Raw genomic sequence first — 144179 nt, 5'->3', positions numbered from 1 at the left:
GTGAAGAATAATGCAAGAAGGAACCTAAAGATTACATAGACTTTGTATACATCTATGAAGATGAACCAATTACATTATTGAATAAGAGAAAGAGACTATTGAGCATCATAAAACATGTACTAATGAGAAACAACAGAGAAGCTCTGTTGAGCATTAACAAGCTCCTAAACATCAAGCTATAGAGACTGAACACCAGACAGAGGAACCCAAGTTACAATAGGAAATACGTGAAAAAAATGAGAAAGAAAGACCAAGTGAACTACAATAAGGAGAAAGTATATTTAAACTTATTTTCACAAAATATGTAAGAAGACACAACACCCTTGATCAAATCATTGGAGATAAAGATTCAAGAGTTATAACAAGAAACAAATTGAAGCATGACACATGCTTTCTACGTGAGTTTGAGCCAAGAACAATTAAAGATGCATTGGAGAATGAAGATTGGATTAAATAATGCATGAGGAGATTGATAAAATAGAGAAGAACAAAACATGAACATTGATACCAAGGCCAAAGGACAAGAATGTGACTGGAACCAAGTGGTCTCTCATAAATAAGTTGAATGAGAAAGGTGAAGTCACAAGGAACAAAGCAAGATTGGTTTGCAAGGGATATACACAAGAGGAAGGAATTGACTATGGAGAGACATTTTCTCCAGTTGCAAAGTTGGAAGAAGTAAGAAAATTACTTGCATATGTTGCTTGCAAAGGATTCAAAGTATACCAAATGGATATCAAATCTGCATTTTTTAATGGAATCTTGGAAAAAGAAGTGTACATTGAACACCTTGGAGGATTTGTTGAACCTACCAAGAATAACATGGCATGTAAGTTGCACAAAGATTTGTATGGTTTGAAACAAGCTCCTAGAGCATGGTATGAAATATTTCATTCATATTTGGTGAGAATTGGTTTTGCAAGAACTAATGATAACAACAATTTGTACTTGAATAGTGAATATGAGGATAGGATATTGTTAGCTGAAATATTTGTTGATGATATCATTGTTGATTGATGGAGGTATATATAGGATAACAAGATACTAGGAGGGGGGATGAATCAGAACCTTAAGTACTTCTTGATTTTCAACAATTCATTCACACATCCACCAGTTAACTTATACATGTAAAACTTATAATAATAAACTTATTGTAACATGTAAATCTGATCTATCTTATGCATGCAATAAAACACATAACACAATATTTGTTACCCAGAAACCCTCCAAGGTGAATGTAAAGTTGGGGTGGGGATGACACCCACAAATCTTCACTACTGCAATAATATAGTTAACTTGTTAGGGTTACAATATTTGATCATAATATATGATCTAACTTGTGAGAGGTTTGCCCTGTTAAAAACATTTGGGACTGCTAGTTCTCACCTTGTTAGAGGATTTAACACTTACAATGAAGTAAGGACTCTGTTAGGAAATTTACAAAGATCTGTTAAGACCACTCTATTAAGAGATTTACCTTGATTCATGTTGGTTAGAACTGATTCAATACCTTACTCTTGGTATGCTCTGTAAGCTAATTTTGAGTCTTCTCCTTGCTAACTGATGTTCTCTGCTGATCTGATAATACTTTTCTTCCCTTCACTTCTTTGATTAGGTAACTTTCTCTACTAAGAGATAACATAACACTTCCATTGACTTTTGATCTAATCTTGATCTTTCACTTCACTATTTGCATATTACTCCTTGTTCACATGCACACTCTTCTCTTCTCATCTCATTGCCATATGATCATCTTCTCCTTCTCATGATCTAGGTTAAGATCTTCTCTATTTAAAGACTTTTGTAAAGAATTTTCTAGATTCTTCCATAATTAGCCTCTCCATTTAAATCTTTGATAACAAGACGTAAGGATCTGTGACTCGCATCATTAACATGTAAAAATATCTATAACAACCTCTACATATATTAAATGGTGCTTTCATGTCAGCTTGAAAATGATTTACCTCAAAATCGATATCATTCTTGACTTTTATGTAAACTTTGCATTCCTTGGCCTTTATACTCAACATTGTTGTTGCTTGATATGTATTTTGCTCGAGACATACTATGTAACTTGGCACTTGTATGCTTAAAACTATTCAGTCGATGTTGAGCTCAACTTGTATAGAAAATACTTGATGATCATACACTTGACTCCTATAGAGCTCAAACTCCTATAGAGCTCAATACATACTTACTTATGTACATGACTTAGCCTATATAGAGTAGCTCGATCACAATGATGACCATTTGACTATGTCTTGTAAATGACTAAGTGTTTAACACTAATAGAGAATAGTAGTTAGAGATAATAACAATCTCCCCCTTTGATATTAGTAGAAAAAACACTTTGTCATATTTACATTGTTACAAATATAATTTGATATTGAGCTCCCCCCCAAGTCTTATGACTTATGCCAAAAAATGAATAATGAATAATGAATAAAAGAATGTAAAATGAATTACTCCTTTAAAGAATCCATTTCGTTCTTATTTTTGAACACTTATGTCATGACCGCTAGGGCTGAATGGGTGGAAGAAGACCATATTTATCAATGAATATCTTATGAACTTGGGTGATCATGGATAGTGCATGATCCCATGTGGTTCTTGCTACCTCCAAATATGATTCTACAACTATAATCTTGCAGCTAAATCAATTAAGATGTCAACTACTGAAAGAGTGTGATCTTCTTTGATAAGATCCTTGGTTGATTGCATCTCTCTTTGCATGACCTCCAAAGGAGGTATCAACATTTCTTGAATAGGGATCAATTTAAATCTCATGTTTTTATTAGTTGTCTGAAGCTCGACCAATGTTCCTTTAGCATTTAGTAAATTATTGTAATATTCAATACTAAATCCTATTAACTATGAAATAATTTTGTTGGATCTCTTCATCCTTCATCTTAGCTTGAATCTGGTGTGTTTGTGCCTAAATATCATTTGTGAATCTTGGCACATCTAAAAAAATGTTTCACTTTCTATATAAGTTCTATCATAACCTATACACACTCTTGCAATTGCACTTTTTTCTTGACAATAGTTATGGAAACTTTATCCACAACCTTATTCTCAAATCTTCTAGTTGACCAATCCATCAATTTTTCATTTGGTTCTATATTGCTAAAATTCACTTGGTTCAAAAATATTTACAAGTTGGGTAATGATTGGGGCTTCTTCATCAAAATTATGAATATCAAAAGAATCAACAAAAATGTTTTTCACATCATAAAGTACCTACTTTTTTTATGCTCTCTGTTTAACTCTTCTTGACATTTCTTTTTTCCCAAAATCTCTTGTAACAAAATTGTTTGTTCCAAGGTGAGATTTTCCAAATCTAACAATGGGATCTCAATTATTTCATCCAGTCTAAATTAAATATCTAGTGAAATATCCTTTATTACTTTTCTTCTTCTTGATGAAGGAGTGATGTTGCTCGATATTGCTTTAGGAGTTGGTGAGGGAGTTTCACCACTCAGTTGTGTTGGTGCATCAGTGCACAAGACAACAATGGTTGCACCCAATTTAGCTCTACGTTTCTCTTTGTTTTCCTCGATATGAGGTGCTGAAATAGTCTTACTATCAACACTTGTGTCTTTTACCTCAGTTCTTGCATCTGTGTCTTTGAGACTTGATTGCTCAACCTCTAGAGTATCAGGGGTGTTGGCATATACTTGTGACATGCTACCTTGTAGACTTGACACACCTAAACTTTCTCCAGTATTGTGATCATCTTCAATGGTCATAGTTACAATCTCTTTCTCTATCTTTGCTCCCTTGGTTGATAGCCCAAAAATTCTTTTCCAAAGAAATTCATCCTCTTGTGCTAAAACTTCCTTTTTATTCTGTAAAATCAAAAACATTCTATACTTAGGAACAAATATGCTCCTATACTTACAAAAATATTTTCTATTGATCATGTGATAGATCAGGCATGACTTTGACTAAGGTGTCAATCCTTATCTTTTTCTCTTCTACTTCTACCTATTTTCATCTTCTTTCCATTCTATCATATAAGTCTTTGGGTATCTTCTTCTCAATTTCACTAGAAGATAGATTATGATTAGCAATCATATATACCATAGCCTCCTTAATTTTGGTCCTGTCACTATTATCCAGTCTATCATATTTGACAAATCTAAAATTGGATAACCTTGAAGATCTTTTGAGATTTTTACATACGTCTTCAATAGACTTTGTATGCACTTTGGGTGGTCCTATGACCAATCTCCTTCTCTTAGGTTTAGGGGAACTAGGCCCAGTAGTCTATACTACTCTCTACTTTGCAATCTACTCGGTATTAGTAGATGCCCTGGTTCTTGGCTTAGTTGGAGGTGGATGAGAGAGGGGTGTCACCACTAGCTTCCTTTTAGTTCTTTGAGCCTTCTTACTCGGTGGAGTGACAACAACTAGGGCTTTACCCTTGTCTCCTTTTTCTTCTTCCTCTTCCTCATCACCACTATCTTTTTCTTCATCCTCTCCAAGACCTTGTGTAATTTGTAATGATTCCTTTCCTTTGCCTAGGGTGTCCATGTTTTCTTCTATGTCTTTAATCATTCTTTTCCTTTTCTTCTCTGTAGAAGCTATCTTGATATTTATAGTTATTCTAGCTTTAGCTTCCTGATATTTTCCAAAAGGTTCTACCTTAGTGTCTATTTCTTCTTACAATAGTGAAATAATGTTTGCACTCACTAAATCACTATCAATTTCATAATCAAAACTTTGTAGCCAAGCCTTCCTCACCTTTAATGCCGATACAAATGTGTTATCTATATCTACAAGAAACATATGTCATTGTAGTACCTTGTAACCAATTCTTCAGGTATCCTCATCCTTATCTTCATTCTTTTCTTGAATTCCTTAAAGTAAGCATCCATGAAATTCTCAAAATTTTATCCTAATTGAGTAATGTATTTGTTTATCTATTTTTTCACTGGTTTGTTTTGTTCCCAAACAATATCACCAACACCAGGAAAATACTTCTGGATATAAAAGAAAATACATACAAGTAGGGATCCAAAATTACACATTGAATTCTTTACTTTTTTGATAGATGACAAATTCTCTACTAATTATAGTCTTTCTAGCTCAGCAAGATCATATTCATGATCTTTCATCACTATCTTTCATGCTTGATTTACTTCCATACATGACACATTGTTCAATCTTCTTGACTGGTAAAATTTGTGAGCTCTAAACCTCACAAAAAAATTTATTAGTGGATCATAAATGTTTGCAATGGATAGACCTTGTCCATTCCAATTGACACTTATATTTTCCTCATTTCCTCTTGACTCAAACATCACATGGTTTTCTTCTATTCTGGGGTTGGATAGTGGATAACTCTATAAATCATTTTCTTCATGATCTCCATGGGTCCATTTTGTAGCCAATACTTCATATAATGGATTCCCCTTAAAACAAAAATAATCCATCCAATCTTGAAATTCTTTTGAAATTCTAGGGCACAAGTTAACCCTTTCCTTTCAACAACTTTAAATTCATCCTTCAAGATTCCTTCATTACATAACTTCTCATGTGCTTCTCTCATCTCATAGTCTCCCACTTCTCTGATCTTACACATATAACAGCTCCTAATGTTGGTTTTTTAAAACTATAGATCTAAAACAACACCCAAATAAAAAAACAAAGGTAGATACCTAGGGGTCAGCTATTTCCCATCTTCAACAAACCTATTTTGGATCTGGACCAACTTAACAAAGCACATGGGACTTCTACACTTTAGGTTCCATAGGCCAAGGTGGGCATACCTAAGGATAATATCTTTTATTTACTCTCTTTATCCATTATTCATCCCTTACAACAAAAAATGGTCTAATATCTTTTTGGAATTGAAATTAACTATTGGTTTATAATAGCCAACTATAAACTCAAAAGATATTAGAATAAGTGAATGACCAACATGTAATTCATTCTCATCGACTTTAGGCAATTGATTTGATTTAAAATTGAATTATGCAACTAAATGACTGCTTCAATTTGCATTTGAATTGATGACCATTGCCTTAACGATTGTTACACATAGTCATATCAGTAAATTTTGATCTATTTAATTGACTTGCAATTAAATATATCAGTTGCTAACCCTAAATCCCATTCTTGTGATATCCCTCCCATATACTTAGAAACCCTATCAATTCACAAATGCATTTACTTAATTGCTTGAATTAAAAGAAAGAATGAATTGACATACAACATACCCAAGCTACATTAAATTGAAATGAACCTTGCTCATTTAGTCTCAGAATAACAAGAATATGAAAAAGGAGATAGAAACTTAGGACACAAATACTTATTAATTCCTCTCTTTGTATTAATCTCCTTGAGAATGATACATTTATCTGATACAAACCTCAAAATTTAACTCATAATATAATAGATAGTTCATTCATTTATCACTATGTTCTTGAGATGCAAATTTTGAAACAACTTTTATTGACTAAAATTGGACTAACTATAAATAGCATAAGCACTAAGAGAAAATAGAATTCAGACCTGAACTCCACATCTTGGGAATTTTTTTATAGACAAGGATTGCATACAAGATACAAGTGGGAGGATACTTGTCAAAACTTGATTAAACAATAAATACAAAGACAAATTCTAATATTTCTCTCTTGAAAACATTATTTGTACTTGGACAAAAGATAGGAAGCAGTTGTAGAACTGGCAAGTGGCAATTTCTCTTCAGGTGTCTCCAAGATGAGCATGTGTAGAACTTTAACATCCTATCATAATCACTATCTTTTCTTTGTTTTGTCTCTTATGTCATCTAGTTATGATCTCTAATTGCTACCCATGGGCAAAGCTTTAATTTCTCCAACTACTTCCCACACATAAATCTCTCTTTTCATTGGCCATTCAGTGCCTCTAACCTCATCCAAATCACTAACTGCCTTATTCTACTTGGTGTTTGTTATGGCTTTTGATTCGGTTACAAATCAGTTCATATCAATTTCCACTTTGAAAAGATAATCAATTAAATCATTGAAAGTAACATCATCTATATCACCATCAAAAGTGTTTGTTACTTTTTCTAAAGTTAGTATTGAGTCAAAATAATTTGACCACTCCTACCAATCCCTTAACTTATTACTAGCATCCAAAATTGGTGGGATGTAAGAATTAACCCTCCTTGTCAGAATCTTCATTTTATTTTGCATAATTTGCATCTTACCAATAAAGAAACCAATCAATTATTTTACTATCTCCAAGCCTTCCTTTACTATGAAAATTTTATCAGGAAGATCAAGCTTCTTTTCCATTAACAAAATCAATCTTTCAAATAATTTATTGTATGGTCCCTATTGATTAAAAATATGTGATAGCCATAATAGTGCTTTATTACATCTATGCTCAACACTTTGCAGAGAAATGAAACGTTTGTGTCTGTTGAGAAATCTTCTTCAATGTGTCTATCATGTGGCCTATCATACCCTTTACAACATTAGTTTTTATTTCACCACCTTGCTATGGAGCTTCAACATCTATACTCATTCTCTATGGCTCAACATCACTCTATACTTGCTCTGTTGTCAAAGTTGATGTCTATTGAGTGGTCTTTGTTGGTTGCTCACTCCTGATTTCTACTCTGCTCTATTCTATTGCACTGAGATGTTTTTTTAAAGATGCTACTTTAACTTCTATCTCTTTGGCCTTTGACTCTAACTCATTTATTTTCTGAGCATAGACATAGCTCTTTTTGAGATCTTCCTCATATAGTTTTCTAATATCAATGTAATCATGGAAGGTCTTGGCTAGTCTAATCTCAATTTCTTCAAGCTTGGCCTCATTCATGAATGAAAAGTGTTTCAAGGCCTTTGAGATCTCCATACCAGAAGTATTTTGCATGGTCCACACTATCATGTTGCCTTGAGAAGTGCTCTAAATATCCATTAGCATTGGCTTATTTATTTTAGGTGCCATGCTCCACACTACCAAGGACTTATAATCTATGTTAAATCTCAATTCTCTTTGGAAACCATCAGCACCAAATGCCTCATATGAAATTTCATTTTCTTGTTTCCTAATCTGATCAAGCATGAATGCTTGCTCAAGATCCCATATAGGAACTAAAAGCATTCCACTTCTTTACACAAGGTCTATAGCCTCTGTGGGATTCATTTTCTCACTCTCAAGGTCATAGTCTTGTACTTTGTCTACCAATTCTTGAATCTTCTCCTTAGACTCACCTGTTTTGAGATTTAAGACCAACTCACTCTACTTCACTTTGTACAAGAAATTTTTTAATTCAATAGACTTCAGGAATTCATCATCTTCCATGATTTTTTCTACTTGGATGATCCTATCATCCGATCTAGCTATTGCCAGTTGTAAATCAGTAAGAGAGTTTTGTGTTGTTGGAACTTTGTCTTGTAAATAATTTTGTCTTAAATCATAAAAATATTGATTCTTTCCAAGCATCAGTTGTACTGTCCTCTATTTTACCTTATCAGGTACTTGGATCACCTTTTGCCTCTTATTTCCCTTGGCAACCCTATAAATTGTTGTTGGCTCCTCCTCTTCAACTTCCAAAACTACATCAGGCTCGAGGGACTCATGGTTTACCCTTCCTTCTTCATCTGTTGTCTCCTCAGACATTCGTGCCATGATATCATAGTAATTTTCAATCATCTTCCTTACCTTATAGGGGTATGGGACATCTAAGTAAAAACCCTTGAAATTTGGGTTTGTTCTCTTCAATTCATTCTCCACCCTCTGGATACCATCAAATTTTCTCAATCTTTCAATGGCCTCCCCTTCACCTATAATGTTTGAAATTAAATCTTCAAGGGGCAATTTTCCTAGTATTAGGCAATAAATAGCCTCTGATCTCTTTTAAGGTATTTTTTGTGAAATTTTCTATATCATACATTATATATGGGGCAGTAGATAAGTTATAGTGCCTAAGAAAAGAATGAATTTGATCTAGAGATTATTTTCCAACTGAAAAGTCTCCTATCCTAAAACACCTACATAAAAAGGCACTTTTGTGCAATCTTGCCCCTAAATACTCCCTATCTACCATGATCAATTGCCATAAAAATTCAATGATTGCAAGCCTAGGGGAGATATACTTTGGAAATACATGAGGTGGCTAGGGACATGCATAAACTCTTATAAGAGAATGAGTTTGGAACAAGAAGATGTCACCCCAATTGTGATCTATTCTCTTTTGTTCAGGAAAGAGAGTTGTTCTTAATAATTTTTTCAAAATTTCAAGGGGCCTAAAGAAACAAGGGTCTAACATTTTCATTGTTACTGCACTGAAATTATTGAAAAAAAAGAAATAGAATCTGAGTAATTGTAGTATCTATCCCATTCTCATGTCCAGAGTTGTGCTAACAACTCTCCATTCTCATCAATGAAATCTAGATTGATGTATGCCACATTCTTATACAAGATAAGATGCATCAAAAATGAATAATGGTGGAATATGAAGTTCCCCAATTCTCCTCTCTGTGTTGATTCAATATATTCTTTTATCTTCTTAATGATGAAACCCATGTAATCATACTCCATATTTTGAAAAACATCATGTACATCCCAGGCTATAATGTATATTGATCCATACATCATATTAGAGCCATCACTTTCCACTACCTTGTGGACACCATACACAGTCTTCTAAAAGTAATTCTTGAACTTTCTCACAGGCATCATTTTCTCTACCTTATTAGGAAAATCCCCTACCCTTTCAAGGTCCATAGGGATATAATGCATTGTTGATTTTCTAGTGTAAGCACTCATATTTCTTTTGAACTTTCCTTAAAGGTCATCTATATCAATTTTGACACTCATCTGACCCTCTAGTCCAAAAGCTTCAATGAATGAAGCACAATCCAGTGTACACAAAATACTCATGTCATGTTTGTGGAATGATTTGGTTGTTGGATTGTGTGATTTGATTAGGGCTTTCACAAATCAACATCCACATATACATCTAGGAATAATAGCTTCACAAGTTTCTTCTCCATGAGTTGCAGATATGGATCTTCTCAAACCTATTGTTGTAAAAGTATCTAAATAACTCATATCCATTTACACTAGGGAAAATTGCATCTCTGCAGAAAGCGTATGGGTCTCTGAAATCATGATCATTCACATAGATGGCATTTGATGACTCTAGGAATATCTTCATCCACTCATCTGCATATTTATTTGGTTTTCCCTGTCAATTTTTTCCTCTTTTCAAAGTTGATGTTTCTACAACTTCCATCTCTTTAGCCTAGATTTCTTCTACCTCCTCTAATATCTTTTCTACAAATAAAATCGAAAAGCTCTATCTGCAAATAAAATTTGAAAGCTCTGCAACTAAAATTTGAAAGCTTTGCACAACTTCTCAAATTCCTCGTGCTTTGTAAATGGTATCTTGTTTTAGCTTGGAAAGTGTCTTTTATGTTCTACATACTTCATCAACTTCTTTGTTGTATTGATTTCCTGCATGCACAAGCTTTAATTCTCAGTTTTTCTATCACCTCATGGAGCATCGACTTAATTATCTAGCGTAGCACTTTTTTGTACTTTTAAAACCTTATTTGTCAAAACCTTTCTATAGTTTTCCAGCTCAGAGAAAGATAAGTCACTTTTTAATGTTATATTTAGGGCTTGCAATCTTATGCCTTTTGTTTAAAATTCAAACCCTTTGTAACCCTATAGACAAGAAAAATTACCCTTGCGATCTTATGCTCGATCCTTTTTTGTATCAGCAAAGAGTCGTTATATCTTACCTTACGGCTTTACACTCGCTAATTTATCATAAGATTAGGAACATTATCTGCAATGTTATTTTCAAACCATTATTTTTTACGCCTAGTAGTCTTCAACCATCCGCATAGCATTGACATTATGTATTCAAACCTTTATGATCTTACACTTCAATTGTACCTATAGCATTGAGGCTTCTTTCTTGTTGCCTTACGATCTCATGCTAACAACTACACAAACCTCCATCGTAACTCTGGGAGATTTTTCTCTAACTATTATCTTAACCCTTTGACCATACACTAATTGTTACCTTCACTACTTACCATAACCCCAGAGGCTCTAACATTAACTTTACTTTAGTCTTATGACCATACACTTGACTCTTTACCATAGCATCAGGACCTTTCTTATTTCATCCTTCGATCTTACACTTCACCTTATCTCATAGCTACAAAAGTCTTTGTATTCTACCTTTACAATCTTATGATATTCAAATTTTTGTATCTCCAAAAGATTTTATTGACATGTGCTCAATTCTGCTATGCTTATGCGCTAGGCCCCACATTATAAGATTGTAATACCATACAACTTTAAAACTTTATACCTTACAATCTCTAGGTTCTGGTCTATGCGTATGGTCAGGACTCTATAGAAAAGATTTTATGCTTCTACGTTGCTCCTTTCATCATAAGATTGTAACACCTGCTAGCCTTCATAAAAATATTTACGATGCTATGCTTATGACATGAGCATAAGATCAAAACCCATGTAAAGTAATTCTATGCCTTTATGCTTATGTTAGATGTCGTGACATCAGGAGACCCATGAATTACCACTTACGATCTTGCAACCTTGCACTAAACCTTATTTCATAACATCAAGAGACAAAAAACCTAAGACTTATGACTCCATGTTAATGACTTTGATTGTGAGATCGTAATGAGATAAGGAAAATTTGAAAATCAAATGCAATCTCCCATTAGACACAAAACCTAAGGTTAAAAACTTAAAATCAACCTAGTCATGGAAAAAGAAAAATTTCAATGATTAAACACGGGACACAAGTCTTAGAACATTTGGATGATCCTAGGTTAGGGGAAAAAAATTGAAATGGACTAGGGCATAAACCTTCTAGGTTAGGGTTCTTATAGAAAACTTGACAAAAATATATTAGAAAGCCTAACTACACAAGACTCTTCATGACATTTTTACAATATCTTTTCAGAATTTTAGCATAGTGAAAATATAGGCTATCACCTAACATCATGGATCATAATAAGTTTGGGTGGTATGAAGGATAGCACACCCATTGAATCTCCTTTCATTGCAATTTTTGGAATAGCATGAAACTTTGGTGGAGGACAAGCCTTACTCTTCACCAGTTGAATTTTACTAACCTCTTGGCTCATTCCAATGGTAGATGAAGTTGTCATTTCTCTTTTAGGGTTTGAAATCTTGTCTTTCTCTGCTAGATTACACTACATCATCCAAATTTTCACTTTTTCAGGCTTCACATCCAAATCACTCTTGTATTTTATTGCTAGAAACTCAAATCACCAAATCGCTCTGCATTCTTGAAATTTGTATTCAAGGTATGATATAATATCTTCAAATTTTGATATATATCTTCTTTCAATCGAATTAGGGTCTCCATTAATGTTGTGTACTCAACTAGGTGGAAGCCAGTTATCTCAGTCAATATTGGTGCCTTTGAATTAGGTCTTTGCTTTATAGATCGGTCTCTTCCATATCACTCGGTCTCTAGCATTTCACTTCTAAAGTGATTGGTCTATGTTGCAATGCTCAATCAACATAAACAATTTATTGATGTTTGAAAACCCTCCATAAATCTATTCTTACGCATCTTTATATATGCAAATATGAACTTTGGCACATTTCATGTAAGGAACTGATGTATGATATATCAATTAAATATATAGTTCCATACATACCTCTCTTTCTTAGTTTGAGATGACATGATCACCTTCTCCATTGGATTGGGTGACCTCAACTCCATTTGCTCCACTATTTCCATCTTCTGCTCTCTTTTTCCATTTTTTATTCATTACCTTCTTTATTTTCTCAATGTCTACTTTTCCTTTTCCTTGTCTACTGTTTGATTTGTTGAATGTATTTGACTCCTACAATTCTTGCTTATATGTCCAAACTTGTGATATTTGGAACATGCATTATTAGGTGCATAATTCTTCCTCTAATTTGTCTAGTAAGGTTTTGTTTGAGATTTGCATTCATATGCTCTATGTCCATACTTCTGATAGTTATAGCAATATCCTTCAAATCTAGGTGTAGTAGATGCATTCCTCATTCTTGACCTACACTCATGTATTTGATGTCCTTGTTTCTTGTAGTAAAAATAGTAATCGGTAAACTTACATTTAGGATTTTGCATACCATGTTTGTTTTGACAAATGTTTTTAGTATGACCAAGTTTTCCATGATGATAGCATGTTGGTTTGTCCTTTGACTTTGCATTCCTTAGTTCTCCATTCCTAGATGATTCTCCTTGCTCAATGTATGAATGTCCTAACCCATCAGTGATGCTAGATGACTTCATAAGTTCTTCAGAGTATTTCATTACCTCTCTTGGTTTGTCGAATCTCTCCATAGATTCTTTCATAGTTTTTAGTTCATTCTTCAATATGTTCTTTTGTGATTTGAGATTTGCAATTTCCACATCCTTGTGATTCAATTCCTGATTTGCAAGTATTAGTTGATTCATCATGTCTAGTTGTGTGTTTGTGAGCTTTTGCACATCTGATATCCTCTCTTCAAGTCTTGTAGCCATTACCCTTTTGTCTTCTTTAGCCATAATCTCACCTTCTTCAACTTTATTCTTTTGTTCAGTCACTTCACATAGTCTTACTAATTCGATTTCATGTTCTCTTTTCAGTCCTCTTATTTCTTCATTTAGGAGTTTGTTCTTTTCAAGTAGAACTATAGATGCTTTGTCATTTGGACTGATTGATTCAAAAAATCCTTTAGTCTCAACTTCTTCATAGGAAAATTGTTTATCCTAGATAGCTAATCCCTTTCTTCTTTTCAAGGATTTCTTCAGAACTTGTCTTGCTTTCTCAAGTTTTTGCAGTATGATTTGGATGTCAATCACCTAATTGTCAATAATTGTATCCAATTTAAAAGCCTCCATCTCCAAGATTTTAAGCTTTTCTAAGAGAACCAATGCTCTGATGCCAATTTTTGATTGATGGAGGTATAAATCAGATAACAAGATATTGAGATTAGGAGGACGAGGGGGGGGGGGGGGGGGGGGGGGGCGCGGGGGGGGGTGGGGGGTTGGGGTGAATCATAATCTTAAGTACTTTTTTCTTTTCAATAATTCATTCACAAATCCACCAGTTAACTTGTAATAATAAACTTGATGTAACATGAAATTATGATCTATCATATGCATGAAAATAAACACATAACACAATATTTGTTACCTAGAAGCCCTCCAAGGTGAAGTTAAAACTGGGGTGGGGATAACACCCACAAATCTTCACTACTGCAGTAATAAAGTTAGCCTGTTAGGGTTACAATGTTTGATCATAATATATGACCTACCTTGTGAGGGGTCTACCCTATTAAAAACATTTAAGACTGGTAGGTCTCACCTTGGTAGAGGATTTAACACTTACAATTAAGTAAGGACTCTGTTAAGATATTTGCAAAGATAAGTTAAGGCCACTCTGTTAAGAGATTTACCCTAATCCAAGTTGGTTAGAACTAATTTAGTACCTGACTCTCAGTATGCTCTATAAGCTAATATCGAGTCTTCTCCTTGCTAATTGACCCTCTATTATGAAGTATAATACTTTTCTTCCCTTCACTACTCTCATTAGGTCACTTTATCTATTAAGAAATAACAAAACACTTTCACTGACTTCTAATCCAATCTCAATATTTCACTTCACTATTTGCATATTACTACTTGTTCACATGCACACTCTTCTCTTCTCATCTCATTACCACACAATCATCTTCCCCTTTCATGATCTAGGTTAAGATCTCTATTGAAAGAGTTCCATAAAGAGTTTTCTAGATGCTTCCATAATTAGCCTCTCCATTTGAATCGTTGTTCACAAGACATAGGGATTTGTGATCCACATCATTAATGGATAAAAATATCTATAACAACCTCTACATATATAAAATGTTCCTTCCATGTCAGCTTGAAAATGATTTAAACTTAAAATTTGTATCATTCCTAACTTTTATGTAAACTCTACATTACTTGACCTTTACTATTTTCTGATACTCGACATTGTTGTTGCTCAATTTGTATTATGCTTGGCACATACAATGTAACTTGACACTTGTATTCTTGAAACTGCTTAGTTGATGTTGAGCTTAGCTTGTAGAAAATACTTGGTGACCATACACCTACTCAGCACTTATTAAGCTCCATACATTCTTACTTATGGACATGACTTGGCCTATATAGAGTAGCTTGGTCACAGTGATGACCGTCTGACTCTGCCTTGTAAATGAATAAGTGTTTGAACCGAATAGACAACAATAGTTAGAGATACCAGCAATCATATTTGGAGGGCATGATGTAATGTGTAAATCATTTGCTAATGAGATGAAGAAAGAATTTGAGATGTCAATGTTTGGAGAGATTAAATCCTTTGTTGGCTTGCAAGTATATCAAATGAAAGGAGGTATATACATTAGACAATAAAAGTATATTAAGGAGATGTTGAAAACCTTTGGAATGGAAGATTCAAGACTAGTTGAAATACCTATGGCTACTGGATACAAACTTTCAAAGAATGATGATTCTATTGAAGTAAATGAGACATTATATAGGTCAACAATTGAAAAATTGCAATATGCTTTTCATAGCAGACCTAAGATTGCAATAGTTATTGGAATTGTTGCAAGATTCTTTGTTAATCCTAAGGAGAAGCACTTGATGGTTGTAAAGAGGATATTGAGATATCTGAAAGGAACATAAGACCATGGTTTATGGTACAAGAAGAATGACATGTTTGAGCTGAAAGATTATAGAGATGTTGACTAGGCTGGAAACATTGATGATAGAAAGAGTAAAAATGGAGGATATTTCTTCCTATATAGGAGATTGATTTCATGGACAAGTAAGATGCAAAATTGTGTTTTACAATCCACAACAAAAGTTAAATATGTTGTAGTAGTAATTAATTGGTCAAGCATAGTATGGATCAAGTAATTATTGGAAGGTATGAAGGAAGAGATTACTGAACCTATGGTGATATGTAATAATACAAGAGCTGTAAAAATATCCAAGAATCATGTGATGCACACAAGGACCAAGCATATTTCAATTAAGTATCATTACTTAAGGGAATTAGTGCATGACAAAGAGTAAGATTGGAATATGTGAATACAAAGGAACATACAGCTGATATATTCACAAAGACATTACCCAATGATTCATTTGTGTATCTAGGAGGTATGTTAGGGGTCATTACCTTACCTTATAAAGAAAACTAAGAAGCGATGCAACATTGCATTAATTTTTATGATCATAACATCTTACAAATTGATGTAGGAGGTCACACTTTAGGAGTTTCCGAAAGCTATGAAAATAAGGATAGTAGTATGAGTTGATAAGCTACAAGTAAGCACATGGTGATATGGTCAGGGAAAAAGATGAAAGAGGGAGAGGTATTTCAAAGATTAGTTAGTATAGAAGATAAAAAGGGAGATGTGCACATGACATCTTTGGCATTGTTGTTAAAGAGGGAGATGACTGTCAAGTTACCATCATGAGAGAGATATCATAGAGGGTGCATATTCGAGATTGCATAGATGAGAATCAAAATGAAACTATGGATATTAATAAAGATCTGATATAGAACATAGAGGGACATGATAGTGAAAATCCAAAGAACCATTGCATGGTAACTAAAGTTGTTTTCATCAATGCCAAAGAGGGAGATTGTTGGAACTACAATTGGAAAAATTATTATGTTGTCATTGAGGTCAAACCTTACTAGTAAGACATTTTCTAACAACATCAAGTCCCATATCATTAGATTGATGAAGAAGATTTCAAATGAAAGAACACAATATGAACTAGTAAAATTGTTAAGTAAAGAGGAGTAACTATTATGGAACTACAAAGGGAAACTGATCAGTTAGTATTTGACAAGATAATATGTTATTTGATCATTGTATTAATTGTAGAAGAAAGATGAGTTGAAGTGTAGAAGAGATTATTAATAGAAGTTAGGAAGTTGAATGAAGCATGAGTTTGACCAAGCAAAAAGTTACTAGGTTAATGAAGAAGTTAAGCATTAGTGAGTAGAAGATTAAGAAACTTAAGTATTAGTTGAATGATGGTAATGATCGAGCAAGATGAAGGGAAACTAAAGTAATGGCCGAGCACAAAGATGGTTGAGCAAGCCAATGTAAGCCAAGAAAGATAAATCAACAATGACTAAGCTACATAGTGATGACTGAGTTGAAGAACATAGTGATGATTGAGTGTCAGCAAATTAGCAGTCTGTGAAAGAATCAAGATTTGAAGCCGACACAGTTAAATTTGTGGAACAATCAAAATGTGTTAAAGATAAAGATTGATGAGTTGTCATATTTAATGCATGAATTAAGCTTGTTAAGTGATCTAAGGTGAGGATTCAATGAGAAGTTTCAAGGAATGAAGTAGAAGGATAAAATGATGGACAAATTCAATGAATCTAATCAAACCCTAAGATCTACAATTATGTTTAATCAACAAAAGATTAAACCTATTTATTTAAGGAGGCATATGAGATGTTTTACTAGCTAGGCTAGAAAATTTGTGGAGAAGAAGTGAAGAACAAGAGTTACAAAGGAAAGGTGAAAAGTTGGGGATAGATAGGTTGCTTGGAGTGTTGCCAAGTAGACTAGAGATGGAGAATGTGATGAAGTTTAGTCAATGAACTAGGAATGAGCTTAACTAGTACATTTGAGGTGATTTTGCAACCAAAATTTGTGACCATTTATTAAAATGTTTTAGATTGGTCGCAATATGGAAGGAAAAATCTCTTTTTTTTTAAATCCATGCCCGTATTGGTTGAAATTTTGACCAACACTTAGCATTGGTCAAAATTTTGACCAACACTTAGTTGAACATGTCAAAATGAAAAAGAGTTGTGCCCGCCCATTTCATTGTTTTTTTTGTTAAATAAGGGTTTGGCTGCCCATTTCATTGCATCATTATTTTGTTAAATAAGGGTTTGGCCGCCCGTTTATTGCATTTTGTTAAATTGAGAGGAGATTAGCACAGAGGGTGGGAGGTATATCGCTCATAGGGCATCTCAATTTGGATGTGAATACGCTTGGGATACAGATGTGAACACCATCTTTCTCATCTCTGCTGGTTTGAAAGATTCTACGGAGTGCGCACGGGGTAGCTGCACAAACAATTTAGGAGAAGAGGTAGAAATCAAGGAAGAGGCAAGGAATCAAGGTGCTTATCACATTTTTCTGCCATTTTTTGCTTAATCTTAGCCATGGCATTGGGCAGTTGGATTCAACATTTCAATTATGAAGGGGTCCCCTTCATATGTAGAAATTTCTTTAAAATATGTCACGTTGTTGCTAATTATGACCTTGTGACTTAGCACCTCTATTTTGAATCATGCCTTATTCGTGTGGACCAGATGATTGCCATGATTGTAGATGGAGTATTGAATACTGTCATGACTCAAATTCCTTGTTTCCTCACTGGTGCACCTCGCTCAAAGATCATAGCCATGGATGCTTGGCTTCCATTTCTCCATATGGTAGTTAACCTTACCTCTACCATTAATAACTATTGGCTTCACAAAAATCATTAGGTACATTCAAAGATTTAAAGTTCAAATGAATGCATTCACCTTTCTTCAAGGACAAATCAAGAAGTTAAAGATTTACATTTAATATTTGATTATGACAATATATACCCCATGTATGACTTGGAGAATCAAATTATTGGTTATTGACAATGGTATTGTATTTATGTTGCTTAATAATGTCTCTAGTAATCACTGCTCATAATGATATTTGCTCTCCATCAAAATCTAGAAACCATGCTTAGCACTGTAAGCTATTATCTATACTTCTATCCTAATGACCTTTATAACATAAGGTAAGATCTGATGCCATAACTTTTTATGTAAACATTAGTGCCTTGCTTTGTATTACTGTACTTATAATATCATATGACCAATATTTACATATGATCTCCATATTTGAATAACAAACTTTGAGAACTTCAACAATTAACTACCTTAAGTCTAAATAATATGTTTCTTAGTGGGAAGATTACTCTTTCCAACATTATACTATTGGTTATGTTGTTGCTTATTTGGTTTTTCCTACTAGTTATTTTCTTTCTGTAGGCTCAACAAGTAACAGTGTTCCATTTCGAATTTATGGTTTTGCTAATATTTTTAATAAGGCCTCAATTAGTGCTTCTTCTATGCTTCTTGAAGGTGTTTCTAGTGCTATCTATTTAGTGGATGTTGGTTCCTTTTCTATTGGTGTTTTGTTTCCTTAGTTTTTGTTGGCTCTTTGATTTGTGTGGGGACTCCATTACTAGATTCCACTTTCTAGCAAGTTGAGGCTACAAAGGTGAAAGAGGATTGGATTATTGTAAAAAGGAAAAAAACTCTAAATTTGTCTTCTCTTTTGATATGAATATTCGATCTCATATATGGGAAAGAAGAATGGTAGCTCTTAGTGTCTTTTTGTTGGTGGTAGGACTTGACTAGTTTTTTTTCTAGTCTATCCTTCTTTTATTTGGATGGATATGGTCTTTCACAATATTGTCTCTTGTCATGCAAATCTATTTTTTTGGTCCACTTCAAACATGAAAGATGAATTAGCATTTCAAACATCTAAAGTATTGATAGTAGGTAGTCCATTTTATCCAGTGATGAACCTTTAACTGGGACACCAAGAACAGTAAGTGTAGTCATTGAAGCTATCATACATGTGTTATAACTTAACTGTTTCATTAATAAAGATTTAAGAACCTATCAAACATTTTGTTTCTTTTTAGAGATGTGAACCACAAATGACTTCATACATTATTATTTCATTCATTAGAGGTTCACTCACCAGGCAGGGGTGCTGCTCCACCTACACTTGCTTTTATGACTCTGATTCCTTTTCCATGGGCCTCTTTAGCATATTCTGCCATTCCATTAGGTGTTCAATGAGAAAATTCAATGGTTATCTACAACACAACTAGAATTCAAATATCTTATCAAAATGTGTGGTACCAAATATTGTTGCATTCCATTCACTTACGCATTTCTTAAAATTATTCTTCAGGAAATTGTGTGCAATTCAAGTAGGCTTCACAAACCAACCTCATATGAGACACTAAATGATTTGAGAATTTCTGCAGCAGCTGTCATGACTGGCAGATTAGAATCTGAGCCCATTATAATACCCACTTCTAGGCTACCTGTAAGAAATAGACAAAAGGAAGAAATCTTAAGACAATAGTCTATGTATGTATTGAAAGAAATCATAGAATGAAAAATAAGATAGAAAATAGTAATGCAAAAGAATAGAGATATTGGAACTACAAAATCAATTGGGACAGACACCTAAAAATATTGAATAAATAATAAATAGTCAATTTGCAAAACTGCAAGCATATGTCATGATCAATGAGTTGATATTGTTGTACATCAAGGGTCTAATACACCAAGATGATGGAAATGAACTTAAACATATTCATCTATCAATTGGAATTGCTCCATTTTGCTTATCTATGTGATGCTAATCCTATGTATTCAAGGTATGATACATTGAGATGTTAGAAGCGAACTCAAGCTTGATGGACTATGAAGTTTGATTTGCGGTCTCTGTGAGCTATTATCATCCAAAAAATATACCCCCTTTCATTCATCTATCCATGAGCTATTTCTTGTGATTGTGATTTTGATTGAGCTTGTAACTCAATGACCTACTTTGGTTGCTAGGGTAGTTTTAGTCTTTTGCTTACTTAGATTCACTCCTCTATCACAATGTAATGTCCCCAAATCTTATTTGATATACTAATAGATTAGATCTAATAGAGTAAATATTATTCTAAATAGAATAGGAAAAGGTGGATTATAATTAATGAGGACTGTCATCAACATTTATTTTCCAAATATAATTTTCAAGCCTCTTGGAGCATGCAAGGGAAGAAGCTGACATAGCTTATAAAATTATGCTATGCTCTTATTCTATGGAACCAATTTTTGTTGAGGTTGGACACCAAACATATTACCTCACAACCATGTTCATGGTTGATAAGGCATTGTTAGAAAAGATTTCTCAACATATTCATTTTGTTAGAAAAGAGTCAATGCATAAAAAAATTCATCAATGCACATAAAAATTCAAAAATCATTCCTAATGGATATAGAAAATTAATGAAATAAGGGGGATATGATCATATTGTGTGACTTATGGAGATAGATATTGGAACCCTTAACATGAACTAATATACTACTATAACCTTGTTAACATGTTTTTTTTTTACAACAGATGATCTGTGATGCAGCCACATTGTTCTTTGGCGTTGAGATCCCGGTCATGTTTGGAGGCTTCATAGATCAAAATTTAAAATTATTTTTTACTGATCTTTGAAGGATTCATAGATTAATTTACAATATTTTCAGTAATCTTCAAGGGCTTCAAAAAAAAATTCATTTTGTGTGATTTGTGAAGGCATCAAAGATAAAGTCATGATATTTTCAGTTATCTTTGAAGACTTCATAGATAGATATGTCAAATTTTCCTAAGTTCAAAGATTTTAGAATTTATGTATTTCATAGAAGGATAAATCCCATGGCATAGTTATATTGTTAGTATCTATTTTCTCATAAACTAATTAGAGAGGAGTATATCATTGAATATATAGATTTTAGTGGCTTAAAATGAAATTCCATGTGAATGCATGGTCAGGATTGATATAATGCCTAGATATCCAAAACATCTCAGGGATAGGGGTATTGCAAAATGTAATGACACACAAAATGATTACCTAGAGATTCAATATTAATAAAGGAGTGAAAGTCTCAATTAACAAGAGTAACAAACCATGTCTAATAAGGATAAGATTGAAAACTAAGAAAAGATGACAACTAGAATGTTAAAAAATTTCAGCAAATCCAATCTAATTGGATAAAATGACTCACCTCTGGATTTTTGAAGCAATGTTGGAATAGAGCAATGCTGCCACCACCCATGACACCCATTCAAAATGCAATTCGAACTTGCCAAAACTGTAAACCTTACAAAAAATCCAATGCAAATGGATATTGGGTCCACCCCTGAACCTCATTTGAAGCTCAATTTTACGAGGAAGAAAAGAAATTATACATACCCCAATTCTCTCCCATTATACCTATATAATCAAAATACAAATTAAAACAAAACATTAAGATCAAGATTCAAGGATATGGAAGTCAAATCACAAAAAAAGCATTTATAATAAAACCTGGCACTATAATCTTCTCTAATTTGGATATGTATCTACCAAAGGATTCAATCCACAACATAGCTTATTTGCTTTATAAACTATTATCCAAACCAAAAATACTCTCATAAGGAAGATAGGTCTCAACCTTTTAGACCAATAATTACATGGAAATGCATGTGAAATGTCTGATCCTATAACCCACTTCAATTTCTTGATCATTTTTTTTTGTTCTCTCTCATAAGATTTGGCAGACATTTGTTGGTTTTGTGTCTGGATGAACTAATTTTAGAAGTTTACATTACAATATTTGTGAAATTATCCTTCCAAAATTGAGAAGGAATTACATTTATAGAAGAGATTCTTGGGTGAATCTATCCACTTATTTACAGTAGCTATCTTTATCTAAAGGAATTTGGCAACAAAGAAAACTTGAGGAAATATCACCCTTGTACAAATGGCTTTATGTCTTTAATATGTTGATTTGATTGTACAAAAAGCTAAGTTATCAGTTTGGCACTCATAGTCCCTGGATCTGGGTCTGATATAAAGGTTATTTGAGATCTAGTTCAGTGTAGTAATGCTTATGGGTTAAACCCAGCAAACTCAAAATAAACTGAGTTGGCCCCTCTCTGGAAGAATGCCTTTATATATCATCTTAAAATGAAAGGATGTTGTTTTGTTTGCCTAGAAAATCTTCTTTAACTCTCTGCTCATGCTTTTGTATAGACTATTTGTAAGTCATTCTTCCTTGGCCAAGTAGGAGCTAATAAAGCCCTACAGTATTCAGTTGTCTACTGTCAGAGAGTCTTCCCCAAATAAGGCCTTTTTCTGCTGTGTGTCATCCAATTATTTTCATTGTCATTGTTTTTATTTTTATATTTCAATATGTGCAGATGGAATATATATAGACATGATGTAATATAAAGTACTGCAAGAAAGATCTTGGTGGGCATCAGTATAGTAGGGTGTCAAATAGTGCCTGATAGGTTGTGATGTGTGCTGGAGAGTTAGAAAGTGCTTAAAACACTTTATGACCTCTTGAACTTCTCAATCGAACCAAGAGCAACTTTTTCAAAATTGGACCATTGAAAATAGGTAAATACAATGGAAGTTTGTATGAAACAATTTTAATTATATTTAGGATTATGAAATAGACAAAAAATGGTTGTGGGCGTCATTTCTTAACCTTGTTATTAGATTAGCAATAGTAGAGTTTTGTATCTTCCACTCACCATCAAGCTTTTAACTATCCAAGGGCAAATAGGCAAGAGAAGCCATTGATAAGGCATTGAAAGAGATCATTCAAAAGCCTTGTAGCATGGAAGGAGTAGATTGTGAAGACTTCTAGCAATTCTATTGGCTTACCAAATGACATATGTTGTTACTATCAGACATACTTTTCTTCAGTGGATGAGAAGTAGAAATCCTTAGGACCTATCCTAAAGTTGGATCTCATCTGCTAGATCCAATATGGATGAGAAAAAAGAGTTGGCTTCCCTTAGTAATGGCAATCCTCTCATCACTTTCCCATATGCCCCTTGAGTTTTGTTTTCAAAGTGTTGCTTCTTAATAATTAGTAGGTAATTTTTAATGTTTTGATGGGAATTGTGCCATTTAAATAACAGTTCCCACATGGAGTAGTTCCTACCAAACTGCATGCAGGCTTTTTATTTTCATCTTTTGAAGTTTTACCTATATGGGTGCATGTGTAGTTTTTAATGTGCATGAGAGTCCCTCATAGAAGACCTCGAGGGGATCATTTTTAAGTTTTTTGAGTTAGTAACTCTGAACTTTTGATCCTCTTTCTTCTCCTTATTATGTGACCATCTTATTCCATTAGCTTGTGTGTTGGTCTAGGTCACAAAGGCCTTGGGCTTATCATCAAAGTAGTATTCTAAATCTTAGATGAGGATTTTTTGTATTATAATCTAGTATTATAAACTAGTATAGGAGTAGTTATGCATATAATTTCATACATCTGCACTGTAATTTTATTTTTATGCATGGTTAGAACACTAGCTATAGTTTCTTAGTTTAGGAATTGAAGCATTATATAAACAAGTATGTACAATGTAAATAATATTGACAATTTTTTTGCAATAAAGCTTTATGCAATTGTTGCTTCACTCATGGTGTGAGAATGCTTATATCTATGTCATTTGATTTTTTTCCACATCTTGTTCAAAACATATAATGCAATCTCATCTATGAAGCGTATTAAAAGCTAAGGGTTTGGAGTGACTCGTATACAATTCATTTTTTGTCATTTCATTATATAGTTTGAACAAGTGTGGAAAAAAATCAGATTTTTATTATGAATTTTCTGTTCACCAATCTATGTTAAACTAATCAGTAAGGTCACTTTCCTAATACTTTATGAACTGGATGCTATTCACAAGGTTAGTTTCCTAATACTCACTATAGTACTTGCTATTTAATTGAGATAGACACAGCTCATTAGTTTGTTTGTATTCTCTTTGGATTTTGTTAAAGAAGACAGTTGAATGCTATATGAACTAAATGTTCTGTGGTGTCAACAGACTTGTGCATCTCTTGAGCCAAATTACCAGCCCCAGTGACATTTGTTGTTGTTCAAAAGCGACACCATACTAGACTATTTGCAAACAACCATGCAGATAGGCATTCTATAGATAGACTTGGGAACATCTTGCCAAGTCTTCAGTACATAATAAAGCAACTGAATTTCATAAAAAATAAAATTGATAGTTGATTTGTTTAAATATTGCCCATCAAAAATTACTTAGTACATCTCATCTTTTTTCTGCACAGGAGCTTGCAGTTCTAAAGAATCTGATAGTGAAGAATTTGAAGAAGATATTGTAGCATAGGTATATTTGGTGTTCTTTTTTAAGTGAAAATGTGATTGGAAATTTTGTATGTTGTCATATTTCACTTGCAGAAAGGTCAAATTGTAAATAGAGGTGAATTTGTATGGATTTAAATTTCTTCTTCATTATTTATAATGCTCTCGATTCCCCCTTTGTAGCTGTAAAAATACTTTTTTATTTTCACCTTTCCAGATACCCTTTACCAGGTTCTTCAAGATTCCAAAATATCTTGGGCTGACCCCACTCCAGTATGTCCTAACTCCTACTTGATTTAGAGACCTAACTCCGTTTTATATGTGTCTTCCTCTTACTACTCCATCTGTAGGTTGCAAACAAATCATCCTTCTTCCACCAACGAGTCATTCCATTCAAGAAAGACCATGTCTGACGATATCAACCCACAAAGAAATAGGGAGACAATTGCTAGACTGTGATCTAACTTAAAAAGAAAAGGTGATGGAAAATGTTATTGTCCTTGCAAAATGTGTAAGGGCTTAAAGACTCGAAGATATCTAATCACAACAACTGAGCAACATTGTAGGAAACATGGTCACATTGAAGGGGGAAACAAGTATCACCCATTGGTATGTATTTTAATAGTTTATAAATTACATTAGACATGATTTTATGATGACATTGTGGTCATGGTTAATATAAGGTCATCATTTTCATATAGGTCAACATCCCTAAGTTTCATGTTATGGACCATGACAATTCAGAGAATGCAAATTTCCAAACGAGGAAACATGGAGGTGTGAATATTGAAGTAGAAGGTAATGATACCTTGGAAGAAGACCAGGATGATGAAGATCACGATGATCAAGATGATGATGATGATGATGATGATGATGATGTAGAGCTTGATGTACCTTTACTTGAGAAGGCACAATAGTCCCTCTATGAAGGCTCCAAAACAACTCTTCTTGCCGTTGTATTGCTATTGGTGAACTTGAAGGTTATGAATGGTTTATCCAACATAGCAATGACATGTATGTTAAGGTATGCCATCGTCTTTCATTATTTTACTTGTAGTTCCCTTACAATTAACATTGGGTTCGTGTAGCAATTAATATTCTTTAAATTAAGAAATTATATTTTTGGTCGTAGGTTGATAGGTGAGTGTTTGTTACCACCATCAAACATTCTACCTCACTCATACCGAGAATTATCTGCCATTATGAAATATATTGGAATGGAGTATCAAACAATACATGCATGTCCAAACGATCATATTATATATCATAAACAACATGAATTTGCAACACAATGCCCTACTTGTCATATCAATAGATATCAATCAGATTGATTAACAAAAAAGGTGCCTCGCAAGGTTCTTCGGCATATTCCCATTATTCCACGTCTGCAACAATTATTCAAGTGCAATAGCTTGGCACAATTTATGGATTATCGTGCATGAAATAGAAGTCAAGATGACATTATGCGAATGCCTGCAGATGGTTTGACATTTAAGGAAATAGAGGAAAAATGGCCACACTTTAAAGAAGAACCTCGTAATCTCAAGCTTTCATTGGCAATAGACGGTGTCAATCCTTATGGAGAGATGAGATCTACTTACTTGGTGTGGCCTATTTTTTTTATCAACAATAACATAACTCCTTGGTTGTCCATAAAGAGAGAGCACATAATGCTGACACTAATTGTTCTAGGTATTTTTTTATTTAGTGGTCATCTAAATTAATTTATTATTACTAATCCATCAAATGGTCAAAATAATTATGTAATGTTTTTGCTCATTCAACTAGGTAAGTACCAAGTTAAAGATATTAACGTATATATTGAACCCCTTATCGACAAGTTGGTATTGTTATGGAATGGGGTCACTATGTATGACATTTGTAGACCAATAGGACAAAGACAATTTCAATTTCATGCAATGCTTGTATGGACAATACATGATGCCCCTGGGCTAACACATTTTTGTGGTATGTTCTCTTCTTGACACCTCTTTTTTGGTATGTCAAAGTTAACACATTTAATCCAATTATACACAATCTTGTAGGTCTTCAGACAAACGGTAAATTTGCATGTCCAGTTTGTGGTCCAAAGATGTAATCTCGTCATTCAAAAAGTTTAAGAAAGTAGGTGTTTGATGAGAATGGACACTTTCTGCACAAAAATCATAAGTACTGAATTACCGAAAAACATCTTTTCAATGGTCTGGAAGAGACTACGTCAAAGCCACAGAGAATGACACCTTGGCTATGGAAGTTGGCATACAATAAAATAAATCGTCGAGGTAATGTCATTCCATTTGATGGTTTTTGTTTCAAATTTATATTTCGATATTGTGTTTTGTTTACTGATGATGTGATTGATGCTTGTGAAGGTCGTCAAGACATCAATGACCAACTTTCAAAAGGACTAAAAATTTATCCTACGCAATTTACTAGGTTGTTGTACCACGAGCAACTCCCAATTCTGCATTTGTTTGGTCCTATGCATATTGGAAAGAATGTAGCAGAGACATTATGGAAAATCTTGGATGGAAGGCGTGACAAAGATCAAATTGTCAAAACTTGTAGTGACATTGAAGAATCCAACCATGCAATGAAAAATGGCATTTGATCGAATAACAATGGAGACCATATTGATACAAGTGCCCTTAATTGGTTATTGTCAGAGTAGCAGAGCAATGCTATAACAGAAGTCATAAAAAAATTACGATTTCCCACAGGATTTGCTACGAACATAAACAATGTCATATCAAATAAAAGTGAATTTGGGCCAGGGTTGAAAACACACGATTGGCATACATTTATTAAGGTAATTCATGTTATTTTGTATTCACTATATATTTATATATTGCATGTAGTTTCAATTGCATTCTTTTATAAAATATTGACAAGATCATTTTACAAATATTGCAGTACGTTCTACCTCTATCTCTCCCACGCCACTTCACCAAAAATGTCAAACAGGTTATATATGATCTTGGAAAATACATGAGGTGGTTGTCATCTAAAGAAATCAATAAAGAAGATATAAAATATTGGAAGAGAAAAATTCCTCTTTTGATGTGTGAAATGCAAAAGTGTCTACCTCCAAGTTTTTTCAATGCACAAGAACACTACCTCATACATCAAGTTGAGGAGATTGAATTATGTGGACCTATACCAACTAGGTCAATGTGGATGGTTGAGAGGCACTTGAAATTTTTGAAAGGCTTGGTTTGACAAAGAGCACATCCCGAGGGTTCTATGGTGGAGGGATATATGGTATACCAGACCATGGTGTACATTAGTGAATATCTTCCTAAGTTTGCAGCAAAGATCCATGTAGATCGTATTTGAGATCCCAACTCAATTAACAAATTCGAAGGGGAGTACTTGATGGGAAAAGGTATATCAAGGAAAGTGAGAGGTAAATCTAAGATGTTATTGTAGTTAATTAATTCTTATAAATCTTCAATATAAGTTATTTTTAATTGGTGTATTTTTTTGAAACAGGTGGTCAAGAGTGGGATGCAATACATTTGTATATTGCGAACAATCTTGATTGGATGACGGAATGGATTGAACGATGTCAACAAAATGGTTGCTCATTAACATGGGAAGGTGTTGCTTCATTGGTTACAGAAGCTCATCATAATGGAGATTCCAATGTTATGCCGGTGTTAGTCAATCTAGTAAAGGGTTTAAGAGGTGGAGAGGTACGTAGAAATTAATTAATGATCATAACTTGACATATGTTTCATATCAACTCACGATGCAAATAATTTACGCACACTTCAAAAATTGCAAGTCAAGCACCACAAAGCTATGTACTATCATGGCCACAGATTTTGCATAAAAAGGTTGGATGACACAAAGAAAACCTGTGATTCTGGGATAACTACAGTTTTTGAGGTCACCAATATATCATCTAGAAATGACATACATCCTCAACAATCTCAAAATCAATACTATGGCATCTTGGATGATATAATTGAGCATGAATTTAATACCTTCAAAGTAGTTCTATTCGTTGTCAAATGGTACAAGTTACGATTAAATCAAAATGATCCAGATAGAACGGTTATTCAACATGATAATGGATTTACAATGATCAATACAAGGTCGTTTGAGCCAACTGGAGATGAGCCCTATGTTCTTCCAAGCCAATGTGAGCAAGTATTTTACTTAGAGGTTCCATATAAACAGGGTTGGTCATTTGTTGTTAGACATGATCCAAGAGGAAGGTCGATAAAGTATAATGTTATGGAAGAAGAAGATATTGAAGATGATGAAGAAGCAGATGATGAAGATCAAGATGATGATGATGCCGATGATGGTGATGGTGATGGTGATGATGATGATGGTGATGATGATGATGATGATGATGATGATGATGATGGCGATGGTGATGATGGCGATGATGATGGTGATGATGGTGATGATGATGGTGATGATGATGGTGATGATGGCGATGATGATGATGATGATGATGATGATGATGATGAAGATAATCAATGACTACAAATGTCGTCACCCCTTCTATTGATGATCTTGCATTCCATATATAAGGTAAATTTGTTCATGTTTACGATGTTGCATATTGTTCATGTTGTCTTCTAAGTTATTTGTAGCATACACGTATCATGTAATTTTTAGCTAACTTAAGATATATGATTAACACATGCAGGAAATTTGATTACATATTTATTGTGTTCATTTCTAATGATTACAACATATGTTATTTATAGTTACCAATGTTTATGTTGTGTCTGATTATGACCCTTTTTGCAAACTGTCAATCGACTACAAGTACATCGTCACCCCTTCTGTTGACGATCTTGCATTCCATATATAAGGGAAATTTGTTGATGTTTGCGATGTTTCCTATTGTTCATGTTGTCTTGTAAGTTATTTGTAGCAAACGTGTATCATGTAATTTTTAGCTAACTTAAAGTAAATGATTAACATATTCAGGAAATTTGATTACATATTTATTGTGTTCATTTCTAGTGATTACAACATATGTTATTGATAATTACCAATGTTTATATTATGTCTGATTGTCACCCTTTTTGCAAACAGTCAATTGACTATAGGAAATTTGACCCATTTGGCGTGGATTGTGCACAGTGACATGGATCAGCAAGTATAAGTCAATAAATAGACATAATTTTCTTATATTCTTCTTGGTTATCATTGAGCACATATGCTATAAATTGACATATTATATAATCATATAATGTATATATAGACAAAGAAGGTCCGTATAGAAATATAATTGTATAATCACTTTCAACTTACTACATTTTATATTTGTCACTTTCACTTTCCATTTGATGGATTGCAGGACCCACCAAATAGGTACTTGTTGGATCTATCTACATCGAATGAGGGAAATGAGGAACTGGTAGATGAAAGCTCTACATGTAGTACGGTTAAAATAGGGAGATCAACTAGAGGTCAAAAGAATAGAAAAAAATTTGATAAACGCATGCAATTTTTCCTTGCTAATGGGGGGTCATGTTCTTATGATGATGAGACCAAAGGAAACATCAAGGTGCCCTTTCGGTACTCACACATTGAGAAAGAATGGGTACCCAATAAGCTACCTCCAATTAACATAGATTTTTGTGTTAATGAGAGGATATATCGCATTGATCCATCCTCATTACATGGTTTGGGCCTATCTTCCATGGATGGGATAAAGGTAGGTTACAATAAAGTTGTTGAATTGTTCAAGTATGTCAGTCCATGTTACAATTACAATGATTGGATGCGGATTGTTCGGTATAAAAAAAGTATGCGTAGGTATGGGGTATCAGCTAATTATATACAACGGAAAGAAAATGATCAAAGTAAAAGATTTGCTATGTACATTGATGGGAGACCAAAAGCAATAGGTAATATTGCAGGTTCTATAAATAGTACATGACCTTCTTCAACTAGTAAGCAACCTAATTGCATATTTGAGGCGCGTGAGGGGAATGAAGTTTTTGTTTGTGCAATAAAATCAATAAGTGTAGGGGAAGAACTACTAATCGATTACCATTTAAATCACATAGATACAAACAAAGTTACTATCATGAGGGCTGTAAGTACTCTTTACCATTTTTTTAATAAGTTTTTTTTTTCCTGTCTATTGCTTTTAGTTAGCTGAATTTTTTATGTTTAATCTTTGTGACAGGACGATATGGATCTGACAGATTTTAGAGGTCACCAGGATGCTACTCCCACCCCTTCTTTAGCGAGGGTAAACCTTTTTGAAATTGTACAAATTAGATAGTTGAAAAATGTTATATTATTACGTTATTTTATTTAGGGTGTAAGTACTATTTACCATTTTGTTAATAAGTTTTTTTTTGCTATCTATTGCTTTCAATTAGCTGAATTTTTTATGTTTAATCTTTGTGACAGGATGATATGGATCCGACAGATGATAGAGGTCACCAGGATGCTACTCCCACCCCTTCTTCAGCAAGGGTAAACCTTTTTGAAATTGTACAAATTAGATAGTTGAAAAATGTTATATTATTACATTATTTTATTTACAATTTTTTAGTTTTTATGATAGTTTTACTGATATTCCTCTCACAATTTGATGTTCAGGATAAGGGTAAAGCAGCATCAGTAAGTGTCGAGCCACTAGCTATGATTTCTGATGAGGATATTGCTGAAACTCCTGATTTCATAAAAATGTTGAAGAAAAAATTTTAAAAAATTAATTTAGAAGCAATGAAATTTTTGGATGAGGCAAATATGGAATCCAAGGAGATGATGAAGAGGCTATCAGATTTGAGAACGCAAGCTCGTCGTTATGAAGTAAGCTCCAATGAATATTTAGTTATAAGAAAAGTTTAATAAAGATTTGTATTTTATAATCTTTTATGTTGTGAAGTAAAATATGTAATATTGGAAAAAATACTTTATTGATGTAATTTTTTTAAAGAGTTGTAAGAAACTTTAACTACTAAATTCTTGTTATACATGAATTTTTGGCAACTGATCCACAACTTGGTCAAGGACAACATGGTGAGGCCGGTAGTAGCAAAGCTCTGACTGCCACTGGTAAAATAATCTTTTAGTTGACAAGTTAGAAGTAATTTTTTATTTCAAACAGTCAAAACTTCTCAACTCTTACTTTTATTATTTCAGAATGTCTTTGCTAACAATGTATTGTTCAAGTCATCCAGTGTAGGAGACTCCTAAGAGGTTGACGAACACCCGTACGAGATTGCCAACTGCAATGTCAACAACAAGGGTATGTCTAGCTGGTAAATCCTTATTTTTCTATATTTGGTTTTGTGTTAATTATGAGTTGATAATATGTACTTTAATCTTGGGTGCATCACATAGTGTTTTTTTTTTTTTGTGGTAGGAGATGCACTGTCTGGTATGCCGCCAAATGCAGATCATAGTGCATGTATTGGTGATAATTCACTGTCATTTCATGGAGCTACCTGTATTTCTAGCACGGGAGCTATGCAGACATTGTTGTTGATTGACGATGATGAATCAATGCCTTTGAAATGTCCTAAGATTCCAGGTACTTTAAATAATATTGTTTTATATTGTAATAAGGATTTTCTTGCAAGACATAAACATGATAGGAAGTGGTTTGGTAGGATCATCTGAATTATCAATGACCTTTTGTCTATACCAGTAATTCTCTATTTTAGTAATTTGGTACATTGCAATTTCATGCTTTCAGTAGAAGATACTAACCATTTTTTCTATAGAGAACCAAAAGTGGGAGTCTTCTTTCATATTCAATGTTCAGTTTTCAATGATTTCCCACATCATTGCTATTGCTTGTTAGAGTTTTAGAGTGCTCACTTTCAGCTTCACTGTCTATTTTAGCAATATTTGTTTTCCATAATATCCCAGGTATGATTAGTGACAACATCAATTAAGAATGACAAAAAATGAAGGTCATGGCAAGTTATATGTATTATGTACTATATATATTTTTTCAAGGTACACTGATTAATATAGTCACAGTACATTTTTTAGTTTCAGAACATCAACAACAGAACCCTGGTAGAGTTTGACTAGTTTTAGACATTTTAAAAAAATTTCCAAACTTCTTTTTTGGTCAATTTTGGTCAAGTTGATCCTCCAACCCTGAAATAGATCACTAAAAAGATGAGATGTATCTCATTTTATGTATTTTTTATTCACTATAAAAAGTATTCTTTGCATGATTCATTTTAATGGTTCTTACTATTAATTATCCCATGACATTTTTTGCAGGAAACGATACATTTTATAAGAGGCTTTATGACCTCACGCTGGGAAGATTTGGGCCCACCATACGTAAAACGTGGAACATCATAACTGAACTAATTTTATCCCACTATTTTTTTTCATATCATTAATTGGTGCAACATTTTTCCTTTCATTCGGGTCTTTTCTTATACTAGCTATATCTAACAATTTTGTGTTTTTTCTTAAAAGGTGAAACTACCAAGATCAAAAACTAAAAGATGAGCTCATCAAAGATATAGAGCATGAGTTTGGTAGTAATATTTTTGATCATAATAAATTGTTACAAAAAGCTTCCAGACATCTTAAGGTTGTGAGGGACACATATAGAAAGAGCCTCGTCCTAAACCTGAAGTACGAGTGTCCTCCCTTTGTTTCAGTGAGGGACTGGAATGAGTTCATTTTGGATGCAAAGGAGAAAAGGGAACATCCAAAAGAAAGTACACTAGCAAATCCAAAAGAAAGTACACCAGCAAATTTGAAAAGGTATGAAATAGTATTAACTACTAGTACATTAATGAGCAAATTGAGGGTTCAACTTCAGTATCAACAATTTCAACTAGCTCAATTTAATCTATCTATTGACGAAAGGTATGTAATTCATATGCTGACACAATTGCTTATAAATCTCAATCTCAATCTGGGCATAAATCCTACATAAGATATAACTAACACAACTGCTTATAAATCCTAAATTCATATGCTGAGACAATTGCTTATAAATCTCAATCTCAATGCTAACACAATTGTATATATCTCAATCTGGGCATAAATCCTACATAAGATATAAATAGTGTGCTTATAACTTCACATATAGCTATATTATGTCTTGAAAATATAGTAATGCTCAACTACATGTACCATAGTTGTATGTGTTAGCAATATAGGTGATAAATGATATTCAATAATTGTAATGACAAGTACAATTTTTTTGAAAAACTTTGCAAGAATTTTACTAATGGTCAGTCTCCTAAAAGTAATAAGCATCACGTTCAATGCTAGAAACACAAGTTAATGACAACAATCACATTCCTATCTTTGAGGACTGACAACAACCCTTGTAGATTTATATTTATTGGTATTGTGGAGAGATGATCCAGCCTACACTAGGTAAGACAAACTATTTGAGACTTCATTTGGATGACATGATGCATGTTACCTATAGACCATGGCTAGGCATAGAGCCATAAGATGATGTCTTCTCCTAGCTAGGATTCATGTTGGTATCTTAGCCACTGAATGGCCATTCTTCATTGAAGATAGAGAGATTTCCGCTAACCCATGTCTAGAGATAGTTCAACTATCAATACAGTATATCACAGGAGTATTGTAGTTACACCTACTTCACCAAGGAGGTAAAGAAAGGTTGTTCTCCTAGATTGGACCCAATTAGATGTAAGGAAGATGTTAGTGGCCTTACCATTTATAGGTGGGACTACTTTTTAGATGTAGTAAATGATGGTGTCACTCCCTAGTACATAGAGCATTTGGCCACACATTCATTTCCTCATATAACTGATCCTATAGGGGTAGTTAGTTAGGCACCACACCTTGATGTTCAACAACCACAAGAACATCCTTTGAGGGAGGAGAGACCATTATAATGGCCACTGGTAGTTCTTGTTACAATTCCTTCTCATACTATTAGATTGGATCTTAGATCGAGCAACAATGAATAGGCACATAGGCCTACTCATGTGAGAACTCACAGAGAGATGAGCACCATGGGTGTAGTAGGAGGTGATGTCAGGAGACATAGGGTAGAGGAGCCACCACAATAGGATGTGGGTGGAGGAGGGGATGATGACATGCCAAATTAGACTCCACAGGTTTCACCCATAGGAGATGTATTAGCATAGACTCAAGATTCTCTATGACATGTGAGGGAGAGATTGAGGACTTCTCAGAGGTAGGTGGGCAAGTTACAGGTGCAAGTTATAGTTAGAGATGCATGACTAGCTAGAAGAGGGGAACTGTGAGATAGTAGATCTATGGTCTGAGATCATAGAGCTAAAGAGATAGATAGAGTTAGAGCGACATGAGACCTATCATCATACCTCTCGGGCTGCTCATGTCAATGATATATATATGACACTGGATGTGAATTGTCAATGATATATAACTTCACATATAGCTATATTATGTCTTGAAAATATAGTAATGCTCAACTACATGTACCATAGTTGTATGTGTTAGCAGTGTACATGATAAATGATTTTCAGTAATTGAAATATATAATGATATATAATAATTGTAATATAATATAGTAATCATACCTGAGACCTGTAGTTAGAGCGAGATGAGACCTGTCATCATACCTCTTGGGCTGCTCATTATTATGTAGTATATGAAAATGCAGTACCTCTAGCTCAACATGTCTCAAGGTTCTTTGATTATGCTTGAGCTTCTGATGTGTAGTGCCTCCTGCACGTGCAGATGTTACTCCTCCTCCTCCTCCTGGTGATGAGGGGGAAGGCTATAGTTAGGTCCATGCTATCTTTTGTTCCTTTTTGTATCTTTATATTGATCATGAGATTCATTGTATATTTGATGTATCATTTTGAGACTTGAGATATTGATAGTGCTCTGATTAGCACTTAGTTTTGATCTTTTGATTGTATCACCCCTCCGACATGTCAATGATATATATATGACACTAGATATGAATTGTCCACTCTTAGAAAGCATTAGAATTATTGATTGCAGTTTGCCCAGTAAGATAATGGTGAGCTTTTGTTTACCTAAATGTCTCTATTTGGAAACAGACACTCAACTTCTGGAACATTTTGCAAAAGTGAAATCGATTAGGAAAATCACTTGTTCTGATGATGAAGATTTTGCTAATGTCAAAGTTCTACAATGCTTTCCTTATTTGGAGGAGTTGTGCGTGCATTCTCCATTATTGGTCGTGTCCCCTACAAGTGTAAGCATTTATGTTATTTTAATCTGCATGAAAGCATTTGTTTGCAAGCATTTAAAGTTATGGATTTTTTTTTGGAAAACTCTAACCCAAATTTCATTCTTATAAATAATGCTGATAATTTCTGCTATTTCTTTCCACTCTATGAAATTAATTGTTTCTTAAACTCTTATACCTTATTTATAGGATCAAAATTATGTGGAATTATTAAAGCGAATGGTTTAAACATGATCACATACTAATTTTCTTAATTTCTACAGTAAAAGTGTTAAAGTTGACTTTTTATTTTTTTCTATCCTTAATTCTTCTTTTACTGTGTGACTTTTAAGAATAGTTGAAGCTTATCTAAATAGTTTTCTATCCAAATGCCAGCTTTGAAATCATTTGTTTTGGATGTAGACTATACGAAACATCCTCCAAACTATGATGTAACATTTCTGATCTTCTCAAACATTCTGAATAGTGCTCCACTACTAGAAGCAATCAAAATAAACATAGATTAAGACAAGTCTTAAGTCATGAGTCTTCTGCTAGAACAATGCTAGGTAGTTCCTGTTAATTGCTAGTTATCTTAACAAATCAATGGGTATTTTGTTTCAGTTACAACCACCATTTATAAAATCAGTTCCATGCAGTGTGGAGGCTAAAGAAGCACTTGATGCACAAAGGTGATGTCTTTTAAATTGAAAACAAAAAAATACTTACTTTTCAGCTACGGGTAAAAAGGAATGCTACTAAAACAATCTGAAATCTGACATTTGCCCTGAAGTTTATACCTATTGTAGCCTTGGGGATAAAAACACTTTGAGTGTGGAACGTAGGGATAAAAATTTAATCTATAAAATCTACTAGTTGTTTCAACTTTTAGCTTATCGTTTACTTTGTGTGACAATGGATAATATAGACTGTCGAAATTGATGTGTAATTTTATGGAGAGGCATGTCAGAATATGGATAAATACTTAGCATGAACTCCATGGATAAATAGCATGATTACACATGTCAATTAAAGGTATGATGCTATAATTTCTTCCCTTTTTTCATATTTTTGGTGGAACATGCTACTTTATGCTAAAACCTTCATACCATATAATAATCCACTATTTAGTACTGATCTTTATATCTATATCATCTAACATATTTCAAACTTTTCATAGGTTGCAAGACACATCAAAGGCAACAAAGGTGAGGCTGGAAAAGGTTGGGCAGCACAAACTTGGCTCAAGGGGATATTCGAAAATCAAAGCACGCGTTGTAAGTAGCAATAAATGAATTGCAAAGAAAAATGATTTATAAAATGCAAATAATTTTGTTAATTAATAAAAAAATGCAGGGCACTGATTTTAATCTGGAGGCCACAGAAGAACACAAAAAAATTGCCTTCAAGCAAGGCTATGCAGCAGTGGCTGAATGCCTACGGCAAACTTCCATTGCCCCAACCAAACAGTCTCCTGCATCATGTGCACAGGTAAATATGCAAAAATATATATTATAAATTGAATACTTCAGCAACAATTTATTTGATAATAATGTGCATGACATTGCAATGCAGTCTGTTAATCATGACACAAATCATACGTAGCATCATGAAGCCCCTAATGTGCATTGTACTATCGATGGAGGTGCTCATTTGTTATTTAAAACTAATTATATAATTATTAATACAATTTAACATCTTTAATTGAACTTGGTGTAACCTTTTTGTGTTGAGGATATAGAATCATGTCGTGTTGAATGAGTGTCCGAGGATGTTCAGACTAATCAACAAGTAGATCATGTCGCACATTCAGGTAAAGAAAATCTATGTTTTGTTCTTTTAAATTAATTTTTTGATTTATAGTTCTTTTACTTAAATAAAAACTTGTAATTCACTAATATAAAATGGTGCAAATTTAACTCATGGAGTACTTGTTATTGCAGCAAACCCCCCTTTGGTGCAATGGCCTCATCATGTTCCTAAACAGATGAGGAGGAGACATGTTTTAGAACCAGTAGAGGAGGGGGATGACGAGGACATTGATATTCCTCTTAGAAATTTTATAAAAAAAAGAAACGGCAAGAGAGCAAAAAAGAAATGATTATTCATGAATGACTTACTCTTGAATATTGTTAATGAATATTGTGTTAATGAATATTATTCATTAATGTTGGGTGTTAATGAATTATTTAGGAATGACTTACTCTTGAATGTTGCGTGTTAATGAATTATTCACGAATGTTGTGTGTTTATGAATTTTATGTGTTAATGAATGTTATCATGTGATTGTAATGATTGAATGCTATATTTCAAAAATGGATGAATTGAATGTTATTAAATCTTAATGGGGATGACGAGGACATTGATATTCCTCCTAGAAATTTTATGAAAAAAAGAAATGGCAAGAGAGCAAAAAAGATATGATTATTCATGAATGACTTACTCTTGAAAAAATATATGATTATTCATGAATGACTTACTCTTGAATATTGTTAATGAATATGATTCATTAATATTGGGTGTTAATGAATATTGTGTTAATGAATTATTCATGAATGACTTACTTTTGAATTATTCATGAATGTTGTGTGTTTATGAATTTTACGTGTTAATGAATGTTATCATGTGATTATAATGATTGAATGTTATATTTCAAAAATGGATGAATTGAATGTTATTAAATGTTAATAGGGAATTTAGAGTGATGTTAGGGGGGGGGGGGGAGGGGCCAAATGAGCTTCCACCTTCACGTGGTTGGCCCTGTTAAGTAGAGAATATTTAACTATTCTCGAAACCAAGTGAAGCTCAAACTTTAAAGATAAGCTTATAGTTAATAGTGACAACCAATTAGCAAGTCAAAATGAAGTTCTTCGTTACAGGTACCTTTTTAGTTTTTAAAGCACAATATCATGTTTTAATATTGTATAGTTTTTTTTCTTAAGTTAAAGTATTCTTTTACTATAACAACATAATTTATGACCATTTTATTAACTATTCTAACATCGCTTTATGACAAATCCTGTTTTGGCAAAGATGGCAATACGTGGTGCTATCTATTCCTTGGGAGATTGGATTGCACAGGTCTGTATCTCAACATCAACATGGCAAATGGTGTGAAATTGCACTTTCCTTAGTCATGGTTGCATACCTACTACACTCTTTCATTTGAAAAATGAATAGAAATACCATATCTAGTAGCTTCTCTATGTTGTATTCATTTATTGGTAATGATTCAATGTCATGCCATTTGATGGTAGCTTCTAGAGTTTCATTTAGTTATAAGGTGTGTCTTATCTTTTCAAGTGTGTATACTCCATTTGGTAGTTTGGTATTAATTGATGATGTCTGGGATCTTCTACCTTCACTATAGTCTTCATCATCATCCAACTTGTTGTTTGGTATTTTCCATGTTATCCTCTATTTCCATGGTCTTCAGCATGGTTGTGTATTTTATCTATCTAGTTCAAAGACTCTATGTGCCTAAGGTGGAAGCCATTTAGAACTAACAGTTGGAGAGATCATGTTTCCCCCCATAAAACTAGAAAATGTCACGAGTTTAAGGTCAAGAAGGAAGAAGTCATAACATTTTGAGTAGCAAAATATGCTTAAAATTACATATTTAGTTGATTCTTTGGTGAATTTTCTTATTTCAATTCAATTGATTTTGGTTGTCAACCAAATTCCTAACTCCAATGTATATTGTATTTCAGTGCTACATTTTCATAGGGATCTAAGTAAAATGACAGTTGACTATTATTTATATTTGAGAATTTGTGTTGTGCTTTACTATGATCCTCTGATAATAAAGGACAAATCAATCTAAATTTGTTTCTCATGTCCCATGTTCGATGCTTCTTCTTGTGTAACTAACCACTTTTGATGTGGGTTATGAACTCTAATGCTAGTATGCTATTACACTGCCATTTATTATAGAGTAGATATAATAAGTATCTCTGAATATACTATAAGGGTCTCTAAACATGAGCAAAGCAGTATTACATAATGTAGATCTGAACTAAAAATTCATGATGTTTTCCACTTTGGAGAAAGAGGGGAACTTAATATACTCGTAACACACCCCATCAGAAGAGATCCATTGGATGGTTTTTGTTGGGGTTTGACTCTCCTGGTGTAGCGCTAAGCTAGGCTTCTAGGTGCTAGGATATTTGCTCTTGTTGGTGGTTCTAGACCCGTTGAATGCTCTAGATAATTGTCTGTCAAATTTTGGTTGAAGGAGCTATGCTTGGGCTGTCAAGTCTTATGCAAAGTTTGTCCTATTTTGTGGTGATAACATGGACTTTTATCAATGCAGAAGTATGGTCTATAAATTCTTAGAGTCTCTAGTGCCTCTAAGATTTACACCGTTGGGTGACTAATTCTTTGAAGTCCCTAATGTTTGGTGACATTGAGCTATACCTATGTGAGTTATGTTTGGGTTTTCCTTCCTCATCTTCATTTCACTTTTGTGAGTTTTTTTGCCCGAGGCCATTGGAAATTCCCTTTGCTCGTTCCTAAAATTGGATGGGACTAGTACAATTTTGGGCTATTCTATGTTTGTATTCTAGTTGAAATAGAGATCTCTCCACTTCAATCATGGTTGATGAGAGGCCATGGGCAAAGCATTGAATATGAGGGTTTTCCATTTTGTTGTAGAGATTACATCTTTATAGGATACATGCCTAATGATTGCCATTTTGTGTTGGATAGGTGTTGTCACTTGATGGAGGGCCGTGAAAAATGACCATTTGACAAGAAGAGCTTCTGATACTGTTTTAGATTTTCCTTTTGAGGACTTTTTTTCTAATGAAGAAGAAACATTTTTTGATTATATTGATGCTTCTCATGCTGTTGGTCTGAGCTAGACTTCTATCGCTTCCATTCTTGTCACAATTTTGGATGTTAGACCGTATTTCAGGTGTGATGCCTGCTAGCCTTGTGGCCTATGTTGTTGAAGTTACTGCTCCCACTTCTGTTTTGAACAAAATTCTACTGATAATGCTGACTCTTAAATAATCACTCTTGGGCCTTGTTGATAGGTTGTAGTGGGGTTTCTTTTGTTGCAATCCTAACAATAGCATTGCTTAGACTTTTGTCCAAGTGCATAGGAAAAGGTTTATTTTGTTGTGTTGTTGATGCCCTATGTTTATGCTTTCATCCCTTGTTTGTGTAATGGTTAACAACCCCTTGTTTTGGCTATTATAGAAAAATAACATATTAATATCATCCTTTCAGATTGAACAATACTAGACAAGTAATGATACTATCTTGAAAAATACAAGAAGCCAAGACTACAATATACACTCATTTGATGAAGCAAATAAAATCCTTCCAACAATAATTAGTCAAAACTATCAAAGTGAATTTTTAGGATTGTATAAACACAATTGGAAAATGGATCAAGAAGATTTCATGTCTTTCTCATGGCAACTTTGGTTATTATGTGTAAAATTGGCCTCATTCTTTTAACAATTATTTTCATGTTATTCGTAGATTTTTTTTTATCATTTAAGTTTCTTGTTCTTGCAAGATGAACTACAAGATGCAATGTTACTGGTGTTTGCAAATAAGCAGGATATTCCCAATGCAATGAATGTTGCAGAGATCATGATAAACTTGGGTTGCATTCTCTTAGGCAGAGACACTTGTGAGTATTATGTTCTTTATAATTTTCAGTATTAAAAATTGTAGATACTAATCATCTATTATGCTGCACTATTTCTACTTTGCATATAGTTTATCATCACTCTAGTAAATGAGAAAAAATTTGGAATGTTTAGTGTTGCTTGTGAAACAGCTTGTATCATGTCCTAAGGTATATACAAAGCATATGTGATAGTTTGTTAGAAATAAATCCTTTTATTTTAGTTCTTATGGCTTTTGTTTTATTTTGCAGGTTTAAAAGATTACAGTCGAATAGGGTTCAAGAATTTTGTATTACAAAAACATCTTATTTCTTTATTGATACAGATAGATTGAGGAGGTAAAAATTCAGTTTTGATGCATACTCATATGTAGGATGCAAACTTATTTTGATGTGACATTATGTGTGTTCTCTTTCACATTTTACTATCAATTTTCTATCCAATTTAATGACCCAAAACTACTGAGAAAAACTGTGAAGGTCACAATTGCTATTAAAATATTGTACTACCTTTTTATGTTTATTGCTTACCTATCTGCAACTCCACAATCGATATTGACAGTCTCTTGCCCTCACCGTGCAACTGAACTACTTTAGTTTTATTGATGCAACTGAACTATGAGTGCCTTTTGTGTTCTTGACAAATCATAAGCTTTCAACTTTTGTGAAGCCATTACAGATGCAAATGAACAACTGGTGAGGTGTCAATTTTAAGGCAATTTTTTGTTTCTATAATGTACAGTTCAATTGCTAGAAATATTTCATCTATAGATTGTTAATTGATAGATTGTTAACTTTTCATGTCATTTTCTACTTTGGTTGGGTAGTTCTCCTTGCATTTGTAAATCGTAAATCTTGCTGCAGTCTTTAGCCTAATGACAGTTTGGTATTACATCCAAGGCGATAACATAGTTGACTTAAAACTTTTCATTAAAAAAAATATCAAAGGATAATATTTGAATTGTGTATATTTGTAAATTATGTTGGTTTTAGACATAGTTATAGTTATATATGTACTCTTATGATGATGTGATTGGGACTGTAAGTTTTTTTGTCATGTTTATCTGTTTGAAAAATAGATGAAATTATTGGCTTTCATTCCTAATAAATAATTCTTTCCTAATTTTATTCTTCCCTGTAGGAACCAAAATTTAGACGTGTTGTGCCAATTATTGCAAAGGCTTTGCTCTCATAGGACCCTTTTAAACTGCACAAAATTTGAGTTGTAAAGCATAATTGCTCGATGGAGACTCAGGATATCATGCACATTTCTTCCTCCTTCCCATTGTTTTGTATGAAATAAATCATGTGACGAATGAAACAATGGTGTGGGGGTAGAAATGTGCATGATACCTTGACTCTCATGCACTAAGCAATTACGCTTTAGAATCAAGTTTTGTGCAGTTTAGAAGGCTCCTATGAGAGCAAAGCTTTTATAATAAATGGGATAGCTCGTCGAAATTTCTACATATCTTGGTCTCAATTTCGACACAAATGCAATATTTTGGTCAAAATTTTGACGCAAAACTGGTCCACTTCGATGTCGCTTGTATGGCACCGGCGGAGAAATGTAAATTGCTTTTGTCGCAATTTCGAAGCAAAATTATGAAGGTTTACATCAAAATTTCGACGAGCACCGCTCGCAAATGAGGAAATAACAGGGAAATTGACGAAATTCGCGTCAGTAAGTCCACCTTTATGTAGTCAAAATTTTGACGCAAAATGTATGTGGCAAAAAACTGAACAAAAAAGATCGACAGCAAGCTTGGTCGCCTTATCGACCTACTCTTGTCGAAATTTTGACCTTTTTGCGTCGAAATTTAAGCCTAAATTTACTAGTGTAATGGAGATCTAAACATGCAAAGTGAGTTGTGATTTATCATATCAACCTAGTTGTTACTTTCTACCCATTATGGAAATAACCTCCTTTGATTGAGATTGACCTAATAGTCATATTGTAAATCCTTTGATTAAGGTGACATTCTGATGGAATATCTTAAAGACCTCTAACAAGGCCACTCCTCACAGGGTGATTAAATCCTTTGATAGGGTCACACCTAACAATGTGTTTTGTAACCTTTAACAAGTTTGGCTCTTAACTGAGTTCACTTCTGAAGAGTGAAAAAGTGGTAGCATGTTCCTTGGTGGTTTTTCCCAAATTGGGTTTCTACATTAAATCCTAGTGTCATACTTGTGTGATTTTTTTTTTCATGTTTCATGTTATTTACTTGTTTTTGCAATTTGGATGACACTAAAACAAAGAGCTAAGTGTTGATATGATTAAGTTGGATTATTGATGATTTGCTATATTGGACGAGTAGATTCATAAGTTTGATTAAGTTTTTAAAATTTGAATTGGTACTGTTATCTAAATTTTCACCCTCAACTCATTTTAGGAAGTCATAATTATGTCAATCAATGGTGCATTTTCGTTTGAGCCAAATACAAGAGTCAGATTTATAGCAAGTTGAAGGGTTACAAAGCAAGAAGGGTACATCTAAAATAGTTGTAAGAGGAAGGAAGCAGAGTTTTCCTATATTAAACTTTACCCCAAGGTTTCAGATCTAAAGAGAAATCAACAAAGAGCTTCCAGATTTTTGGAAATGATAACAAGAAGCTTCAAATCTTATTTATTTCTGTAAGTTTGTATTGTATTTTTTATATAATATTTATGAATGAGCTTTTATAAATCATTTATTTGATATTATTTTAAAAATACAAAATATGGAAATTAGCTTTTAAAATAAATAAATAAATTTTTATTTTTATTTTTTAATAAAAATATTAAATAATTTATAAGCTATTATTTTTAATGAACATTATTATATTAATAATATTGTTAAGTGATTTAATTATCACTTAATAAATATTATTGACATAATTAATTTTTTTTAAATAATACATTATTTATTATCTAATAATTGTTAAATAAATGTATTAAATACTTTATAGTTCATTACTTAATTGATATTTATCAAGTAAATGGATTATAAGTTATTTAATAATTATTACTTAAAGTGCAAGATAAGATATTTATTTTTATCTGTAGAAGTCAAACAAAGATATTTTAGAGAGTTATGGCAAGGTGTAAGGTCATATTGATGGGATTTCAAGGTTAGAAGTTTATTTCATTTCAGAGACTTTATTGGTATATTTTGAGAGATAAGAGTGCATTTATGAAGAACCTTTATGTGGAAGCTACTAAGGTATGACTTTTTGAGCACTTATTTACCTTTTTGAAGTGTTTTAAGGGACCCAAAAAGTGGTTTGATTATGGAATCCGACCCAACATTCATTGTGCTTCATTGATTAGTGCATTTGGCTGAAAATTTATATAAGTTTTTGTTGAATCTTCATGGTGAGGGAGTTCTTTTTCCCTTTGGTTGGCTTTATGTATTTTCTTTAAGTTCTTGACAACAATTAATGGAGTTATTATAACTCATGTACTAAACTATATGTCAAAATTTTGGTAGCTTGGTGATCAATATTTTTTTTTGTTTTCCTTCTCATTTTCTGTTATTTTGTGTGCTAAGTGTCATAGTGTAGTTTCTTATGAAGTTATCTTTCCATTTCCTTGATCTTGCACTTACCAAACAATACCTCCATGCAGAAATATAGGTTTACTTGCAGGTTACAAGTTGTATTAATGTGGAACTTTGAGGTGTGAGGACATAATTTCCTCCTATTAAAATTGTGATCATTTCATGATCTTCTTGTAAATTGTTGATGCAAGGGCATATGTAATACTGAGTTGTGTATATGAGAGTTGAGTTGTGGATCAAGTTATGTAAGGTACTGTTATGTAATTTTAGCCAAGCTTTACCTGGTGCATCACCTTTTAGAAGTTAGGAGGTTTCATTTTATGTTATCTTTCTATCCCTTTCCCTCAGAAAGTTAAGTGTTAAGCTTTAGTTGAATGTATCTTATAGGAACCGACCTATAATCTAGAGGTTCTTTCCAATTGGGTGACCCATAAACCTCGAAAAGATCCCATGTTTCTGTAGAAGGATAAGTTGTGTAACTTGGCACAAGGGTGCAAATTTTGAGAGATAACAGGTAAATCTGGACCTAAGGATAATTGATTCATCTCCCCTCTTAGTTATTAGTTGATGGGATTTACTTGGGAGGAAGCTTGTGTACAGGTATTCCAAAACCTGTCTCACACCAAAAACTTGTTTGATGCCTTCAAACTACCAGATCTCCAATATAAAAAACTATCTTTGGTGTCTAAAGTTATTTTTACCTATTGACTTGTACCACACACCACCAAAAATTGAAAAGCAAGTAGTTCCCTAACTCCATTAGCTATTTAGTAGAGTTGTTTTTGACATGGTAGATATTCTCTTTATATATGAAAGAGTTACATGTTGCATTGGTTTAGCTAGCTAGATACTTGAATAAACAACAAACGATTCAGTGAAGTGAAATGAGATCATCTTCTAGTTGTTTTTTCTTGGCCCAACTAATAGTGTTGTGATAAATCATTGGCATATTATCTTGGACATAAAATCCAAGGACGTTTCCTCAGCTCACCCGAAGAAAACTACATCAACATGAGCATGAGGAGAGAAGAAAATAATCTAGATTTCTCTTCTTACTCGAACAACACAAACAATAAAGATTTCTCATTACCTACAAGACTGCTAGATTGACTTAATACCAAGTCATGTTCCTTGAGCTTAGATTTTTTTTCATGGCTGGTATATTTCCTCTAGTTCAATACTTCAACTCCCTTTTGAAAGATCCCTCAAATTATGAACTTATTGGGTGTTCTTGTTTTTCTTGTTCAACTGCCAAGAATTCCACTATAACTATATTAGGTTATAAGGTAAACATATTTCATGGCAGTAGTGTCTCTATCCATCAAACTTCCAACAGGGGCAATTTCTCTATTCATTTCTCTCCTCAATTTAGTAGCAATATAAGATAATTACCTAGGCAATGTATGAGAAATTTCATGAATTCTACATATGAATCTCTACTCTCAACTTCAAATCCATTGTTACAATTAGTAAATGATAACAACTCTACTTAATGTAAATTTTTTATTTTATGAATTTCATTTTGAACCTCAACTTAATCCAAAGTAGCAACTTAGCGAGAAACACAGAGCTCAAATTATGAAGACTTAAAAAATGGCTGGCCTTCACCCTTAATTTGGCATACTCTCTTCTCCAATCTTGGTATACATATGTTAGTGAAAAGACTATCTTCCAAAGAAATACATACAAACTAACTCTAAGATGCCCAGAGAGGAAGACTAAATCAATGCTAACAGTTGGGTCTCTTCGCTATTGAAGAGCGTGAGTGCCCTTTGAATTTATTAGGGTACAACTCCCCATGTGTGTTTTACAATGAATCAAATACACTACAATTGATAATGCTTTTAACCTCAAAGCAAGAAAGGCTTACAAACATCTATTCGTAAACATGACATAGATGTGAAGGGACTAACCAACAAAAAGAAAATACTAAGCAAATGATACAAATCTCATTTACCCAATTATTACGTTATAGGATAAATGCAGAAAGAAAGACAAATTGTTCTTTCCAAATACACGAATACAAAAATCCCAAAGTCCTAATAATAATCATGGAAATAATCATATGTGTCAAAATTGCATTTAGAGGAAACCAAGATAATTCAAAGATCAACATTGATCATAAAGCTAACAAACAAACTCAATGTTCTAATATACTAAAACTTTCCTCCTCTAAACACAATAAAACAACGAAAGATTTGTTCTTTGACACACTGGTACCCATGTAAAAGCCACATATATTCTTGCTCAATGTTTTTCAATGAATCCCTACCAAGTTTGAGTTTTGAACTTTGAACCTTGAACACATTCTAGTTCAATGTTCAAATTTACTAGTTCTTGTTTCTGTTAGGCCTACAATGTGAACCTTTTCATAACCTTGAACTGATTAAGTTCAAAGTTCAAGGTTCAACCAACTTGTCCAAGTGGTATTTAGGCTGAGCATTAAAATAAAGTCCTTTGAATATTAGGTGCATTTTGAAACCTAACTTTGAATTGCTTTTCTTTTCAAACTTCATTTTTAGTCACTCTTTTACACTTTTGATGAAGTTTATGATGGTTTTATACTCCTATTTTCTATATATTCATGGATTTGAACTTGAACCTAAACTTCTAAATAGTTCAATGTTCAGTTCACAAGCCCATAACATTCAAGAAGACTAACATGTGGAAGTACAAAGATGCACCAAGATCCTTCCGTTTAAAGGTTGAAGTGACACCTTGCAATAAATGATTGGTATGAAGTGCGGCAAAGAGATTTGTTACGTGCAAAGGAAAATACTCTCATCAATGAATTTAGTGTCCCTATCAAATCGATACTTTTCATGCTATGTCATGATGTAATTATCCACTTAAAGGCTTTTCCAGGCAACTTTCCTTTTCATTATGATATCCGCAAAAAGGTAAAAACTCACCCTTGTATGGAGTCATAGGCATCTGCAACTACATTGATCATAGAAGTACATTATTGTTTGTCCTACATGGTGAGTTTCTTTTACCTTCCCTAATGGTTTCTATTACTTCTTTCACTTAAGTTAGTAACTCTGTTAACCACCTCCATTTCCAATTGTTCTTAATTATTTTTGAAAAGGATTGTTGTGTTTTATTCTCATGGCTAGCTCTTGCCCCAAATTACCAAAAGAAAAGCTTGTTTCTTCCCTTGCTCATTTCTTACCCACACTAAAGGATACCTTCCTTGCTGATGAAGATATGAATAAGTTGCTAGCTAGGTTCTCCCAACCCAATCATGGTTCTATTGCTGAAAATTTGCTGAAAATTTTGTCAATAGCGGATTGCTACAAGTTGCTAGTTTCCTAGAGTGAGTTCTTTGCCCAGAACTAGTTTTAGAATGTAGAAATAGATATTATGTCACCCAAAGATGCATAAGAAGGTATCTAGGAGAAGTTCTAGTCTATATAAATAGGGTTATAATCATGGGTACTTTGAGGATTTCGCTACACAAGGTATATGAAGCGTGGACGATTGGCCTCTTAGTATCAAATTTTCAGTCAACCCAAACACATTCAATAATGCCATTGCCAAGAATTGGTTGCTTAGACTAGAGAAAGGGGGGTTCCTACCTTCCTTACCCATTGAGAAGAGATCACATGATCCTTGAGATCAAAGATGTGATTACTCTCTTGAACAAGATTAAAGGAAATCAACATGCCTTCCACTAGGAGAATTGGATGTATTTCTTTGTCCAAACCATTCTGAGTGATAAGAACAAGCACATGGACTGGGCAAAAATGATACCTGACAGGCTACATGAGGAACTTTCTCAAGCATCTAGAGTATTTGGTTTTTATATGAGATCATATATATTTTATGTGTAAAGAATGGGTCAGGCTTCTGCACAGTAATTAAGTAAATAATATACCTATTTATGAATATTTCCCCTATTTTCAAAAGGAAAAGAATGGAGAAGAATTCAAAAGAGTGTAAGATACATTTCTTTCTAGATCTTTGAACTAGAAGGGAAAGAGTAGAGAAGGTTAATAGAGGAGGCAACACAATTTGTATCAATCTATGGCAACTTCTTCACCCAGTTCACTAAGTTCACCTACATCTGAGTCAACAAGTATGAAGGAAGGCCACTAAAATTGGCGAGGCATTGCTTGGACAAATATGTTTTGATGGAGGTCTACAAATAGGTAGCTAAAGTGGATGGGAATTGCAAAGCTAGGAAAGGTTCTGGTTCTACATTCCCTATAGAACTTGGTCACTATAGATGCAAAACTATACAAGATGCCTTAGCTCTCAAACATGAACTAAGTTTGATGAACTTACAAGCCCACACTCTTTGCCTTAATTTTGATGATAAATTTTTTTCATATCCTTTATTTGAATTGCAACTGGAATTCTTGCATATTCCTTAGTTAGAAGACTTATGGGATGATTGTGATGATGACTATGAAGTCAGGAAGAGGTGGTGGTCTAGGTTGACCCTAAAATAGATAAAAGAATTTAGATTGCAAATGAATGTGAAAGGTGTGTGGGAAAATAGAGGCGACAAAATTGTCAATCCCTTTTATATAACATAGGTTGAAGCCTTTCCCCTCCCAGAGATAGATTGGGATTCACCTGAAGAAGATGATTTGTAGTCCCCGACTGATCTAGTTATAATGAGGACTAAAAACATGTTGAAGGAGAAAAGGCAATCAAAATTGAAAAATGAAAAGTAGGCAATTCATGATATTGATACTGATAAAGATGTCACCTTTTCCTTTGTAGGTATTCTGAACCTTGAAGTTGAAGTTTTGTCCGAAGTTCAAAGTCTAGTTCAACAACCCAAGCGAACGAGATGGACCTGCTCTCGTACCAAGGAGAAAAATTAGAAAGCTATTGAAAAAGGTTCTGGCATAGGTCCAATCGAGATAGAAGCTGGGGTTGATCCTCCTGAAGAAAGAGTGCAAGAAGTCATGGATCAAAATTCTCAACCAACAAAAGGTGATGCCAATGCTTCTATGTCAACAATTGCCAAATATGTTTGTCCTACTTTACAAACACCTCCATCCAAAGGTACCTCTTCAGCACCAAATTGGTTTGATATGTCTATAAGTAAGACAAAGGGTTTGGAGCCTGTAAGTGTTTCAGTCAAAGATATGGTTGGGAAATGTCTGGGAAAATCATTAAAAATAAAAAAGCCAAAGATAGAGGCTATGCTCGGAGTTGATGAACAAACATGAGATTGGGTGACTAATATATTCAAGCCATCTAAAGGAAAAACTCTTGAAGACATTACTCCTCAAGACTACATGATAGATAAAAGAGTTCTTTGACCAACTTCTAAAGCCACATATATGAAAATCCTCGATGTAGGACATGCAAGGGTCACCAGTTGCATATGGAAAGATTGGAAGGAGAAGAAGGAACTAAAACAATCTATTTACATGTTGGTAGAATACATTCATAATCTCTAGAATGCAGAGCCCGAACAACCTTAGGCAATCTCCCTGATTGATGTGACTTCCCCAACAAATCCATAGTTCATCGACCAAGTGAAAAGGTCAGTTTCTAAAGCTTTTGATGAGTGGCTTGAGTTAGTAGTTTCTCGTGAAGTTAACTACATTGCTCACCTAGCTGAGACAAAGGTGAAAGCTAAACAAATGATGGATGACCTAGAAGTAAAGCTAAATGCATGGGCCGAAGAGAAGGTAAGATGGGAAGATTTTGTGGAAGACATCATGGAAGTTCAGGAATATGGCGTAGATAAATTCTTAGCCAAGAAGTAGAATTCTGCAGTTGATGTAGACTTCTTGTACATCTCCCAAACTAATTTAGAATGGAGGAATATGGTCATCGAGTGGTGCCTAGATGAATGTTCATAATTAGTCAAAGAGCTCAATTGCCTAAAGTAAATCCTGCAGAATGATGTTAAATGCATCGATGTTGAAATCCTAGGCAACAATGATCAATCTAGCAAATAATTGATCTTTCAAAGAGGCCAAGGAATTATCAGTTACTAGCCTAGTAGTCATTGCTTGAACAAATTCCATGATTATTATCAATGATGATCATCTGATGATGCAAATTAAGAAAATGGAACACGCTCGTCGAGTCATTACCATCTGGCAGTTGAGGACAGAACAGCTGGGAGTTTCACAACAAAAAGAGATTGTCAATTTTGAAGTTTCTTACAAGAACTAGAAAACTGTAGGTGGCAATGCGATCATGGAGCAAGGATGACCAGGAATTGCAGCTAGTATTTCAATTACTTAGCTTAGATCATAGAATAGTTATTTTATGGTTTTAAGTTTAGTATTTGCTACTCTGTTTGAGAGTTAGTTTTATAACTATTTTATGGGCCTTATGTGACAATATATTGTGAAATTTTAAATGTTTTTGGTATTGATACTCTAGTATTTCTATAATAGTAACTTAAGTTGTTAAAGTAGGTTCAGATTGAACCAAATTTGTTATGCTATTTACATGAACAAGGAATATATGCAATCATCTTTTGATACTAGTAATGTGTTATTGATTATTTGTGGTTATATGTATTAATCATTTGGATTCATTTCATATGCTCAATGTTTTCATGGTTATGGTCAATAATGATATACTCTATTTTGTGAATGGTTTTGATTATATTGTTCAATAATCAATCATTTTTATTTTATTCATTTTTTGATACACAATTGAATAAGTCCTTTGGCTTGTTTTTTAATCAATATTATCCCTGCAATACTTTTGTATGAGAGATGGAAAAGTATTTATAAAAAGCCTTAGATCTTTTTGGTTAAAAGATACCACAATGCTTGATAGATTCTTTTGAAATAAATTTATCAAATAAATAAAATTAACATTTATCATTTAAGGAGGGAGTTGGCCTCAAAACAAAGAGGGTTCATTTGAAAGAACTCAATTGTGGTGGATGCTTTCCTTGTTTGTTAACTACTATTACTGAAGGGAAAAATTGTTCACTAACACACAAATCACTTATTTGGAAAAATATCTACCCTCTTGTAGTGCGAAGTTTATAGAAAAATACAATCCCCCTTTCCTTGTCTTTTTATTATTTCTGACTCTCTTTCTTGCAGCACAAAGTCTGCCCCTCAAAGCTAAAACTAGAACCCGTGTCTGTTCAATGCTTTTGCAATAAATAGGCATAAGTGAATGTTATTTAATTTTCATAACTAAATCTTGAGATCATATGGCTCTTGAAAACTTTCTAGTCTTTGTGGCTTCTCTTTTGAATGACTTTCACTTTAACATAATGTCCCTTCAAATATCTCCTCCTTGACGGTTATAACTGTCATCTTAAAATAAGAGAAAGAAGGTAGCATGATTACACCTGACACCTGGCTTATAAAGAAATAGACATTTTATCAAGTATATATGTCTCATCTTTTGATAGAGATAATTGTTCATACTTCAACATTTGAGTTTCTGCCACATAGGCCACTATTGCATCCTATCTATCACCCACGTGTCGTACTCAAGAAGAATGATGATTGCAAGGGTTGTCACATGTTTTGCTTAAAGCTGACACTCATTTTCACTAAGTAGGTGCTTCAAAAGCCATTCAATTTACCATTTTCCCTTTCTTTGAGCTCATGCTAAAATTCACTCCAAACTTGCCATTACCATATACATGACTCTAATCTATTTGGCTCCCCTGTATCCACGTTAGAACTAAAAATACCCATTATGATTACAATACAAGACATGAAGTATTTGGTATCATAAGCCATTGAGTAGATAATGGAGGGATGAAGCATGGTTTCTTCATTCCAAACTAGATTCAAATTGTTAACAACAATCATTGGCTTCATAATCTATTTAATTATTTGGCGTGACCAATATAATCCTTGGTATAGGGTCGATTTTCGATAAATACAAGTGTAGTTTGGAGCTAAAGAAAAGTACTTTGAAATTTCATTAACTGAAAACTATAGTTTATTAGTACTTGCCGATAGGCTAAGTACTATTGTGATACTTTTTAGATTGTATGCTTTAAACACTGATTTAATTTTTTGGTTTCTACAACTTAAAAATTAATTGATTTAAATTTTTTTATCAAACTAATATGTTGCATAGCATAGATGCATGATTGTTAACATTATAATTTTAAGAAATTATTTTTCTAAGATTCGATTGGTTGAATTCATTTAGCTCTTATATTGGCCGTTGTAAAACTAATAATTTTTAAGAGTTTGTTTTTATTAAGGTGAATATGATTCATTAATGTTTGATATTTTTTAATGTAAATGATTTGGTTTAATTTTTTATATTTTAATATTTTTTTTTTTATAATATAATATTTGTCATTCAATTAAAAATACTAAAAAGACATCTTTCATATATAATATAATAGTTTCAAAAATACTATTATATATTATTACTATAAAAATATTATTATTTTTATATTTTAATAAATTTCTAATATAATATTATTAGATGACATATATACAATAGTACATATATAATAATAATAATATTTATAAATAAAATTTAAATTATAATTATAATTAATATCATTATAGAAAACTATAATTATTTAATATTTTTATTAATTAAAATATTTTATAAACTACAATAAATTTACTAAATTAAAACTATATTTATATAAAAGCTAAAGGCAAGTACTAAGCCACTATGTGGCACTTGTTAATACATAAAGCTACTGATTGATTAAATAATAAATAAAGATAAGTTTCAATTAAGTTCATTTTTTTAAATTGTATTGTTTAATGAAAAAAATTAGTATACACAATATTCAAATTGATGTCAATATTTTTCTCTAGTTATTTGTAATTTTAATTTATAAGTTTATTGTAATATATATTTTTGTTGCAAGTATCAAATAATCAACATTGGTGGGTCTCGACTTCCTAAAGGTTTTGAAGTAATTTCATTTAGTTTTATCTTTTATCTTAAATATTTATATTAAATCTCGATTCATGATTCTTAAAATCCTCATAATGATATTTATGCTTTAGTCCCATATAAAACTTTAAAAAACTATGTCCATTTGACTATTTTATAAAAATAATAGTTTTGAAGGTTGAACACATTTCAAAATCTATTATGATGTGACCACAAAAGACAATTAAAAAATATTAAGATTTTTTTTTCAATTTATGGTGTATTGAATTTCAAAAATATGATTTATTTATTACTTCATTACTCATTGTCCAAAATGTAGATAAACACTTAGTTTTTAGTATCCATTGTTCAATAGATTTAGGATAAAATGCCTATGAAATTAGGTCATTTGCATCACAATAAGAAATTATTAATATTTGTTAATAGGTAACCTAAAATATATATTATATTTTTATTTTCATAATTATTTTTAAATTAAATTCATCTTTAATCTCCTATCAACTTTTCCTTGAACCTCATGTAGGTGCAAGTGCTAGTTCTAATCATTCTAACACATAGATAGTGCGATAATTTTTAATGCCCATAAGGCTAAATATAGCGAGTGAGACAACCTGCCAAATTAAGCCAACTTCAATAACCGAGTTCCTTTCTTGTGCAAGTTGACAATGGGAACTCCCAACTTCTCAATGTAATCCTCATTAAATAAATTGTGCCAAATAATAATCACAAACATTTATATCTAGTATGCCTTTATTTGTTGATAATATATAGCCTCTAGATTAATATTTCTCTGCTATGTCTGATATCTTCTCATTCATCATTGGAGACATGCTCTCATCTTTCATATGCTACATATTTGTATCTTGTATCAATATATCAGTCGTGATACCTTAATCAATATATAAATTATGCCATAGGAGTTGGTAGAATAGGTAAGTATCACATGGAATTAGAGGGCTCATCAATATATAGAATATTCACATTTTATTTTAGAGATTGCAATCACTCATCCTACATATACCGACATATTCATATGGTTTGAAGCATCAAATAGAAGGTAACCTATTAAATAGATATATGGATTGATATTGTTTGATTAAAAACTCATCTCTACATTTTAAGTATGTAAAAAGTCTATATTTGATGTCTCATGTGATTCCATGTGATACTTATCTATATTTTATTAGATAAATTATCCATAGTTTTTTCCTTGCTATCCTTGTAAGCATCACATTCTAAAATAAAGTGTCACAAGGAAGTTGATAAGAATTGGTTCTTAAGGCGTGCAATAAGAATTTTAGCTCTCTAAGAAATGTTAGCTCATGTATATGTTTTTTAAGCTGATCACATATAAGAATTAAGCTCTTTCATATAATATATTTTCTTTCTTCCAAGTCCATTTTCCCAAGACCTTTATTTCTTTGTTATTTATAAGACATATATTAATAAGAAAAAATTAAAAAGATATTTTTATTATGCCGGAGGCATTTTCTATTTGGAATGGAGAATCTCACTTTTACAATGGACAGTTGTTAGTTGCTTAAGAAGCAATGGCCACCATAGAATATATTGCAGTCGTCCAGTTTTCTCGAATGCTAATGGTTCTATTTTGTGCTTGTTTTGTCCACCTCATCTTTTGGTCTGTCCTTTTAATTTGTTTGTTTTATATTCGTCGAGCAATATTAGCTTCACACAATTTTAACGATTAAGAATGCATAAATTTTCACTATCATTTTCATTGTTCTAGTTGGTTGTATTACCTCATTACATCACATGGACTAATTTCCAATCCATACTCCATTAATGTATTTGCAATATGAGTCACTCTATTTGACATTTTTTCATACTTTATTTAGTTAATTTATATTTTGCCAATGGGATTCAATATTTATATTTTGCTTATTATTCTAAATTAATAGGTTACTGTAGATAACTATTAAAATAGAAATAGATTTTTGTATAAAATAAATATTATGTATATATTTTACTTAATATACTTTTTCATTTATATTTGTCTTTTTTTTATAAGGGAAAATTATAATAACATAATATATTGAAATTAAATGGAGATTTTTTATTTTTCTCTATATAATAATTTAGATAATTAAATGAAAAAAATAGATTTTAATAAATAAAATATCTTAAAATTTCATTTTGACTTAGAAAATCTTTAATAATATTTTTAAAAAAACTTTAAATAACATGAATTTTGAATTACTATTATATTTTAGAAGAAAAACATTTCTATTTAATTTTTATTAATTGACCAACTTAATGTTAATTATAAAAAAAATATAGTTCACATTAACATCTTTAAACATGTCTTTATCGGTACTATAATTTACATCTATTTATCAAAAAATAGTTTCTTCACTCCATAAGAATTTCTAATATTTTGATCTCTCATAATTGTTTTTCCTTTTTTGTTATCTTTTTACATTTTAATGACAAAAGAACTAAGATTCATGTAATTTCTATTGTACTCTATTAACTTAGATATTTGTTTTTCTTGTGTTATTTTTAATACTAAGATAACTATCAAATTCGAGTGCTTTATCACATATATAGAAAATACTACCATAATTTTTGAATCAAGCCATATTCATACTAATTTTAAAACACAAATTCTTTTTTGAAAAAGGTACAAATAATTATTAATAAAGAAGAGATGCATTTTCTTTTATCATGATTGATTACATTTTTTACATTTCTATTCTTATTTTTTTCCTCTTATTTTTGTTTTATGGTTATATATATATATATATATATATATATATATATATATATATATATATATATATATATATATATATATATATATATATATATATATATATATATATATATATATATATATATATATATATGCGCTTAGGAGCAGTACCCTTTGTATTAGTGGAAAAAAAGAGATTACATAGTATGTAGGAGCTATCTCTCCATTTATAAAACCATTTACAAACAAGCTATGCTATCTATTTCAATGAAAGAGATACCCAATCCCTTTGCCAATAGAGAGTAGCTCCTTGTTGTTACTTTTGCTGGAATTAGGTTATCATTAGCTTGATAAAAGGCCTCGAACTTACTCATGTTATACTCCTTTGCGACGCAAGTCTTAAATAGCTTCCATGCCTTTTTCATCAGTTTCTTCTTACCTTCGGCTTCTAGACAAAATAAGCCCAACATACTTCCACCAAAGAGGCTGGTGTCAATCAAATCTAGGGCGATAGTCACCTCCAAATAAATCTCTTCTGCAATCATTCTTTGTATCATGCCATTTGCAGTCACCGGATGCCCCAATACTTGGATAATGGGTTGAAAAAGATCAATCAACATCTTACCATTGTGTACATGGCCTCCTATCCAATAGTCCACACCCAACAAATCAATAATCATTGACATGCTTGAAAATTTTGGATACTTGTTCCTTCGGTGTCTCCACCAATGCCACTTCCTGCATACACCTACAACTGATACCCAAGACACTCACCATCTGTGTGAGGCAAAAGGATGAAGACACTTCTCCTTAAAAAGAATTATTGTCACGAAATTGGGATTGAAATGTCTACAAATGCGGTTTAACACAGGATGTGCAAGGGCCACATGATGATATTATGCCAAACCATTCAATCTGACTGATCTCTACTATGAATCCCGAAAAAAGATTACCTCAATCTGAAAGTGGAAGACAAAGGTCCTAAACTCGTGAGAAACTCCACTTCTAGCAAGCAAAGCACCACCTTCTGTTATTATCCAATGCCTTTACTCATGAATGACCGAATGCCCTATGTAAGAATCTCCTTCAAATACAATGACATGTGATCACCATACTCAAATCCCATCACTTCATTACAATCAATCCCCAAATTCACTAGCAAGTTTGTTGCCTTGTTACCTTCTCAGTAAACATGTTGAAGTTGAAATTCGCCCATTGATCTCAAATGTTCTAAGATTTTTGGGATTCAATCTGCTAGTCTCCACGATAGGAAATCCCTCTTCGCTACTCCGTTGATGATGATCGTTGAATCTCCCTCGATGAACAAGTTGAATATTCTATTTGATGCACACCATCTAAGATCAGTTTCCAACACATAGATCTCTACAACATTGTTTGAAGTAATGCCAATGGGACCTACAATTGCTTTGACCAACCACCCTTCTTCATTTTGAATGATTACACCAATCCCACTTCTACCCAAATTACCTCTACTAGCCCTGTCAAAATTTAAATTCAACCACCCCTATTGAGGAGGCTACCAAGTAACTGAATTTTTGACCACCTTCTTATCTCTCACGAGGTGATCCCCTTTAGATTTGAATGACCATAAAACTTCCATATCATGATCCCATTTAGATTGGTATCTATACTTCAGCCCTTGGCTCCTGATGTCAACAACTTCTTCAATGTCATCTTTAATCTTTTCCTGTAGAACTTCAAGTCCCATCTCTTTCTTTTCAAAAATCCTACGATTTCTCTCCTTCTAGATATGCCATACTAGCATAGATGGACTTACTATCTAGAGAATTCCCCATTTGGAAAATCTCCTATTAATATATATATTTTTATTAACAATAATTTATATTAATTTTATTTTTTAATTTCAAATGTAAATTTTTAGTCCCTCCTCTCTATAATTTAGAAGTATTTAAATTTTAACAATTTGGTCAACAATACATTTCACATAGAAGATAATTATATCCAAATCAAATCTAATATAAAATGTTATAGGCAAATACATGTCACTATGTGACACTTAGTCATGATTGTCCAACTAAAATGTAGATCTTTAAGTGGTCCACTCAAATTAGTAAAGTTCGTATAATAATGTTATTTTTAATGAATACATAATTATAATGAGTGTAGTTTTAAATAAAATATTTATATTTAATTAATTAAAATTTAAAAACAACGTTCAACCAATTGATAAAACAAGATGTCAATAAGTGATTTTAAAGAGTACAATTGGTAAAACTATAAATCACCTTTACAAGTGAAACAATCTATTATGATTAAAATTTGAAAAAAAATTCTTTAATTATCCAAAAAAACATTGTTTAAAAGTAAAATAAAACAAATATAGTTTAAATTAGACCTAAAATTTCACCTCACCCATACTTGCCATATTAGTATTTTCTTATGATGGTTTTGGTCATTTAGTTCTCAGTAATATTTTGTGAAATTTAGATAAATTTGTATTAGGAGGGACTCATGTTGGATAAACTCGAAGATATTAAAAATCAATCTAGATTACACATTTCTTTGCTCTAGGATGGTAGCTTATTCATGATTGGCCCCACACGATTTTTTATTTTTTATTTTAAAGTGAATGAGTCAAATTACTAAAGGTTATGTAATATTATTTTACTTTTTTAATGAATAGATAATTATAATTATGAATGAGGTTTCAAGAAAAGTGAGTTTAACTATTGTGGGATGGGTGACCTCCTAGGAAGTCTCAATGCTTCACCTTTACAGACATCGAGTAAAGTGTTCCATTCATTCTCATGAAAGATGGACTCTTTTGACCCACAACTCATGGAGGAGAGAAATCTCTAGAAAGTGATAGATAAAGAGAGGAGAAAGTGGTAGGTAGAGATGGTATATATAAATGTAGAGAGAGGAGATATAAGGGAAGAATGAGATAATGATAGTTAGAATGACATAGGGATAGTTAAAATGATGAAGATACAAATCGAAAGTGATATATAAAAAGAGGTAGAGATAGGGAGAGATATAGGGATATACAATGTGAGAGAGATATAGGATGAGAGAAACATAGATAGAGATACAGAGACAGATTAAGAGGTAAAGATAGAAGGAAATCTAGGGGATAGAAAAGGAGACATAGAGAGGAAGATATAGACAAATATAGATAGATAGAATGATAGGGACATAAGAAAATATAAAGAGAACTAAAGGACCTTCCTGACATGTACGACATACCCATTGGACATTGAGGTGTGGCTAATCATCATTTAAGGGCCGTTTGGTTGTTGGATTAGGAATAAGAAATGTATTATCTGTTTGGTACCCCAAATCAAAATAGGGAATAAGCATAAATATTCCAATTTTGCCCCTAAAATAGGCATATATCCATTCCAAAAAAAAAGTTTTTATTGGAATAGGCCATTCCTATTCCCAATCCATTTTTCTTTAATCTTAATTTTTTTAAAACAATTTTTTTATAACATTTATTATTATTATATCTATTTGTTTAAAAAGATGAAATAAATTATATTTCTCATTAACTTCAATGAATAAAATAAAAATGAAAATAAATTAACCTTTTTACTATTGAAAAAATTAAACAAAAAACAATAAATTAAAACAAAAAAATTTAAGAATTTAAAAAAAAAAAATACTAAACTTAACCTTATTACTATTCCATTTTTGTACAACCATATAATGAATTCACATATTTCCAATCAAATTCCAAGTGAACCAAAGAAGATTGAAATTGTCCATTTCCATTTCCATTCCCATTCCCATTCTATTTTTCTATTCTAATATTCAATTCCAATACCAACAACCAAACGAACCCTATGGATCGTACATATTCTATGTTTATAAAACATATAATTAAAAAAGATCATGTAAACTCTCCCTCAATGCTAGAACAACAAACAACCAAACTCTCAATCTTAAGTAGAGTTACAATGAAAGCAGAGACCCAATTTGGCTTGAAGAAGAAGGGACACAAAAATGGGAAAGATCTTCACAGGATAGCATGGGAAAGATTAATCATTTTGGTGCGAAATTACTAGGTTTATGCTGCCTATATAAGATGGTCATATGTAATGGTTTGGAAAAATGGCCTAAATCAGGTGGAATCACATGCAAAAGATACAATGGACAAAGTGTTGTTGACTATGTAATATGCTTGCAAGAATATGTCACAAAGATAATTAACTTTGAGATAGAGGACTGCCCCATGGAGCTAAAATCTGATCATAACCCCATCTTGATAAGGGTGGCCACTCACTTTAAAGATCAACATATTGTCCCAAAACCTTTACAAAAGAGGAAGATGATTCCGATTGGCAAAGTTTTAATGACACAAGAAAACCATGCTACCTTCCAAAACTCTCTTTTGCGGCTGTCTAGGTTTCCAGAAAACCATCCTGAGTCTGATAAACATCATCTCATGGACAAGGATAATCTTGTTCTTACTATCATTGAAGCACTGGAGGAGTGTAAAAGATCTAGGGCCACAAGAGAAGCCAATAACACTTTTCCGGCCAATCCATGGTTTGATGAGGAATGCAAAACAACAAAAAGAAATTGGAAAAAGAACATAAATAAAGAAAGTAGAAAGGAGTATGATTAGCTGATTAAAAAGAAGAAAGGAGAGTATGTAAATAAGAGAAGAATCGAGTTGATTAATCTTGGTAAAAACAACCCCAGAAAGTTTTGGAAAGAACTTCAGCAGAGAAAAACTCAGATAGAGAACAACATAACAGGAACCAAATGGCTGGAATATGCCAAGACTCTCTACGAGTGTGATCTAGGAGAACGTAGAACCATGGAAACAGAGACTATAGGGGAGTTATTCAGTGAAAAGGATATTATCCAAGGCATAAGGAGGTTAGCTGCCGGTAAAGCGCAAGATATAGATGGGTTTCAAGCTGAATACTTAAAATGGGGTGCTGAAACCCTCACACCACACATCACTAAAATTTTCAATAGTATCAACAGAGAAGGTTTCCCTGTAAAATGGACAACAAGTGTGGTGATCCCACTCCACAAAAGTGGAGATATAAATAATCCTTCTAATTACCGAACCATCATGATCAATCCACTATTTAGCAAGTTATTTGGCAGCTTGGTAGAACAAAAAATTAGCAACTAGGCTGAAACGGAAGGCAAACGTGCAATAGGGCAAGCAGGCTTTAGACCAAAACACTCTACTATAGATCATGGCATCACTCTTAGACACTTGATTGAGAAAGTTTGGGACACTCTAGGGAACGAGGCTTTTTGTTGTTTCGTGGACTTAAAAAAAGCATTCGACACAGTGCCACGTAATAAATTATGGGATAGAATGGAAGAGTTGGAAGTTGCTAAAGAACTTAGGTCAGCGGTTTACATATTATATGAGTAGGTCAAAGCTAAAATCAGAACGACAGAAGGGCTATCAGAAAATTTTGACAGTAACATCGGGATTAAGCAAGGGTGTCTGTTATCTCCAACATTGTTCGGGCTCTATATTGACAAGTTAGAAAAGTGGATAAACAAGACCAATGGTGAGGGGGTGTAGCTGGCCCACTTTGTGATAAGATTGCTCTTATATGCAGATGATCTCATAATTCTTGCTAGAATAGCTAAAGGTTTGAAAGAGCACTTGACAACACTAGAAAGTTTTTGTCATGAAGTAGGAATGCAAGTTAACACTAGCAAAACCAAAATTATGATCTTCTCGCTGAAGAAGAATAGGAGCATACAAGACGAGTTTCTATTTGAAAATAGACCACTTGAGATTGTGGAAGAGTACAAATACTTGGGCATTGATTTTCATAACAAACTCAATTGGGATACTTGCAGATCAAAAAGGATCTAAGGGGGCTGGAAGGCGTTATACTCTTTACAAAACAAGTGTAGGAATGCAAAATTATGGGATTGGACGACCATGAAAACTCTTTTTGGTTTGCTGGTCACTCCGGTTATTCTATACGGATATGAAGTGTGGGGAGGTAGTATGTCCAAACAGAAATGGCGGCAAGTAGAAAGAATTCAAAAATACTTCATCACATGCAATCTTAAAGTCAAGACCACAGTTCCGTATGAGATCCTTTTGGTGGAGGTGGGTTCCTTTCCATTAGAGGCCGTTGCTTTGGTCCGAATGATAAGCTACTTAAAGAAAACCCAAGGGTTGGAAACACATCATTGGCCCAAGTTGATCATAGAGGAAAAACGTGTGAGGCAAAAAAGCACATAGATGAAGCAAAATGACAAATGGATGCGAAAATGGGATATCAACATCCAAACCTACCCGGATAACATTATAGAAATAAAAAAGTTTGTCAATAAAAAATTTCGCAATATTCTGTGGACAAGACGCATAGGGCAGAAAAAATCTTATTACATTAAAGAATTTAATCCCACTTCTAATCATGATGAAAAGGCCTATATAAGAGCACCTATTAATTGGAAAGCAAAAATGTTGATGGCACAACTTCGAACTAGTTCACATTAGCTGCGATGTGAAACTGGTCGGTGGCAAGTTCCAAAGGAAGAGTGGGCAGATAGAACATGTTTATTTTGTAATATGGGAATAGTTGAGACAGAGCAACACTTTGTCAAAGACTGCCCGACTTACAATGACATCAGATCTGGTTATACAAAAATATTGCAGAACAGGGACTTCAACTATTTATTCGAGGAAGATCAAGTGAAGAGAGCAGCGGATTTGATTACCAAACTTCAGAGAAGGGAGAAACAAGTTAACCGAAACTTTACAACTGACTAGTTTCGCTCCTGACTTGGAAGGGTGATTGCATGGGTCCCATAGACTACTTTAGTCTCGTGGACGTCATTAAAATCTATCATATCATATCATATCACTCTGCCTCCACAAAGATTGAATTGGAAGAAAAAATGTGATCGAAAAGTTCCCGACGGTGCGGTGTATCACGAAGCAGCGTGGGAGATGGCAGGTTTACTGTCGGGATTAGCAAGAGGCATGCGAAAGAAGCGCAGTTCAGCATTGCAAATTCTCACTTCCAAGAAGGGCCCCATTGGCTACTACAAAGGCAAAAACTGCAAATCTACCGGTTTCCATACGAGAAAAGGTAAATAATTTCTCATCTTCTATATTCACTAATCTTTGTTTCAAATGGGAGCGTGAACCTTGCGTAGTGGACTATGATTTCTCCTGTCTTACGCTTAGAACAATCGAGACTTTCTGCATTTTGGAGCATATGGGTGTTGGTTGAATACTTTATGATAATAATTAGATATCTAGGTTTAGTACCTCAAACATGGTCTCTTTTCAGTACCCATGGTGTAGATGGATTTTCAAGGTTGTTTTTTCTACGACCTTGTTCAGGAATCTGAAACCTGTGGGGTAATTTGATTGGCGAGACCTTTTTAGTTATGAGTTCGCTAATGAAGTTAAAACCGAGAGCTTAGTTGAGTGGTAGCATTGCTCCAAGATTTGCAGTAGTGTTTAATTAATTAATTTATTAATTGAACAAAGTTGAAATACTAAAATGGTAGCAGTCCAAGAGAAGACTGCAAATTATTAAAAAAGATAATAAAATACAATGAGATACATAAGTCCCGGAGCCATCTTCTTAACTAGTTTACAAAATATACTTGATTCTCAACTATTACACATGGAATTTGAAGGACTTCTGAAGCTGCTTAGAATAGTTGACCTTTCCGTCATGCCAATGTAGAAGTTGGTACTTGATTTCATTAATTCATTCAGTCTTCTGCAGTTGGCATCATCAGTCTTCAGCCGAAAACACAAAAAGTTCAATTGTATCATAATGTCATAGTAAAATTGTAACATTTCCACTTCCTGATGCAGAATATGGTTAGAAAATATAGCTAAGCATCTACTTTTCCAAATATGCAGCAAAATAGCCTGTCTCATAGAATGAGCAATTACTTTTTTATGCAAACCAATACTCAAAACAGCTTCCTTCCAGCTTAAAGCATGATAAAAAATAGTGGGGACTTATCAAATAATGCCCTCCATTTCATTTTGTCCCAAAAGCAGCCCCAAAATGTATGCTTTATATTGTCATTTTGTTGACAAAAAGGACATTTATTTGTCTGAATCTTTAAATGTATCAATCTATCTCCATTAGGTAATTTCTGGTGTAAATCCATGCCAGGATTTGTGCATTAGCCTAGCTCTAGATGTCCATATCTGTAAGCTTAAACTCCTCCATCTCTTCTCTAAAAACTTGTAGCCCCATTTACTATTAAGTCTAGGATTTAATTTCATCTTGGGCAAAAGCTTTAAGTAAAATATTTTCAGCGGAAGACAAAAACAAAATTCTTTCCAACCAGACCCTATCTTTCAAAACATTGCACCTAAGAAGAGTCCCTAATTCCATAAGAAGATCCATAGACACTAAGGACTAAAATAAGATAAGGAAACCTTGATAACTTTTATTTAAACCAAATTGATTCCAAGTAGTATGTGAATCAGCCCAACCCAATGAGCTAAAATCCCAAATATCACTGAACTGCTCGACTCCTTTCTTGAAAAGGTAGTCTGCATGTTTTGGAAATCTGTCTGCTTGAGGCTGCCCATGATATTGAATTTTGCTTCTTCCACCAAATGGAAGAAAAAGAAAAGTCAAACACATGCTGGAGAGATTCCTTCCAAGTTAAATAATTCACAAACTTGGTGCCAAGCCTTCCAAATAGATTGCAAAGGAAATGAAGCCTTCACTTGAAAGAAGGGGGCCATCAAAATCTTTAAGTCCATCCAACATTTTGCCATTCATTTTTATTAGCAATACAAGCAATGTGATGACGAATTAATATTTTGCTAATACAAGCAATGTGATGACGAATTAATATTTTTGAAGGCTCATCCCCATTCACAGCTTTGATAATCCATTTAGCTGATAAACAATTGCCTTGAGTTTTAGGATCCAACAGCCCCAACCCACCTTTATGTTTAGGTTGTATACAGGGTAACCAAGAGGAAGCTATAAAGCCTGGCTTCCCATCCTAATTAGACCACAAGAATCGCCAAACTATTTGTTTTAGATCATCATATCCCTTTTTAGAAGGCATCTAACAAGATGGAAAATATACATGAGAAGCTAGAAATATGCCATTGACCACCTGGATTTTTCCAGCCAAGAATAGGAATTTGTTTCCCCAATTAAAAATCTTGTTTTTTCAGTTTAAGTAGAAACCAGTTCCACATTTCAGCAAGAAAGACTCCCAAGCCAAAGGGAGTACCCAAATATCTGCTAATCTGACCATGTTTAATTTGTTTCCACTCTTTTGGAATCCATTGGAGGGGTGGATTAAAATTAATCATGAGAAATTCTGTCTTGTGATATGCTATTTTTGATCCTGAGACTGAACAACTTAGATCAAGGAAATCCAATAGATTACTAATTTCAATTTCAGAGTTTTGTAGAAAAAAGGTCGTCGTCATCAACAAAATGAGACATGTTTGCAGATTTTAGGACCAAACCCCAACCATTGTAGCATTTTAATGATAAACATCCATCTGATTGTGTCGTAAGCCTGGTCAAAATCAAGCTTTACAAGTAAGGCATTTTGTTTTGTTTGTTGAGCCCATTCATTGGTTTGCAATGCAAGGATTAAATTATCAGGAATGAACCATCCACGAAGAAAACCAGTTTGTTCAGGTCTAGCAATCTCTTTAGACACTGGTTTTATTGTTGAGGCCAAAGCTTTAGCAATGATCTTATAAGAAGTATTTAATAGGGTGATTTGATGCTATCTAGAGATAGAATCCTCATTCTTGCCTTGAAGAATAAGTTTGATAAGACCCTTATTAATATTGGGACCTAATGACCCTTGTTGCAAGGCTTCAAGCCATACAAGGTAAAAGTTTTGAAATATTGCCACATAGTGTAAAGAGCCCTGATGGCTCCCCGTGAAGCTAAAGGATTTGTTTTTTTATGTGTTTTGAAGTTTTTTGCATTTTTTGTTTTTGTTTTGAGAGTATATATGCTTTTTTCAAATATAAGAAATATCAAACTTGAATTCAAGAAATGATTGACGGTTCTTTCCACTTTATTTGAAATTGATCAAAAACAAATATATACAAGGCTTACACATTTATGAAATAAACTTAATGTTTTAAAGAACCTAGAATCAAATATGACGTTGAATTATAAAAAAATGCAGCATGTATATTTGAAGCCCACGCCAATTCTAAACAGATTGCAGCCTTGTATGTATCACTGCTGCAGCTTGGCATGAAACATAAAGGTATTTGTCTCACCCACAGCCCTCAGAAAAAGCCACGCCACCAATTATGATTACCAACAAATGCAGAAACTCAAACGATGCCTTGGTAGACCAGATTGCAGCCCAGTAAAACTCCTCAAAATGACATTAAGCTCAGGGGAATATTGCAGCAAATTCCACGGCTAAACAGCCATACCCTTCTCCAACTCAAATTGCAGCAGATGTAATTGAATGATATACAACAACACCTTTCAATCTCAGATGGAACGTAGATGAGTCACCAGCAAAATCACACAATTCGTTGGCATGATTCACCAACTCAAAGTGCAAACCAGTTTGAATGAATTCTCAGCTTCACCAAACTCAATGCCAAACCCTTGGACACACCAAATTTCATAAAAAAACGCAATAACAAGAGATGGATCGATTTGCATCATGAAGGTATTTTATAACATTTACAAATCCAAGTCTTCACCAATACGCTAGATGCCCAATAGGTTCTTGGAGACTTATTTCTCTAAAGAAGCTTCATCTTCACACCCCATCAAATTAGAACAATGGATTAATAAAGTTAATAACAATGAATTCATGACTTGCAATGTGCAACTTAATAACAAAACCCAATCAAGTATTGACGAAGCCTGGGCTCAGGGTGCTACAACTGCATTGCTATAAATAGAAACTCTGCTCATATGACTTATTATAAATCAAAAGTCACTCCAGTGAGACTCTCAAATCACAGTGTTAGCTCACGAGCGTTGCGAGGAGGAATTGACACCTCTAAGCTACTGAAACCTGCTAAACTGGGGACATTACAGTCCTCCCTTCCAAGATTGCTTGTCCCCAAGCAATCACAATCCTGGGTCCTGAAGTATATCCTCACGCTCCCAAGTGGCACCTTCATTTGGAAGACCCTGCCACTTCACCAAAAACTTTCGATGATCCGCTGGGGCAAGTGCCTCCCCCTAGTATTCGACATTGCATCAGGGATCAACTTCAATCTCCCCTCATCATCCAGCGGGGGTAAAGTAGAAGATGGGACATGTCTACCTAGCTCCTCCTAGGTATGATACATGAAAGAATAGCTGGAAAAAAAGGCAAAATATTGCCAAACACACGATATTTCATAGGTCATTCTGCCAGGCGATATAAACACCCACAATATCGGGTTGTTATTTCAAAAAAAACTCAATGATGTTTTTGGCAGATATTGCCAAATTGTGCAGATAACCATAGTTGAAATCGTTAATTTTCGTTGACCATCTTCTATAAAAATAAATTACAATCTCTTTTTAGGTATTTGGCTTATATGCCGCCATGCATATTTTTGTTGGCCATTTTTGTTTTCAAATGCGAGCGACAGAAGGCCATTTGTTTTGCAGCTTGCTAAATCGACAGGGTTGTAGGTTGAATCAACTGGTTGCAGGCATAATCGAGTGGTTGCAGGCATTGGCATAATCAACATGTTCATTATTTCAGACTTCAGTTTGTAACATTCTTTTCTGTTTACCGTAAGTTACAGTATTAAGCCATTTTCGTAGCTGTATTAAATAGATTGGAATTTTACTGGCAAGACCGTAAGTGTATTTTATTGAAATTTTACATTATAAAATTATATTTTATTTCCTAGTGAGTGTATTAATTATATTATACATTATTTAATTATATATAATACAATTCCCGGTAAAATTCCAAGTTATATAATACTATAAGTAACTTTATTATTATATATTATTAAATATTATATTAACTATACTAATTAATTAAATACACTTACAATATATAAAATATATATATTATGAAAATACAATATTATTAAATAGTAATACTTTATAATTTATATACTATTATAGTGTATTTATTATTTATACTGTATGACAGTATTGAATTGTATATAATATATTATTAAATAATATGTGACTCAATACTGTATGTTAAACATTTATATTCTATGTATCTATATAAAATTCGAATCTATATTTTATTTTGGTTGAGCAATTAAAATCAGTAAAAATTAAAATACAACTACCAGTTTGGTTGCTGTATATACTATATATATAAATATTTATTTAGTTTTTGTGTTATCTCATAATACTTATTTTAATTGGAAAATATTGTATTTTACTATTTTTTATATGAATTTAGAAAAATATTATATATATCTAATATGCATTTAATAATTTATAATTGTAATATCATTATATGTGTTCTAATTGGAATTCGTTGTTTTTTTGCTAGGTTCTCGAAGTCCACCTATTTCTTCACAAGATGGTTGGTGGTAGATTGAAGGACCCTTTATGGAAACATGGGATCCTAGGAGCAAACAAAGGAGAAGTCCAATGTATCCACTGGCTTAAGCATATGACTTCAGGTGTAAGCCAATTGAATTACCATCTTGCAAAGATGCCATGCAATGATATTACACCATGTGAGATGTGTTCGGAAGAGGCTACACGAGAGGCTTTGGCAAGATTTCAAAAATTTGCAGAGAATAAGGTAGCAAAAAAAATGGACATTCGAGGCCATGATGACCCCAATGGGGACTTTTAGTTCTACAGGTGGAGAGGCTTCTTCTATCGGGCTTCGGATACGAGGATCGAGAAGTGTCGGTGGGTCTTTATGTGGGTTCCATGTAACACTTGTGGTGCTCAACTCGACTTGCTAGGCACTGGAAGGAACGAAGAGATGCATGAGAACACAAAGGTGGCAATTGCAAGATTTTGAATCCACAATGATATTCACTTCAATGCATTATGTACTTCGTATTGGGATCAAGTGGTAACTTCAATTTCATTGTCTGGTAAGGGGTTCAAGCCACTAATTTGTTATGTGGTGAGTGGGCCATTGTTAGACGTGTTAGACGGTGAGGTAAAAAAACATTTATCAGCTTGTGGAAGAGAAAAGAAAAGTTTGGGAACGAAAAAGCTGCACTATTATAGCCAATGAGTGGACACTCATCAACTTTATAGTTGTTTTAGGGGGATGATTGGTATTTCTAAAATCAGTTGATGCCTATGATTAAGTAAAAAATGTAGAAAATTTGTGCAACATGTTGGATGAGGTGCTAATGGAAGTGGGAGTGGATAATGTCATCTAGATTGTGACAGATAATGCAACTGTGTATGTGACAGCTAGTAGACTTTTGATAAGGAGGCATCCCACATTGTTTTGGAGCCCTTGTGTTGACTTGCTCCTTGATGACCTAGGGAAATTGAGTTTGGTGGATAAGATGGTTAAAGATGGAAAGAACATCTTGTTAGAAATAGAGATGGAGTAACTGAGAGGGGAGGGGTGAATCAGTTATCACAAAAATAAATCCACAGATCCTTAGATGTCTTAAAATATAGTTGCTGCTGATACTCGGTAACCATACAAATAAATGCTGAAACTTGATAGATGTTCTGTTAACTTATTTAGCATTTAAAGTGATTAACATGCGTGCATAAAGGAAATAACATGAACACAAGAGACACCAGATTTAACGTGGAAACCCAATTTGGGAAAAACCACCAAGTAACTAGTTACCAATTTTCACTCTTCTGAAGTGAGCCCTGTTAGGAGCCAACCCTGTTAAAGGTTACAAAACACACTGTTAGGTGTGACCCTATTAGAGGATTTAATCACCCTGTAAGGAGTGGCCTTGTTGGAGGTCTTAAGAACAATTCAACTAAATTGTCACCTTGTTAGAGGATTTACAAAATGGCTGTTAAACCAACTCTGTTAAGAGATTTGAATCATTGTTACAATGATTAGAAAGCAACAATGAAGTGATCTGAAATATATGCAACTTATCTTTGTTGAATACAGATCTCTGTTCTGCTTCACTAGATCCTCACTGATTGAATACAACTTTGCAGCTCCTTAAGGATATCTAATCCTTTCATAACATTCGCTCATATCTTCAATATTCGCTTATTCCATTTACATTCATACATTCGCACTCTTATGCATCCACACTCTTCCATTTTTGAATTCACAACTTGACCTTTCATATATACCTTGTAGATTGTCAAGTCGGCTCGATTATAAGTTACAACAAATGAAAATATTAAATCAGTCGGCTGCAAACATTGCACAAAACAATTAAGCTTAATTCTTTAGAATAATAAAATTCTTCGTTGCCCGACCCAGCTCGGTGACTGCTGCTCTAGAATGGTTTCCCTAGTGTTAACCAAGTGAAGCTCGGTAAACACTGCAAACCTTGCAACTTCCTTCGGAGACCGAGTTAACTCGGTAAACACTGACCTTCCTTCGCTTACCGAGTGATCTCGGTAAAAGCCAACTTTTTCTTCGATGACCGAGTGAACTCAGTAGATATTGACTTTCCCTTTGTTAACCTTGGGAGCTCGGTTAACATTAACTTTCTGCTACAAAATCCTTCGATGCCCGAGTGAGCTCGGTAAGAGCTAACTTACTGTGTAATGTTCAAGAACTCTCGGTAGTCACTATAAATTGCTTTGCTAACCATCTGAACTCGGTAGACTCTGTCTAATGGCTGATATGACATTTGTGTAACATCAAAGACAATACACAATTAATAATTGTATCCAACACATCTATAATCATACATGGGTCCTGAGTCTTATGAGAGAGCACACTAGTGGGTAAGGATTTTGTACAAGTAGGGGTCAGACTCTTTTTGAGTAATTTTCTAAACTTGCGAAGCATATCAAAAACATTGGTAGACCAAAGGCACATTTTTTTGAGTGTGAAATGGTAAGAGAGTCCTTATGCCAAGAAGTCTAAAGTAGAGAAGGTTGTGGAGATTTTGTTTGATGCTAGATTTGAAAAGCTAATGGTAGAGATCCTCAAAGTAAGTTTTCAACTCTTGATTCATGATTTATTATTTAATTTTGAAGTATTGCTATTTGCTGATTTTTGTATTTTTTTTTTGTCTAGGTGTCAGAACCGTTGGTGATGGTTCAACAAATTGTGGATAGGGATAAAAACCCCATAGGGTTTCTATATGTGGCCATGGATAGGGCCAAAGATAATGCAGGAGCATCCTGGGGTAGTTGGTAATCCTACATGTTGAAGTGTTTTGATCTTGGAGTTGGAGGATTCGATTGAAGATAAGGTGTGCTCGGGTGTTATTGAGTTGTAGTATTGGTAGAGGATCTCGGCATACTCTATGTTTCTCGGCTCATTTTGCATTGCTTGACATGGGTGTTGCTTGGCTTATACCGTGTTGCTCAACGTATGTTGGTGCTCGTCATGTATTGTCATTCGACAGTGCTTGGGGTTTTTTTGGTGCATTTAATGCGCGTGGAGTATGATCATGATGTGGATCGATTGTGGGGTTGTGTGTGGACCTATTTGGGTCTTGGATCTTTATCCTAGGTGCATTTAATATTTGTTGTAAGCTGACTTGTGGCATATTGTATATATTTGTTTTCTAGAGTGTTCTATTTGCAATAGGCCAACTTGTGGCCGTGCTAGCATATAAGGAAGGCTTGGGTAGAGTTGTAGGCATTCAGTTAGAGGGAGATGGAGAGTAGAGATTCAAGATTAGAATTTGGAGTTACGAATTTGAGGGCAGAGCTAGTGGCTGCGACTTGGAAATAGGGAGATTGCTTGGTGGCTTGCAAGCACAAGTTTAGATCTTGTTGGAGGTTTCTACCAGCTTGTTGTGCTATTAAAGATCTGGGCTAGCTAGGGTTTGGGTTGGATCTTGCAGAACTATTACCTGCTTTGTATTTGGCCATAACCGGGAAGGCCTTATAGCTTGACACATTGCATTTAATTGGTTGTTTTATGAATAAAGAGTTAAGATTGGTATCAGATCTTGCATTTGTGTTGTGTGGTTCCGTTGAGTGGTTATTGCTGGAGGCTTGGACATCTCCTTTGGGGATTCTCTTGCCTTTTACTGCATCAAAAGAGGCCATTCAACACTTGTATAGGTCAAAAGAGACCAAATATAGACCCATATGGAACATAATTGATCAGCGACAACTCCACCAACATATACACGCAGCTGCCTACTACTTGAACTCTAAGTACCATTTTCTCCAACACTTTTAGAACAGATGCAAAGGTTCAAATTGACTTGGGCACATGTATTCGAAGATTGGTTGCTGATTTGCACCTTCGAGACCTCGTACTTGATGAATTGTAGAGCTACAAGAGGGAAGAGGGGCCATTGTTTTCATCTCCTGATTGCAAATGTAGGAGATACACCTTGCAAATAGGTAATAAAGAACACGTTTTTAGTTTTATCATACCATTTATTTTGCTCATGAAGTTTAATGGAAGCTTTACTACATTATAAATGATCTTTTTTAATCCTTCTAGATTTGTGGTGGGAAGATTATGGTGCCACAACGTCTAATCTTCAAAAGCTTTCCATCCAAAATTTATGCCAACCTTGTAGTGCTTTTGGTTGCTTGAGAACTTGGAGTACGTTTGAGAACGTCCACTCAAAGAAGTGCAATAGTTTGACTCGGAAGCGCTTGAATGACTTGGTTTATGTGAGGTACAATCTTCACTTACACTAGAAAAAGGTGTAAAGGCAAGCTTCATATAAAGAACTTGACTTGGATGAATTGATCCATATTTAGCAGATTGAATTGCTCTTGTTGATGGTGAGGGTGCAGATGCGTATGTGGGTGATCTTTTATTGACGAATGAATAACTAGTTGAGTTTGAGATGGAGGCAGATGACTGGGATATGAAAGTGGCAACACGTGAGGAGGAACATGAGCCTGGTCATCCATTAGAGGCTTCTGTTGAGCCTGAGGCACTATTCGGGTACTTGTTGAGGATGCTACCACAATAACTACTTCAACAACACCCACCTAGCAACTATGAACTCTTTTGAGCTTTACTTGTAAACACAATTTATGATTTCTACTTCTAATTTTCATTGATATTAAAAACTGAACTTAATATGTATTCAGAAGTTGTAGTCTCATGTTTGACCTCTATATATATAATGTGAAATGCTAAGATGGTTATTCATTATAATTTCATGTGAAAATGGCATGTTCGTCAATTGTTATGATGTTATTATGATTATTGTTATCATGAAATCATGAAAAGTTGGTTATTCATTATAAATTCATGGGAAGTGAAATGGTGGTTAGTTGTTATGATGTTTTATGAATAATTTACTTGTTATGGTAATTTTGATTTATTTTGAGGAATATGTTATTATCGTGGAGAATTTCTTTTTGTAGGAGCACGTGGAAGGGGGGAAGCATTGCCAGAGAAGAATTGGATGAGGGACACAATTCCGCCTATGCGTCAACATGTATGAATTCTAACCACCAATGCTAAAGGGTAAACAACTAGGCAAGCAAGATTATACTATGGATTACCATGAGCTACCTGGTCAATAAATATGCATTATTTAAACAAAGATCACTAAGCATTAAATTAAAATGTGTTACCTAATACCTTATATAATTGAATGATCTCAGAGCTTCCGTGATGTTGTTATGTCTTAATACAATAATACCATAATACCTACATATGCTTGCATATGTATATACTATATACACATACATGTATGTATGCATAAATCTGAATGAAACATACATTTACGCCCACTTATTATATATTATGGCGTCACTTTGATACGTTGTTGGATTATCACACATATATCTATCTATCTATCTATATATATATATACATGTGTATATATGTGGGTACATACATGCACAAGCATAGGTTGGTATAACATGATAATATTATATTGAGACATTAATTGAGTTATTTTTATTTCTTGGCCATGGTTTCATTATTTTATTTGGGTGGCCATATTTCTATTATATTTTTCATCAACCCTTGTGATAATTAGTGGCCAATTTAATAATATTACCACATACTTGTGCCGATGGCCTTTTGTATTGTAACTCCTTGCCACCTTTACATTTCTTGCTTGTAACTGAGCATACAACCGAGAAGTCAAAGATTTATGGTGCGATAGCTCATTTTGAAATAACATTCTTATCTCCAACAGAGTGAATACCATCACCTACGATCTGAAGTGCTTTCATTCCATTCTTGCTTCACATTCTTTCTCTTCGAGTTCCACATAATTCTTCAACAGACACATACCATTCGCTATCTCCACCTTGCATTAGATAGTGCTTCCACCTTATTCAGGTGATGCTAGTGTTCATATTTATTATTTCGGTGCCAAGCTTCCTGCACCAGGCGACAGAAATTGATTGCTACTTCCTTGCATTTCACATAGCAACCAGTGACTGTGATCACCAACATCATTCAGGAACCATTTCGAGCATTTCAAGAGGCGACCTACAATTAGGTCATGAAAATACCTCTACTGAACTTTATGTTTTTAATTTGATATGGTGAGGCCATAGTTGAAGCCTGGATTGGAAAGTAATAATAATGTTGTTAGAGCTTGATCAAGATATGATCTATTGCCTTCATTCTTTATATAAAATAGAGTAAGATTGCTTCAAATGAGCAGGACTATGGCATTTCTCATACAAGTAATTTCTTTTATAAATCATAGATAACCGAAGTGCGAACTAATACAGAGATATCTGAAATATATTCTCTGAGATAAGAGACCGCACCATTATGAATCAAGAATAGATTTTAAGAATTTTTTATCTTTTATAATGCCATGTCCGAGGTAGGGCAGATGCATTGGCTGTGATTATAAATTCTTATACATCCACCTAGTGATTCATCAAAGAAGACCAACATGGTTGAGATGAAGGGCGTGAAATGACAATCATTGAGCTATGGTTTATTCCTACATGATAAAGAAGCAACAATCAGTAATGTAAGCAAATAATAAAAGATGTTTGAAATCCGTGTCAGCTCATGGCAGTCCTTTGTATGAGTCTTGTTGTCAACTCGAGCAGTGGGTGATTGGGTACATAGTGCCCTAACAAATCCTTGTTCAAGGTAGGTTGATGGCATGCTTGCTGCTATGATCACTAGAGGTTAGGGTTGCTAGCAGTTGACACATAGGTGCATGGAAGGTATCCTAAGCCTAGCTGGTTGTTTAGTCGACACTCTACTCTAACACCAGGATGCTCAGTGGTTGGACAGTAGTGTCCCAAGCCTAATCCCATGGTACAGAGGGCCTTTCTTAGTAGAGATTGTGTGGGGATACTTAAGGGTCCGTGGTTGGGAGGTTAAGCCCTTGGAAATGCTTCTCCTCTCCTTCGGAAGCTAATGCCTGCACAATTCAATGATAAGGTCTATGTGCAAGACATCTGAAATTTGGGCACTTTGCTTTATATTTATTTTCTTGCATTTTCAATTATGTTTTGTAGATGGATATTATAGTTAAGATTAGTTTCTCTTTCATTGGATTAAGTAGTTAAATCAATTATTTCTTTACTTGAATATGTATAAATTGAAATGAAAGAGTAATCTTGCGTAGACGACACTAAGGTCGTTATAATTCTCTTTTATGTAACTTGGAAAAGAAATGTTATGTTATTTTTAATTTTTTAAATTAGTTTTGAAAATTTACCATGTTACAATATGATTCTATCACTATGTTAATCTACTAAGTTTGAGTTGCTATGAATTACTTTACTCAAAATTTTGATTAATATATGGTGGATATCTCAAATCATTATATGTTGTACAAATTTGGTGTGTATGTGTGCGTTTGTAAGAACATTTTAAAAAATTGTATATTTTCAAATGTTTGACAAAAGTGCCGATTAATTGCTGAATGTTTGGCTGAGTTTTTGCTGATTTCGATGTTTTCAATTTTTTTTTGGTCGGGTGAGATATTGCCAAAACCGATTTTTCCAACTATGCATGAAACACATGTTGCACTCTGCTATCCTCTGCCAAATCAAGCTCATAGGCTACCTCACCAACGCATGTAATCACATGGAAGGGACCATAGTAGTGAGGCTTGAGCTTCTCAGCTCCACTCCTCTGGATAGATGATTGCCTGTAAGGATGCAACATTAGGTACACCATATCACCCACATAGAAAGAGCAAACAATCCTCCATTGCTTAGCATACTGCTTCTGCTGAATTTGAGTGCTATAAATGTTGTCTCTCAAGGTCCTCATAACATCCTGACTGTCCTACAATAAGTCTCCTAGACTGCGTACCCTACTGTCATTGAATAACAAATCCATGAAGCTCGGGAGATCATACCCATACAAGGCTCTAAAAGGGGACACCTGAATAGATATATGGTGAATGGAATCATAGTTGAAAAATTTGGTTTCGATAATATCTTGATCGACACAAAATTTTTGAAACTCTCAGAATCGGCAAAAACCCAACGGTAAATTCGGCAATAAATCGACACTTTTATCAAACATTTGAAAATATACATTTTCTTAAAATATTATTGAAAACACGCACACATACCAAATTTGTAGAACATAGATATCCACCATATATTAAGCAAAGTTTTGAGTTAAATAGTAACTCAAAGCAACTAAAACTCAGTAGATTAACTTGGTGATAGAATCATATACCAAAAAACAAGTTCAACATCTGAATCTAAATAAGTTCAATACATATAGAAGTCAAACTCCATGAAACTACAACTTTTGAATACATATTAGGTTCAAGTTTTGGCATCAACGAAAACTAAAAGTAGCAATCATTAATTGTGTCTATGAGTAAAGCTCAAAAGAGATCGCTATTGCTAGATGGGTGGTGTTGAAGTAGTTGCTGTGGCAACATCCTCAACAGGTGCCTTAGTCTCAATAGAAGCCTCTGATGAATGACCAAGCTCATGTTCCTCCTCATGTGCTACCACATTCGCATCCCAATCATCTGCCTCCATCTCAAACTCAACTAGCTGCTCATCTGTCAATAAAGGATGACCCACATGCACATCTGCATCCTCACCATCAAGAGGAGTAATCAAATATGCTGAATATGGATCAATGTCATCCAAGTTAAGTGCTTCATATGAAGCTTGCCCTTCCACCTTTTGTGCAAGCAAAGGTTGTACCTCACATAAACCAAGTCCTTCAAGCACTTTTGAGTCAACCTATTGCATTTCTTTGTGTGTATATTCTCAAAAGTACTCCAGTTTCTCTTACAGCCAGAAGCATTACAAGGTTGCAATAAAATTTGGATGGCAAGCTTTTGAAGATTAGGCATTGTGGCACCATAATTTGTCTAGCAAAGATCTGCAAGGATTAAAAAAACCCATTTATGATGTGGTAAAACGTCCAATAAACTTCATGAGCAAAATAAATGGTATGATAAACCTAAACACATGTTCTTTTTTACTTGGTTGCAAGGTGTATCTCCTACGTTTGGAATTGGGAAAGAAAACAATGACCCCTCTTCCCTCTTGTAGCTTTGCAGCTCATCAAGTATGAGGTCCTAGAGGTCCAAATTTGCAACCAATCTTTGAATACATGAGTCCAAGCCAATGTGAACCTCTACATCTACTCTAAAAGTGTTGGAGACATAGAACTTGGGGTTCAAGTAGTAGGCATGAATATGTTAGTGGAGTAGTTGGTTCTACCTATGATCAATTATGTTCCATATGGGTCTATATTTGGTCTAATTTGACCTATACAAGAGGTGAATGATCTCTTTGGCCCTATCCATGGCCTCATATAGAAACCCCATGGGGTTTTAATCCCCATCCACAATTCGTAGAGCCTTTACCAACGATTTTGACACCTTGACATAAAAAATTATACAAAACTCAATGAATGGAAATATTTTGACATAAAATAATAAATCATCAATGAAGACTTGAAAACTTACGTTGAGGATCTCCATTAGCTTTTCAAATCTAGCATCAAGCAGAATCTTCACAACCTTCACTGCTTCAGGCTTCTTGGCATAAGGACTCTCTAACCTTCTTTGCACCTAATTGAGGAGAATCAAAAACTTGATTTTAAAGTGTTGTCATATCTTCTTTTACAAAAGGATTGAAGGAACAAAATTTCATACCTTTGAACCTATGTAGTGTGTCATTTTTTGCAGACCCTGCTTGCGTCGTTTTTCCTTCAGACTGTGTGTCGTTTCCTTGTGCGATGTTTTTGTGTTTAATATGAGATAGAGACTATGACAAAGGATAACCTAATATTTGTTTATCTTTTGTGCTAACTAGATTCTGTTTTGTCTTTTCATTTGCATTGACGGGAATATATTTTTTCGTTTGTGCTGATGGGTCAGCTCAAATTCATAGGTCATGATTTTAACCTATCTAACTCATGGTATACTTGCGAGAACAAACAAAAAACATGTTGCGATTTTTCCAATTTAACGTCGATGATATAATGTGCATAAAAATCGTATTCCACTTTGACTTGCGATATATTGCGAGTTCCACAATATTTCGCAGTTGTTGTCAACTATGACTGGAATACTTGCATAACTATGTCCACTCAATTGAAGCTTGCTATTGTACTGACAAAGTTCTGTAGATAGCCCTTGACCCATTTATTAACAATCTCAGACTGATGGAATACTTGCATAAATATATCGACTTCACCAAAGTTCGCTGCTCTACTGATACATAGTTTTGTAAATAGCCCTCAACCCATTTATTAACAATCTCAGTTTGGCCATCAGTCTGAGCGTGGTAGTTAGTGCTCAGAGTCAACTCAGTCTCGCACAATTTGAACAACTCCTGTCAGAAATGACTCATAAAATGGCTAGCACGGTCTCTCACAATGCTTTAGGGTAGACCATGCAGCTTGAAAACCTTCTAGAAGGAACAACTCAGATATTTGTGTCGCTGAAAACGTAGTGGTGATAGGAAAGAAGTGCACATATTTGATGAGGCAATCCACCACTACAAAGATACAGTCTCTGCCTTGGGCTTTTGGCAAGCACACAATAAAGGCCATAGATAAACACTCCCACTTCCTCTTAGGAATGAGAACTGGTTGAAGTAAACCGCTTGGATAAGTATGCTTGTATTTGTTCTACTAACAAACAGATTACTCTCTAACATACCTTTGAACATCAGAGTTAAAGCCCTTCCATGTGAACCTCTCCCAAATCTGTCTATAGCTCTTAAAGAACCCGGGATGTCCAGCCAATGGAGAATCATGAAAGACTTGCAACACAAACTGCTTGACGCTCGATCTTGGGACCAAATAAATCGTCCCCTTGTAAATGATCAGCTCATTTACAAGAGTATACCCACCTATCTTGAATATTGCCATCGACAATGCCGGCTACTGATTGATCCTTGACATACTCAACAATGACCAAGTGTCCCCAATCCTCAAATATCTTTGTGATAACACACAAGTGGCGTCTTTGTGAGAGCGTGTCAACAACTGTATACTGTGTACCCTTAATATAGGAAATATTAAAATCATATGACTAAAGTTTGCTGACCCACTTCTACTGCCACTCATTAAGATCCCGTTGTCCAAGGAAATGCTTCAAGCTATTATGGTTAGTTTTAATGCAAAACTTATTGCAAACCAAGTACCACCTGAATTCAGCTGAAGCATGCATAATGGCCAGCATCTCCTTATCGTACACATTGAAAGATCACTTCAGACACCTAATCTTCATGCTCTCAAATGCAATAGGATAGCGATCCTTGGAAAGAGCGACATGAATGCCCTCACTAGATGCATCACAATGCAACTCAAAAGGTCTTGAAAAAACTAGCAATGCTAATAATGAGCATGATGTCATAATCTATTTGAACTTCTCAAAACACTCCTATGCCTAAGAGGTCCATTCAAAAGCACCTTTACGGATCAAATGAGCAAGGGGAGCTGCAATGATGAGAGAAACCTGCCACAAATATGCAGTAGAATGTACACAAATCAATGAAGCCTCTGAGCTGTGTTAGGTTCTCCAATGTACGCCAATCTAGTATAGTACGAACCTTATTAGGATTTGTTCAAACTCCCTTTGCATTGATAATATGCCCAAGATAGAGTAACTCTGTCATACCTAAGGCACATTTAGACTCCTTGACATAAAAGGAAGCCCAATCGGTCATCCCACGTCTTACTATATACAAGTATATCAATAAAGAAAACCAAAACAAACCTCCTCAACTGACTATGGAAGACTTTGTTCATCGTAGATTGGAATGTCGCTCAGGCAATAGTCAAACCAATGTACCACTTGCAAACTCTTAACCATCTTGTTTCCTCCCACTCTTTTCAAGTTCAAATTCTTCCTCCTTGACTTCATCATGCGTTGTTGCTTCTTTGTAATGGACTTGTCTGTTTTGGGAGCATTGGTGGCCCAAGTTCCATGGATACTTAAAACACATTTCTGGTTTAAAAGTTGGCTCAAGGATTCTTCCTCGTTGGATTAAAGAGGTAATGCTTTTGGTTGCTAGATATTCTTGGCAAAGGGTTGCTCGTGTTAGGCCAGTGGAATGTGCTTGTGATAGATCTGGTTTTGAGGTGTTGCGTCTTACAAATTTAAAGCCCTTTGAATGAGATCTTGTAGGGATGATAGTTAAAAGGCTTGAACAAATTCTACAAGTAATTTGGAGAGACTTTGATAAATAAGAACTTTAGTCTATTACAAAGTAATTAGTAAATATTTGGTTGATATTAAGAGTGATCAAGAGATCAATTTGTACAAGAGACTGAGCAATGTTTCCTTAGGAAACACTCATTAAGAATAAAAACATTCTATTCTAGAAATAGGAAACTAAATATTAGAAACATTCTAATAGTTACAGGAGATTACAATAGATAACCATTAGATGCTAAACAAAGATAATAGAAACTCTCTATTGTTGTAATAGAGTCTACTTATAGTAATATTTGATGACATGCTGAAGATGTTTGGAATTCTATTACATATTCTTCCATGGAACCTTGATGTCTTAGCCATGTTAACTCCTTAAAATGCATCTCCATATTCTTCCTATCAAACCTTTCTATGACAAATTTAATAGCTTTTCTTTCCATCATGGGAGTAAGAGAAAGATAGGTATCTAGTTTTTGGATCCATGCTTAGATAGTGGCTTTCCCCAAACCATTAAGAGTGGGAAGAGTCATCTTATTTATTCTTTGTTGTAAATATTTGATGTGCTAGTTTCTTTCTCCTCTTGATCTTGCATTGTAGTATTATTTAGATGCGATATGTCTTCCAAATTGTCCCTCCTGGACTCTTTGGTCAGACCGATAGTTTTATATGGTTTGGTGGTGTGGGGGTCCTCTCTTCTTGACTCTGACTGGGCTGTGATTGAGCGGGTCCAAACCCTGTTCCTCCGTTGTATAATCAAATGTCATCGGTCTACCCTTCACAGAGTTATTTTAGCCGAGTTCGGGGCCCACCCCTTCAAGCTTAGTGCCATCTTTGATCTGATCTGGTTTCTTCACCATCTTTGGGGCTTCCTAGATTTGGCTGATGATCACCATAGATACTCCTATCTGGGTTATGATTCCTCTGTCATTGTCGCTAGTTCGGACTTGGGTGCTAGGGCTTGGTGTTGGTATGCTCAGGCCACACCTTACTAAGATCGACTAGGATTGAGATTGATCATCTCCCTCTTTATCAATTCTCTCTGGATGCTTCCGCTCACCTCCTCAACTGGCATGTCAAACTTGATATTGATAGACAATACATTGCTATGACTTGGAGTAACCCTCCAGGATGTTACATCCGCAGATGGCCTTTTATGCTGAGCACTTTGTTGACATTTAGGATGGGAGCATTGTGTGCCTTGTCTACTTGACTCGGCCCTGGAACCATGCCCTACGTATCTCTTTGGGGTCCTTTAGAGTTGGATCTCATCGGCTTTGGAATTAGATTGACCATCGCATTGATAGAGAGGACTAGATTTGTCACCTTTGTACCTTGGTAGAGACTGAGATAGAAATCCACTTCATTTTCCATTGCCCCATCTACTATGAGTTAGAGGGAGGTTTCACTGCCTTTTTAGAGATTGTAGGTACCCGACAACATTCTTCAGTTACATTGACCAACATTCTAGTGCTTTATCTCCAGGAGTCCATGTAGCTTCATGACCACACTTTACAACTCTTGTCTCCTCAGAGCCAAGTCTAGGATCACCTTATCATTGCCTTTTTCTCACCCATCTTCCCTACTCGGGGCCTGAAGCGATTGCTTAGTACTCCATCTAGGCACACCAGATCAGTGGGACCCCACTCCGGGCTCACTAGACAACAACACTCCACCACTAGCAGTTTTCAGAGATGTTCGGGACTCTTGGTTGTCTTGGACCCTATCCTTCGGTGTTGGGTTTCTTTCCACTGAGGAAAGAAATGTAGTCTTTTCCTTTTTACTTCGTCTATGGCTTTCTTGTTTTCTTTCTCGAACATAGTTTGGTGTTCCTTCTGGGGTTGGTTTCCTTGTTTGTATTTTCAATCCCTTAGACCCTTTTGGTGGTCTCTTGTTGGACTTTAATAAATTTATCTTATCTAAGGTTAGGATCAACACTGCCATTATGGTTTCTTCTTGTGATTGCTCAGTAAGAATATAGCCTTGTCTTACTCTAGGTGAAGAGTTTAATGAAGTCCTATTGTTATTTTCGGAATGGTTTGAATTAACATCATTTCCATTTGTTTGGTTAGGCCTAAGGGCATTGATTGTATTAGTCATGTTTTGAGTTTGCTTAGATAAGCAATTGTGTCTATTGTTTGTTCTTGTCTCTCCATATAGGATTTCAATTTATTTGTTTGATTTCCCTAATTAACCCATTTGATTACCTTGAATTGGGTTTTTACTTACCTCTTGTTTTCGACTTTCTCTTCTTAAGGTTCTTTAAGCTCTTTAGCCCAATCACATATGCTTAATTTTTTTGATCTTTAGGCTGACAAGATCAAAGCTCCAATACAAATTTTAATGCCTCTTTTGGGATATTCTTTAAAGCAATAATATATTCCCAAAACCTGATAATGGTTTCATCAAGATCAAGAATTTGTTATAATATTTAGGTCAATAAATCATAGTAAAATACCCAAAGTTGATCAAATTGTTAATTCTTTGGAAATACTTTGCATATATCCTGCATTAGAGAATTTCTGCCTAACTTAATAGTAACAATACCAAGGATTCCATCCTTATCTTGTCAAGGGCATGACAGGATTGCTGTCTTTCCAACCCTTAGCCCACCTTGGATGGTTTTCGCCCTCCTTGACCAAGATTTGGATCCAAGATCAATAAGATCATGAAAGGGTTTTCCTCCTAAATCTTGTGACCTGGAAGGTGTTAGTCCTTTCGATTTGCAACTACTATCTAGAATTCAAAACCGATAACTAGATTTGTTTGCTAGACTAATGCTGATTAATATTGCTTCATGGATTGACAAGTTGATTTATTAATTTTACTTGAACGCTTTCTAAATGATTATTGTTTGATTTGATTTTCTGAAATATAGTTATTGTTGAGTGTATTTCTGAATCACTGCTTTGGATTGATGTCTAAATTGATGCCTCTCCCAAATGATTTGTTATCTTTTTTGTATCGTTAAATGAGAGGGAGTCACACCGCTTCACTCACACAATAGGCCTTTGCAAGGGATACATCCTTGATAATTAATTGCTGCTCTAGAATGGTTTCTATTAATTCCTAATGATTGTATTCCCTTTAATTGTAGTCAACCCCTTCATTCAATCACTAACCTCCTTTAATTTCATTGCCCAAGTTAATTATGACCACTATGATCAGATTAGGAAAGGTTGTCTAATGCAAGAACATCTAGGGTGTATGGGCAATATAGCATCACCCAAAAATATTCTCTAGTTTTTCAATAAGGGCTATTTTGGGCATGGTTACTATTTTTAACAAGTTTTCATTTGAACATAAATTGTTCCAATTACTTTCCTAGGTGTTTATTTTGGATATATAAGCATGCAAGAAAAATTTCATGGCTTGATCAAGTCTGACTTTGAAGATATTGAATTTTTGTTTGGGGTGGGTGTTACAAAAATTTTGAACTCAATTTTGAAGCTTTAGAGGCTCCAAAAGGGGGGCAAAGTTTTTCCTCAAACAGCGGTTTGTCATCCAATCTATAGAGCACTTCGAGAGGTTTATGAAAAGTGGTTATAATAGCTAACTAGGTACACGGTTCACCACAAGATACGGCCTTCAGAAGTTGCACTACTTTAGGAGAAAAAGTAAAATCTTTTCAAATACTTTAATGAGTGTTGAAACCCATTTGGGACATATTCTTGGCATATTCAACTGTAAGAAAAAATAATATTAATGGTGGTCAACCTCTAGAACTTCTAGGGTAGTTAAACTTCCTTATATAAAGAAGAGAAATCGGGTTATCAGGGTAGTTTTGATGGTGTATATGGTGGATCTGACTTGCAAATTGTTGTATTGAAAATGCCCATGTGGTTGTAGGATGTTATTTTCTTAGTATTGTAATGTCATTTCATTCAAGATAATAGAAAGCAATTGTTTGATTCTTGCAATTTTCTATTTATTTCTCTGTTGTGTGTGTTGTGTGTGTTTGGGTTAGTTTGGTACTTTTGAAGGACATTGTTACATCCCAAATTTTGCCTAATTTAAAAATGTTTATATAGTCATTGAGGTTCATGCATAGTCAATTGGCAGGTAAAATTAGTTATGATTATGTGAAATGCTAAGATGGTTATTCGTTATAATTTCATGTAAAGATGACATGTTCGTTAATCGTTATAATGATATTGTGATTATTCATTATAAATACATGGGAAGCAAAATGGTGGTTGGCTGTTATGATGTTTTATGAGTAATAACTTGTAGTAATTTTGATTTATTTTGAGGAATATGTTATTATCCTGGAGAATTTCCTTTTTGCAGGAGCACGTCGAAGGAGGGAAGCATTGCTAGAGAGAAATGGGTGAAGGACACCAATTCGTCTGTTGGTCAATAGGTATGAATTCTAACCAAGGGCTAAGGGGTAAACAACTAGGCAAGCAAGAGTATACTATGTATTACCATGAGCTACTTGATCAATAAATATGCATTATTGAAATGGAGATCTCTAAGCATTAAATTAAAATGTGTTACCTTATATAATTGAATGATCTTAGAGCTTCCGTGATGTTGTTATGTCTTAATATAATAATACCATTATACCTACATATGCCTACATATGTATACACACATACATGTATGTATGTGTGAATCCTTAATGAGATGTACATATACGCCACTTATTATATATTATGGCGTACACTTTGATATGTTGTTGGATTATCACACATTATATATATGTATATATGTATGTATACATGTGTACGTACATACACAAGCATAGGTGGGTATAGCATGATAATATTATATTGAGACATTAATTGAGTTATTTTTACTCCTTGGCCATAGTTTCATTATTTTATTTGGGGGACCATATCTCCATTATATTTTTCATCGGCCCTTATGATAATCAGCGACCAATTTAATAATATTACCACATACTTGTGCCGATGGCCTTTTGAATTGCAACTCCTTGCCACCTTTACATTTCTTGCTCGTAACTGAGCATGCAGCCGAGAAGGCAAAGATTTATGGTGTGATAGCTTGTTTAACAACATTCTTATCTCTGGCAGAGTGAATACCATCACCTATGATTTGAAATACTTTCATTCTATTCTTGCTTCACATTCTTTCTCTACGAGTTCCACATAATTCTTCAGCAGATGCATACCGTCCACTACCTCCACTTTGCATTAGATAGTGCTTTCGCCTTATTTAGGCATTGCTATTGTTCATATTTATTATTTCGGTGTCTACCTTCCTGCACGAGGCAACAAAAATCGATTGCTACTTCCTTGTATTTCACATAGCAACCAGTGACCGTGATCACCAACATTGCTCAGGAACAATTTCGAGCATTTCAAGAGGCAACCTACAGTTAGGTCATGAAAATACCTCTGCTGAACTTTATATTTTTAATTTGATATAGTGAGGTTGTAGTTGAAGCCTAGATTGGAAAGGAATAATAATGTTGTTAGAGCTTGATCAAGATATGATCTAATGTCTTCTTTCTTTATATAAAATATAGTAAGATTGCTCTAGATTGAGTAGGACTATGGCATTTGTCATGCAAGTAATTTCTTTTTAGAATCATAGATAACTGATTTGCGAACTTATACAGAGATATCTAAAATATATTCTTTTAGACTAGAGATTGCACCATTATGAATCAGGAATGGATTTCAAGAATTATTTATTTTTTATAATGTCATGGCCCAAGTCGGGCAGATGCATTGGCTCTGATTATAAATGCTTCTTCATCCACCCAATGGTTCATCAAGGAAGACCAATATGGTCGAGATGAAGAGTGTGAAATGGTAATCATTGAACTATGGTTTATGCTTGCACGATAAAGAAGGAACAATTAGTAACATAAGAAAGTAATAATAAACGTTTCAAATCCGTGTCAACTAGTGGTAGTCCGTTGTATGAATCTTGTTGTCAAGTCGAGTGGTGTGTGATCAGGTACATAGTGCCCTCACAAATCCTTGGTCAAGGTAGGTTAGTGGCATGCTTGCTATTGTGATCACTAGACGTCAGGGTTGCTAGCAGTTGGCAGATAGGTGTATGGAAGGTATCCTAAGCCTAGTTGGACTCTAACACCAGGATGCTCAGTGGCTGGACAGTGGTGTCACAAGCCTAATCCTAGGATAGGGAGGGCCTTTCTCAATAGAGATTGCGTAGGGTTACTTATGGGTCTGTGGTTGGGAGGTTAAGCCCTTGGCAATGCTTCTCCTCTCCTCTGGAAGCCAAGGCTTGCACAACTCAATGATAAGGTCTATATGCAAGACATCTAAAATTTGGGTACTTTATATTTATTTTTCCGCATTTTAAATTATATATTGTAGATGGACATTATAGTTAAGATTAAGTTCTCTTTCAGTGGATTAAGACGTAATTAAATCAGTTATTTTTGTACTCGAATATGTATAAATTGAAATGTAACAATAATCTTTTGTAGATGATACTAAGGTCATTATAACTGTCTTTCATATAACTTGGAAAAGAAATGTTATTTTGTTATTTTTAATTTGATAAATTAGTTTTGAAAATTTAGCATGTTACAAACATTGTGGAAAGCTAGAGATGTATTTGAAGTTCAGCTTAGCACACCATCCATAGATTGATGGACAGGCAAAAGCGGTGAATATGAGTTTGGGAAATAAACCAAAGAGGTGGGATTTGATTTTACCACAGACAAAATTTGCATACAATAAATTTGTCAATAGGAGCACTAATAAATCGCCATTCCCGATAGAATATGGAAGTAGCCTCAGCAATGCTTCTGACCTGAGGAAGTTGGACAATTGAGAAAAGAGTGCTGCTGAAGGCTTTGCATAACACTTGAAGAATTTGCATGAAGAGATGAGAAAACATATTAATAAAATGAATTTTGAGTACAAGGCTAAGGTAGATTAGAAGAAAAGATTAAAGGTATTTCAGATTGGCTACGAAGTCATGGTTCATCTATAAAAATATAATAAGTTGAAGATGAAGAAATTTGGCCCATGAAAAATCTTGAAGAAGCATTATTTGAGAAATGCTTATGAAATATAGTTGCCCAATCAACTCAATATTTCACCCGTGTTTAATATTTCAAATTTGACAGAGTATCATGAATTATTGAAGATGAGATAGCAAAAACATAGAGGAATATTCCAGTACCTACTTCAGCTGTAGAGGAGATAGAAGACATCTTGGGTAGTTGTGTTTGCAAAAACACAAGAATAGGAAATATGAGTACTTAGTCAAATGGAAAGGATGTAGAAGATTCATCATAGCTATCAAAGGAAGAGGTTGACTTTCTTGGTTTTCTTTTCAATACTTGAGAGGTGACAAGGTCACTTCGTGAATTTCCTGGGGTGTCTAATGCAAGACCATCTTGGGTGTAAGGGCAATATAACATCAGCCAAAAATATTGTCTAGTTTTTCATAAGGGCTATCTTGGGCAGGGTTACTATTTTTAGTAAATTTTCATTTGAACACAGATTGTTCCAATTACTTTTGTGGAGGTTTATTTTGGATATATAAGCATGCCGGTAAGTTTTCATGGCAAGATCAAGTCCGGTTTTGAAGCTATCGATTTTTTTGTTTCGGCAGGGTGGTACAATTTTTTTTTTTCCCCAGTGCTGAAGGCTTTAGAGGCTTCATCAGAGGGCCAAACTTTGTCCACAATGACACTCTGTGGTCCAAACTATAGAGCAATTTGAGAGGTTTCAGAAAAGTGGTTATAAATTATAATAGCCAATCAGGTATGTGATTCACAAGATTTGTCTTTTGGAAGTTGCGCTACTTTAGGAGAAAACGGATAATCCCTTAAAATACTCTGATGATTGCCAAAACCCATTTGGGGCATATTCTCGGCATATACCAATATAAGGAAAAATAATATGATGGTGGTCGACCTCTAGAACCTTCTAGGGCAGTTAAACTTCCCGATATAGAAAAGACAAATAGGGTTTTTAGGGGCAGTCTTGATGGTGCATATGGTGGCTTTGGTTTGCAGATTATTGTAATGAAAATGCCCATGTGGCTGTAGCATGTTGTTTTCTGAATATTGTAATGTCATTTATTGAAGATATTTGTAAGGGACCTATTCTTAAAAAAAAAAGGTAATAGAAAGAAAAAGTGTTTCTGTTCATGCAATTTTCTATATATTTCTCTATTGTGTTGTGTGTTTGGGTTAGTAAGGGAGTTCCCTCCATTAGATCTCTTGGTTGGGGCATGACAATCAGCTTTAAGAAACCTAGAGAAAAATACGTAAATCTCTTCTGAGTTAATCTGAACCAACAAGTTTGCTGAGTCTAAAAAGAAAGAAAGCAAACCTGAAAATGCTACTAATTCAAAGTGGCCAGATAAACTAAGCCTTGAAAATGCTGGAGAGGATCACTGGTTTTGAACGAGTAAAGTAGAAATGAAAAATAAGATGGTACAATTTTATGAGCAACATATTCTTTCTAATTTTCTTTTTAGGCATAAATGGAAAGAGAAAATCAGTTTACAAATTTACTTCAACCCTTGAGACCCAGCAAAGTGGATCCCATTCAATTACACATGCTAACATATGAATCATACGGATGGCCAAGAAATGGAAACTAATACTGATTTAGAGGGTGAGCTGTGAGAAATAGGATTCCAGCACAAAGTTTTGGCAACCTTTTCTTTTGGACTACATTAACTTTGGTGAAAAGTCTAATGTACGGTTCCTTTTAAGCATGTATTGTGACTACCATTATGGGACACAAAAACCACTTGCGCTATCTCTAAAACCTTTAATGTGAATTTTCAGAATATGAGTTTTGTAGTATTTGAATGATGTTTGTCTATTTTGGGAAACAATTGGTATGCCAATAATTATACCCTTTATTCATTTTGTAAGGAAGATTTTAAACAAGGGTTTGCCATCTAAATTTATTAATTCAGTATAAGTCCAATCATGTGACTTTATCTTAATCAATTTTGTACTACCATTATTTGAATCATAGGAATACATTTTCATACTTTTTATGTTTTTCATTGTTTTGACTATTTCTAATGCTTGCCTGTCATCATAAAACTAAATTCTGTATTGGTCTTTGATTTGTTTTCTTGATATTCTTTTTGTAAGTATTTTTAGGGAAAAATCCTCTGTGACGATTCATTGAACTCATGGTGAATGCTTTACGTATGAGTTTAGTAATGGTGTTATACGATCTTAAGTAAATTATCAAATTTTAATAACCTATTGAAAACAAAGCTTCACAGGACATGGCACAGAGGGCACAGGTTTGAACTTCATTTGTAGCCTAGCTCAAAAGTATGGAGCTTTTTAAATTTCTGGCATGTTAAGCATGTGCAGATATCCAAGATACTTGACTTTTGCTCTCAGAATGAGAGTGTGGGCCTCAGTAAAGTTTGGATTATATTCATTTCCAAGGAACATTTGTTGAATTGATTGTATCTTTGGTGGCAGGTGGATATGTGTTGATGGAAGAAAAATTACCCCATTATGTTGTTCCTGATTTAACTGGATTTAAGGTATGTCTTTTATTTCTGTCTTACTTTATTGTGTTAATAATGTAAGAACATTGCTGGATTATATTAAAATTTTAACACTTGTTTCTGCTTGTTTGAAGAAAAGCAAAATGCAAATTTGATTGTATTCACAAGGTTGAAATAAGTTTTAGCATGTGAGCACTTGATTCAGATTTGAGTTTTGTAAGATTTTTTTTGATGATGCAGCAATATGATTTCAAATTGTTCTGTAGTATTATTGTCATCTTGTTAACTTTTAGTTTGAGGGTGTGAAACCTTTGATGGTTTTTTATGTCAGACAATTTGACGAAGAAACCTTAGAGGGTTGTTGGCCTTGGATTTTGAACATGACTTCTTTTAGATGTAGCTAAGTGGTAGATACCTTCTTTTTGGAAATGTCAAGTGAACCTTATGGTTGGCACATTGCAACTTTTCCAGGGTACAGAATATTACATCTTAAATCCTATAGATATTTTTGTGCAAAATAGAAATATTGTTAGTATAGTAGGTCATGTTATTGATATTTGGCATTTGCCTTGAGGCAATACTATCATATAATCGGTATTTTTTTATTAGTTACAATAATTGTATTTGTTATTAATTTAGAAGCTATAAAGTTTTCTACTCAAGAAGTATTTTTCTATTTTAAAGGTAAATTTTTTTTTACAAAGACTAGAATTAATTATTAGCAATTTGATTAGTTAATATATAATTGATGACCTGGTTGAAAATCTTCACATCGCTTCAATATGACCTATACTCGTTCTTGAAGAGAGAGCATGATATCATAAGTTTTGACAAACTTCATCACGAACTTGCTTGCTTCTTCAAATACTGATGTCGCCCATCTCTTTGCTTCTTTATTTATCAGTCCTATCCCTTCCAATCCATCCATTGATCTGGTAGAATATGTAACTGGGGAACAAATGTTGGATTCATTAACTGCCTAATATACCTTTTTAACTGCTTTTTCTTCTCTCTGTAGCTCCTCTTCTTTCCAACTTCCTTGTTTATCCTTTCCTCTAAAGCTTGAATAGATCCATGTGCTTCTTCTACCTCCTGTCTCTTAGTAGCATGCCGTAACCCTTGTTCCTTGATGTCAAAATCCCGAGGAAGCATATCTCCTCTAGTCTTATCCAATTCTGGAACTGCAACTTGCACAGTGCATGCACCTGTGTTATCTTTTATGACCTTGTAGAACCTTTCAGCTGACATCTCTGTTCTTTTCATTGTCATTTCGCTTTACAATTCCAATTCCTTCTACACTTTCAACTGATTAAGCAATTGCTGCTTGTCTCTTCTTTATCCTTTCTATTAACCATGAGGCTGCAGTTAGCTCCCCCAATTCATCTTTTTGCTTTTTGATTTTGGTTCTGTACTTCCTTATTGACATTTTCATTTGCGTTCACCTCTTGAGGTTGAACTTCACCATCATTTGAAAGGCCTCTATGTCGATAATCTCATTTTTCTCATCTTCTTGTTCTTCATTCCTTTGAGGAGGTGAGTCTACCTCTTGCTTATTTGGATCCAAGGGAACATAGCTAGAACTCTTACTGGCTTCTGAATCAACTGTAGTTTGGTGTTGCACCTCATTTTGTAGTATGGAAGTTGTGTTTTCTTTCTTTAAGGATGTACCACCTACCTGAGACTCCTGTTTCTTTGAAGGTAATTTCATGCCTATGTCCTCTTTACTTTTCTTCTCTTTGGTTTGTGAGGCCTTGCCACTACCTCTGTCACTATTTTGGCTTTTCATTCTAGTACTCATTTCTTGTGGTTTTTCGCTTGAATCTTCCTTAGGCTCTTGTACATATTTCATCAATTCACATGTTAAAGGCAATCGTCTTGCTTGTGGCTTTGCCACCTTCTTGTTCAACCAAGCTTTTGTGATTGCTTTAACTGTCATCGTGACCCCTCAAAGCTTCCCTCATCTTTATCTAGCCAATCAATAGGGGGTATGCCATCCTTTCTTGCTATCTCACAGTTTACTTGAAGACAATTTCCATCATCATCAATCTGATCAGTAATTTAAAACCACTTGGTTGCACAAAGCAGCGCCACTGGCATCCGAGAAAAATATCTCCTAATTTCGTGGTCATCAGATGCATTTGCCCATTGATCTTCAATATGCTCCACATTCTTAAATCTTACTCTATAGTCTATTTTGATTTCATGGTATGGGTCAAAATGGGATCTTTGTTGATGCATGGTAGCTTCAGTTGGATAAATCTACGAGTCAAAGCTAGTGAAGATATATATATATATATATATATATATATATATATATATATATATATATATATATATATATATATATATATATATATATATATATATATATATATATATATATATATATATATTACTACGTAAATATTAGAGAAATTAATATAATAGAGATATTATGCATATATAAACACACATAATTATAATTGTCATATATATTAATCACGTATTAATGAATAAACATGTCCCATGAAGGGACATGTCTCTCCTTGACTTATTTTCAAATATAATACAGAGATTGCTGCCTTTGGAAAACACATACCGTACAGTCAGTGCTATTATATGTGCAGCGATCCTCAAAACTCAACATGGAATCAAAGCCTAGTTGCAAATGATTAGAGGACATGGGATATAATTCAGAGACAACTACCGTATGTTTTCCTGTATCCATTCTTATTTTATCGTGGCAAGGTTCTAGAATTCCGAGCAGATCAGAATCTAAGACATTAAGTGGACAAGAAGATAAGTTTATGCAAGAACTGTGCCTTGTGATTGCGGGACAACATAGTCAAGATATGGAGAATAAATACTTGTAGGAATTATATACGATAGGGCAGCCCAATAGAAGAGTACAAAAAGAGCATATGTAGCAGATATAAGGAGGGGGCTGAATAATCCATTCGCTCAGAATTAATGTGGCATCCACGCAGTATAAAGAAAATAATATTTAAAGGAATAATATTCTTATTGGCCAGGTCAGGATATAAACAACATATATTAGACATGCCAGTACCCTTGGTTTAAACTTTAAAGGCATCTGTATACATCATCATCAGGGTTCGTAGACTGTTTAACTCTTCTACTTTCCTGCAACACACCTACTTGGACATCCCTAGTGGGAGATGTTTGGACACATCAGAGATGAAGGGGGAGACAAGACAAAAAGTACAAAACGTTCATTAAGCGAAGGTATTAATAAATGGCAATTTTTATAGCACCGCCATGGATTAAAGATAAGGTAAATGACATGGAACCACATAAGGACTATATTATTGGGCAGAAACTATAATAAGAGGAGCAATAAACAAGTTGCACGTGGCAATTGAAATAGGCATGAAAACGGGGCAAATGACCATTGACGCTTAACAAATCATTTTGGGCAAGTTTAACGAGATCACCATTAGTGCGATAAACCTTGAAATACACAAAGTGTAAAAAACATATCGGGAGGAATGGTAAGACTTTAGGTATCAATCCCATCAAGGTAAATATATATGTTTTATTATTTAAGTTTTCCTTTTACATATGATGAAATATATTATTCAAGTTTTATGATGGACTATTTAAGTTTCTTATAAAGATATATGGTAGATATGTAAATAATCGAATATATATATATATATATATATATATATATATATGGCAATTCACGAGAAGAATATTTCTCAAGGAATGATATTTAAAAACCTGATATTATGAATCAAATGGTATACGCAAGATTAAACAATGATGTATATGGAGGTAGTTTACGATTTGACTTTACCCATTATTTGTATTTCTATATGTTATAAGAGCCATTTGCCTTCACCTTTTCTTTTCTCTTTGGGTATGTTCTTGTAGGAAAAGAAAGATTGCTATCAGATTTAGAGGGAGTCTGACATATCATCGGAGATAACATTGGATGAGGAGCTTAGAAGATTGATATTTAGAGGGAGTTTGAAAATCCATGTGTGCATGATTTTAATGGGCATATCCCCTGTGTACATCATGAGGAGTGACGACTTCCAAATGATTATCCCGTGTACTTGTAAAAGTTATTGGAAGGTGACGATCTTTCAATAACTTAATCTTCTATTATGATGGACATCTTATGATGATCAAGGAGATCGTGACAAATTATAACTTGCATGGTGGATTAAGTTCCTTAAACAGACCACAACCTTCTATTGTGATGGACATCTTATGATGTCTAAGTAGATCATGATAGATGATGACTTGCATGGTGGATTAAGTTCCTTAAATAGACCATGGTCTTCTATTGTGATAGACATCTTATGATGTTTGAGATAGATCATGATAAACTATATCTTGCATGGTGGATTAAGTTCCTTAAACGGACCATGAATGTTTCTATGGTAAGTATTATTGAGGATTCATTATCTGTGGACATGTTTTTAGCACTCGGTGAATATCATGTGAGTTAATATTCTAAGGCCATTACTCTTGAAATCATGAGATGATATTTAAATGGTGGATATCTTTTGATCAATGATATCCTTAAACTTGTCTTTCTGATTTTCCATCAGGGTGATCTTGTGTTTATCCTCCCTAGCTAAGAGGGAGTGCTGATGTTTGGTAGCTTTAGTCGGATAAACCTACGAGTCAAAACTAGTGAAGATATGTATATATATTTAGTATATATGAGATGTATATGTATACTTGTATATATTATTATTATGTAAATATTAGAGAAATTAATATAATAATGACTCAAGAGATATTATGCATATATATATATATACACACACACACACACACATAATTATAATTGTCATTTATATTAATAACATAATAATGAATAGACATGTCCCATGAAGGGACATGTCTCTTCTTGACTTATTTTCAGATATAAAATTTCAATACAATAGATTGATGCCTTTGGAAAACACATACCATACAGGCAATGCTATTACATTTTCAGTGATCGTCAAAACTCAACATTCTTCCTTTATATAGCCCCTATGAATAATGCTCAAAATCTTTCTTTGTTGCTTCTACTATCAGGAGGGATGAAGGAGACTTTGTATCAAGATTGAGTGGAAACGTGACCCCTAGTCTATGCTTCTGCTTTAGAATCCTGTCATATGTTACCAATTGTCTTGCAACTTCCACGAGCACTAGCTTGTGTCATGGAAACCTTGAAGTTTGATTGGGCATACCCTACTCCCTAACACACACATGTAGGTGAACTTCCAAAATTGAGCATACTGCAACCCATAGTTACAAACACTTCTACCAGTTTTGATAAAGGAGTGCATTTTAATACTCTTACGGTGTGCATAGCGAAAGCATTATTTGCAATCTTCAACCCATCCTTGTTTTAAAGTTGCACTTGTGGATAACTATTGTACATCATATATTGTCCTGATTCTGTTCCAACTACACCAAAACCTTCCAATCCTTTGTACTTGTGCACCCACAACATCATGTACCTTATGTACGAGCTCATGTAAAACACTTCAAACTTTGCCATAGTTCTTAATTGCATATCCAAGTTACTAATTATTGTCATCCAATCGAATCTTTCATTTGAGTTGATGATGCTTTCGATGAAGCAACACATCCATGGCTCGGCTAGTGCTCCTTATGGACACCTCATGACTTGATTTAGCATGATTATAAGATCACCTATCTCTTCTTTAAAGGCTACCTTGGTCAAATTTGGTAACTTGGCATTGTGTCTCCTCGTTTTCAACCATTCAATGTTGACCAATGTGGTGTAATCATTCTCCCCTTTGTCAAGATCTTTTATAGCGAACTCCTATGTTTTGATTATGCCATCTTTGTAATATGGGATATTGGATGTCCCTTATGTTATCTGGCGTGAATTCAAGTACAGGGATTCCTTTAGGAGTAAGTACTCGTCTTGTGTCAATATCATATCTCTGAGTGTGCTCAACTATCAATTCATGCCACTGCTTCGCTGGAGAAAATATAACTGCTTGAACTATGCCACTTTTAACTATCTTTTTTGTCCATGGTGATGGACTATGTTGGAAAAAACTATCCTTTATTGAATTCATATTGTAGGGGCCAAAAATTGGTGCCATTGACCTTCCATTTGGTTGTGAAATCTGACTTTGGAAGCATATCTTGTATATAATATTTGGATTGCACTGCTCTTCTCTGCCTCGAGCTCATCTCATCCTTAGGTGTTTTGGCCTTTGATTTTAAACCTTTGTCATCCTTATGGGTTTTTCCCATGAGGTTTTCCCTCTTTCTATGCTTTATGAGAGATTGTATTACTTTTGCATTTTGTACATGGGTACCTAACATGGCCTGGTAGCCAGGGCCTATCTTGCATTGTCATCTAGCTTTTGTAAGCTTAAGGAAAGGGCTAACAATTATGAAAGGGCGCATTTTGGATGTTTTCTATGCCACATTTTAGTGTTTTGGGGCAAATTGTACTTTTTAGGGTATTAAGAAGCAAAAAAAGAAGTTAAAATACCTGAAAAAGATGAAATTTGCTTGTTTTGTTTGGATAACCACCAAATTCGCCTCACAATGGGATGAATTTGTAAGCATTTTCCTAAGGCAAAGAATGAAAATTCCAAGATCTGGAAGCTCAATAGATAGCACAAAAGAGATAGGCAAAATGATGATCAATTGATTAAGTCAATAATGAACAACAATACAATGTAGAATGCCCAATGATATTCAGATACAATGCATGTAGAAGTGCCTGAATATATAGGCAATGCATGATTCTAGGAGTTATACAAGTGATAAGCATAGCAACTAAGCACGTGTCCACTAAGGGTGGATTGCAACAATGAGAGGATAAGAATACAAAGATGTATCACACAGAGAGGTAGTGGACAACATGTGCTAAAAAAGAGTGCAAACTCTTATGTGTCTACAGGACAACTAATAGTAAACCGCATTATCCTAAGTAAACGTAAGCAAAGTGTAATTAGTAATATTTAATTACACCAACACCCCCCCTTAAGTTCAACTTAGTGGAATACACTTAAGCTTACAAAAGTTAGATGTCAATGCAAGATGGGTCCTGACTACTAGGCCATGTTACATACCCATGTACAAACTGCAAGTGCAAAAGATATGCAATGCAATCTCTCATAAAGCAAAGAGAGAGGGAAAACCTCATGAGAAAAACCCTCCCCCAAAAAAAGAGATGAAAAAGAAAAGCAAGATGCATGTATGGATGGAGTAATCAAGATCCCCCTATTATGACATTCATCATGGATATACAATATAAAATCCCTTCACATGAAGGAAATAAGAAGAAATGGTATCCCCCCCATAATGAATAATCTCCTCCAAGGATGGTGAGTACTTGAAGACAAGAGATAATCCAATGCCTACAAACAATCTTTCTTCCCTTAGGAAGAAGATACACCAAGTACAAGTGCAAGAATGCTTCCCATTGCGGATAGGAGGAAGGAAGGGGAATCCAAATGAAATATGAAATCTCTAAAGTCTGCTGATGTGTTGCCATGTCCTTGGTTGATGAAGATGTCACAAACCAATTAGGATCAAGCCCAATAGAAGAAAGTGAAAAACAAGGAACCAATGGTAATTGATCCATGTAAGAATGTCGATCAAACTCCAAAGATAAAGGTGTCATCTCAAAAGACGAATTGGGAAGAGAAGCAAAGAAGCCCACCCTCAATGTAGAATCTACACATATGATAGATGTTCTTTGATCAATGTAGAAGCTGCACCAAGAAAACTGAATGATGTTCCTCCCTTTAGGAAGAATTGTGCGATAGGTGTATCAAAGAATCCTCCCCAATTAGTAGGAAGAACCCTCAAGATGCATGATGTCTCAGGAAACTGAATAGGAATCTCCAACACATTGAGCAGGATCAACCATGCAATTTGACATCTCAAGTGAAGTTTGAGACTTATGCAACTAGTCTCCAAAGACTTAAATGTCTTCTTTGAAGTAAAAGAGATCTCCAACTGTTGTAAGAAAGTATCTACAATCATGTCAAACTCGAAAGAAAGATCAAGTGGAGAATCACGAGGGTCAGAGTGTTCTCTCACAACAATTGAAGAATGATCATCCTCAACAAGGAGATTTATATTATTAATGATGTCTCCCATATCCTCAATTGAGGACTCCACAAGCAATGTCTGCCAAGAAGTCATCCCAAGGAGTTGTAACTGGAAGATAGGGAATGTCCTGCTGTACTAAATCGCTTGAATCCATGGCTGTGTGAATGCAAGTATCATCATGAACAAGAGATGTGATCTCAATTGGAGAAGTAAAAGATGCAACTTTGGGCTTTTGATCATCAAGTCTCTCTTCATATGCACAACCTGTGCTGAACTCTAATGTTTCATCATCACAGGGAACATTATCTGCATTATCAAGTGGAAGGAGACAATCTGCAATAGGACCAGCTGGTATTGGAGGAATATCTAGATCTCCAAAATGTTCCCAAATAGTATTCCAAGCTAGGAGAGGGGAATCATTATCCCTGGCTGTACAATAGACTATATGAAATCTAAAGGAATGGAAACTCTTACAAATTATAGCACAAATATGTTCATTTTAACTCCACCAAGCTGATTGCTTCCCATATGTCTTTGGCTTATGTATGAGTCCATAAAGATTACGCAAGATATTAAGCCATCTACAATGCATGATGATTCCTTTTGCCCATGATGCATAATTATCCCATGATGCAAGATGTAGTTCTCCCGTGATTACATCAACATACTACCCCCAAAATGCAATGAATGAAAGAACCTCCCTAAATAGATGATTTTGACACTTTATATGTAGTGCGAGTACAATTGCCACTTGCTCAATTGGCCAAAGTGGACTCTTGATTTTGATTATTACAGCAACAAATATGAAGCAATAACAGACTCGATACAATTAGGACACTAGATTTGTAAAGGATCTACAAAGTACAAGTACCTAATAGGCCAAAATAGACCAAATGTTGAAAGTGAAATTTCATCCAAATAAACCTAGATTGCTCCCTAAAATTTAAGCACTTTAAAAAGAAGGCACCTTAAAATGTGTTTGTATGAGCACAAAAAAAGATTTTGAAGTTGCAAAATCAAGGATTGGATAGGCACAGCCACCAAAATCTATACTCCCTAGAAAATTTTTCCACCAAAATCAGTAAATAACTAGATTGAAAAACTCAAGAAATTTAGGCCAATTTTTTTAAAAAATGCATTGAATTTGGAGTCAGTATAACCAAATTACAACCCTTCAAAGTCAGACTGTAAATTCAAAATTGCATATAGAGAGGGGTCTAACTTTTCAACAAGGTTGACATTGGCAATGTTCTGAGCCTAAATTTGACTGTTGAAAGAAAATAGAGGATTAAATTTGACGTGTCAATGCCTGTCACGACAAAAATCTAATGGACATGATGACATTTAAATGAGTGTCAACTTTAACACAATGATTGTGAAAAGCAATTAAAAAAAATACCAATCCTTGTGCTCCGTGCTTGATGGGGTGCATATTGCTCGTGCAGATGGGATCATAAGGGAATGAGCTAATTGAGATCTGCTCTATTGAATTGAATCTCAAACCAATGCTCCGTTGAGGGCTGTATCGAATCAGATGAGTGAGCAAAAAACCATTTGTCCCTCTTGTGCCAAGAAAAGGCAGGGTGACTTGTATTTGAATTGGAAAAGAGAGCCCGATATGTGTGGAGAGCACTGCTTAGGGTAAGCTCTACTTGAGGCCCCTCTAAGCTCGGGCTTAGATCTCTGAGTATGATCGTGCTTGCCAATGTCTTGCTGTATTGGCGTGGATGTGTGGGCTCGTTCGTGATTAGTGAGATGCTCTCTGTGGATGCTCATTGATGAACATTGCGGTTTGAGAAATGTCTATGCCCATATGATGTTGCGGTGTTGGCTCGCTGATCTCTTGGAGTTGGTGAATACAGTCCCAACTATGGTGATGTGCAGAGTTCATTATTGAGGCAGAATATGGTGCTCTTTGCGGCATGGTAAATTTAACTGCGGCCTCAGCTAGTGCAATGGAAGCGCTGCTGCTGGCATGGATAGAGGAGTTCCCTGTGTTAGTTGGGGGATGTGGGAGTTTAATCCCACATTCCTAATGTGGATGGATGTTAAAAGAGTTGCTCAAATAGCAGAGCCTGCAAGGTGTAAGAGGGTGATGTGTCACTGTATTATGTGCATCAGGGTTGGATTGTGTGCTGCCTGATCAGGTTTGCGTAAAAGATGGACCTCTGTAATTCACCTAGTCCGATGTGATCTATGTTGAAGCCATGTTGGGTCATGACTTTACTCCCTGTACCCTGCAAAATGACAATTGCAAATTGGGCCTTAGGGTTTCGATTTGCAAATTTGTTTTGCCTCAGATTTGACTTTTTCCCAACATAGGCAAATTTATAGTCAAAATTCATCGAAATGACCACCCAGATGCAATGACGAGGTCCAATTTTGCTCTAGACACTCCTACAAAAATGCTGATCTCATATTTGAATCGTGGCTCTCCAAAATATGAAGCAAAACACTCATCAATGGCTATGCAATGAAACTCTCCTTTGGCTCTGATACGATGTAAGAATTTGCCTCAAGCTGTGATACCATGTAAGAATTTGCCCAAGGCAAAGAATGAAAATGCCAAAATCTAGAAGCTGGAAAGATAACACAAGAGAGATAGGCAAAATGATGATCAATTGATTACGTTGATAATGATCAATAATACAATGTAGAATGCCCAATGATATTCATATACAATGCATGTGGAAGTGCCTGAATGTATAGGCAATGCATAATACTGGGAGTTATGCAAGTGATAAACATACCAAGCACTTGTCCACCAAGGGTGGATTATCCCTCATTGTGCATGAAAGTATGTGCAACAATGAGAGGACAAGAATACAAAGGTGTATCACACAAAGAGAGGTAGTAGACAATATGTCAAATAGAGTGCAAACACCTGTGTCTAAATGACAAATAATCGAAGAATGCATTATCCTAAGTAAACTTAAGTAAAGCGTAATTAGTAATATTTAAATACACCAAAAAGATTTGTAGAGTTCGAACAAGAATTTTGCCCGAACACTAGGCTACTGAAGTCGGACCTTAAACTCAGGGTGGACCGAGGCTTGGGCTGCAAGAGTTTGACCGTAACATAGTTAAAAAAAAATAAATTATTAATTAAAAAAATTAACTATAACTTATTTTTGTTTTAACATGATTTTCTATTATTAATACTATTGTTTACCCTTTTCAAATTCAGGGGATGAGCAAGTTGTGAAAAGCATTTAAAATATGCTCTTTTTTCATATGGTATGATATACAGAGGCACTAATCGTTCTGTTTTGTCTTCTTGTGTGTTTTTAAGGGTATTTATTTTCTCACTTTGCCTTGTGAAATTTAGACAAGCAATTTTTTTTTCGCTTCTGAATTCCCTGCTCAGTACATGTTTGGTCATTTTTCCATTCTACCATAACTTAGATTGTATAATGGCAAATTGCATTTTCAATTGTAATATAATTCTAGCATATGATGTCTAAATATATAAAATACATTGAGAGATATTCTTATCAAGACGTAATAATTACTAATCAATTTTGTAAATATACATGTGGAATAGGTGCCTTGAGAAGGATATTTTAATCACGCTTTTTTATAACTTAAGTTATAAAACATTTCATTAATTTAATTTAAATAATTCAATAATAGTAATACTAACAAATAATTATGCTGGTCAATGGGAACACCTTACAGCGCAGCAGTAAGTTGCGGGCCTCTTACCTGGTATGTCTTGAGTTCGAATCTACTCAAACCCCATGTTGAATCTTTTCTTCAGCCCATTACCTATAATTTTTTTAATACTAGTCAATAATTTAATTATTAGTAGTTAGCATTACGGTTAAAGGGTTAGAATCAGTTTTAGAAGGACTTCTAATGCTAATATATTAGTAATTGTAATTATTGTAACTTGAACGTTAGCTTAATTCAAATTGTAACCATAATCTTATTGCCACCTTAATTTTTAATCATAACTCTAATTCTATGCTAACTGTTATTGCAATTAATTAATGAATTGTAACGATAATTGTAAGCATGACCATAACCTTAACCATGCATATACTCTAATTCTGATTGTAATATTCTGCATCAAAAACTTGGATCAATAAGCTGGGTTCCATCACCGAATCTAGACTTGGCAAAATTGGCTGATATTCAGGTGTCAGAGGAGTATTTGAGGTTGCACCAGTATGCTATTGAGAGAAATCATCATTAGGATTTCCTTGTATCTATCCAGAAGATGCTTGACCTAACGGTGGAGTTCTCATCTTCTGCTGTTTATTAATATTTTCCTGAGTTGAGGAAGTTTCAGTTGTAGATGCTCTCTGTCCTTACTTTTTATTTATCTCCTTGACATTTTCCTTTGAATCTTTTATTCTTTTCTGGATCTTCATCCCCATCTCCTTTCATGTTGGCAGACTTGGCCCTGGTGACATACACATTTTATGTTGTCATCTGTGGATGAGGCTTTGTTGATGCGAGTTTTGTATCACTTACATAACATATTAGTAATTGGATATCCGATACGGAATATCAAACATACAATTCCTCTCTTGAAAAGTTATTGCTCATGGGATATGAGAATAAGTCCAATGTTCCTTACACCGTTGGATACTCGCTCAGTTTTATCGATGTGATTTGCTGGTAATCACGTAGGCGGCCTTACGTTGTTCATTTATGGATGACTTGGACTTTGGTGGAATGAAGGTGATGGAGATGGGTTTGTGAAATATGCGAGTGGCAGATAATGTTGATGGTGGTGATGATGGAGGATGTGTCTACCAATGATGATGTTGATGGGAAAGCGATGGTGGTGGAGGGTGAATGGGTGTGTTCTGATACTTGACTTCTCTAACTTCCTTTTCTAAACTTCGACTACCCAGCTACTCACTATTCTACTCCTACTCCTATGAATGGAAGGTTAGCAAATGGACAGGGATCGAATCTAATGAAGGCTAACCAACGGCCCCACCTCCACAGATGCAATGATTCAAAGGGAAATGAATTAGTTTACCACACAAGGCTTCCCAACCAGCCGTTAGGATGCTAGTGGTCTAATATTGATCCCTATCAAACATCTACTAATGCTACCATACAACTATCCATCTACTTTACTCTTGCTTAAACAACTTGAAATGCAACCAACTTTAACAACTTGAAAAGAAATCTAACCATGTGGAAGTAGAAACCATGCAATAACACCCAATGTTCTTAATCACCATGCAAGTCACAACAATGAAAAAGAGAGCGATTTTGGTATTATCTTAGCAACAATTTCTCCGATCCTTTACAAATGAGAGCAAATGACCTTATATAGGGGCCAAAAATACAATAGACAATGGAGATCAAAATTAGATCAACGATCCAGATTGGATCCTAAAAATCCTAATTAGGGTTGCCACCCCATCGGCCAATGAGAAGCCGCCACCTCGTCAATGGACCAATGAAAAAATTCTAAAAGTGGCAACCAATGAGAAGGCACCAAAATGCTGGCCAATCAGAAATAGACACTTGTCCTATTCTAAAAGAAAGAGAAATTGCCACTTGGGCTTGCATTAAATGATCTTCTAATATAACTCTTCCCTTTTCTTTCATTTTCTTAGCTAAGGCAATGAACTTAGCTAACCTTTCGTTAACTTCTTCCATAGGAGGACCAGGTGTGTGCTTCGTCTTGAGTTTCACTGATTTCACCACACTGTTTGCTGCTTGTAGTATCTTTTCATTATCCTTCTCATACTCTTTTGCGAATCCAATAAAAGCATTGAGAGAGGAAAGGGTGCCCAAATGCTCTCTTGATAGCAACCTTTCCTAACTCATCCAACCTCGATCCAAAATCTGTCTCATTGATATCCTCCTCTGATGTCTTCAAAATCAAGTGCCACCCCAACGTCGCTCATCATGGTTGATATGGAAGTGTCGACGCTTGGGCTGCGATGTACCACTGCCCTCTATCTCTTCTTTGCCAAGGGGAATTGTCCTTCCTTTAGTCTGTCCTTCATCCATATCATGTCTACTAGACCAATATTGGTGTCGGTTATTCGCTTCATTTTCGAGAAGAAAGGTGTTTTGGGCATCATATCCTCTTTGTCTTTCTTAGTGTTTGTCCGCTTGGGATTCTTACTCGCACTAACATCCTCCATACTCGTTGCCTATTATGGGATGGTAGAGTGGTGGACCAGAAGGCAAGTAGAACCAAGGGAAGCAATTTTTAGACTAGAACGAAAAAAGGATGTCAGCTTAAGGACCCCTTTCAATTCTAAATGATTAAAATTCACCATAACCAATAACCGAACAGTGACTTTTCAGAATTTAGGATTAGACTTAAAGAACTTCATATCCTTTGCAAATCAAAATTTTACCATGTAATTCACCTCCAAACAAAATTGCCCAACCTAGGGCAAAATCGCAGCTCCTTGCAAAAGTCATAATTTGCATAAAATTGCCAACACCATGAAAAATCTGCCCTCCAATAAAAATCGCCAAGCAAGGAAGGGCCAAATCTGCCCAATGAAGAAATCACTAATGGAAGAGAAATTTGCCCTCGAGACAAAATCGCCCAAAATGGAGGAAAATCTGCCATGCAAGGAAAATTGCCCAACACCAAAAGCTGCTCCAAGAAGAAAATTTACCCAACTTAAGAGAAATCTGCTTTGAAACAAATTCGCCAGACACTAAATCTGCTCTTCACTAAAAAACTTGCCCAAGCATGGAGAAGAATGAATAAGGAATGAGGGAGAAAGGGGGAAGGACCTCCTCTTATACCCAACTCCACATGTCTTCCCAGTTGGCCGACTTGGACCTGGAGGAGAGAAAAAACAAAAATTAAATCAAAGTTATGGCCCACAATTAAATACTTAGCTAAAATTTAATTTTGCCAAAAGGAAAATTGCCTTTTAAAATTGCCAATTAGTTCTAAATTGCAAAAGGAAATTAAATGGAGCCTTGGAGATGTTAAATATTTCCATTTAATGAGGATTTAGTAATTAATACGTCATTAAAATTGGATATTGGTTAGCCGAAAGCCATTTTTCAATATTAAATTACCAATTTCATAAAAGGCTAAAAGTTTTCAAGGCAATTTTAATGTATTAAAACCAATTTTTGCAATTCTCCTCCAAATCGATTTTGCTATGCCATTTAAAATTTTATGACAAAAAAAAAATTGCCTTTAGAGTCAAAAATCGATTTTGCAATTTAGCCTCATTTCCACAAAATTAAAAAAATTTCACAAAAGAAAAAATTTAAGATTTTCCAAAACTCAAATCTAACAAAATTTCCCTTTTGAAAATTATTCAAATTTACACAATTATATCCGGATTTTCAAAAGAAAACGTTTAAGTACAAAATTTACAATTTTATTCTACCAAGAGTTGCTCTTTAAAATTTGTCCGGCCTAAGGATGAAATTGGTGGCTCTGGAAAATCAAGTTGAAACTGGGTGAAAATAAATCTAACCTTCTCCCCACTGGCCCTAAAGGCGTCCAAGACTTAAAATTTTCAAAACTCAAAATTTTTGGACAACTCAAAAAATTGCCAAGGCGATTAAAGAAAAAAGGGGGTGGGTGTAACATTAGGTTTTTCTACAACTACAAAATCAGCTGAATTTGATATATTTATATGTAACCTTTTAACGTATATGTACATCCATCCTTGCTTGCTATTCGATTATCTTTCAAACACTTTTGACTAGATTTTTGAATTCCTTGATCAGTAATTTGAGCCGTTTGAACCCTGTCTTGTCCTCATTTTATTTTTAATTTACATTGATCCGTACCAAAGCTATCTACCGTGGAACTTCAAGCCTTGAAGGCAGAATCAACCGAGTAGAGAGGCCATCTCAGACCACAGTGACAGAGGTCACGTAAGATCTTTTTAATTTTTTTTTTATTACTTCCCTTGATGATTCGAAATACTAAGTCTATCATAAAACCAAACAGTCATATGTTCATGAATTTCATTCTTCTTTTACTTTAGGCTACGTTTTCATCTATACCAACGTTCTGGGTTTATTCATACCTGCGTTTATGTCTTGTGGTGGCACACGAATGTCATTGGAGGGCATGCATTTCATTTAAAGAAGACTGTGAATTGTCCAGGAGCCCTGTGTATGAGTTTTGATCCTTGTGATCAAAGTAGAAGGCCCTGCGTTCAGATTTGGATGTGTTGGAGAGAATTGAAAAGGCTGTTGTAGCTGCACATGGAGAGGAGAGATCCAGTTGGGCAGAAATTCTGCACTTCTTGTGATACTGTCTCAAGATTTTGAACAGAGCCGTCTGTTCTGAACACCTGAGACTCACCCGGTTGTGTAGCCAAGAAGATGGGTGATGAGGTGTGAGAAAGGAATCATCAATAATATGAACCAGTAACAGTTATATTTTAATTAATTAATAGCTCATGCATATTCCTGTTATGGTGATCTCTTGCTGCCAAGTTGTATGGCGTGTTATTTATCTTGATGCCCTGTGATGATAAGATGTTACCTGCCAATTCCGCGTAACGAGGGCCTTTCTCGATAGAGATCGTGTGGGGATATATTGTGGTCCGAGGTTGGGTGGTTAAGCCCCTGACAATGTTTTAACTCTCTCAAAACGTCGGATATGAGTTAGATAGAAATAAGCAATCGAAAGGAAAAGAAATCCGAAGCCCTAAATGATTGTGTGACAGCTGGAACCTTAATTGATTCAGTGGTATTGGAAGCCCTAATTGAATCCGTGGTATTGAAAGCTCTAGTTGAATCCGTGGTTATGGAAGCCCTAAATTGAATCCGTGGTCGCGAAAGCCCTAAATTGAATCCGTGGTCGCAGAAGCCCTAAGTGGTAAGCGGTACTAGAAGCCCTAAATAAACTAATGGTAGTTGATACCCTAATTGATAAGATGATATGTGATGCCCTAATTTAAGTTATATTGGTATTTAATGGTATTCATCAAATGATTTTTGAGATAACAGTCGATTTGAGAAATTGTTATTGTGTATTTGTGGACTAACCCGAGTGGTTGCAGAAGCATACTTAGATGATTTTCAGTCTCAGTTTTTCCGAGGTATGTGATTTCAATTTTTGAAGTAATTTCATTAAAAGGTATTTCATGTATTTAGTTAAGAAATTTTTGTTTAACTGACTTTAACAGTAAATCTTCTTCGCATGAACATGAATGATGTAACTGCCTTCTTATGAAATCGAAGTTATAACCGCATTCTATGCATATGTTAGATGTTAATTTAGACCGGGAAAATCTGGATGTTACAGTGGGTCCCCAAGATTTGGGGCGATGGTGTGAAAACCTCACAATAGGCTTATCACTCAATCCTTTTTCTCTCGAGGCCTGCATCTTGCCTGCAGATTTGTGTGAAGTGTGACAATTTTGGATTCTAGCCATCTTTTGCACTAATCCAAAATCAAAGAGGATCCAAGAAAATATCCGTGATCTCTCTTTTAGACCACTTGACCCTTGGGAAACAACACACTGGCACTGAGCAAAGCCAAAATAAGGATCAGACAATCAAACTGACCAAAAATTAGCCAACAACTACCTATTTGAGATATCTTAATATCGGCTTATCTTTGTGTACTTAGTGTTTTGTCCTTGTTGATATCTAAATTTATGCTCTCACCATAAGCAAGTTTTATGTGGATATCTACTATAGAAAGTTTCATGATACAGTTCATAAAATGACTTCTTGGATTGAGAAGGCAATTGTTAGCTTGATTTTAATAAGTTTTTTCGAAGTTCTGATTTGGGTGCAAATATGGATGTAGGTGTGAGAATCGAGTGCATGGATGCGTGATTTTTTTTTGGATGCATACATACTTGCATGCATGCATGCATACATACATATATATACACATATACATGCATGCATGCATATACATACATACATACATAGATATATATGTGTAAAAAAATTCAAGAAATATACAAAATTAAATCATCTGATTGTATGATACTACACCATTAATCAAGATATTTGTTGATATATAAATTTATGCTCTCATCATAAACAAGTGCTATGTGGATAATCTCCTTTAGAAAGTTTCATGATACAGTTCATAAAATGACTTCTTGGATCGAGAAGCCGACTATTAGTTTGATTCAATAATTCTTTTCCAAGTTACCAATTTGGGTGTAGATGTAGATGCGGGTGCGAGAATTGATTGCGTGGATGCGTGATTTTTTTTGGGGTTTGGGATGTGTGTGTGTGTGTGTGTGTATAAATTCAAGAAATATACAAAATCAAATCATTTGATAGTATGACACTTCACCATTGATCAAGATATTTTATATTTGATAGTTCACAAATATTGAAATCAAAATAAGTTCAATAACTAATAATCCATATCATATATGTCTATGTTCACGATTCCATTGCAGGTTGAATTACAAAATCAAATTTTAGTTAATGATTCACTAATTAGATTCAAAATCATAAGGATTCTCATGAAAATCCACATCCTCATCATTTCCAACCGTTGCAAGTTCAAGATCATTTGAATCCAAAACAATTCCAGTTGCACTAGATGCACCATATGACATGTTATCATCATCGTCATCATCTATTGCAGTAGTAAGATTTAGAAACGTTGCACCCAAGTTGGCACACTTAGGGGCTACATCCCAAAGCTCGGCTGCCCCTTCCTTGTAGTGATCGTACTTACACGACAAAATACACAAGTTGGTATGAATGTAAACCAAGTCCTCAATTTTTTTTGAGCCCAACCAGTTATGCTTCATTGAGTGGATAAAGGAGTATGTACTCCAATTCCATTCATTAACATAAGAACTTGCAACTTGGATAATGTTCACAAAATTAAACATAAAAATGAAAAGTAAATTAAAGAATGTTAAGTGCTAAAATGTAGAATACAAGTGGTAAACAAAAAACTTAAAAAAAACCTTATTTGTGAGAGGATCTTGATTGCAAGACGTTGTAAATGCTTAAATGGTTGACAATAGAGGTACTACCCTGTGATAACTCCCATGTCATTTTGGTCCTTTGTTGCAATTGGATTAAGTTTTGCTTCCGAAGCAAATAAGCCAAATTTTGTCCTAATGTTTTTGTGTATTTCATCATCTTGTAAGAGTCTTGCAAAATCTTTGTAGAACCTATTAGCAACTTCTTTGTTCGCATATGGCACTCCTCTATCTGGCGTAACATGTATTTCCACGCTATATTACCTCAGAGATAGGGTCATGTGTTTGTATGACAAGTTTTACCTTCTCTACCATTGTACCCATACCATCATAGACATCTCCCAAACATGAGATACAATGCCCACTGCCACTAATAATGCTGTCCCTTTTAGTGGTAAGCCACTGCCAGATTGTGATGCTAATACGATTAAGGTTGCAGTGATGCCCGCTTAGGTGGATTGCAGATTAAGCACAACCTGACAATGATTTGGGCGCTAACTGTGTAACTCTACAACCAAAATCAGTCAAACTTCTTGGTGTGCAAGCTGGAAATTAATGCCCAGAAGAATTAATGCTAACACACTCAAATCCTCAGCATAATATCGCCCACCAAGTCACAGGCCAAACAGTTATGGTGGTGTGATGTGAACAAGAAATTGCTTTCTAATTTGCAGAGAAAGCCAATGCCCATGTCCATTTCTCTCGGGCGCCTAGGTGCCGACTGGTACCTCCTCACTTTTGCCAAAAATTGCAAATTACTCTCAGCCAATTAATGTCTCCTTAGCAACAGTAAATTAAAGAAAGAAGACTCACCAATCTCAGAATTTGATCCACAATATTTCAGCTGTGGATTCGTTGCACACGCTGAATCAAACTCGTATACCTCAGCAAGGGAATTGAAAATCAAAAACTTAGAAACTCTCACAAAGACAATAAAAAATCAAATAAACAATTAGATCATCCATTTGCTTCATTAAGCCACCTTTTGTAATCAACTTGGCTGCACCAACATAGCATTAATTAAAAGCTTCCATTAGATTCTTTTTCATAAATAACTTTTCTAGCACATGGCTTCATGAAGAGGCTTCAACTTTTAGGTTTAAATATAACAACTCCTTGCACTTTTATATTTAACACTTGACTCAGGCTTGTAACTAATTAATTAAATGGCCCCTTCCAATGATGGCTCAATGCTCAACTTAAGTGAAATTATAAAGTTAAATTATGATTTTATAATAAGCCATTTAATGATTTAACAATCATTTGGCCACTAAAATAATAATAACTCCCAAAATACTTATCCTTTAAGTACATGCCATCTAAAACAAGAGTCACACCTATTATTTCCCCATGTGACCAAATGCACTTTCCTAAAATAGAAAGGGTCCTTAATCATCACCCAACTTGCCATAAATAGCAGGTGCATGAAACTAAGCCCAAATGAAGTCCAAGCTGAGTCAAGCGAAGACCAAATTGGAACATACTGAATTGTGAAGAAGACAAGACCCTCCTATAGCCAAGCCTCTACCTTACAAGATCCTCTATCCATAATAATTAGCCTACGAGGATCACAGTAATAGGCTAATCTCACAAACTCTGGTGCTGGCAAAAATGGGTACATTACAGTCTCTTAAGTAAAAAGCATCTTCATTATTTGTTTAATACCAGTCTTTGTATACTGCAACCTATTTCTTATTAACCAGGCTGCTATGATATTCAAAGTTACAATTAAAGTGTAACAATTCTCCTACGCACTGCCTGATAATGCAAATGCAGTCCTTTTACAGCTTCAAGTGCTGGTGCTAAGAATTCTGATGATAGCCCCAATAGGGCCTGCATATCATTCTTAGAGTCCACAGGAGAGACAATGCCCGCTGCCACTGATAATGCTGTCCATTTTTCTGGTAATCCGCTTCCTAGATTGTGATGCTAATAAGGTTAAGGTTACAGATGCCCGCCCAGGTGGATTGCAGATTAAGCACAGCCTGGCCATAAATTTGGGTGCAAAGTGTGCAACTCCTCTACACCCAAAATCAGTCCCACTTCTTGGCGTGCAAGCTGGAAATTGATGCTCGAAAGAATTAATGCTAACACACTTAAATCCTCAGCTAATATCTCCCACCAAGTCACAGGCCAAACAGTTATGGTGGCATGACATGAACAAGAAATTGCTTTAAATTTGCAGAGAAAGCCAATGCCCAAGTCCAGTTCTCCTAAGCACCTAGGTGCTGAATGATACCTCCTCACTTTTGCCAGAATTTGCAAATCACTCTCAGCTAATTAATGTCTCCTTAGCAACAGTAAATTACAGAAAGAAAACTCACCAATTTAACTTTGAAGAAATCTCAGAATTTGATCCACAACACTTCAGCTGTGGATTCGTTGCACACTCTGAATCAAACCCTTCTACCTCAGCAAGGGAATTGAAATAAAAAACCTAGAAACCTTCACAAAGACAATCAAAAAACAAATAGACAATTTGATCATTCATTTGCTTCATGAAGCCACCTTTTATAATCCACTTAGCTTCACCAACACACTATTAATTAGAAGCTTCCATTAGATTCTTTTTAATAAATAACTTTTTTAGCACATGGCTTCATGAAGACACTTTTCACTCAACCTTTAAGTTTAAATATAACATCTCCTTGCACTTTAATATTTAATGCTTGACTTATGCTTATAACTAATTAAATAAATGGCCCCTTCCAATGATGACTTAACTCTCAATTTAAGTGAAATTATAAAGTTAAATTATAACTCTATAATAAGCCATTTAGTGATTTAATAATAGTTTGGCCACTAAATTAATAATAACTCCCAAAATACTTATCCTTTAAGCGTGTCGTTTGAAACATGAGGTCACACCTATTATTTCCCCATGTTACCAAATGCACTTTTCTAAAATTTCCCATAGCCAAGCCTCTACCTCAAAAGACCCTCTATCCATAATAATTTACTTGAGGATCACAATAATAGGCTAATCTCAGAAACTCTAGTGTTGACAAAAATGAGGACATTACATTCCATAGACCCCACTAGTTAGAAATAACTATTTGACTCAATGCCCCTTGCACCTTGACAAGATGTCTTTTAACAATAGTATGAGATGCAAATTGGATCTCAACAACCTAAGCAAGCTAATAACCATATTTCAATAAATATTAAGCAAAGTTATATACAATTTGATAATTGGACATGGCATAAAATTTATTCAAGTTAAATAAATAAATTAAATTTAGTAATCACAATTTACCTTCAACAACTCCAATTTGGAGAATGATATGAATATTGATTGTGACATGTGATGGTTCATCACAAACATCTATATCTCCTCCCCCTCTTGGTATATTTGCTTCACCCAATCTATTTGAGTGCCAATTTGTTGCATGACCAAGTTGAGCATGGTGTCCAAAAAATATGGTCATACCAGCCCTCAACCAAAAGACTTGCATGCCTACAATGTTTGACATTGTCTATAATCACCTGGAACATATTCTCACTACTCATCATCTCTATGGCTTCAATGAAAATTTTGGAATTGAATTGTGAATCTTTAATTTCCCATTCACAATATACTTGCCTTTAAAAGCATTGCTCCTTTGGGGGACATTGCAATTGCATTAATCAATGGCCCGTTTCTTGTATCTTTTCATCCATCAGAAGAAAAAAAAAAAAAAAAAAGGTTTTCCAAGAATTTCTAATTGGTTGAATAATTCTCTATAGAAGTCTTCTCTTTTTCCAATAGAGTGGTACACACGTTTTCATACCAAGATTTCAATAATCAGTTGGTGTTTTATTGATGGCTGCCACCATTTCCTTCCAACATCGTGATCTCACCAAGTTGAAAGGAAGACCATTGGCATAGAGGCGACGTACAATGACATGATCAACAGGTTCTCTTGCCTCCATTTTTAGATGTAGTGTCTAATGGGCCTTTTTTTGCGGGTGGTAATTTCTACTTCTTCCTCTTCCTCTTTCGGTACATGTACTTGCAAGAATATATGTTTGGAGGATACAATTGGTTTAGTCGGTAATTGTATTTTTTCCTTTTTGCATGGAGGTTGATCAAAAATTTGTTATGATCTTTAATCAATTTATCAACTTCTTGCTCTTTACATATGAAACTATTTGTGCATTAGATATCCCCTTCCCATCTTTGTCTTTGCACATTCCCATTCCTTGGCCAGTAGGGCACGTAAAATGAAGTTTGACCTAGGAATATGAGCTATTGAATGGTTTGCCTTCGTTACTTTAACAATTATTACACTTCCAAAGATATGAGACACCTCCTTGAAACTTGTGATATTCATGTGGCATGTCTACATAAAGGCGATCCTACATTAATTTTGAAACTATTGGCTCCTTGCCCTCTCACTGAACTTTGACTACCAGTGGCAGACAATCTTGCATAATACAATCTAATTTCTTGCTATAATAAAAAATTAAATAAATGTAAATTAGAAGAAAACTATGAACATCAAACATACAAGTGCAAAAAAATGATACAAAAATACAAAAATAGATAGCTAAACTTGTTTCTTTATTTCTTAAAAAAAAGAGTGAAAAAAACTTTATTTTCTTTTCCCAAAATTGAAAAAAATCATCGAAATCTCAAAAAAAAATCACTAAAGGACTTTAGAATGGGATCAAATGCTTACCTTAAATGCCAAAATGGAGACCAATTGGACGTGGCTATCCTCCCTACAAATTGCACCATTGACTAAATTTAAAAAAAAACGAAAACACAAGGAAATTTTTTGAAATTTTCAGCATTTGATCTTCATGATCTATATATTTTGTGATCGAAAACAACAAAATTTTTGAGAAAATTTCACTGTGTTTTCGTGAATCTGAAAAAGAATCATGTTTGACTTTTTTTTTTTTTGTCTTTGGTGCATTTTCTCTAGAGATTAGCCAACACCAATGAGAAGAGAGCCTAGCTGCTAACAAAATGAGATGAAAAATGATTTAATGGCTTCTTTTAGGGCCATTATAAGGTTTAGGAGCAAAAAGAAAAAAGATAAGTCAATTAGCACATGTTTTACTGCGCTTTAAGTTGGGTTTTCGCCAAAAAAAAAAAAAAAAGCACCAGATTCGACATTGGGCCCACAAGGGCCCACAAAAGCCCATGGGTTCCCTGTAGATGCTTCCAAATGCACATCTTAGGCCCTTGGATGCGGTTCCGAGGAGCATCCATAGGGCACCTGGCTTTGCCTCTGCTTCCCCATGCATTGGCTTCCTCCTCCAAAGCCACAGGGAGCACATCGGCTACTCATAGTTCTTTCAAACACTTCGTCAAAGAAAGAAAGAAGGAATTGAATATTAAAACCTATTTTAAAAGTGTGCTGTGCTAAACAAAATCTGATCATATGTTCCAAGTTATTAATATGAGTCTCAGTTATCAATAGTGACAAGAAGGCACAATCGCAACAATTAAGGGCAGATATGCATTATCATCGATACATGGTAGGTCAGAAGGTGTAAATGGATCAAGCAATCCCAGACGTATGAACCAAGGTTAAAAAAAGAAAAAATGCAACTGAAAAAGTTAAACTTATAGACAAAACCATAAATTGACATAGTGAAAGATGAATTTTATTCATCAAAAACCATAAATTAGCACGTGGATGCAAAAGCTAGAATAATTGCACAATTCTATAGGTTGAGAAATGTCTGAAAAGTTATATAGGTTGATTCAGATTTGAAAAGTAAAATGGAATACATGCTCAAAGATTAGACACTGTACATTCTTATATATAAATGGCAGAGTTTCACTTGTAAATCTAATTCTGGTTCTTTGATATGCTTTGTAATTGGTTCAAAAAGTATTGCATACATTTTTTATTTTTTCAAATTGATCATGAACTTGCACCTGTTTCTGTGCAATTGAAAATCAAGTTCAACTGATTATTTATCATGTAATTTTTCAGTTAAAGCCTTATGTGGCACATACTGTTCATGCCAAAGCTGCAACTGAGGCCATGAATCCTGGTCCTGCATCCGCAATATCAAATTCATGAACTAACTTTCCATCCTATCATGTTATGCCAAGGTGTCAGCGGCTGTGATTTACTTGAAAATTCATTAATGTTTTTGAGCAGCAATTAGTGTCATCTTATGTTTTTGCATAAATGCTCAAACATATGTGAAACCTTAATTACTAGTTTCACTTGCATTTAATTGACAGGCTGTCAAATTGATTTTTCTTTCTGTGTTGACTTGTTTGAAACAAGTAAAGAAGAGATGGTGGATGCTGGGTGCCTGAGACACATTCATATATAAAATAGGGCATCAAAATCTAAATATCGGTATTATCGACTTCAAAAATCCTTTACAAAATTGAATTCAGAAACATAATACCAATGATAATTATATGGATTGTGAAATTCAGTTGACATTAAAATCTAAATAGCTTGTAGCTTTTCTTTTCTGTTTTTATTAGAATTTTAATTTGACTATAAAACTTAATGCCTTGAGTCATTTGGAAAGTATTTCAATACATTTATCTAATGTTAAGATGTATAAATGTTAGTGCCATTAAAAAAAACAAAACGATTCTTAATATTTTTTAAGCTTCAAAAGTCTCACAGATTAAAACTGAATCACGACTCTTTAAATTGAAAGGGACTTTTGCAAACTTATTTAGCTTTCTATGTAGAAAACTAAAACTTTCACTGGAAATTTAGTATAAGATTAAAAATCTAATATTTGATGTTTGAGTTGCAAGGTCTAAGGATATCTACTTTTTAAAGTCTTAATTGTGATGTTGAAATTACAATAACCTTGTAAGATTAGTATAATATTTACTTAATTCAAAAGAGTGAAGCTTTTTTGTTGAAATCATTATAAATAATTTAAATCAAAAGTGTACTTAAAAGTGGATTCTAATAGTGTTCTAAAAATTTGAATAATGTATTGAAAAGAGTGAACTTTCTCAAATTTAATAGGCTATAGATCAATCTCCAACAAAAAAGTACCAAAGACAAAAGAAAGTCAACCTTTTTTTCTCAAATTTATGAAAATGTAGTTTTTTTTTCTCCAAATTTTTTGTTGTTTTTGACTACAAACTATGCAGTTCATGTAAGATGAAATGCTGAAATTTTCAAAAAAATCCATGATGTTTTCAATCTTTTGAAAATTGGTCAACTGTACATTTTTGTGGGAGGATAGCCCTGTCCATTAAATAGAGCGATTTGAAAATAAAAGTTATATAATATGTAAATTAATTTTGTTAAATTTTTTGTTTAAAACACAACTCTTGTAAATTTATATTTGTAAACAACATATATATTTGTCGAGCTGTATCTATATTTATAATACACATATTTGAAAAATATGATATAATTGTTAGATAAAAATAACATTAATTTATTGTCAATTGTTTAATAAGTTTGATATAAAAAGTTCATATATAGTATTTTTTAAAATACTATTTTCTTTTGTTTAATAATATAAATGTGCATTCTCTTGTGATATGGTATTGGGCAACACCTTTTTGTGATTATGATGTTAGAAAATTATGAAGCCTTCTCAATTGTGCAAACAAATAAATCAAATCAACACCTCATGTCTTGAGAAACAAGGACAAAGCAAATGGCTTTCCTTCTTTGAATGATACATCAAGTTTAATTAGCTCAAGTTGTGTTATATATATATATATATATATATAAACTCCAATGTACAAGAAGCTTCTAGATTTATGTACAAAACCCAATGAGGAAAAACCCTCCATGAGAATATCTCACAATATATGAAAAGTATTATAATAAGGCTCACTATAAAATTTAGATTCTTAAGGTTTATTATCTTAGGGGGAGATACATTGGCTTTTGACAAAGATGTACTACCTCTAAGCAAGGTACATTGAAAGACCTACTAATGAGGCTCACTATCTCAACATGGGATACATGGAAATGAATTACAATATAGAAGCCTTCAACTAATAGCTTCTAGCAATCTGCTTAAGAGTGTAGAAGCTCTTAAAATATCTAGAGTGAAAATTGCATATCCCTAATTGCAATTTATGTTGAAGCCCACCTGTCGTGTCTATTCATTTCATATTCCTCTTATTTGCCTCATTGTCTTCTCTTGAGGAGTAATGTACGAATATGAGGGCAAAGCCCTATGTATTGAAGTTGTAAGTTGCAATGGCTGAATAAATGATTAGCTATGCTCTTACTGTGGACATAGTCGCACTTGTGGTCTATGATAAATCTTGTCTCTTGTTTCTATTTGTGTGTTATGAATTTATCTTTTAAAATATCAGAACATGTAAGGTCCTAGAAAGCAAAGTATTCTATCTAAGCCTACAGAAGAGGAGTAATTGCAAATTGATGAATTGGCAGCTTAAGATGCTAAAGAATAAAAGTGAGAGACTGCTGGAATAAGAGGTCAAAAAGAGCATATGAACTACCACAATGATTGGGACTTTAGAGGAAGCACAAAGGACTCTAGACCTTGTATTTGAATACAGAATCTGATTTATGTCTTCTCTGAAGCGAGTTGCTACTGCCGTCGCAGGGAACTAATACTATGAACAAACTGGTAAAAGAGGCTTCAAACTGTGTGTGAGGACTATGCTAGGTAGTCCTAAGATCAGACCTACTATACACTGAGCTGTGAGAGTCGTTAAAAGGGTTTTAAAGGGAAGCACACAAGTTGAAAGAGATTGACGCCTAGTTTATGTGGAATCTAAAGAAGTGTGGAAGAAATAGAGATCAAAATAGGAGGACTACATTCCTTTATAGGCTTTGGGAGATGACTAACAATTTTAGTGCATTGAAAAGTGTTCAAAGATTGTCTGGGAGATGACTAACGATTTTTGTGCAATGAAAATTGTTCAATGAATAAGGGATGGAGCTAATTGTGAAAGACGAGAGAATTGTCAAACAAATACTTCACAATGTTATTATTGGCCATCTGATCAATTTTGTTTATTACATAATAAATTTAGGATTTAGCGGTGTCTACTTCAAAATCTTTGGTGTACAAAAGGAATTGTGGGAGAAGCACAATAGGGAAAAATTAAGAGGAGAGACAGAGTGTAGAAGCGCTCAAAGGTGGGTGAGATGTGCCATCAGTTGAGGAAGGATGCTAGAAAGAATAAATAAATTACTTTGGAGATATATATCAAAAAGGAAAAAATAGTTCCAAGAGGAGTCTTTCAAAGTGTGTTTTTAGATGTTTTTGATTCTACAATTTTTTTAGAAATTGTAGCTTTATGTAAAGTTTTTGACAGCGGTATGAAGTACATTGGTCATTGGGTTGGAGAGCTTCATTATGGTGCATCTTTAGTTTTGAAGCTTGGTATGGATTGATGATAGTGGCTTGGGTGAGGCTATAGTTCTCTTGGTTTAGAGAACATTTGCTGAAATAATTTCTCTTTGGAGGTCTCACCATGAAGTCTGAGGAGCCTACACCTATGGATGGACATGACTTCATTATGAACCTAGTGGAGATTGTTCTTGGAGAAGAGTCATTGTGACTTGGTGTATCTTGGAGGAGCATTCTCGCTTCCCATGCTTGGTCTATTTGACAGATTTATCTCCTTCTACATTTGAGTTTAGGAGATGGTTTATGATGATTGATAATTTTTAGAATATCTGGAATTTGATCTTCTTGTTTATACGGGCTTTCATCCATGGTGTTTGGGTGTTGTAAATGGTCTCATATGAGGAAGTAAAGGAGATCATGCTTGACACAACTGAGCACTTGGCATTGTTGGTAGAAAGATGATTTATGGCTTGCATTGGTGTTCCTTCCAAGAGAGGACTTCGAAGAGGTCATGATATTTTGCAACAGGTTGGTTGCGATTTGCAAATCAATTCAAGTTATTGCCACACCTTTTTATGTGTTGATTGGTAGATTGAGCCAATTTTTGATTGACATTGCTCATACAATTTGAGTAGTAGAATGAGCTGGATATTTTAGCATAAATCTATTGATGTTTTATGGTTGGTTGGATGTGATTAACAACTGGTTGTAGTTGTTGTTCTAGTTGTGATGATTGTCTATTGGCAATTTCTTACCATGAGATTTCGTAAGGGAAAGCGAAGTTTAAGTGGGAGGTCATTCAGAGATGAGGTTGCAACATGAGTTGAACTTCAAGCGAGAGATTGTTGTATATGAAGTCCAACTTTCATGTCTATTCATTTCATATTCCTCTTATTTATCTTTTTGTCTTCTCTTGAAGACTAATGTATAAATATGAGGACAAAGCCCTATGTATTAATGATTGAATAAATGATTAGCTTTGCGCTCAGTGTGGACGTAGCCACATTTGTGGTGAGCCATGATAAATTTGGTCTCTTGTCTCTATGTGTGTGTTTTCAATTTGTCTTTTAAATTAACAATTTAGGCCACACTTTGGTAACCACTTTAGTGTCCATTTCCCTAGTATTTGTGTAATCAATTTCAACCCTTGCATCAACCTTTCCCCTCTCAAGATGCTTAACATAATTGTGTGTAGTTATCTTTTAGTGTCAACTTTGCATTAATCTGCATGTTGCCTTTGCCACATCGTTTTTTAGCATGATTTTTCTGAACACTAGTGTGCCTTGTGTTAGTGGAACGACTCAAAATCTTCTAGGATCGCTCAAAAGTCTTTGTACTTTCCCTTCTTATTGTCTCTTTGAATCCACCTCTTTACTTCATTCAATGGTATTAGATTCAAGCTCTCTCTCTCTCTCTCTCTCACACACACACACACACACACACACACACACACACACACAAAAAAAAAAAAAACTTCGAAATTACAATAACTTTGTAAGTGTAATATTTATTTAAGCCAAAAATCAAGTGAAGCTTCTTGTTGAAATTATTTATAAATGATTCAAATTAAAAGTACTTAAAAGTAGATTCTAATAGTGTTCCAAAAGAGACTTTTGCAAATTCACAAGAATGATTTGCAGATAAAAGTTAGATAATGTGTAGATATATTACTTTTTATTTTTAGTTTCAACAGGAAATTATTGGAACCATTCAATTGACCAATCAACTCATAGGATTTAAAAGATTAAAAAAAACTTCAAATGTTTATATCTTTTTCTAATTTTGTCATTATTTTATAAATCACATTTTTCATTCATTCTATTGGACCATACTATTTATGGTAGGGAGAAAATTCAAAAATTTCCAACAAAAATACAAATATTTTCTAACAAGTCTATCATGCATTAATGAATACATCAATTATAATTTTATCTTTTCCACATTTGTGACAAGTGGATTAACTTTTCAAGTTTTACATTGATGTTTATTTTTGTCATTTGAAAGAAACAAGTCTATCATGCATTAATTACAACTTTACCTTTTCCACATTTGTGACAAGTGGATTAACTTTTCAAAAAAAAAAATCATTTTTATCTTCAACTTCACAAATGAATGTCTAATCAATATTAATTATCACTATCTATCTTTCTAAATATAGAGTTAAATGTTTTATATTTCTTATTTTAAATGTATTGATTAGTTTTACATTGATGTTTATTTTTGTCATTTGTAAAATGTTATTTCTTTAAGTTTATACCATATTTTATTGGCTACTATTTTACAATCTTATTCTAATTTTTTTAATACCATTTTACAAATTGTAAAACTAATACTACCCTTCAAAGTAATTAGATATTTTGACAGTTTGAATTAAGTAATCAACAATTTACTTTTTTTAAATCAAATATTTCAACTTATAATTGAATTGGTAGAAATGACTAATTCATTCATATAATATAATTTCTATTGTTATTTATATTTTTTTGAAGATAATATAATAGTTAATATTTTTAAAATTCCTTTCAACTCTCTTTATCATTCTACCTTTAATTGTCCATATAATAACATATCATTCTCTTTTTTAGCTCTCTTCATATCCTTCCTTTCTATCTATAAATCTCCATTTTCCTTCTTTTCCAATTATTGACAAGAATTTTGACACTTTGCGTCTCGTGTTTCAAGCACAATTCTCGTAATTTTATATTTGTGAACAACATATATCTTTGTGGAACTATATATTTATAATACACATGCCTGAAAGATATGATATAATTGTTAGATAAAAATAATAGTAATTTATTGCTAATTGTTTAAAATTTTTTATATAATTTTTTTTGCATATAGTTAGTTTTTTTTTTCCAATACTATTCTCTTTTGTTATATAATATATACGTTCATTCTCTTTTGATATGGTATTAGAGCAACACCTTTTTGTGATTATGATGTTAGAAAATTATGAAGCCATCTCAATTGTGTAAACAAATAGATTAAGTTGTCATGTATATTCATTTTATATTCCTCTTATTTGTCTCTTTATCTTCTCTTGAAGACTAATATATAAATATGAGGGCAAAACCCTGTGTATTGAAGTTGTAAGTTGCAATGAATGAATAAATGATTAGCTTTGTTCTTAGTATGGACATAGCCACATTTGTGGTGAACCATGATAAAACTTGTCTCTTGTCTCTATTTGTACATTCTCAAATTGTCTTTTAAATTAACAATTTAGGCCACACTTTGGTAGCCACTTTAGTGTCCATTTCCCTAGTATTTGTGTAGATCCATTTCAGCCATTGCATCAATCTTTTCCCTCTCAAGATGCTTAATGTCATTGTGTGCAAGAATCTTTTAGTGCCAACTTTGCAATAACTTGGATGTTGCCTTTGCCATGTCATTTTTTTGCACAATTCATTTGAACACTAGTTTGCCTTGTGGATGTTCACGTGTTGGTCATATATCCACTAATATCTCAATGTTCAAATGTCGGTCTCATGCATGCTTTCTAATTGTCACTTGCTTTTGTCAGTGGAATGTATCAAAATCTACTAGGATTGTATAAAAGCCACTTTTCCTCTCTTATTCTCTCTTTCAATCTACCCTTTTTCTACATCTAATGCTCTCTCTCTCTCTCTCTCTCTCTCACACACACACACACACACACACACACACACACACACACACTATTGGCATCTTCTTTCTTTTCCATGTTGCTACAACAATCTATCACTAGCTATAATGTTCTTTACAACAATATCTCTAGCTCTTGCCCTTTTCAAGCTTTCTAGTACTATCTTTCCATCTCTCTTGCGCCTTCGACCATCCTAGTGTTGGAAATATAAGATAGGCTAAGTTACTAAGAGGGGAGGGGTGAATCAGTAACCAATAAAATTTAATCTTAATTCACAAATTAACCCTTCATGTGTATTCTGATCTAATTGCATGCATGAAAAACTGAAAGCATTAAAACATTCATAACACTTTGACACACAATATGGTGACCTAGAAACTTTCCAAATAGAAAGTAAAACTAGGGTGGGGATGATACCCACAATCTTTAGTATTGTAGCATAAAGTTGGCCTGTTAAGGCTTACAATGATCACTTCTGATGATTTGCCCTATTAGGAGCAATAAGGACTACTAGGTCCACCTTGCAAAAGGATTTACAAACATACAATGAAGTATGCACTTGGTAAAGAGATTTACAAAAGATTGTTAAATCTGCCTTGTGAAAGGATTTAACTGTTCCACTTGTAAGGATGAACCAGTGGCTGATCTCTGATCTGCAACCTTGATTTGCTGAATGCGATTCCCTTTGAGTGTAATGATCACCTTACTGTGATAGATAAATCTTTGTTGCTCCTTATACTGCTGTAGCCTTTTTACTTCACACTTCTGCTTCTTAATACATATACTTTCATGCTTCTATTGCTTTTGGATGTGATAGAATACATTACATATATACCAATCCAATTTACAATTCATCAAAGTCGGCTACAATACAAGTTTCACCAAAATAAACAAAGTCAACTCAACTGCTAGTACTCGAGTTCTAAAGACAAACTCGGTGAGGTTCTGATACTCGACAACCATTATTAACACTCAACATCGTCATGCACTCAGTAAATGTAGAAGCTCGGTTCATACTGATCACTTCCAAGTAGTCTGAACTTGGTTAGCACTAGTGACTCGGTAAACACTGCGAAACTCGGCATATAAATTGAATCACTTGGTTGACACTGCATAGCTCCGTCAACATTATCACTGCAAGCTCAGTATAAACTAAATCACTTGGTTGACATTGTATAGTTCGGTCAACACTAGATTCACATTGTTGATGCCGCAAACTTAGTAAGCATTGGAGAACTCACTTTTGCACTAAGAAACTTGTTAAACATTATGAAGCTCGGTTTATATTGATAATCACCAACCTGATAGATAGTGCTTGGTGTGAACTGAATATTCTTCTTGGAACTCGGTAGCAACTGTAGAACTCAATAGAGCCTGAATTACTTGGTTAACATTGTTAACTGTACAATAAGCTCGGTAGCTGCTAACTATCTGATTAAGTGTGTGTGTCACTAATAAACAAACTTGACTAAAATGTCAACACTTGGGATTCATCATATCCCTTTCTATCAATATTACTGTATTTTATGCAATTGGAGCTTTCCTCCACCAAGAGGGTTATATGTCTTTTATGTTATCATTTATTTGTCTTTGATTCAATCAATCAATCAATCAATCTATATATTTGTCTATCTATCTATCTATCTGGTTGCTATGGAGCTAGCAATACCAAATCAAAGACTTGTTTGAGGGAGGTCTCCAAACAACCCTAAACTATTTTCCCTCTTGCATGTGGGAAGGTTTATTAGAAGTGTTCAACTACATGGAGGTTCACTTTTATTTAATATCTTATTCATTTATTTTAATTTTTCTATAAAGTATTTATCACAATATTTCCAAGTCTATGTTTTGTAGATTATTTGAAGCACAAACCTAGGATTTTCTTGACATTTTAGTATTTTCTATTGCCTTCAGTACAAGACTATAGTGCAGTGCACAAATGTCTATACAGTGAGCTGATAATCTTTGTCAATACACAATTTGGATAGAAGACTCTTTGTTGTCTAGTCTTTCCATTTCTAGAGCCAAAATATTCTTTCTTTTTATCTATAACAAGACATTTCCACTGGCCTAGCTAATTCAAGGTATCTAAATGTATGTTGTGAACTTGGATCTCATGGGAAGATAAGTTTCCTTTGGTGGGGTCAAATTTACAACATTACAACATGGTACCTAAAGTAACCTTTCAACAATTTGGCTCAACTTCTACAACACTCATTATTTTCCTCAATTTTGCATATTCCACGATCCACATACTCAATATGCTTTGCAACTAATTTTATCTATATATACATCCCATTGGTAAGAAAAACACCAATTAGGCCACCCTAAAACACTAATCCCAACAAGTTCCCTCAACAACACAATGCGGTGAAAGTGGCCCAAACTAGGAGATAGAATAAACTTATGAATATTTCATTACATATTTCAATGTAGCCATAGACATTACATAGATTGGTATACATTATTCGAAGTTTGTAAGAAGCTAATGTATAGATGTAGTATGTAGCCCTTTGGTAGCCAACCCAAAACCACAACAAACTGATTTTATGCAATGCATATCATCTTGAGTATTAGTATGGCCCAAAAATAACTCATTACAATATCCGAGGTTGGCGTGAACCCCTAAATGTAATGTGCAAGAAAGAGAAAATACACTGTTGACTAGAGAACTACAAATGACCCAAAAGACCAACTCCAGATATGGTGCAACACTAGGAAAATTAATTAGTATCGTGCAAGCCACATAGAGATGTTTTTGAACACCCAACATCATTTTCAAACACTTCTATCACAATTGCATTTCAACACGATTTGACACAACCATTCTAATATAACCCTTTTCATAATTGGAAGACTAGGAAACACAATCCTATAACATACTATCATAAATACAAGTGCAATATACTTCATGACTTGAAATCTAAACTGACATTACACATACATTATAAACACCTCTTCGAAGACATAACATTAGAAACAACAATATGGATAACTGAAGAGCATTTTAAACCAATGCTAATAGACACTCAAATTGTGAACACACTGCATACATTAGAGACCTCTTTGTCAAAACCAAAGATTTAAAAAGGTATGAGTGCAACAACCATATCACATAGAATCTATGTTCCAAACTTTAAGACCATAACATCAACTGCGAAAGAACACAAAATATTCTTCCAAATAGCCTACAAAATTGTTTCTTGCAATTTGACAATTCCACATTCTTTAATAACTAAAAGTCCTTTATAGAAACAATTGTCAAATTAGGAGCAACAAGAGAGATACTATGATATCCCATAGTACCATAACATCATCATGATTATGCTTCTAATCCCCATCTTAATACTTCTAATTCTCATCTTGATGGTTTTAATTCTTATCTCGAAATGATATCATGTCTATTGACAACCACCAAAAAAGATATCAACCTCAACATCATCTCTAACCTTCAACATATGAGTATCACAACACATCTTATCAATACTAATAAGGACTGGCATCCAACCACATACTATATTAGCACGACAATACCTCTAATAAGAAATACAATTGAAGAACATCTCTACAATATTCAAATCATAGGGCATCACTCAACAAGACAATATCACTTTCCAACAATTTTTAGAATGCTGATCCACATATTGAGGGGAAATATCACAACAGAACTCTAATAGCCTTCATTAATGCCGATCAAAAGTGATGTCCATTATGTTGAGGGTTAACATCAATAATAACACCATATTAGATATTGCCAATAATCTTACCCTTTTTCATTGATGGCAATACTCATTGGATATGCCTTCTTAGAGAAAATGTAAGCTTATACTTGAAGGTAAGTATTCAATAATTTGGAGACAAAAGTATTCTCAATCTATTTGCAAAGTTTTGTGAAAATGGGGGTTTGAAGGCACAACACAAGCATCTAGAAAATACCACATTACATCATGTTGTGAATATTCTTGATTTATTCCATGAAGGTTGGGTAAGGTTCCTATTGAGCATAGTACATGACAAGTTTATGTGGCTGGATTGACCATGTAAGATCACCAAGGATGTGATTTGAAGAATTATAGGTTTTAGTGGCACCAGAATGGAACTTGCCATCAAAACCATCCTAGTTCCCAAAGTAGTAAAGCTAACTAGAGACCATGATGATGGAAGGGCATGAACTATCAATGACATTCCTAGTCTGGAGATGAGATTCACAATGATGATGAATTCTTATTGAATCTATTACTCAAGTAGAGAGAACAACGTGTCAAGTGGTGTGGCATATGGTGCTTACCAGGTCATTCACAACCACACCAAACTTGACCTAAGTGGGTGGCTTCAGGAAAAACTCATGAGCAATTTGTGTAAGATCAAGAATCATTGCAAGATACATATTCTGAAATATGGAGGCATACTAGTAAGCATGTTCTTTTATTTTAGAAGAGAATTTCCGAGGTACCCAACCTTCAAATGGAAAAACCCATAATCGCATAAATTAGTAACATGTATAAGAAATTAGATGACCAAGGAAATGCCATCCTATGGTTGTATTTCAAGAAATTCCAACAAGATATTTACAAGAGGGAGTGGACTCCATTTAGCTTGCTTGAAGAACACAAGAATGAGTTGTGTTTTTTAGCAAGCACACACTATTGCATAGTACAAGCTATTGAACCATGTACTCACTGACATTTTTCCAATACGAGTTGATAGAGATAGTGCTAAGGCCGTGCATTGATAGGTTATTGGCTATGCCAGTAGACCCAAAATTGCCAAAGTTTGGCACATGCATGGTGATAAAGAGCACACTTCTCAAATAGGAGAGTGCAACATCAACCAAGAAGAACACAATGAACTATAGTAGAAATAAGGGCACTAAATCAACTAAAGAAATGAATATTGAGGAAGAATTGGTGCTTACCAGTGAAGCCGTACCCATCCCTCAGCCAAGGTGAATGTTGAAGAGAAGCTTGATAGAAATCAAGAATCATCACTTGAGCTATAAATGATTGCAAAAGACACTAGGAAGAAGCTGACAAACTCAACCCAACCAAAAAAATAGAGACATATAAGAGGAAGTGGAACAAAAAAGAAAAGAAAAAGGAGAAATCACCCTCACTAGTCCGCAAATATATTGAGTCATCCGAAATAAACCAGAAGTGGAGATAAGAAAGATGACGAAGAGAGGTAAGAAACAATCTGCTCCACTCACAATTGATGATATCTTAAATGACATTGTACACAATGGCAACTATAAAACATTGAGAAATAGGCTTTCAAAGATTACCGAGGAAAACAAGAATAAGGTCATTACTGTTGTTCTATTGAGTAGGAGGACATACAACAGAAGCTTTGCTAAGATAAGAAAAAATTTATCCCCAGAACTAGCAACTATTATACAAAAGAAATGGAAAACTGGAATTCTGAGATTCACAGGGTTACAAGATGATGTACTTACAATAGTAAGGCCATAATATGTGTCATAAAAAAGAAATACATTTTTTGAGGCATACAAAGCAGACTTTGACACAGAATAAAATATAGCATCGGTTAGTTACAGGAAGAGAAAATGACGTACTTGAAGAAGCTACAAAATGTTGGAATACTATTGTAGAATAGTTAGAGATTTTAGTACAAAAAATAAGGAAGAAGAAGCCAAGGCACAAACACATATGCAAACGGATCCTAAATGTAGAAGCATATTGCACCCGGAAAGGAAAAAGATGTTAAAGGTGATTGAATCAAGTAAAGAGGAAGACAAAGAGGGATGTGGAAGAGATAACACAAGTAGCTATCAAATTTAACCCTCTCACATCACCTAGGAGAAAAGTACACAAAATTTCTCAATGTGTGTAGAGCCCTTAGAGAGAGGAGTCACCCAAATCAATCAATTCTCTGAAGGACTCAACTAAGGAGAAATATGAGATAGAAACAGAGGAAAAGTCACCTAAAAGGGACTATACTCCAACTAAGGAGAAAAATAAAGAAATAAAAGAGGAAGCAACAAAGGAAGCCTCACTAGTTAGATCGATATCACCAATTAGGTTAGACACTCTAGTGAGAATCAACTCACTTGTCAAGGAAACTTAAGAAGAATAAGTAAACAGTGATGAGAAGATGTAAGTGGTCAAGAAAAAGGTCATAGATGAGAGATAAAAAGATAAGGAAACCCAAGAACAAGAGGTGTAAACATAGAAAGCATCCAAGTTTGAAGAGAAAAATAAAGACTCCCAGCAAACAATTGCACAAGATGAGTTAGCACAATAAGAGGCATTGGTGTACACTACCACACAATTCATGGAGAGCACTCAAGGAAAAGATGCTCAAGTGCCAACAAAAGAGAAGAGTACTAAGAAGGACATGACATAGGAGGTAGATAAGACTACTATTACTACAAGCATTGGCTTGAAGCATAATTCACCAAAAAAGGAGGAATTCCCAAGGAGACACTCTGTCAAGGGGATAATACATCTAAGAAGGAGAATTCTAATGCACAAGAAGAGACACTAGTCTAATAGATAGAAAAAGAAAAAGAGATGAATAAATCACCAATGAAAGAAGTAACACCATATAAGCCCAAGATGGCTGAAAGAAAATCGCATGGACAATAGAGTGTAATGCAATTTTAGTCCTCAAAGAGGAAGCTTAGTATGGAGGAAGGAGACAAAGAACACATAAATAAACATAAGAGAAAGGGTCAACACTCGTCGCCCTTGTCATTTTTGTCATCATCATCATCGTCGTCATCGTCATCATCATCATCACCATCACCATCTAGCTCAGAAGATGGAAGGTCAACTATTCAAGCATGATGCAGAAGATGAAATTGAATCAAACACAATTAAAGAGGAGCTTGACAGTAGAAAGACAGACTTGATGAGATGAGTGATAAGGAAATCAAGAAAAAATGTAAACTAGTTCACTAGTATAGATTCCTTATATAGACAAACAATAGACAACAACGAGCCAGAACGCTGGTGAAGGCCATAGATTTAATAATGGCTTAGCTATAGATGTTCAATATGACTCCAATATTGACTTGATAAGTCAGTTGAGGCAAATTTTTGATAACATAGACATTGACAAGTTTGCAATAGAAAAAATAGAAGAGAAAGTGATAGAAAGGCTCATGAATCTACTTGAGTAGAGAAAGGCATCATTAGAAAAGGAAAAGGACACTGGAAGTGTCAAAGGACATTGCACCAATATTGTAGAAATTATTAGATCCATTGAGATCCACACCTGACTTAGATAATAGAAATATAAACATGAGCTTAAGGAAATGCAAAGTACATTTGATGTTGTGATAGGTTCAACAATTGAACTTATAGTAAAAATTAAAGAGAAAATAGATCTTAACAGAATGAAAGATGAAAAGGAGAAAATAACACTTAAACTTTTAGAGATTCAATGTTTCCTATCACCCCTAGTAGGAATTATTCAAGATCATGTGAAAGATGCAAAAAATACATATAGCCAAGAAATCACTGAGAAAAGTGGAAGATATTGAAGAACATTTGACAGATATTGTTAGGATTAGAGGGACATGAATAATAATTACATGCAAATATATCCAATATTAGAAAATAATAAAGCACACAGAAGAGAACACAAGGCACACAAATTTAACATGGTTTACCCAATCCTTGGGCTACATCCACCAACAATGAGTCCAATATTTTTATTATCCAGCGATTACAACTTGATTACAATCTGTAATCCCGTACAACTCAATATTGTAAGAAATGACAAGATAGAGCAAGGAAAGAAAACAATCCAAGTAAGTTAAGTGTGAAATAATATTACCATGAGATAAGCAAGATCCAAGAGCATACACCAAGATAGTTCAATAATGGAGACAAGGATTTGAAAGGGGAAAACAAAGAAAACCCCTTGTGATTATTATGAATGAAGGAAAATGCCTAGAGAAAAGAGAGAGAAAGTGTTGGAGCAAAATAGCTCAATATAATAACATCAAAGTTATGTGTGTGTTGAAGAAAGAGAATGAAGCATCTCTTATAAAGAGATGAGAAAGGAGCTGCATGTGTTTGCATGTGTAACTCCCATTTCTATGAATGTCACATTCATAATAAGTGTATGCAAAGTGTCAAGATCCTCTTAAGGAGGATAAACTAAATTCCTTAATAAAGGAATTATAAAAATGAGTTGTCCTCACATGTGGACTAAAGAACAAGTAAATGCCATGTCCTCCACATGTGTACAATAGGAAAAACTACACAAACTACATGTAGGGATCCTTGGAATATCCCAAATTAAATACATCCAAAGAAAGATTAATATTTCTAACAAATATCACCGCAAGAAGTTACTATCTCATCACACATTATGAAATCCCTAATTCTAAGCCATTTTAGGGCTAGAATAATTACATGCTGCCCCCCCAAAAAATAACTGACAAATAACCCTGAATGTCATCGAGGATACATATTGAGTGTACAATACTTTCCTAATCAATCACCACAAGCTAACAATCTTCCACTTGGTAACTAATCAAGATCCGCACTAAATAAAAACCTCATGTTATCATGAATGCTCATGACATTCCTCTGGGGGAGTATCCAAGCATTTCTAGAGCATTGGAAAGATTGTTAATCAACATGACTGTGTGTTGCATTCATAATTGTGTTTGTCATTGATGTCAACATACTAGTTATTCTGTGAATATTGGCAGAGAAACATACATAGATTGAGATCGGGAGGTTTGAGGATTCACGATGAGACTATGTGAAATTAATGGGATATTCTATAGAGTATCTTGATGACATGGCTAAGAGTGCATGAAGAAATATGAAGACAGTTGACAGTTATTCAAGATTTATTGAAGACAACATTTTGGTAGAGTTCCTAAGAAGTCATTCTACTAATTGGATTATATCTCCTAAAAGAGATAGAATCTAGTTAAGCGCAGTTGTATAGAGGAAGAAGACATGACGGTGATGACATAGTTGATTGTGCTAAGTTTGATGTTGCACATTTGAAGGATTGTGAAGACTGTGAGCCGATATTGTTATGTAATTGTGAAAAGATGTTATGTAACGTGTATTTTATTATCTTAATATGACCCTATTGTAATTGTAATTTGAGAATGCCCCAAGGCTGATTTAATAATTAGTTTGAGGACTTGGTATAAAGGAAAGTTGTTTTCCTTGTGGTTACATGTGATTGTGGTTGATGCGAGTGAGCGAACTTGGGTGTAAGATCTAGTGACCCTGATATTTAATATCTTGAGATTAGAGAAGTGTTTGATGTGGTTAAGGTACAATGAGCTAACACAAAGATTGTATTTGGAAAAGAGGTTGCAATGGAAAATTATTTTGGTATTATTCTGCAAAAGATAGTACAAAGACTAGTTGGACAATGAGTTTAGTAGTCTTTCCTTGAATCTATTGGATGGTGGGTCCTTCTGCCTTCCACAACTCCTATCAGGGTTGACACAACTCCTAACAGGGTTGGGATCTCCTCACAGGAATTCAAAGTCTCTTAGTAGGGACTAATATGTATTGAATGTAATTAATTGAATCCTAATAAGATCCATCCTATTACAAATAACTTATATATTAGTACATCATTTTGTGGGTACAATCCCCATCAAGTTTTCCCCTCTGATCAAGGGTTTCCCTAGTTAACAAATCTAGTGTTATTGTGTATAATGATTTGGAAATTGTTATTGCACTTATTGATTACATGTTTCTAATTTAATAAGGTTGATAAAAGTTATTTTTATTGGATGACTGATTCATCACCCCCCCCAATTATCTTGGTGGACTTTACTTTCTAACAATTGGTATCAGAACATCAGGTCCTTCAAGGAAAAGCCTAACAACTTAAGGAAATCTATGGAAAATTATTTCAGAAAAAGAAAGTCAAAAGTTTGATGGAACCAACTATGTTAGTTGGAAAGAAAAGATGAAGACACATCTGTTATGCATGGGTCCAGGATATTGGCTGATCACTAAAAATGAGAAGGAAATAATTGATGAAGAAAAGCTTGAAACTTGTACAAAAGGTTAGAGAGAAATTTGTTTATGTCTAATATGCTTTCTAGGAAAGCATTTTTGACAACTCTTCCTAAAAATGAGTACACTCAGGTAAAATATTTTAATTTGGCATATAAGATTTAGAAAGCTTTGGAATCTACTTATGAAGGTGATAAGCATGCTAAGAAGGTTAGGTTGTATAATTAGATATGTTTACTTCAAGAAGCTAAAATGATGGAAGATGAATCTGTAATAAGTTATTTTTGGTAGAATATTAGAGATTGTTGCAGGAAGTAAGGCTTGTGATGGAACAAAAGATGAAGATAAAATTGTATGGAAGATCTTGAAAAAATTGACACTTGCACATAAGAATATAATGCAGATGATTGAACATGTTATACCTTGCACAAAAAAGTTCACAAGAGAGACTCTTCTTGGAAGATTGGAATTAGCAAAGATAAGTTTGAGACAAAGTGGAGATATACCAAGAGTTGAGACTAATCTTAGTGCATTGAGTGTTTGACCTACATTGATAAGAAGTGCGAGTACTAGTGACGATTATGCTAGTAGCAACAAAATAATATCTGGAGAAGACATGAAGATTGTAGAAGGAATAGCCCTGCTTGTGAGAAGAGAACCCTAAGGTAAGAAAATATTTAAATATTGGACATGTAATGAATATGGTCATTATGCTTCTAAGTGCCCTAAGAGAGTAAAGAAGTATAAGAGGAATTTCAAGACTAGGAAACTTAGAGAATGCCTTTATGCAAATGATGAAGATCTAGAAGCTAGCATGGACATATTTTTTTAGTGAAAGTGATAATGAAAGTGATGAAATAGGATTTTTTGCAGTACAAAATGCAAGTCCCCAAAAATAATAAATTAGAGAAGAAAAGACATTAGTGTCACAAGTTGAAAATAAGAAATTTAATTGGATCATAGATAGTGGTTGTTCACATCATATGACCAATGATATAAATAAATTTGTTGAGTTTAATAGTTGTAATGGAGGAATTGCTAGAGTTTGAAACAATGCATCTTGTCGCATAAAATGAATATGATCTATTACTCTTGATGGAAAAAATGACACTGATGATGTTTACTTTTTTGATGGTTTGAAACATAATCTTCTAAGTGTTGGATAGTTAGTTGACAAGGGATATCAGTTGTAGTTCACAGAAAAGCCATGAATTATCAAGGATAAATATGGTAAGTTGATTGGTATTGGTACAAGATCAATAGGTAATGTTTTTTAGTTGAATCCTACTGAGATGACATGCATAGTTGCTAAGGTTGATAAGAATTGGTCATGACACAAGAGGTTTTTTCAAATAAATTTTGATAACATCGTGAAAGTGAGCACTACACTTGTTAGGGATCTACCTACAATTGTGAAGCCTACTAACATAGTATGCAAGGAATGCGTTATTGCAAAGTAGAAAAAACATTCTTTTCTGAGCAAGAAGTTTATGACATCAACAAAGATGGAGATAGTACACATAGATTTGAGTGGTCCTACAAAGACACAATCATTCTATAGTGAAAGTTATTTCATGATTCTTGTTGATGATTTTACTAGGGTGACATGGGTAGAATTTCTTAGAGAGAAAATGAAGCATTTGAAAAGTTTATTATAATGTTGAAATCGAATATGGATTACGGATTAAATGTTTAAGATTTGATAGAGGTGGAGAGTTTATATTGAATACGTTTAATAATTTTTGTGAAGTAAATGTTGAAAAGAGATTGTTTTGAAGTGTAGAACCTGTAATGGAACAATCATTATTTTGTCAATGATGTCAAACCTACTACTTGCTGGTGAGACAATTGCTTGTTTTTCTGAATGCTATCATTTGGTTGATTGATGAAGAGGATTTGAAAAGAGGAGATAACAAGAGAACCTAGAGAAAGGTTGAGTTATTTGGTGTATAAAAGGAGCACTAAGACCAAGTAAGACATTGATACTATATTGTATTGTTTATCTACTTAAAGTCTGTAATGAAAGATTACTCAAGAAAAGACTAGAAGAAGATCAAGTAAGTAAAGTGTCTACCAAGCCTTGCCGAGAAAATAGTGCAAGCTAAGTAGAAAATAGTAGAAGCCGAGTGAAAATCAAGAGGTGTCGAGCAAAGATGACAAACAATGCAAGCTGAGTGAAAGTTAGTATATGCCGAGTAAAGTTTAGTTGGTGCCAAGCATCAATAAACTTTAGTGTTTGCTGAGTGAACTAGTGTTGGCCAAGTGACATAATAGTATAGATGCCGAGTGACAAAAAACAATGTTAAATCAAAGATTTGATGAATCTAAGCTGACTAATTTGATTTTTTGAATTATGTGAAGCGTGTGGAAGATGACTATGATGAGCTAGTGGCATAGAATTCAAGATAAACCATTTTGAGGAAAATTTAAGGAAGATTATAGAGGAAGTTTCTAGAGGAACTCAAATGGAAAAGTGGGTAGATTCATTGAATCTTACCTAACCTTAAAATAGACGATTGTGGTTAAGTGACAAAACATCAAAACTCTCTATTTATAATGATAGTTGGCCATAAGTAATGGTTTTCATGTGTGAGAACCTAAGGAAGAGAAAAACTCTAGGGTGTTGCTTCATCTAGTGGCCGAATAGAAGATACTGCAGTTGGCATACAAAACAAGAAGGCTTAAGGGGATGAATGCTTGAAGGGTGAACAAGCTATCAAAGCTGAAGATTATGAATACCAAGCAGAATAGATAACTGAAGCAGAGATTTGTAATCAACAAGTGAGTTGTAAGTCTTTATCAGATCAAGTCCTATTGTTGCTTTCTAATAGCTATACCAATATGGATAAAATCCTTTGGATTAAGGTTGACCTAACAATCATTTGTAAATCCTTTAACTGGGTGAAATTCTAATGGAATTTTCTAAAGTCCTCTAACAAGGCTCACTCCTAATAGGGTGATTGAAATCCTTTAATGAGGTCACATTTAACAGTGTGTACTGTAATCTTTAACAGGGTTGGCCTTTCACAAGGCATCATTTCAAAAGAGTGAAATTGGGTAGCATGTTACTGGTGGGTTTTCCCAAATTGGGTTTCCATGTAAAATGCTTGTGTCAAATTGTATGAATTTTCTTATGATATTTCATGTTTACATTTCTGCATAGTTATTTTGACTTAGGATAGTCATCTACTAAGTTAAGGTATTGTATGATCTAATGGATGCATGCATGTTATGGTTTTATGGATATAGATTTGTTAAGAATTGAAAAGTTTTATTTGTACATCTAGACCTTGGATAACTGATTCAACCCCCTCTCAATTATTCTAAATAATTCAAACAATTGGTATTAGAGTGTTGGTTCTTGTGAGGAATAGTTTGAAGATACTAAAAGCTAAAGATCAAGCTGTATAGAAAGGAGGTGCCTAAACTGAACAAGGAAAACTATCCTGCATGGAAAAGTTTGATGAAGCTACATCTAGGAGGTCTTGGAGACTATACATAATGTACCATCACTACTATGTTGATCCTGTTGGAGCCCTAACTACTGATGATCTAAAAAAGAAAAACTAATACAATCAAGAAATGTTAGGGCTTGCCTCTGCCCTAAGCTACTTAGAGTTTGATGACATCAAAGGATGTGATACTGCAAAGAAGATGTGGGATGCTGTACAAATAATTTATGGAGGAGATACAAATGTTTTGAGAACCAAAGATGAAAGTCTAAGAGGAAAGTTCAATGACATGAGAATGCAAGAAGGTGAGACCATTGTCCAATGTTGCACAAGAATAAAAGATGTTGTGAATGCTATTAGAGGAGCTAATGGTATTATTGAAGATGAGACTGTAATCAACAAAGTACTAAGAACACTACTGCCTATCTATGCTATTAGAGTCTCTACCATACAAGAACTAAGGTGTGTTCTTGGTAGTAATTTGACCCTTGAAGGAATGATGGGTAGACTCACTGCCTTTGAACTCTCTAATTTTGGTAATTTCAAAATTGAAAATGTTGAATCCACTTTCAAAGCTAAACTGTCATTAAAGGAACCTAAAGAGAAAAAGGAAAAGGGTCAAACATGTTTCTAGTGATAGTGATATAGATGAAGACGATGTATAAGATCTTGACTCATTGTTGGTGAGGAGATTTCACATAGGAAAAGGGAAATACAAAGGTAAGCTACCTGTCATGTGCTTTAATTGTATTGAGGTTGGTCATTTTGCTACTAGATGTCTAGAGAAGAAGAATAATAGAAGTGGAGACAAATACAAAGGTAAAAGAGATGAGAGTAGAAAAGAATATAAAGACAAGGGAGAGAAGTCTTGCTACCTTGGAAGATGAATCTGATGACCATGATGATGAAGTTGTGTATGGTGCCATGAATGATGATTTTGTTGAGGATGAGACAACTGCACTAGTATCTTATGTGAACAAGAGTGATCATTGATAGTGGATGTTCACATCACATGATTGGAGATAAAAGAAAATTCCCCTTAATTATTACAATAGAAATAGTTTAAGATTTGGTAATGATGCACCCTATCTCATAAAAGATAAAGGATCAACCAAACTGACATAAATGATTATATGTGGCAATGATTATTATGTAGGACTTAACTATAACTTGTTGAGTGTGTCACAACTGATTAGTTCAGGTTGCAAAGTTGAATTTGTGAACAAGAAAGCAAGGTCTATGACACTGATGGAAAACTTATTGGCAATGGAGATCATACTAGAGGTAATGTATTTTATCTTGACATGAATGATGCTACTTGTCTTGTTGTAGAATTTGATGATGTGTGTCTATAGCACAAGAGGTTATGTCATGCTAACTTTGATAACTTAGTCAATATCAGTGACATGAAAAGAGTTAGAGGTTTTCCTAAACAGAAGAAACCCGATAATGTGATTTGCAAACAATGTTAGTCAGGCAAGATGACACAATATAGTTTTAAAAGGAAGACTCACTCCTCTAAAGAAATTATGTAATTAGTTCATATTGATCTATGTGGACCAATTGATTTGCAAAGATACAAAGGTGACAAGTACATTATCCTATTTGTTGATGATTATTCTAGGATGATGACAAGTGTGTTTCTGAAACAAAAATCTGATGCATTTCAAATGTTTAAGTTGTACTTGGCAAGAGTTGAAAAGGAGACTAGCAAAAGATTGAAATGTCAAGGATCTGACAAAGGTGGAGAATTTACATCAAATGAGTTTGAGATATTCTATAACGATAGAGGAATCAAGAGACATACTTTTGCACCTAGGACCCCTCCACAAAATGGGATTGCTGAAAGGAGGAACAAATCTATAATGGACTATGCTAGAACAGTGATGATGGAGAAGAATGTTGCTTTGAAATATTAGAGAGAAGCTTAAAGTACAATTGTCTATACCTTAAACTAAGTACAAGTCAAAAAAGGGTACTCATTCAACACCTTTTGAACTATGGTATGGATACTCACCCAATGCATTTTTTTTAAGGTATTTGAAAGGAAGTGCTACATTCTTAAAGACAATAAGAATGGTAAATTTGATGCTAAAAGTGAAGGTATATTCCTAGGCTATTCCACAAGAAGTAAAGCTTATAAGTGTTTGAATACTAACATTAAAAAGGTTGTGAGAAGTGCAAATGTGAAGTTTGATGAATATTCAAAGGTACATGTGTATGCAACCTAAAATGGTTGCCTAGACTATGGGCCCCCATCATTCAATTTATCAATTTATCAAATTTTTGAATCAATTGTTTGCAATATTTTATTAAATTAATTTAAATCAATTTCCTTGATCAAATTCGATTATTTATTTTTCTAAGGTTGATCATTTTATCCTAAGTCTTGCTTAATTAAAAGAAAATCTTCCTTTTAATAAAATAAAATAAGTCCCCATTTAATTAAAAGAAAACCTCTCTTTTAATTAAATAATTCATCCACATTTAATTAATTAAGAGAATAACCCCTCTTTTAATTTAATTAAATATTTCCTATTTAATTAAAAGAATTTGTCCCCTTTTAATTAAATAAAATTCCCACTTAAATATCTCTTTGTGATGAAAAAGGAAATTGAATAAATAAAAATTAAACCCACTTAGAAAAGGAAATAAAATAAAATAAAAAACTAAATAAATCTTTTTTCTTGTTTTCTCTACACTTAGATGCACATATCTCTAAGTGGGAGTCCTCTTTTTCCTCTTTTCACTTTCTTCTCAAACACTCCTCTTTTCTTCTTGGTGGAATTTTGTCTCACATGGATCAAACTCTATTATCCCATATTGGTTGTGAGAAGCCTCTCATATCCATATTCTCCTTTATAAGGGAGAGCCATCTCCTCATTTTGGACATCCACAATACATCCACGATTATGCTATTGTTATGCTTTGGAGAGCGATTTTTGGAGAAGTTTGAGCATTAAATCTTTTTGTGGAGAACTTCTATCTTCTTGTCTTATTCTCTCTTGCATCCACGGCTTCCATCATGAGGTTTCATCTTTGCATTTTCATATTATCTTAGAGTCATATTTATTTTCATAGATTAATATTGCATTGTTATTTCCTTTCATAGATTAATATTACATTGTTATTACATTTCATTTTTTGCATTGTTTTTCATTGTTATCATATAGATTAGTTTGCATTCTCATTTGCATTCATATTTTTATCCTTGAATCTCTTGTTTCATGGTGTACTTGCAGGGGCACAAACTAGGTCAAACTGAGGGCCTCCATTACAAACCCTTTGAGACCTATGAGCCGCCATTCGAGACCTCATTTTTGAGCAATCTTGGATATAATGACTCATAGAAGTGTGACCACATTTTAGGCATACAACATGAAGCTGAACCTGTGAAGGAACCTAAAGAATACAAATTCTTTGTATACTTTTATGAAGGTATGTCTATTGATGAAGGTGTTGTGAACCAAGTTGTAAATCAACAACAACGAGTATCAGTGACTGTCGAGTCACATACAATGGATGCCGAGTTGCATTCAAGAGATGAGCTGCAGATAGAAGTTGAGGTACATTTTGAGTTTGATTATGACATTGATGATGAAAATCCTAAGGTGGTGTTGAGAACACACAACCCCCCTCAATGTTTCAATGACACTAGACCTAGGGCTTCCCTTAGGATGATAGGTTATTCTTCTCCTCATGGTGAGACCTTAAACACTCTTACTAGGGAGAAATCTAAGGTTGTTCTTAAAGTGGCTAATGATCCCAAATAAGCTTCCTCTTCCAAACAACCCTCTACTTCTGCTGTGTCTACCTATGATTTGGTGAGTCAATTGCATAAAAATCCTATCGAGATCTCCATTTTTGAGTTCTTATAATTATCTACTTTTCATAAGGAGATCTTCAAAAAGGCCTTACATGCAACTAGTGTCCCTACGGACATTGACAAAACAAGTTCCAAGCTATGGTCAACAACATTTCTTCACCACACTACCTCATATTTTTTGGAGAGTATGACAAAGCATTGAGTCATCCCCATAACCTTTCTTTCCACATCAAAGTCCAAATTTATCATACTTGAGTTAGACAAGTACTGGTAGACAATGATGTAGGGCTAAACATTGTTTCCTTTAATATGATCTAACCAATAGGATTATCTAAGTTTTTCATTGATCCAAGGTGAAAAATTACCATCAAGGCTTACGATGAGGTTGAGAGATATTCTAAGGGCCTAATTGTGTTACGTGTTTGGGTTGGTCCCATGGAGAAATACGTGGTGTTCCAAGTATAAGATATTCTACTGGCCTATAAAATTTTGTTGGGAAGACCTTAGCTCCACAAGATGCAAGCCACATTGTCAACCTACCACCAGTGCATAAAATTCATCTTTAATGGTGCTGAGATTGGAACTCGAGGGGATAACTCTATGTTGATTAACATACTAATTGCTATTGAGTCCTTAGTACCACATAATCAACCTACTAGTGATATTAAACCTTCACTTGTTGAATGCAAGAAGTAGATGAAAATGATTAGTATTAGTATGGGAAAATATACCTTAGAATCTCTTGTGGCACTACCTATTTCCATGTTCCTATGGAAAACCATCTGAGAAAATGAAACCAACTTCATTTGCGATTACTATCTTGTTGGAAATGTAATGCAAGCTAGGTAACTAAGAGTGGGGGGGGTAGTGAATCAAGAACAACTTAAACTTCTTGTACTAAACCACTTTGTGAAGTTGTCTAATATACTTGCATGCAAGAAACATAAAGAATCAAAGAGTAACAACACCATAAAACAATATTTGGTAAGTTAGAAACCGTCCAAGTACAAGGTAAAACTAGGGTGGGGATGACATCTACAATGCTTCACTGCTGTAGCAATAAAGATGGCCTATTAAGGTTTACAAATGATCACTTTTGATGATCTTACTCGGTTAAGAGAAATAAGGACTGTTAGGTCCACATTATGCAAGGATTTATATAATACAGTTAAGTACATACTCTGTTAGGAGTTTCTGCAAAGGACTATAGGTCTACCCGGTTAAAGGATTTTGGATTGATGCACCTGTTAAGATGAATTAGTGGATTGATTTCTAAAATAAAACTCTAATTGCTGATGAAGATCCTTTGAAGTAAATTGATTAGCTAATTGTGATAGACGAGTCTCTTCCTTTCCTTGGAATTCTTGTAGCCTTCAAATAATATGCTCTTCCATATTCGCTAATGTTCTTCAATTACAATTATTTTATCTCATATTTGGATAAAAAAATACCTTATACTTATATCCATCCAAATAATTCCATCAAGGTCAGCTACAACATAATCATTTCCAAAAATAATTACCAAGTCGGCTTAGTGTTGTAACTTGGGTCCAATGGCTTACTTGGGTGATGCTAAATACATTCAACCAACATTGTCACCTTGGCTAACTCTAGCACTTAGATGATACCATATGCTTAGTTCATGCTAATCACCTAATAGAGACTTCTAACTCAGTTCACATTGCCCTGCTAGCTTGATCATCACCTTGGAACAAAACTGCTCTACTGACTCGGTTCACATTGGAGCTTGGTAGACACTGTCAACTTGATTGACACTAAAAATTGGCATGAAATATCAAATCGATTGACATAACAACTTAGTTGACACTTCTTACTTCCTACAAAGTTAACTTTGTTTGCATGGTTCCTTTGTGAGCTCAGTTAACACTACATACTATTAACTTGGTTACTACTATCTTTCAATTAGGGCTAAGTGTTTTGAAACTAATTGACAATATATATTGCCATGATATTAACAATCTCCCCCTTTGGCATTAGTGACAAAAAATCTTATCATGCAAAAGATCTAGATAAAAAAATTCTTTAGTCAAACTCCCCCTTTGAGTATGCTCTGTTCGTAGCTTGGTTTTGATTGAAGACTCTACAACTCGGTTTGAACAAAAAACTCTGCTTTTGGTTTTTCAAAATTATTTTGGTTTTTCTTCTTTTTACATGTTTTTTCTTTGTTGCACACATTTTCTCCTTTCTATACATATCTTCTTTTACATGTATAATTATGTACATTCTACTTTCTCTATATACTTTCCCCCTTTGTACACCTTCTTTCCCCCTTGTATATTGTACTTTTCTCCTTACATACTTTCCCACTTGTTTTTGTTACAAATGCCAAAAATTTACAAGGTTATACCAAAATGAGAAAGAAAATCATGGTGTACCTTTAAAATTACAAACAAATTCTTGTCCTAGTTATCTTATAGCACCTTCACAATGTGTAGATCAACCTAAAGCTCTATTGATAACTCATACATATGATCTACAACTGACATAGTTGTGTCCTTGACTAATGTCATTGGATGATCCATTCTCTTTTACATAATGTCCATGTGGGGAAGTATCATACTTTGTATATCAATCAATGTTTCTCTTATTCTAGCCACTTCCCTTAGTAGTTCTTCTTGAAGATTTGTGAAAAATTTGGTTTTTACAAAATAATTGGAACTAGAGCTTGGATTAAGTGCCAACTAATTTGCACTATCCTTCAAGTCCATGTCAATCTTGGCCAATTTCCCTTTTATTTCCTTGGTAAAGTTAGTGGAATCACTCAACTTTACAAATAAAGATACAACATTGTTTACAAAAATTTCTAATGCATAAATTAAAGTAGATAGTTCTACTTTATCTATTGCTATCTTATATGCTATATTTTCTAACACTTTATTCTCAAACTTCCTTTAAGCATTTATAAGGAGTTTGTCCTGCCCATTGGTATCCTCATTGAACTTATGAAAAATATCAATTAATTGATCAATTATAGGGGCTTTATCATTTAACTCTATAGATAGAGCATCCACAAATATTTCTTTGATGTCTTCCAAAACTTTGCTTCTATCTCTTTCATCCCTTAGCATCTGTTGCTTTGCTCTTTTCTTCCACAATTCTCCCAAAATATCCATTTCCTCAATAGATAGATTTGATTGGTCCCAATTCAAGATTACAATCTCCTCTCAAGATCAATGCCATCAACTATCATCCCATTTCCCTTTCTCTTGACTGCTAAAGAAGAAATGATATCTTTTCCCTTGTCAATCGAGTTCTTCTGTTGCTTCTCGGTCGAGACTGTGGGAGCCTACTATTTGATTGAAGCTAAGGGGACTAATTTCTTAGTTACCTTTGTGACAGAATTTAGTGAAGGTAAAATAGAATTCACTTCATAGCTTGATTTAACTAGGCTCAACTTAATGGATTGATGCTCAAATGATGCCTTAAGTGGAGTGGAGGGAAGTGATTCCATGACCTCTACAACAAGCTTCTCAACATCAATTTCCTCTATTGTCTGAACCTTTGGAAGAGCTCCTTCTTCCTTGGTGTCAAAAATGTTCTTCTATGTCTTTGTTGTAGATTTCAAATCTTCTATATTATTTAACAAAACTTGAAAAGTTTTAAATCTCAGAGTTTATTTGATTTCATTTTTGGACATTTCCTCCTCAATTTCTTTATCAAAGAGATTAGGCATGAGACTCCTTAGGGTTTGCTCTCTAATATTCTTCTCTTTTTTTGTTGTATTATCTCAATGGTGTGAAATAACCTTTAGTAGATTTTTAGGAGCATGCCCTTTAAGCTCAAAAGGGTCATATTTTCATCTTTCCATTTTCACAACAAATGCTTCCTCAATATGTTTCTGCTCCTCTTTGCTTCTAGAGTCACACTTGAAGTATTTAAATCTTGTCATACCCCTTCCTTCCCTTATATTTTTCAATTATTTCTCAAAGGTAGGGGTTCCTTCTTCAAATATAGAATTGGGGTATTGTCTTCATCTTCATCATCTTCATCCTTGTCCTATAACTTTAGTTTCTTCTTTGGTTTTCTTGGCTTGGAGGCAATAATCATAGGAGTAGACCTTGTAGTTCTCCTTGGTGGAGGCTTGGATGGTGTCTTCACCTTCTTTTTGGGAGGTTCCTTTGCCTCTTCTTCTTTTTCTTCT

At 34.2% G+C, this 144179-nt stretch overlaps 1 protein-coding gene across 1 annotated transcript; it reads left to right on the top strand.

Annotated features, from left to right (window-relative positions):
• Positions 1-60750: 60750 nt before the first annotated feature.
• On the top strand, positions 60751-116253 carry LOC149537154 (uncharacterized). The gene is made up of 5 exons (XM_089807257.1): positions 60751-60769; positions 63721-63948; positions 90889-90953; positions 115798-115919; positions 116055-116253. The coding sequence occupies exons 2-4, from the start codon at positions 63807-63809 to the stop codon at positions 115885-115887; spliced, it is 297 nt and encodes a 98-aa protein (XP_089663383.1). The 5' UTR covers positions 60751-60769; positions 63721-63806; the 3' UTR covers positions 115888-115919; positions 116055-116253.
• The last annotated feature ends 27926 nt before the right edge of the window (positions 116254-144179 follow it).

Source organism: Cupressus sempervirens, chromosome 10 (assembly GCF_028749045.1).
Source record: "Cupressus sempervirens isolate cs-2001-9-10 chromosome 10, ASM2874904v1, whole genome shotgun sequence".
In the NCBI taxonomy this organism is placed as follows: Eukaryota; Viridiplantae; Streptophyta; class Pinopsida; order Cupressales; family Cupressaceae; genus Cupressus; species Cupressus sempervirens.
This window is presented reverse-complemented; position numbering and strand designations above follow the sequence as displayed.

Bases quoted from the DNA above. Each gene is read 5' to 3' on its own strand.
- LOC149537154 (XM_089807257.1), top strand. From the start codon at position 63,807: ATGGCAGGTTTACTGTCGGGATTAGCAAGAGGCATGCGAAAGAAGCGC. The intron at 63,949-90,888 runs GTAAATAATTTC...CTTTGGTGGCAG, and splicing joins CGGTTTCCATACGAGAAAAG to GTGGATATGTGTTGATGGAA. The intron at 90,954-115,797 runs GTATGTCTTTTA...GTAATTTTTCAG, and splicing joins CTGATTTAACTGGATTTAAG to TTAAAGCCTTATGTGGCACA.